Source organism: Rousettus aegyptiacus, unplaced genomic scaffold, assembly GCF_014176215.1.
Source record: "Rousettus aegyptiacus isolate mRouAeg1 unplaced genomic scaffold, mRouAeg1.p scaffold_m13_p_12, whole genome shotgun sequence".
In the NCBI taxonomy this organism is placed as follows: Eukaryota; Metazoa; Chordata; class Mammalia; order Chiroptera; family Pteropodidae; genus Rousettus; species Rousettus aegyptiacus.
In genome coordinates, this window is record NW_023416287.1 from 24,047,184 (window position 1) to 24,175,890 (window position 128,707).

At 43.1% G+C, this 128,707-nt stretch overlaps 3 protein-coding genes across 6 annotated transcripts; 2 read left to right on the forward strand and 1 right to left on the reverse strand.

Annotated features, from left to right (window-relative positions):
* The first annotated feature begins 18,654 nt into the window (after positions 1 to 18,654).
* On the forward strand, positions 18,655 to 30,603 carry LOC107505150 (prion protein). 2 transcript variants are annotated; one of them, XM_016135122.2, is made up of 2 exons: positions 18,655 to 18,762; positions 28,827 to 30,603. In XM_016135122.2, the coding sequence occupies exon 2, from the start codon at positions 28,837 to 28,839 to the stop codon at positions 29,578 to 29,580; it is 744 nt and encodes a 247-aa protein (XP_015990608.2). In that variant the 5' UTR covers positions 18,655 to 18,762; positions 28,827 to 28,836; the 3' UTR covers positions 29,581 to 30,603. The 2 variants fall into 2 exon arrangements, with proteins under 2 accessions (XP_015990608.2, XP_015990525.2); XM_016135039.2 differs by lacking the exon at positions 18,655 to 18,762 and adding an exon at positions 21,519 to 21,615.
* An 11,273-nt stretch (positions 30,604 to 41,876) lies between these two features.
* PRND (prion like protein doppel) lies at positions 41,877 to 47,319 on the forward strand. The gene is made up of 2 exons (XM_016134947.2): positions 41,877 to 41,948; positions 43,925 to 47,319. Exon 2 carries the CDS (start codon positions 43,936 to 43,938, stop codon positions 44,473 to 44,475), a length of 540 nt encoding a protein of 179 aa, XP_015990433.2. The 5' UTR covers positions 41,877 to 41,948; positions 43,925 to 43,935; the 3' UTR covers positions 44,476 to 47,319.
* A 22,307-nt stretch (positions 47,320 to 69,626) lies between these two features.
* On the reverse strand, positions 69,627 to 108,105 carry RASSF2 (Ras association domain family member 2). Of its 3 annotated transcripts, none has more exons than XM_016134655.2 (11): positions 107,997 to 108,105; positions 87,935 to 88,025; positions 85,759 to 85,834; positions 83,382 to 83,533; positions 80,926 to 81,014; positions 79,719 to 79,879; positions 78,834 to 78,935; positions 77,882 to 77,933; positions 77,043 to 77,164; positions 75,721 to 75,818; positions 69,627 to 74,562 (listed from the first exon to the last, which is right to left on the reverse strand). In XM_016134655.2, exons 2-11 carry the CDS (start codon positions 87,991 to 87,993, stop codon positions 74,493 to 74,495), a joined length of 981 nt encoding a protein of 326 aa, XP_015990141.1. In that variant the 5' UTR covers positions 87,994 to 88,025; positions 107,997 to 108,105; the 3' UTR covers positions 69,627 to 74,492. The 3 variants fall into 3 exon arrangements, with proteins under 3 accessions (XP_015990141.1, XP_015990222.1, XP_015990314.1); XM_016134736.2 differs by lacking the exon at positions 107,997 to 108,105 and adding an exon at positions 107,057 to 107,367; XM_016134828.2 differs by lacking the exon at positions 107,997 to 108,105 and having other exon boundaries at positions 87,935 to 89,614.
* Positions 108,106 to 128,707: the final 20,602 nt, after the last annotated feature.

The window sequence follows — 128,707 nt, forward strand, 5'->3', positions numbered from 1 at the left end:
CTGGGTCTTGATTGTCTTCAGCTTAAAATAATCCACATGCCAAAGGGCACATTTAGGGGTGGCATATTCTGCTCCCCTTCACTAAGTTTGACAAACTAAAAGAGATTTAAGATATTATTTGAAAATATGTAAACAACCATTAGTGAAGCTTAAACCAAAAAAATTATATTTTTCAAAATAATGAAGAGAGATTGGACAAAAGGTAAAATAAGATATAGACCACAACATGAAATGAGGAAAACAAAGGGAAGAATTAGGGTGCTATGTTCCTGGGAACTACTTGTCATCACCCCACATTCAGTTTAAAGCTAGACTCACTGCCTCATTGACTCGCCAAAAAGCAAAAGCTCTCTGCAGAGCTTTGGCAAGTAATAGATTGTAACAGAGATTTTGTAGGGAGGCAAAGATAGAGCTTATGCTATACTTCACGCAGCAAATAACCTAATGCATTCTTTTCACATTCCGAATCCCTCTTGGGCTCCCCAGTGCTGGGTTTTACACAATTTCAACCTGACTTAGCAAAAAGTAATGAAACGTGAACAGACAGCAACAACATGTAAATATCAAAGACAGTACAGTAAGTGAAAACAAACAAACAAACAAAAACAAAAAAAAGAATATCTACTGTATGATCGTATTGATATGAAAGTCTCAAGAAGGATAAACTGATGATAAGAAGCATATCAGTGGTCGCCTGGGGTTGGGGAAGGGGCAGGGATCCAGGGCAAAGTGCACAAGGAAACTTCTTAGGAATAAGGCTTGTCCTATATGTTGATATGGTGTTTACACAATTGTGAACAAATACCAAAGTTCATCAAAACAATACGATTAAAATCGGTGAAGTATAAAGTATGTAAGCAATACCTCGATAAAGAAAAAAAAGCTTCATTCTCATATTACCCAGAAAATAAAAATGTTACATATAAAAATCTATAGACTATAGCTAAAGTTTTCATTTCTAATAGAAATAATAAAAATTAATTAACCAAGCAATAAACAAGAGGCTGACAACAGAAAAAAAAAACTACAAAATCTGGAGAAAATTATTAAAATGATAAAAATTAGACACTAATTTGAAAAAAAGGAAAAAGAACCATAAGTAAATCCAAAAGTTACTTATTGTTAAAAAATGAACTCCTGGCTAACTTAATCATTGAATAAAAGGAGGAAGCAGAAATATACAAAATTAGAATAACAAGGAGAAATAAACTATGAAGAATGAAGAAAATTAAAGCATTATAGGAGACTAGTATGCATATAATTACTTTGAATCTTTTTAAAATGAATGGTTTTCTATGAAAACATGGATGATCAAAATTGACTCAAGAACTAAAAGACTGAAAACAGACCAAGAACCACAGAAGTGTAGAAAGTTGTCAAAGACATACTGATCAAGAAATGCCAGCCCTGTCAGCAACAGGAGTGAATTCATTCCTTTTTCACACTAATTAGTCTCTTGCAGCAAAATCCCTACTTGGAAACCTGCCAAAGACAATACAGAAAAAGCAATCTGCAACTCAGACACTCTTAGCAATACTGAAACACATTTCCAAGTTAAATATTAGCAAATGTAATCCAGCTGTCATTAAAATAATAACACATTATTTGTTAATCGGTTCAATTTTTTTTGGAAATTTATTATAAAGGATATGTTAATAAAGAAAGAGATAAACAACAAAATAGCATTTGATGAAATCCAATATCCATTTCTGTTTTTTTTTTTTCTAATTTTTAGTAATGGTAAAAGATGGCTATTTTCTGCAACATACCCCCACAGTACCATGCTTTATGATGCTGGCCTAGTAACAGCCCAGGTTAGATGTAGAAAAAAGTAAGGGTGGTCATTATCACCATTTTATTTGCTAAGTTTCTAAAAGTCTGACTCAATCCAATTAGAGAAAAGATCAAAATAACAAATACCATACAGTTAGAAGGGGCCCTATTATCGTAATTTGTGGATGCTCTTGTTTGCATTCCTGGAACTTGAAAAGATCAACTGAAAAATGTTTTAGAAACAATTAGAAAACTTAGAAAGGTGACAGGTTATGAAATTAACATACAAAAACTGAAGGCTTTTCTATACTCAAACTGAAACCAGTTTAAAATTTCAATGAAAGAAAATATCCCACATACAAGAGCAATAGAAACAAACATCATATATAGACATATTTTTGATAAGAAGTGTACATGATCCAGAAAAAAGTAACTATAAAAATCTGAGAGACATAAAAGATTTGAATAAATAATAGTATTAATAATTGTTAAAAGGTAAGCTGAGGCATATTAAAAATTTAAGAGTTTATTTGAGCAAAAATCTGTTGGAATCAGGCAATGCCAAACAGGAAGTTGTTAGGAGTGCTCAACTGGCAGGATCTGGGGGAAAGACTTTTATAGAGAAAAAAAGAAAGCAAAGTAGGGAAATCATTGATTGGCTACAACTTAAAGCCTAATTAGCTGTTTGTGATTAATTGCCCTTATCTTTTGAGGTATTTACTGGCTTAGATTTTGATTTGCTTATGTCAGTGGCCACTGGCATTAGGCCATATCAGTCTAATGACCTCCTTTTTAATTAATATAACATAATAATAGCCAACTCTTCTTTTTGCAATTATGGTCCAGGCACTTGCTAGGCTCTGTCAGGGGTTGTCTCAGGCAATCCTTGAAGCCGGAATTATCCCGCTCATCATGAGAAGGCAGTATGGTAAAAAGTCCATCTTTCCTAATACGGGCTGTCTTGAATGCAATCCTCACCGAAAGAGCAAGTTGCTTATCATCTTTGTACCTGTGTCCTCATATGTAAAATAGAAATAATAAAAGTTCTTATAATAAAAGATTAAATTAGTTAATACATGTATTTATAACAGTACCTAGCACAGAGCAGGTGTGTAAATGTTAGCTCTTTTATTATTACTGCTTATAAGAATAAAAATATGAGAAGAGCCAAGGAAATTGCGGGGCAGGATAGGGGAGAAAAGGGCAATATAAGTGAACTAGCCCTAGCAGATATTAAAACATACTGTAAAGCTATGATAATAATTGTTTTTTTAAGAAAAACAACATGGAATTGGCAGACAGATAAATGGAATAAAAAGTACAGAACTAAACTCAAATACATAATGAGAATTCGTTACATTATTTAAAAGTGGCATTTCAAAGTAATGGGGAAAATCTGTAGAGATAATCTGTTAACCATTTGGAGAAAATAAAGAATGAATTCTTAACTCTTTTTCTTTTAATCAAAACTTTTTACATAAAACAAAGGTTTAGATTTTTAAAATTCAAACGAAAAGCACTGTTTTCATGGGTGTACTTTTTTTTTTACAAGTTAAAAATAGAGAAAGCTTTCCTAAATATGAACATGAAACTTAGAAGACACGAAGGACAAGATAAATAAAGATGACTACATAACTACTACTGTAAATTTCTGTACAGTAAAGGAGTGTATGTCTTAAATGAAAGCTAAATATCTATGACACGAAAGAGACCAAAATTACTTCCTAATATACAAAAAGTTGATGCAAATCAATAATGGGGAAAACACCTCACTGAAAATTAGAAAAGTATATGAACAGATTAATTACGGAAAAAATACAAATGAACACTAAATATAAAAAGGAACTTCAATCTTCCAATTATGTAAATTTAAATTACTAAATATAATTTCTGTGTGTGTCCAAATGCCAAAATTTTCAATCGATCATAAGTAATGTTGGCAAGAGAGTGAAGAACATGTATTCTCAACATTATTAGCAATGGGCGTACGCTTTCATTGAGAAATTCGGCGATATCTACTAAAAGTTTGTGTGCCCACTTATAAAAATTTGTCCAAGAGAAACACTAGCATAAGTAGGCAAAGATATGTAAACAAAGACAGTTAATGTACAGAAGCATAAAACGTTGGTATTGGAGAGGAACCTGAGGGTCACCTGGTCCAACCTTTGCGATCTACCTTAGCATAGCGGTGCCCAACACCACATCCTGACACTCTCTGTTCGAGAGTCCCTTAGGTCTCCATGATCAGCTCTTATATAATCTAGTAGCATATAGACCTTTTCAAAGTGAAAGTAAAATATCTTCAGGAACTTATAAATATTGGACATCTATTCTCCTGAGTGTCCCACATTTGGAACCCTTCAGACAGCATTGCTCAAACTTCAGTGTGAATATGAATCATCTGAGGATCTTGATAAAATGCAAATGTTGATGTTGTCTGGGATGGGCCTGAAATTCTGCAAATCTAACCAGCTCCCAAATGATGCTGATGCTGCTGGTCCATGGACCAGTTTAAGTAGCAAAGCTATTACACTCTACTTTCTACCACGGTCTAATTATTTGCAGACATAACATCTCCATTGAACCTGTAGGTATCACTCCCTTGGCTCTCATTTCCTATAGATAGGCCCCACAGCCTTGTTATGCCCTTAGCATTGACTGCTTATATCCCTGCACTCAATTTCACTGTTTTCACCATCTTGGTCTCCCAGAGGGCAGGCTACTAGGAGGTGGCTGTGGAAAGTTGGTGCTTTGGTGGCAAAGAGGGTCTCAGATTGCAATTTAGGTTTGGCAAGTGTCTTTTTTTCATCTAGATAGCTAATGTGTCTGACCTTAATTATGCTATGAAAAATGATTCCTTAACCTCCAAGAGATTTCTTCTCCCGTTTTCCCCCTCCCTCTGCCTTTCAACCTTGCCATCACCCCTCGGTTGCTCCCAATAAATCTGTGCCTTAAAGGGTTCCTTTGGCAAAAGTGAAAATAATTCTAAGTTAAAACTAGGTAGCTCTGTTGAGTTTGAATTTTAAACATGTAAACTCAGGCTCTTAATTATTTCCTTTGTGGCAGTTGGTTTTGCTCCAAGAATACTCAGAGACCAAGAGTAAAAGGCAGGGGTGAGAGGTTGTTTGAAAGGGCTGGGGAAGAGGAGGAAGAGGATTCCCCACCGCCCCAGATGAAGAGGCAAACTCCACACGTGCTCAAGACTCATGGGCAGAGTGGGGGATGATCGGGTAGCTCCCCACCAGAGTTCAGAAGTAACAAGAGGTCACAGAGCTGCTTCTTTGAGTGTCTCCTTAACTGGGGCTCATCTGATGTGATAGGAAACCAGGGCCAGAGACTCTCCCCAGATGCTGAAACATCACCCAGGGTGTGGCCTCCCTACCCAACTCTCCAGCACTCTGGCAGGTCTTGCCCAAAGGCTGAGCGATAACCCTGTGGGCGTGGGGAGTGTAAAGGAAGAAGCCCCAGGCAATGATTTTCTTAAATCATCTCTCTCTCACACACACATACAATAATTTTATGGGCACTCAAACATCAGGGGAAATATATCACTTTCATGCCACCTGTGCTTGCTTTTGAAAATGTTCATGGGTGCAGTCTCCCCTCTGCAGCAAGGCTACAAACGTGGCCCCACATCTAAAGCGGAAATCGCATCCCTACATAAAAATAGTAGCTCTTTGACTCACTTCAGATTAAAAGACACATGAAGACTAAAAGGGAGGGGATGGAAAAAGTTATTGCTTTGATGGACCTAGAGGGTATTGTGCTGAATGAAATAAGTCTGACAGAGAAAGACAAATATCATATGATTTCATGTACATATGGAATCTAAAGAACAAAATAAACAACACTACAAAAGGAAATAAACTCATAGATAAAGAGAATATTTTGAGGGCTATTAGATGGGAGAGGTTAGGGGTAGGACTAAAAAGGGCAAAGGGATAGTTACAAAATAGGCATGGAGATATAAAGCATAGCATAAGGAAAATAGTTAATAATGTAATAAATATGTAAGGGAGAAGAGGGGTACTGAAGTTAGTGGGGTGATCATTTTGTGAGTTATACAGATCTCTAATCACTATGCTGTACAGCTGAAACTAATATATTATTGTATGCCAACTATAATTGAAAAAAAACTCATTGACTTGTACAATGTGAATATGAGCAACTAATTGTCTATTATATTTCCATAAAAAAGAAAGGAGACACTGCCACAGCGGCTCTCCCTTCACAGAGCTTCTCCCTGTGTTGTCCCAGCCTCTAGCCTCTGGTCAAAATTAACGCTTCATTACATCTAAAGAAAATGGTCAATCATACCTCAATAAAACTTTAACCAAAGAGGAGGAGGAGGAGGAGGGAAGGAGAAATGGAGGAGGAGGAGGAGGAGGAGGAGGAGGAGGAGGAGGAGGAGGAGGAGGAGGAGGAAGAGGAGGAAGAGAAGGAAAAGAAGAAAATGTTCTGCTCTGTTTTGGGTTTGGCTGGTGCAAAGCAAGACCACGGGGATGAGACTGTATCTGGCTGTTTTAAAATCTTTTCTCATTTGGAAAGAAGCATGATGAAAATTCATCATCACAATGAAGAAGAGCAGGCTGCAGCAGTAATGAGCATAGGTAATATCTCTCTACTAGGAGCTGTTTACTAATTAATTTATTCATTGACTATGTTGGTATCCACCATATCCAAGGTTCACTATTCAGTGATATAAGAAAAACAAAATAAATGCTAAGACATAATCCTGTCCTCAAAGTAGCCTACAATACAGTTGGGAAAATGTCTAAATGGACAAACGTAATTCTTATACAAGGCACAATGGAGCAAATGCTCTCAATGACAAAACAGTTTTCAGATGAGAAAGCAAATATTTCTGCAGGGAATCTTTAGAACAGTTTTCATTGAAGAGATGGAATCTAAATGGTGTCTTGAGTAATGGGTAAGATTCTGGTAGACAGAGATGTCCAACAGATTCTTGCTACTGGAGAGAATAGCATAATCAATGGCCAGAATTTTTTTTTTTTAAAGGCAGAGAGAGAGGGAAGCAAACATTGCAATTTAGTAATGGCAATAGAGTATTGGGGATATAGCTGGAAAGTGAAGCTCTAATGTGGAAAGCCTTGAATGTCAAGGTCTGGAATTTTTCCCATAGACAACAGGAGGCCATTAAGGGTTCGTGCAGAGTGAAGGAGCTATCAGAGTGGGGTAAAAGCCAAGAAGATAGCAACAGAGACCAATATGATTTCCACAAAAGTGTGGCCCTCTAAATTCTAGCAACTATATGATAAGGTTATGTGATGGTTAATTTTATATGTCAACCTGACCTGGCTAAGGGATGCCCGAACAGCTGGTAATTATTATTTCTGGGTGTGTCTTTAAGAGTCTTTCCACGAGACATTCGAATTTGAATTGGTTGGCTGATTACGAAGCTGGCTCTCACAGGTGTAGGTGGGCACCATTCAATCTGTAGAGGGCCTGAATAGAACAAAAAGGCAGAGGAAGGGCGAATTTGTTTTCAGCTTGAGCTGGGACACGTATCTTCTCTTCTCCTGCCATCAGATGTTAGTTCTCCTAGTTCTTAGGCCTTCAGATTCAGACTGGGACTTAAACCAGTGCCCTCTACCTGGACTTCTTGGGCCTTTAGACCCAGACTGGGACTTACACCATTGGCTTTTCTCGTTCTCAGGCTTTTGGGTTTGGGCTGGATCTACACCACTGGGTCTCCAGCTTATAGACAGTGGATCATGGGACTTCTCATCTTCTAGAATTATGTGAGCCAATCCTTTATAATAAATCTCTTGCTATATATCTAAATATATATACTTTCATTTTCTCTCCTCCATCTTCACCACAAAAGTAGTGAAACTCTTGTGGCATGTACTTTAAATCCACACCTAATTCTATGACACAATTGCATCTCTCCAGAAGTGGATTTTATAAATTTCTCTCTTATCACAAAGGATATCTAAGAAATCTGACTTAAAAATATGTATGGCACATGCTCTGCATTTGGGAAATTTAGGAGGTTCAAGGCTAATGTAATCCCATTATGACTATCAATATAGGGTCTGAACCATAAGTTGGCCCCCTAAATCCATCCTCCACTCAGCAGCCATAGCAGTCACCCAGAAATATACACCAGACTACATGTCCTCCCTGTCCAAGGCCACACCAGCTGCTGCTCAATACACAAAGCAAACCCCACCTTCAGCACCAGTGCGTGCTGCTTCTGTGCCCGGATCACCACTTTCCCAGGTGCCCATGGGGCTTTCCTCTTATTTTCTTCTGGTATCTATCTACTCAAATGGCAAGAAGTCATGGCTGGAGATGTAAACAGGTGTCACCATCAAGTAGATGTTGTTTAAAACCACAAGTCTAGATGAGATAACTTAGAGTAAACAGAGGCCTTGGCTGTAGTCCTGGGGCATGCATCCATGTGCAGTAGGTAGGAGGGAGTAGCAGGAGAGAGAGAGGGGCCAGTGAGAGACGAGGGAACCGGAAATGTAGAGCTCCAGGAGCCAAGGGAAGAGCGTGACTGGAGAAGAACAGAGGATTAACATATTCCGGTAAAAACGGCCACTTGATAACATAAATGGGTAAATACAGGGCAACTGGGTGTAGAAACCAGATGATGACAGTTTGGAAACTAGAAAGCAGATGGATGAAAAGTAAATTATGTCTTTGATCCTAAGTTGAAGCCTAAGCTCACAGTGGGGAAAGCGAAAGCCTGTTTATACTGTTGAATCACCAAAGGCTGAGAAATTGGTGACACCTGTTTTCTCTAAAGTGGAGATGAAGAAAAAGCCACGAGAGGACTGGTTGAAATACTATTTAGGAAGTGGTCAGATCCCCAGATCTGGCCACAGATGTAACACTCTACTCTCACGCCAAGTCTTTACTTCCCCAAGATATGATTTAAATCGATCTGGAGACCCAAGTGCAGTTAACACAAACGAGGCTTTCTGACTCCCTCCTAACCCATGAACCTTCAGGTCGCTCCTACCCCAGTGCTCACCTCCCCCTTTTCGGTCTCAAGGTGCTTCTTGCTGGCAGAAAAATATGAACAAATATGAACAAATATAATATGAACAAATATAAATCAGAGTTTTCAGAGTAATTTTTCAGATTGCTATAAATGAAGTATTTCCAATCCTGGTTTGTCTCGATTACTTTATTCAATAGAAAAAAGAATGAACGCTACTGAGTATGAGCTCTGACATGACCTCCAATCATTTTCACATTCAAATTGTTAATTTTGCCACTCAGTCTTGCTTCCGCTGTATGCCACTGTGGGGTTTTTTTGTTTTGTTTTGTTTTTAGATGTCACTCATTTAAAACATTTCTGGCATTTTCCATTGTTACCCAATCAAACAATTACAACTGACATAAAGCCAGTCCTGTTCTCAGTTCAATCTTGGCATAAAATTGCACTCAAAGAAATAACATTTCATTAGAAGACTAAAACAATTAAAATCTTTATGTGCCTCTCAAGAAAATACCACAGGATGAGTACACAAAAATTTCTGAAAACATGGTAGAGAATAGAAGTTGGGCGAGGGTCCACTGGCACAGAGTTAGAATTGTAATGTGTGAGACATCAATGCTAAGTCACACCATGGCTCAGAGCGGCTGGCCTGGAACCTAATGCTGGCTGGCAATGCTCAAAGCATAAAAAGAAAGTTCTAGCTGAGGGGGAAGGGCAGAGGTGGCTACCGGCGTTCTGATAAAGCACAGGGTACAGGTGTCAACCTAGGAGGGGCATGAAGGGTGCTTGAAATAGAAACAAAATAAAAATATAGGAGGGCAGTTCAATATTTTATCATGCTTCTAATTCTATTTGTGCAGTGTTTGGGGAATTTTTGCAATGTGTTATTTTTACAAGTAAATATTTATACAAATTTTAACTATCATTTTCAGAAATACCTACAAAATATATTTAGGAGTGATTTGCCTTACGATGTGATTATTTTAAAAGTTTAATACCATTTTGATATATTTTCACACTTTTACTTCGTAAAATCTTGAATTGCAATTTTCAGGAAGCCATCAAAAGCAAGGTCCACTCATAATGTAGTTGACAATAACGTCAGCGTGATGACAGCATAAGCAAATGGTGTTTTTTTAGAGGAGACGGGAAGAAGATCAAAGAGAAAATGTTCCCTTTATACATGCTTCTTTATTTTTATTGTCCCCACTTAGACAAGCAAAGAGCTGAAGGTCTTAAATGTGAGTTAAACGTTTGAGCACTAAAGATAGATTTGGGAAATATCTGTGCTCCTCATCTACTAAGGCAGGAACTAGTCTCCTGCAAAGCACCGTCTGCCTAGCAAAGGATTTCTGAAATCCAGGCTCAGGGGCTGCGGGAGCCAGGCCCTCCTCCATGGGCTACTATAGTCACCACTGCTGAGGTTCTGGAAGCCTCAAGTTGCCTGAGAGCCTTCTAACCCCACCGCTCCACAGTGCTCCAAACGAAAGTGAGAACACCTCTTCTTCCTCCTTCTTGGTTTCACTAGGATCCCAGAGACATCTATGGTTCATGTAGTAAAAATTCTTTCCATTCACCATCCACAGCAACCTCAATACAGCACCTTCAGAACTTTGTCTACAGGGGCTGGACCAAGATAGATAAACGCCAGGGACAAATCGTCATTTCTACTAGGCTAAGCTTTTCTGGTTGATGTTTCACACCTCTCAGACAAACATCCTCCCTGGGGGCTCCTAACAGGCACGACCCACCAGGGTGTCAGGTCCCTGACCCAACTGGGATCCAGAGCAAAATGCAGAGCAGCTGAAGCTGAGGCCACCCCCCACCCCCACCCTGCCAACACACACACCCAGCCCTTCCCTCACACACATGCCCCACCCCTAGCATGAAAGCCACACAGAAATTAAACCCGCAGCTACGAGGATCCACAGAACCCCCGCCCAAAAGAACAAGCATGGGGTCAGAGGGCCAGCTTCTTGGGCTGCACCTGAGAAGAAGGTGTTGCTCTCAGAGAGAGTGGCATTGGCGTGAAATTTGTTTTAAAAACAAGAGGAGCTGTTTTTGGCAAAGAGAAGCAGTTTAGAAACAGAAAATGCCAGACTCCTTGCTCTGTCCCATTTCCTAGAACAGCTTTAGAAAAGCAGAACAATATTCGAATTCTCTTACTTTTCTAATGGGTTCCCTGGCCACATTCTCATTTTCAGGCACTTTCCAGCAGAGTGACTTTGAGCAGCCAGTGCCAGGAGCACACATGAAACCCTAAGGGTCTCTTCAGGGTCCAGGGTCCAGGGCCTGGCCACCCACCTTACCACACCGGAGACCCTCACCCTCGCTAGGTCTGGCCAGTGCCTATCTCCCTTCTTTAAAAACATTTAGCAAGGGCTGTCTTACAACCGCCAAGCCCATACTGAGGAACACAAAAGCACAGCATCAACAAGCCTTTCATAAGCATTTACAGTCTTAGAAATAAGTCCTTCTCTCCTGCATCCCGGTCACAAATCTGGGGGCCACACCCTGCTCCTATTTACCATGGCCCAATGTGTCTCCCTACCACACACATACTGTATTACAGGTAGCCACAACTGCATTAATTTCTAGAACTATAAGCGACAGTACCTTTCTCCTTTAATTTCTATCTGAGTATTTCCTGGAGAACAGTAAAATGACTTTCTCCTATAATAATGCTTGCTTTCATATTACTTATTCAGAGTTTTAGCCTTTCTTCTTTCCCTCTGCAAGTGTCAAACATTTGTGAGGCAGAAATAGAAACAAAATGAAAATATGGGAGGGCAGTTCAATATTTTATCATGCTTCTAATTCTATTCGTGCAGTATTTGAGGAATTTTTGCGGTGTGTTATTTTTACAAGCAAATATTTATGCAAATTTTAACTGTATCATTTTCAGAAATACAATAATGTCTTGCCTAGTTCATGGCTGTCAGTAGGTAAACTTCCTATTGTACATATACTGTTGAAGCAATAAGGGCATTCAAAACAGCACCCCTTAATAAGAGATATGCATGCCCTTTATAAGAGAAACTACAACGTGTGTCTTAGTTCGTGGTCCACCAAAATTCAACAGTGACTCAGGGAGGTGATTCTAGGAACTGAGAAACATGAGACAGGGAAAGGAGAAAAGCCAGGAAAAGTGGGGCAATTACCACTGTGGGCAAGTGGGGCTACATCCCATGGGGGATCTTCTGGGAGATGACGGGAACACACCTCGGGTCATCGAACAAGATGGGGAAGCTGGCGCATTGGTCCACCAACTCGCATCTACCATTGGTGAGGATTGCCCCAGGAGCCCTGACTTCCCACACCTTGGGGGTGCTCCTGTTGAAGGCAAGGCAAGCTAACATGTTGCCAAGGAAAGACCTTAGGCAGAGAAGAGAGATCCAGACCTTAAGGTGGGAAGGTGTGAGTATTATGAAAACCTGTTACAGGTGAACTCAGGTGGGCCAAGGGGACATAGGATGAATCATCCATGAATCTATCGGAAGGTAAACAAAACCAGCTGAGTAAATAGATTTATATTTTCATGGATTTGGGAGCAATGCATTTTACATAATTTAGTCAGCTTGCGCTACTATAACAAAACATCACATACTAGGTGTCTTAAATGATAGAAATTTATTTCTTACAATCCTGGAAGCTAGGAAGTCCAATCTGGTTCCTGGTGAGAACTGTCTTCCTGGTTTGCCTTCTTGATGTGTCCTGACTTGCCTGGGGGAGCAATTCTCAATCCCACATCTCCTCTTATACGGTTACTAATCCCATTCATGAGGTGTCCATCCCTGTGACTTAATCACCTCTCAAGGACCCCACTTCCAAATACCATCACGTTGGGGACCAGAACATAAACATATAAATTCTGGGGGGATGCAAACATTGTCCATTGCACACAAATATGTTTATCCTTTATACGTTTATTCACAAATGCAATGCCATTCCAATGAAAAATCCCAACCATGAGTGTCTTGGAATTTGACAAAATTGTAAAATTAATTTGGAAGGAGAAATAAAGGATATCAGATTCTGAAGCAAAGAGGATAGTGAAAGATATTACTCCTACCAAGTGTTGAAGCATATGATAAAGCTGTCACCTGCCTCATGTATTAGTAATAATTTGAGTATAATAAAGCATGAGAGGAAAAGCCTCTCCTCTGCAGCACTCTTTCCCTAGGCCGTATCAATTTGCTCTGATAATGCCTCATGCAGAATCGATATAAAAAGTGGAGGCTGAGGGTGGCAGCTGACTGTTACCCATGTAATATTATGATTTATAAAAAACATATATTTGGTCATTCAGATGACCAAAATTTATTTCTCATATACATTTGGTCTTCGGCCATGGTTCCTGGCTCAGAGCTACCGAAACTCTTGGTATTTCCTGAGCAATAAGAGCGATGGGAGCATCTTTCATCATGATATTTGGTCTCTTATCCAAATATTATGATCCAAGTATTATATTGCAGTTCCTGAAGTACTTCAGAGCCATAAATGTGAAATAAGTGTCTTGTTATTCATAAAAATCACCCTTCCACCACAACTAGGTTTATATTAATGAGGCGACTTTTAGAAAGCACCTGAAGAGGGAGCTTGTTGCCAAGGGAACCAACTATGAATAGAGGGTTAGGACTTTCAGTCTTACCCTCTGATTTTGAGGGAGAGGACTGGAAGTTGGTTTAAAGAGCTCCTGGGCTGGTGAACACGTGGAGATTTGGGGACAGTGGCATGCCTGGAGAGGGCATGAAAGCTCCACACCCTTTCCCCATACCTGGCCCTGTGCATCTCTTCCATCTGGCTGTTCCTGAGTTATATCATTTCATAACAAGCCATGGATCCAGTTAAGTAGCATGTCTCTATGAGTTCTGTGAGCCACTCTAGCAAATTAATCAAATGCAGGGAAGGAGTCATGAAACCTCTGATCTGTATCAGTTGGTCAGAAGCACAGGTGACAACTTGAACTTGCAACTGGCATCTGAAGTGGAGGGGTGGGGGTCACAGCCTTATGAGACTGAATCCTTGACCTTCAGGATCTGATGCTATCTCTAGGAAAACAGTGTCAGAATTGAGTTGAATTATAGGATACCCATCTGATGTTGGAGAATAATTTAATGTGGCAGGAACCACACACACTCCATGTTGGAACTGGGTGTTAGAATCATTTTAGCTGGTAACAAGAAAGGTTACCAATGCTGCAGCAGTTGCCAGTAGAAATAGAGGAAAGCTCCAGTTTCCAGAACATGGAACCAGTCAGAAGCTAAGCCTGGGGTGGGAGATAGAAGAATGCTGACAAAACCCAACAATTTCATAAAATCTGTGATGCGGAAGAAAGCAAATGAATGACCCACGTGTGGCAAAGGTTCTAAATGACATAAAGCATCTTGTGGGGGAGGGGAGGGAGAGCTTGGATACCTCACAACAACTAGACAGAGAAAAGGAAAAATTTGTGGGAACCAAGGAGAAATAGGAACAAGAATGAAATGAGTGGTTGGGAGAGGTGACCACATTCAGGACATCACTCAACTGATTTTCCTGGGCACCTACCATCTCCAAAGCCCTGAGGCTCTCCTCCCAGGCAATTAATTACCACCTAGTTAAAGATAAATAATGGAACCACCAAAACAAGACTGGAAACTACAAGCCAGCTGCAGCCAGAACAGGAGGAAGGTGATTGAGTTTGGGTGGGACAATATGGAAACTTTCACAAAGGAGTACCCATTTGGGATGAAGGAATTCAGGACTATGGGAACAGCTTGAGCAGAGCCTAAGCAAGGCAATTAAAGAAGGGACAAGTGGCCCAGCAGGACTGCAGCTCAGAAAGGTGGTCAGAGCCCTTTCACCAAACCTTAACCCCAAACTGTGCAGTCAGGCTACTAAGGAAATGTTAAATGTACTTAAAGAGTGGACAGACATGAGACACCCTGTACTATGAGAGTGGCGAGATGGTTTCTCTTTAAATTCATGAGCATACACATCTTTAGAGAAAATGATCCTCACTCCTAAGAGGAGACCACAAAAACAGACTGGCTGTGTTCTTCCTCTGCCTGTAGTGATTTCTCAAATTGCTGTAGCCATCTGATGCCAGCCGGAGAGTGCAGAGTTAACAGAGAAAGGAAACGAGGTCTTTGAGGACATGAATATCCCATTTAAGGGACTCACCCAGAAGAGGCTCCTCATTGTTAGAGTTCACAATATCCGTCTTTTCACCTACACTCTCCTCCAGCTACTGCCCAATAATACTCTGCTCCCCTCTTGGTAAAACTGCTCAGAAGAGCGATTTCTACTCCCTTACTTTCCATTCCCTCTTTAGTTTACTTCTGTCTCCATCACTCTGAAACTGCTCCCAACAAGTTCCCATAACAACCTCATGCCACCAAATCCAGTGACCTCTTGCATGTCTTTATTCCATCTCTCAAGAACCAACTCTTGCCTTCTTGAAACTCTCCTCTCTCAGCTTCCAGAACCCTCTTGGTTTCCCTCCTACCTCACTGGCTGTCACTTCTCAGTCTCTCCTGCCAACTACTCTTCCTCCAATTCAAAGTGTGGCTTCCTCCAATTCAAGTAGCCTCTCGGAACCTACTAGAAATGGAGATTCTTGAACCCCATCCTAGATCTACTGAATCAGACTTTCTGGAGTGGGGCCCAGCAATCTGTGCTTTATCCAGTCCTCCAGGTGACGCACACTGAAGATTGAGTACTGCTGTTCTAAAACATCGTTCTTAGAGATTAAGTCCTGATTTTTCTTCTGGCTACACTTGCTCCCTTGATGTTATCATCCAAGTTCATGGCTTTAAAAACCATCTATATACTGACAACTTCTAAATGCATATCTTCAGCACCAATCAATCCTCCATCCCTGCCCTCCATGCTGAGTTCCAGAATCCCCAGGTTCACTCATCTGGGAGTTACACAGGCATCTCAAACTCAACAAGTCCAAAATGGAAGGAACTTCTCTAAAACTTGTTCTATCTAAACCTTGGTCTTCCTACATTTTTGACCATTTCAGAATCCCTATCTACCACCACCCCAGACTGAACACCATTTTCTCCCCTCCAGACCAATGTAGTCTTTTAAAAAGGTAAATCAGGTCATGTCACTTCCCTGCTTAAAGCTTCTAGGGCATCCTATCACATTTAATTAAAATATAAATACCTTGTTATAGGTTGTTAAGATTTACACGACCTGGTCACTTTCTACGTGGTTTCCTATATTCCCTCTGATGTCTGAGGTCAGAGATTGAACTATTCACACTAGGTGCTTGATAAATTATTTGTTGAATAAAATAATTCTCCTTTTATGAGTAAGATAAATTTAGAGTTTGACTTCTTTAGCTTCTCCATATTTGCTGAGGAGGAGTTAGGTGATGTTGACAAGTAGCTCTAAACCAAGAGATGCAAAAGGAGATTTTTAAAAAATGACTTGATGGTGCTATGAACCTCAGCAGTACCCACCTGATGGGCCACAGAGGAAAAACCATCAACCCACTCCCCCCACTGGTCCAGAAAATGGCCTTCCTTGTTTCTACTGAGATGTGGTAGTTGTGGTGACAGGAGAGGCAATTGTGAATGAAGCTGCAATGAGGAATGTTGTAGGGCCATTTGCAAAAGCTTCCTCCTGTGGGCTGCCCACCTTGGTGCTGTTTATGAGGTCCATGAAAGCCCCTAAAAACCTACAGGCCAGACTACCAACCCCATTATAGCAGTTTTTTTTTCAATGGTCACAAATTCTGTGCTATTCCTCCCAATGAAAGATGAGGTCTACGTCCCCAGCATAGACTACTACAAGGTCTATATCCCCAGCATGTGACAACTTCTGTCAATAACATACAATGGAAGTGATGTTATATGATTTCTCAGACTAGGTGGAAAGTGGCAATGTAGCTTCCATCTTGTCTGCTGATACTTTTAGAGTCCTAAGAAGTCATGTAAGAAGTCTATCAAACCTGAGACAGCCAGGTAGGGAAGAAGTCAGGCCACATGGAGAAGCCAGTCATGTGGAGGTACCCTGTAGATCAGCACAGCTGATCCTGAAGTCCTCCCAAGCCCAGGTGCCTGTCACGCAAGTGAAAGAGACTTCAAGTGATTCCACTCGCAACTATCAAGTCATCCTCAGATTTTGAGTCTTCAGACATCATGGGGCGAAAAGGAATGAAATGTTAACAGACAGCAACAACATGGATAAATCTCAAAGACAGTACGGTAAGTGAACGAAGTAAAAAAAAAAAAAAAGAAGAATATGTACTGTACGATCACACTGATAGAAAGTCTCAAAAAGGATATACTAATGATAGGAAGCAGATCAGTGGTCACCTGGGGTTGTCCAACTCCCGGGCCTACACAAGCCACAGGCAAAATAAAGTGGTGGTTGTTTTAACCACAAAGTTTTGGAATAGTTGCTACATAACAGTGATAGCCAGAAAAAGACATAAGGCAATCCCTTTTGGTTCCTTCATCCCCACCCAAGAAATCTTCTGCCTTTTGAGCCTTTTCCTGGTGGGTAGAAGGGGGCAGAGCATTCAGCCAGTAGACATAGGATTCTTAGGAGAAAAAGCTGAGTTTAGCATCTTCTAAACAAGCTTTACAGAGCCCCTCGTACCAGGAGAAAGCCAGCCCTCTTATGAAGTCTGATCTGGTCACCCATTCCCTGCCCTACCCCAGTCTGACACTCAAAGAGATGCTTTACTGCCCCATGTCACCTTACAATAAGCCATCTCTGAGAAGAGTACTATCAACATAATCTTTATGTAAAACAGATGGATAGAAAACAGGCCCACATTGCTCCCCAATGCTCATTTCTAACTGGCCGAAATCCAGTTCTCTATTACTGAATCACTTCCATTCAGTGGCCATGTTTTCCAAACCTCTTATTTCCCCTTCCCAGACCTTTTGAGCTCCCACTTACATTCATAAAAACATCACCCTGCGCTGCACATCAGGGTATACAATACTCCTGGCTTCTGGCCACCCTCACCACTGTCCCCTTCCACTTGAGTGAAGGCCCTGGGATACAAGTATTTAATCCAAATCCTATGAGTATATAATATTCTTAAACCTCTTTTCTTACAAGGTGGTGGAGCCTTTTACCAATAACCAGGGGACGAGATGTCCCGTTTTTCCCAGGACAGTCCTGATTTATGCCTGTTGATCTAGCTTAATTAATTTTGGTGCCTCTTTCACTCTCAAAAGCACCCCAATTTGGGTAATAATTTATATGGTCTCCCTAACCATACCACCTTGTCCTATCGCTTTATCCCTGGCCATCTTTACAAGAGACAAACCCCTAATTTCTTAGCAGGGATAATGAGCAAGAATACACCATTCCGTTTTATACAATCTATCCCAGGTAATGTGCAGAGTGGACTTGTCAAATGGAGTGCATTTTTATCATTATCCAAACCATCTCTTTTTCATATACTAAGGAGCAGAAACTGAGTAAATGAAGAAACAAGAGATGACTAGAGTCCTTTCTAGGCCTCAAATTTTAATGATTTATATGCAAATTTATAAATATTGGGCTCAATCCTGAGTAGCAAAAATTTTTGTTTAGAAATTTCTGATGCCCAAAGTTCCAGAAATTGCTTTTTTGTTCCCTAGCCTTTCATTTTCTCGAGTTTTCCATTATGTAACGGGGTAGTTGGGGTTTGGGCAGAATCTCCCTTTAAAGACGAATTTTATAGTCAATGAGCAACGTCAGGGAGTGATGACACTGGGAGGGGTGTCAGCTGACATAAATGTTTAAGCGAATCCCAACTCGTTTTTTTCCGGTGACTCAGATCGCCGGGCCCTGCTTGGCAGAGCATCTCGTTTCACGTAGACCAGGTGGCCCGCCCGCTGCCGCGACAGTGGGTGCGGAGGCCGCGCGGTGATTGGTCCGCGCGCCGACCTCCGCCCGCGAGCGCCACCGCCTCCCTCCCCCACTCTGGCACCTTCGCCTCAGCCCTGCGCGTCGCCGGCCCTTCGCGCCAGTCGTTGACAGCGTTGGCGCTGCGAGCTTCTTCTCCGACTGAGGCAAGTAAACAGCCCTGTCGCCCTTTTAACTCCGGCGGGGGCCGGGGCCGGGAGGCTTGAGAACCGAGGTGCACGGGGGGCGCCGCGGGGGCCCCGAGTGAGGATCCCGAGCCTGGAGGCCGACCTTGATCCTGGGAAGGGGCACGGCGGGCGCGCGGCGGGTCTGGCCTGCGGGTGTGCTCGCTGGTTTTCAGGTGGCGCTGCTAGGCTTAGGAATGGGGACGGTGGGCGCGCTGACCGAGCCCCCAGGAGGGACGTAGGCAGTGCCGAGGCGTCTAATCGCTCTTTCCCTACCTCCACGCGTGTCCGCGGCGGGAGCGGGATGGGCGAGTCTCGGAGCCATCTGGGGACGTGGGCGCGATCACCCCGCGCCAGCACGGCCGGGGAACCCAAGGAGGGCCGCGGTGAGCTTCACTAGGGCGCCGGGCGAGGGGAATCCGAGAGAGGTGCGGGGGACCGCGGGGCTGGCTCCTGGCTCCTCGCCAACTGGCCGCGCCTCGGAGCGGCGGCGAGAGGCTGAGAGCCGAGATAGCGACAGCGCTCCCATTGCCCAGGGGTACGCGGCGTAGGGCTTGGGGAGGGGCGGCCTCCCGGGATTGGGGCCTTGGCTAGGGAGCGGTCCCGGGGCGCCTTGCCGCTGCCGAGCTCTTCGCGCGAGTCGCCCCGCCCGCCCTCCGCGCTGCCAGGGTGATTCCTGGGGAGGCCGCGGCAGGCGGGGCTCTGGCAGCCGTCAGAAGACCAGCACCCAGCTCCGGCCTCAGCCGATTGGGGTCTCGGGGGTGGGGGGTGGCAGGAAGGGGTCTTCCCTCTATTTGTGGGCCCGAGACGTCCAGGCGCCCACAGATAGAGGGTCTCCTGCGCGCCCCAGGTGTGGCGAACCCGCAAGCTTCACTTTTCACTTGCTTTCCTGGCCCTCTGGAAGGCGAGAACTTGACCATCTGAGGGACTCAGAGGGAGGGGATCAGGGCCGGGCGGCGCCCGTGGAGTACCAGTCTCCACTTGTGCGGGAGACGCCTTCACGTTTGTTACATTATACAACGAGGAGAAATCTATTTTTACTGAATATATTTTTAATTTTCTCTTTGTAGTAGCTGTAGCAAACAGATTTTTTAAATCGTTAGCCCACCACCAGCACATCCACCCTTAACATCTCAAAGCCACTGCTTTCTGTTTTTCATTTCTTCATCTCTGTTCATACACAGCACAATGCAAGTTTCACCGCCCTGATCATGATTATTCTCTTGGCCGCGTTTTTCCTTGTACTTGGAGCATCACGGTTTAATATGGAGTTCCCCACATGATGAATATTTGAGATGTTCCCTTTTCTTTGCAAAAAAAAACCAAACAAACAAACAAAAAAAACAACTCCAAGTAGCATAGTACTGGATTTTTGCAAATCAAATTATCAGAAATAAATAGGAACAAGAAATTGAATAAAAACTAAATAAAACTGGAAAAATTAAACTCTCAGATTTGAAGAAGAAAGAAAAATATCACCGGTAGAAAACACACACACACACACACACACACACACACACACACACACACACATTTTTACCTACACAAACACTGAGACAATCTTAGAATTAAAAAGAACTAACCGGAAAGGGAAAGAAAGCAGAGAGCTAGGGTGTGATTTGTATATTATTTGTATCTGGTGCAAGTTTTTCATACTTGTGAAAAGAAAATATCAAGATTATAATAGATGAATGGTGAAATGATGAATCACTTGCAGAATTAAATACAAATTAAAGCAAGTCTGGATTATCATTTTACATCTATTAACAAACATAACAGTAATAGTAACAGCAACCCCTGCTGGAAGTTTGCCTTGAAACTTGCATATTTAGTTATCTGGGGAGGTGGCAGGGCTTTGAGGTTAGAAAGATGGCTCTGTACCTAATTTTTTGACTTTGGATAGGTTACCTAATTTCCTAATTCTCCTTTTGTCCATTCATAAAATAGAGGAGATGATACCTACTTCCAGAGTTTGTTAAAGATTATTTTAACCATCTATGTAAAACGAATCCTTGATATATATATACCTTTATTCTTTTCCTAGTCACGTCCTACTGGGTACATTGTAAATTGGTACAGACCTTTTGTAAAGCAATCAGGTAATACTTTAAGAAGTTAAAAGTGACCCAGATACCACACTCCTGAGAATTTACTTAGCAATGGAAGAAATAAACAAGAAAATCAAAGCCCTATGCAAGCCCATATTTGGGGCAGAATGACCTAAAATTAGAACCAACTGGGAAATAATCTCAATGTGTTAACAGCAGAGGCGTAGCTAAGAAATCATGGCACATTGACTGAAAGGAGCATTATGCAATCATGGAAGCTCATTATTTTGGAGCCCATGTTAAATGGGAAAAAAAAACTGACAGCTCAGGGTGCTGGTTACTGAACTGAAACTGCTTACTCATATGTGAATGCATGTGTGAAAATCTGAAAGGAAAAGCAAAAAAAAAAAAATTTTTTTAATAGACATAGGTGATTTAATATTTTTGTTGTCGATGTATTGCTTTTCTAAATAATGTAATTTTTTAAACAAAATGGACTGTTTTCTGTGCATGAAAGAGGGAGAACTCAGTGTCATATTTGCTTTTTTAGCTGACCTCCTTTCTTCGAATATTTCCCATTTTTTTCCTGAATAGATTTTTTAATGGTTTATAACATATATTAAGCTTTCCTTTTAAGGAATCAGATCTTAGATTTATTGATCAATTCTAGTTTTTTCTTTTTCTTTTCAAAGATGCCTGCATATATTTGAAAACTGAATAATTTCAGCCAAGCTAAAGCATTGTCTTCCCGGAGGCACGAATCCAGCTTAGCTGAACCACGACAGATGTAGGTACCCTATGGAATCTCTTTGGTCTTGTAATGATTGAAAGTCCCTAATTGTCACAGAAAATAAGAGTCTGGAAAGGCCTGGAGCACAAGCCCCTGCTCTGGAGGCCACATGGTTCTATATGTGTAACTCATACCTATTGCATCATCCTTTCTTATAAAATCAGTTTGATTTTGCCGAGGAAGGGCCATTCTAGAAGCATGCTGAATTATGTAAGGAAGCAATCATCATAAAAACAAAACAATAACAAATATTTCTGCACCAAATTAACACTGAAGGTGACTATCAACCGACAAAAAGCTTTATGAGAAAAGGTTTTCTATGTTGTAGGTTTAACTTACCTATTACATTCTCTCTTTTCGGATCTTGTTTCCTCTTCCAAGGCAACTATACCAGCTGTGAACTGCCATGTATTAAATATTCAGAACGTGCCTGTATCTAACTTGGTAATGGCTGCAACATTATAAAGTCATTCTTGAGTAAATATTTTTTGCAGCAATTCTTACAGTTGGGAGAATATTTGGTTATCTTTTTTTTTCCTGGTATAGTCTCCTTATTACTGTCATAGTATTGTGTGATCATGTCAAGGGAGGTGTACTCTTTTATGAAAAGCATTGCAAACATTTTTAAGTGTTGCTTCTGAGGACCTAGCTCTGAAGCACATGGCCAAAAGTGAATTTCCCTGCGAAGCTTTGTTATAGATTCTCAAATCCCTTTGCTAGGCACTCCCAGGTTCTCAGCTTGAGATAGGGTCCAGCTATGTTGCTTTTTAAAAGCTCTTCAGCTACTTCTGAGGATGGACCAAGTGGGAACTCCTTTGCCCTATATAGTCCAGGGCTGGGACTCAAAGTAGTAGTGAAAAACTCCCATCTCAAAATGTTCTGTGAAGTTTTTGTATAGCTTACATCAGATCCTTTAAGAGGCGATGACCTCAAAAAGATTAAAATACAGTAGTCTCTCATTATCTGAGGTTTTGCTTTTCGCATTTCCCTTATCTTAGGTCAACCAGTCTGCAAATACGAAAACGGAAAATTCCAGAAATAATTCATAAATTTTAAATTGGGTGCAGTTCTGAATACCTCACATCATCATATAGGCATTATATAATCTCACATCACTAAGGGTGAATAAAGTACAATAAGATATTTTAAGACAGAAACCAAATTCACATAACTTTAATGACAGTATATTGTTATAATTGTTCTATTTTATTATTAGTTATTGTCATTAGTCTCTTACCATGCCTAATTTATAAATCAAACATTATAAGTATGAAGGTATAGGAAAAAACAAAGTATGTATAGGGTTCAGTACTTTCTGCAATTTCAGGCATCCACTGGGGATCCTGGAATGTAGCCATCCACAGATAGGGGGGGACTACTTTGTGACAAATGAGTTCTACTTAGCTCAGGAAAGACAGAAAATTTCCCTGGGGCTTTGGGGGTGGGGGCTGTTCAGTGTCCCTTCTCAATATACCAGTTAAATTTCAAGTTATAACATGTTCTGACTATCAGAAATTTGGTCCCTGGCACACAGCCACTGGACAAGTTCCCACCAGCTCTGACTCAGTCCCCATGTATAAATAAATGGGAATAGGAGGATCGTACCTTCTCTCTAATTCCATTGCTGTGTCATTCTACTCGTGTGCCAGTGTCATGTGATCTTATTTATCGTAGCTTTACAATGCATTCTAATACCTGGCAGGCTAATGCACCCTAGATTTCCTTCCTGTTCAGTAGTTTCTGAGTATCATTTCATCATGTTCTTTGACATCCACTCTGAATTCTGACTGAAACTGTGTTAACTTTATGGATTATTTAGAAACGCATTGGCATCTTTCAGTACTGGTCTTCCCAACCAAAACCATATGTCTTTCTCTTTTTTCTAGGCTGCCTTTATGTCTCTCATTAAAATTTTATCACTTTTCTCATATAAATACTATTTATTTTTGGATTAAAGCCTAGATATTTTGAATTTTTTATTGCCATTGAGAATGGAATGGTTTTTTCCATGCTAAGTCTCCTAATTCCAATTAATTTGGTGACTTGCCATTGTGTTATATATTGATTTCAAAAACTGCCACCCTAATGAGCTCACTCAATTATTCTAAGATGTCTCTGGTTGCTTTTCCAGGTATAAAATCATACTTGGCTAGAACTCCCATAACTATCCGTAAGAACAGTGATTGCTTGCATTCTCATGTTGTTCATTACATTAATCGGAATGCCTTTCCTTTTTCAATGAAGATGGGTTCGTGGTAGTGATTTCCATCTCAGTGAGGGAAAGGGACTACCTTCTAGTTCTATAGAAACTATTTTAACAGCTTAAACTTAAAAAATCAGGAATGGATGTTGATTTTAATTGGAAACTTTTCAACATCTGCAGAGAATTTTTTTGTTTTCCCTAACCTGGTAATAGATTTCCTGATTTTGAGCCATCCTTGTACTCTGAAAGTAATCCTCAGTATGTTCTTTTACTAAACTGTTTGAATCAGTTTGGTGGTATTTTCTTTCGGATTTCAGCACCTGTTTTGTTGGAGGCTGGGTGGCTAAGAGAGAGAGCCCTGCACTCGAAATCTTGAGTTTTGAATCGACCTTTTATGCCCTTAACTATTAACGCTACTTCTCAGGTGAAGGTGCCTGACTGTTTATTTCTACTAAGTTCTAGATTCTGAAAACAATTGCCTAAACTGATACTCCCACTTGAGTATCTCACAGATGTAGCAAAATTAATGTGTCCAAACTAAAACCCTCCAATTCCTCTGCCAAGCGCGGCCCTCCTCTTTTTACCCCTAATTCGATAGATGACACTGCCACCGTCTACCTGGTCACAAAAGGCATGAACACGGTTAACTCCCACTCCTACATCCACTCTATCAGCAAGTCCTAATTGGTTCTTTCTGCAAAATACGTCTCATTCGTTCCTAGCCCCTCAGCAGCACTGTCGTCCTCCCAGGCCACCATCTTGCTGCAATTATTTTCTAACTGGTCTCAGCCATTTCCTTTCCTGACCACCTAATTTTTTTTTTTTTTCGACATAACAATCAAGGTGAGCTTTTTAAAAAACAAACCTATCATGTTGTTCTCGTAAGTTTCTTTAGTGGCTCCCCACTGCACTGGGAATAAAATGGAAACTCTCTCTTTGGCACATGAGGCCATGGTGTTCTGGCCCTTACCCACTCCGGTCTCATCAGGCTCCAGCTACATCTTCTTTTTGGTGCTTGAACCCACCGACACTCTGTCCTCAGCCCCTGGCACAATGTTAGAACCTTAGTAAACACTAACTATGTATTTATTGAATGAATCAATAACTATTGTACTGTAAACATTTCATTATCATATGTCTTTTTGACAACTTTTTTCTCCATTTCTTCTGTGGTTATTGATCAGGTTTTCTGTTTCTTTAAAAACTGGCACATTGCTGGTTATTTCATAAGTATTTGTTGAATGAATTAATTGTAAAAGTGATATTTGTAATTTATATTTTTATAGAAAGGCGACCCATCTCACACAAATTTTTAATTCATAAAACAAAATTGTGTATAGTAAGTTCTTGCCTTTTTAAAGCCTAGTCTTCCTAAGGAATCAGTATGGAGCTGTTGTGTTTTCTAGTGGTTTGTGTTTACGTGTATATTACATTTTTTTAAATAATTTGAATTTATTTAGAAATTCCACATTTTATTTTTTAAACTCTACTTTCATCTCTATTATTTCTTTATAACTAAGATGCTTTATTTGGAAATTTTTTCTTTCTGGGTCTTTTTTTACTTCAATAATTATTTCACTTATTTTCATTCTATCTATTCAGTTACACCATGCACATTCCTTTAATAGCTATGTGGGTTTCTATATTCTCACATCCTTGCCCTCTCTTTTTTTCCTCTGGCTAGGCTGATAAAGTGTAAGTGAAATACCTTCGTTGTTGTTGTTGTTGTTGTTTGTCTCCTTTTATTGGATTCTTAATGTTTTTTGAGTATTTTTTCATACTCTTTTGGGTTTCCCTCTTTTGTAAATTGTCAGTTTATATATTTTGGCCATTTTTCTATTGTAATTACTGTTTCATATTACTTTATAATAATTCCTTGTAGGCTCTAGAATGAATCCTCTGTTGGTCTTAAATATTACAAATATTTTTTACCATAGTGTACTCTTTCTGTTAATTTTGTCCATAGTGTTTGTAGCGTTTAACAGGAATCCTTCATTTTTATGTAATAAAGTTCTCCAATTTGTCTCACGGTTTGTGCTTTTATTTTTAAAAGTCTTTCCCTTACTCCTACTCCAAGTGACAAAGACATTCACCTACATTTTTTTCTTTTATTGTATTTTTCTTCTGTTGTACTTTGACATTTCATGCTTCAGTCTGGAGTCTACTTCCGCATGTGGCATTAGGGATTCAGTTTAATTTTTCTCCAGTTTCCCAGAAGTATACACTAAACGAACTTTCCTTTCTCCATTGATTTGTGGTGTCCACTTTATTGTTATCAGGTCCCTACCTCAGTATATATACACGCGGGTTTATCTCAGGACTTGCTGGTCCACTTTCTTTGGTCTGTTGATCTGTCTTTAGACTTTTGCCATATGGTCTTTATTACTACGGCTTGTAATAGGGTTTAATGTCTGATATGGCAAATTCCTTCCTTTTTCCTTTTTAAGGTTTAGTTTGCTATTCATGGACATTTTTTTCCCTTTATGATTTTATTAAACTCAAAATATCTAGGTAGAATTTTGATTGTCATTTTATTGAAGTTTTTGGTTCATTTGGTGGGGGGGAATGACAATGGCATACCTTTCCAATTTTACAGATCATCACCTGTGCTTTTTATTAGAGTTTAAAATTCTTTTTCCCAGTCTTATTTTTTCTTGGTTAAGTCAACTTATAGATGCTTTATATTTTGGGTTGCTATCGTGAATATCTTATTTCTTTAAAATTTTTTTCTAGTCAGTTATTGCTGGTGTAGAGAAATGCTGTTGATTTTTGTAGGCCAATCTTGTATCCTACAAACGTCCTGAACTCTGATTCTGGGTCTCATGTTACCTCTGTCGAGTCTAATGGATTTTCTATGTATATATCACCTTAATTGCCAATGATGATAGCTGGAGCTCTTTTCTTGCAGTTCTTACACTGGTTACTTCTCTGTCTTTGCACATGGCATTGAACAGGACCTCTAGTCCTCAGACAGGGGCATCCTTGTCTTGTTTTTTATCTTAAAAGGAATACATTCAAAGGTTGTCCATTAAATATATTTGCTATTTTCGTTATATAACCTTTATCAATCAAGTTAGGGGACTTTCCTCCTATTCCTAGACTGCTAAGAGTATTTTTCTTAGTGTTAGGTGTAGATCTTTATCAAATACTTAATATCTTGAAATATACCACAACCTGGGCCACAACCTGACCCTTCACAGAGAATATCTTATATGAATAAAGTCATAACGCAGCCAGAGATTCAAAAACCCAGTCTCCATTCCCAGCAATTTCACTACCTAACACTATAATCAGATATGTCACTTGACTTTTCTGAATCTTGGTGGCCAAATTTGTGGAGTGAGAAGTTTATATTAAATATTATAAGATCTTTCTTATTTTATCACAAACAGAAAGAAATTCTCCTATAAGCTCTTATGTAAGTTTTGAGGCCCTCTTATCCAAGGCATTTCAATAATGGTAGGAAGAACATAAACAGGATGATAATTAATTTATTTTTTCCATCATTCTTTTTCTGAATATTATCCAACTTAATCTTTAGCTCCAAAGGTTATGAAAAATAATTTTTTAGCACTTGATTTCACTTTTCTTTGAAGATAAACCTAACATTGGAGTTAAGACTAACGTCAGCATTACCAGCGTATGCCATTTTTGGTTTGATGGCACATGATATTTTTGAGCATATGGTTTGACATGGGGTACAGTAGAAACTGTTTAATTATCATTGTACTATGTGTGTTTGAGCCCTCCCCTTGGACCCAAGCACCCAGGGTACATGACATCTTCAGTTTCAAAAGAGATTTTTAGTTGCATAAACATACATTCTGCAAAGGGTCGTAAATTATCATCCAGGATACTTGGTTTGCTTGTTTTTTACTTAAACTGTGCTAGCCCTTTTATATAAGACATGTTTCTTTTTCACCAAAAATTAGAAGAAAATAAGTCACTCATGAACCATTACCATTACATGTTGAATTAAAACTCATTCAGTGAATGATTGACTGCGGATTACCTCGAACACAGCCATTCTTAGCCCTCTTTGAGCAGCTCTATCTCTCTGGCTACCCATCTCTAGAGAGAATGAGAAATCTACAAGCGGGCTTGCGAAATCCTGAATGTTTACTGCTTCTCCCCAGATACAAATTGTATTCCTTTGAGGAAATTCTTGTTGGCATTTATATGTTCAGGGGATATTAATTCCTTCACTTAACAAATATCTATTGTGTGCCTGTTGTGTACCAGGCACTGCCCTAGTCCCTGAGGAGACGGCAGTAAACAAGAGACTCATTTCCTATTACATTCTGCAGAGGCGAGAAGACAGAACCAGTTCTTTACAAAGTTATTTCCTTACTGCAGCACCCACAGTTAGGGATTTTCCAAACTAGACTTCCATAGGGGCCACACCAGAGCCCTCGAGGCAGTCCACCCAGCAACCAGGACTTGTTTTGCAGCCCCTACAGTGACCGCTTGAGTTTAAAGGCATGAGCTCCTTCCTATTGGTGACTAAAGGATTCTCCTTGGCAGAGAAGCGACAGGCCCACAGGGGCTGATGTTCTTTATAACAGTCCAATGGGCACAGCTTCCAGGGTCCCCATAAAGATGTGCTATTTGCAAGAACTACTGCTCTAAAGAAGTTAAAACCTATGGCAAACCCACCGAGTGTTTATAGGTTTTCCTGGCCCAATTGTAAATTATCAATCAGAGGCTATTTTTACCATAAGCAGTATTGCTGGCATTCCACTTTTATCAAGGAAACAGAGCTAGAAATTATCTTAAGGTCAAATTTGGCCTTAGAGAAGGAGAAAGCATTATGTTAACCCTTTACTCGCAGTTACTTTAGTCATAAGTGCTGCAAAGAAGGACAGAGTGAAGAGCGCTCATGACCAAGGAACCGATGCACTGCTATGCATTCATTCATTCATTCATTCATTCATTCATTATGCAGCAAGTGTTAAGTCGTTTCAGCATAAACATAATGCTCTGTGACACCTTCTTTATTTTGCAGATAAGTCATCATGGTGAAAAGCTACATAGGCGGCTGGATCCTGGTTCTCTTTGTGACCACATGGAGCGATGTGGGTCTCTGCAAGAAACGACCGAAGCCTGGAGGAGTAGGGAGTAGTGGGGGGAGCCGATACCCGGGGCAGGGGAGTCCTGGAGGCAACCGCTACCCACCCCAAGGTGGCAGCTGGGGCCAGCCCCAAGGTGGCAGCTGGGGCCAGCCCCATGGTGGAGTCTGGGGTCAGCCCCATGGTGGAGTCTGGGGTCAAGGTGCTGGCACCCACAATCAGTGGAACAAGCCCAGTAAGCCAAAAACCAGCCTGAAGCATGTGGCAGGAGCTGCTGCAGCTGGGGCTGTGGTGGGGGGCCTCGGCGGCTACATGTTGGGAAGTGCCATGAGCAGGCCCATGTTACATTTTGGCAACGACTATGAGGATCGTTACTATCGTGAAAATATGTACCGTTACCCCAACCAAGTGTACTACAGGCCCATGGAGCAGTACAGCAACCAGAACAGCTTTGTGCACGACTGCGTCAATATCACGGTCAAGCAGCACACGGTCACCACCACCACCAAGGGGGAAAACTTCACCGAGACCGACGTGAAGATGATGGAGCGCGTGGTGGAGCAGATGTGCATCACCCAGTACCAGCAGGAGTCCCGGGCTGCGTACCACAGAGGGGCGAGCGTGGCCATCTTCTCCTCCCCTCCTGTGATCCTGCTCATCTCTTTCCTCATTTTCCTGATAGTGGGATGAGGGTGGCCTTCTGTTTTCACCATCTTCTTCATCTTTTACCAGGTTGGGGAAGAGGGTATCTACCTACAGCCCTTTAGTGGAGGTGCGTCATTCTTGCTTGTCCCTTTGTCATCTGTAGGCTAATACCCTTGGCACTGATGGCACAGAGAAGTGTAGCATGGCCTGGTAACGCTATGTATTCCAGCCCCATGTGATTGAGTCCTTCACAGGCCAGTACGAGTGCTGGGTTGGTACGAGTGTAACAGCAAATAATTATTGGTAGATCTAGGTTTATTTTTTGTCTAGTGCAATGGATTGAGGCTAAAACAATTCTCAAACCAGTCTTCAAATATATTCGCCTAAATACCTTCAGTCCCTTCCCCAGCTAGAGCTCAGTACCCTAATGCCCCATCTCACCAGTGATCTTGTAGCATTTTGGACACATTTTCTCATTTGTTTTAGGGATGCCTGACTGCATTTCCCTGTTCAAACAGCATTTCTGCCAAATTTGGAAGGAGGCCTCATGATACTCATTTAAAGAACGAAGCTAGAAATCCTTAGCTCTTGGGCCTGGGTTCTGCCCACTGGAGAGCATGTGGCCTGTGTCTGCAGAGAACTATGAAAATGTTTTGCGTTTTGCAGTACAGGCTACACAGCAGCTATTGCATCAAGAGTAAATATTCATGCAACATTAGACCTCTGGACAGAGGACATTTTCATAGGGAGTGAATATAACTAACATAATATGAAAGGCTTCTGGGACTAAAAATACCCAACATTTGGGCGTGGTGCCCGTGGAGGGTAGATGTTTAAAGCACCTACATGTGGCATTCCATTCTTTAGTAACATAAACTGTAGATAATTAAGTCAGTTTTAAATTACTTTCTGGACACTAAGAACAAATCTTTGTTCGTTTACTAGAACTAGGAATGATTTTGACATTGGGTAAAGCCAGGAGACTTTATTTAGCATACTGGAAGCTGCAGCTGTAAAAACGCCATTATCAAAGGATTGTGTGATGAAGAAAGCAATCAGAAAAGAAAAGAAAAGAAAAGAAGTGCTTGCATTTCTTCATTGCTATTTCATAATTGTCGAAAACCAGAATTGAGTTTTTGTAATTGGCTTTTGAATCAAAGGACAGGGAGTTAATCCAAAACAAAACAAAACAAAAACAAAAAACTTACTACGGAGATGACAGAAATATGGTCCATTCGGAGTGTAAAAAGAAATCGTTATTGTTATTTAAGTAAGGTAAAATTATTCCCTGAATCATTCAATATTGTCACCTAGCAGATCTATATTACTATTCTGCAATGTTATTGGCTTGTGTTGTGCGGGTAGTCTATGTAAAAATATATATATACATATCGCATATGACAACCTTAGAAATTTTGGTTAGAGCAGTTAACAGCTGAAGTATCTAATGCATTTACCTGTTTTTGTAAGGTACTAAATACTTAATACTTTTGCGTGGTCCTTAAGCTTACAACGTGCACCGACTTAGTTTTGTATAAGGTCCAAAGTGGTCTTTGAAATAAGCATGTACTTTATATTTTCTATATTTGTAACTTCGCATGTACTTGTTTTGTTGTATAAAAAAATTTATAAATGTTTAATATCTGACAACAATTAAACAAGAGCTGAGCTGCATCTTCCATGGAGTTTGTAATTGCAGTCACTAGAGCATGGCTCACCACCTCCTGCTGGAGCCTCTAGGCTGGAGGCCACCAGGGTGCTTGGGGCTGGAACCCTTCTCCTTCTAACTGTCCTGCCCTTTCCTCCCTCACTAAAAACAAACAATAAACACAAAGTCATTATCTTAAATTTTGTATTGGGCAAAGATAACAATTTTCAGTAACCCTCAGCACCCTTACTCAACCCAATGACTATAGGAAAACTTAATAGGACTCCACTTCCATTGCTGATTATACCATCTCTATCACTTCGTTAGGGCTGCCATAACAAAGGAGCACAGACCGGGTGGTTTAAACAACAGAAACTTATTTTCTCACAGTTCTGAACCTGGAAGTCCAAGATCAAGGTGTCAGCAGCGTTAGTTTCTTTTTGTTTTTGTTGTGGTTTTTTTTTTGTTTTTTTGAGGCCTCTTTCCTTGGCTTGCAGATGGCTGTCTTTACCCTTATGTCTTCACACGGTCCTCACTCTGCGTGCCTCTGTGTCCTGTCCTAATCTCTTTTTATAAGAATACCAGTCGTCATATTGCCTTTTAACTTTAACTCTTTAAAGGCCCTATCTCCAAATGCAGTCATTTTGAATTATTGGGAAGTAGGACTTCAACGCATGAGTTCTGGGGGAACACAGTTCAGCCAGCCCATAATACCACCTTGGTAGAAATGTGATGGCAGTGTGTCAGTGTCACGCTCAACAGAGTTTAAGGGCATTCCCAGTAGTACGAGGGCCTCACATTCACACACGCCCCCAGGCTTCTCATAATAAAAATAACCACCATCTGGATTACGTTGTGCTCAACATACTGGACCACTGTCCACCACTCCACGTATGATTGCCAAGGGTGCCTACCTCAGAGTGCCTGCAGCAGAGCAAACAAATGCTTCCATTCTGGATCCGGCCCCTGAAATCCAGCTACCATGCCCCCCATGGCTGGCACAGAGTGAAGAGCTTCATGATCAACCACATTTATTTAGTTTGGCTCACACTTAGGCAGACCTAAAACTCTAAGCCAGATGATGTTCCTCCCACATACAAATATACTGCAAACACACCTGGTTCAGAATTCTGTTGACTTTGAGTTAATTAATATAAAACTGAGTGTTAGCTATAACTCAGTAGATGCTATAGAAAGCTGGCAAGATCTTATCCCCTTACCCCTGCCAAGTTCTAAATGCTAGGCATGCCCATCACCCTGCTTATTGTGGCTGCCCACACATGGAATGTATCCATTCAGGTTTCTCTATGGCACCAGCTCACCTTTACAAAGCCCTAACTCCAGCATTCAAGGGGAGCTACACAGACCCCAGGACCTTCCAGCTGGTCCTGCCCTACATCAAGACAGACCAGAGAACCCAACAAGGAAGGAGACTATTTTCTTTTTCTAGCTAATGCCATATTTACCCAGTTTCCCTGCATGTCTCTGAATCTCCTTTTATTCTAGCCCTCCGAGGAGACCTTTTCTCTCCAACCCTCTGCACTGCCTTCCAGGAGATGACTGACCTGGGATGGGTTTGTTATTTCCATGGCATCATGCAGACATCAAGGCTATTGTTTGCGACCACACTGGCCCAGAAGGAGGGTTTCCTGCCTCTAATTAGGACCATCAGGCAGGGCTAACGCTTCCTCAAAAAACATCTCTGGACCTTTGATGAATGAAAAAAAGAATGTATGAATGATTACATGCTCACTTAAGCCCAGATCCTCATCCACCCCATAAAACCTGTCAGAGACCATTCTTAGTTTGGAGAATTTTAGGAGCAAAATTCATCCACCTGTGGAAGGGGCACATTGTGGCCGTGCTGCATATCCGATTTCCACCAGCTTTGGTTGCCACATTTCCCCAAACCTGCTGGGAGATGAACTCAATAAATAAACTAGGACAGGCTATTTGGCTCTGTCCCGCCAAGTTACAGAAAATGCCCCTTGAAAACCACCATCTGGCTTTTAACATCATCACCTGAAGAGTAACTGGGCAACAGAAACATTGTTTTATTTGGCATCTCCTAGTATGTGATAGTAAAACCATGATATCAAATGGAAGTGCATATGTGTCCTCCAGGGTAAGGGGGATGGACCATACAATATTCAACCGTAAAAAGGCTGGATGAAATTCTGGAACATGCTACAACACGGATGAACTTTGAAAATATGATGCTAAGTGGACAAAGCTAGACACAAAAAGATAAATATTATGATTCACTCTGTGAAATATCCAGATTAGGCAAATCCATACAGACAGAAAGTGAGTTTGTGGTTGCCAGGGGCTGGAGAGAGGTGGGGGAGTTGAGAGGGGGGTCCTAATAGGGATGGGGTTTCTTTCTGGTGGGATTAAGAATATCTTGAATTAGAGAGTGGTAATCAATGAACGACTCTATGAATGTACTAAAAATATCCCTGAATTGTACACTTTGAAATGGTGAATTTCATGGTGTGTGAATTATATCTCAATGAAGCATTAAAAAAAAAAAAAACAGAAAAAGAAAAAAAAGCATAGAATTACCTACTTAAGAATAGAAATGATGAGTGGGTAAGGGGAGGTTTAGGATTTGTTTGAGATTTAATCTGTTATAAGAACATTTCCACTCACGTTTTTTTCTCTCACAGGTGTTCCAGGAAGATCTTTACAGAGTACTAATAGCCTTGTGTCCACCACATTTATAAATGCTTGGCCTCAAGCCTTTACTGGCCACAGGATCAAAACCTAAATCAACAAAAACTGAAAAAATGTAATATGACATATTTGGCCTTTAAAAAGGTGAGCAGAGCAATAGACTCACAGACCAGTTGAGTTTAAAACTTGCTTGCTGATCTTGCAATTCGTTGTACTAGAAGATTTGCTGGTATCAAGAGCTGACGAAATAGTTACCAGTGAACAGACCTGTTACCCATATGTTGCAGAAACTCAACCCCCTTTATTGAGCATTTAATACCAAAGGTTCCTCAAAAAAAGCTATAGATATTTGATGAATGAATGGATGAATGAATGAGGGACTTGGGAAAAACTAGTTTCATGCACAAGTCTAGTGATTACCTTTTCCACTAGACTTCAAATTATCTGCCATACAGACAATTTCGACAATTTTCATCCACCTGGTGGAAACTTTACCCCTTTCTCCAAAGAAGGCATTTCTCCTGATTTCTCAATCCACCCAGCGAAGATAACCCCAGCTGTTCCTTCTTCACCTCATAGGGAAGTTACCCAGACAAGTAAGGACGCGCCCTTGCCTGCTATGAACTAAATCTTTGGCAAGACTGCGCAGTGCGCATACCAGGCCTTGAGAAATGCAGGCCTTCATTTGAGCCTTAGCTTCTGAACTGCCCACATTACATCCCTGTCTTACTCATCTTGACCTAATTGCCCTATTCAGAGGCCTCACTGGATCCTTTAAGCACCGGATGACCCACCTGAATCACACATATGATGTTTTGGCTTTCCCTCCATTGGCTCTTCTGCTTGGTTTGCCCTCCTGCTTTTTATACCTGATCCTCCTTCCCTGTGTCATCTCACACCTATGCGTCATTTCCACTTAGAGTCAGGAGATCAGAAAAGATGTAAGAGGGATACTGGTTCACATCCAGTTGGAAAATCCAAAATATTTCCATATGGCACTGTGAAAGGAATCCAGCAGAACATCCAAGAGGTCAACTGTCCCCCTTCCTCCCCGCAGCCCTCTTAGTGACAATCCAGTCCTCTATTGGCACACCCCTTACCCTCCTCACTTCCCAATAAGAACTGGTCTCATCGTCTTCCTTCCAGGCAGTCATCTCTGCAAACTGTCACTGCAGTGATGGCCACGTCCTCTACACTCCGACAATCCTTGCCTGGTACCTGCCATCATACACAATGAACTAAGGAGCTGTTGCTTGGATCACAAATATTAGCAGTTACAGCTTACTACCATCATTTCCCCAAGCCTAATTTTAAAAGGTATTTTTAAACACATCATGAATCTTTACCTTATTGTCCCTAGAGTCATCCCTAAGATGCCCCTATTCCTTTTCTCATGTTCTTCCTTCTACCTGGAATGTCTTCTCTGTCCCCTTCTCCACCTGGAAAAATACTCCTATTTATACATCAAGACCCAGCAGAAATGCCTATCCCTGCCATGGACCTCTTTGTCAGTCTGGTGAGATCTATAGACCCTGCTCAGAATAATGTTTTTAAATGCATAAAATAAAATACAGAGGTTACACGGGAAATAAATTATGCTAAAATATCGTTATCAAAACATTTTTACACTGATTAAATATTTAAAAACTCACTAAGTAAGTTACACTGGTGGGGCTGCTAACTACCATACTTCCGCACTGGTAAGTGTAAGGGAGATTTTGAGTTCTGCCTCACCTGGAGCTGAGATGACCAACATGTCCCATTTTGCTCCATAGTTTCCCGTTTTAACACTGCAAATCCTGTGTCCTGGGAGCCCCCTCGATCCTTGGAAAACTGGGAGAGTCGGTCACCCTATCTGTAATGTGGCATGAAAACATCTGTGATTTAGTGGGTTACGGTCATGGGTACAGCTAATGCTGCCATGTCTGCTGCCTGCGTTCTTCATGGAGGAAGGACTTTCTGTCAGGTAGAGGTTAGTGGAAATAAAGATGTGATTGTTTTTATTCTAACCAAGTTCATGTGTCTCCCAAATTTTATCTGTGTCATCATCCTTCCAGATTAAGAACCCCTGCAACTAGTGGGACAGAGTTAGGCCTAATCTCTCCTAACCTTAAAAATTTGTTCTTAGCTCTATTATAACTTGGCACACTAATATCATTGTTTATTTAAAAAGCAAAGAGAGTCTCCTGTACAGAGGGGTCGGCATGCAGCAGGTTTATGGGGAACATTGGCGCCTTCTCACACAGCTGAACCTAAGCTGGTTGAAGAACTTTGGGAAACTGCTTAGCAGTTTCTACTAAAGCAAAACAGATGCCCTTTTGATGACCCAGCATTTCTACTCCTGAGAATTTGCCCAACAGAAATGAGAGCTTATGCTCACCAAGAGTTGTACATTCGAATTTTCATAGCAGCTACATTCATAATAGCCCCAAGTGGGAAACAACCCAAATCTCCATCAAGAGATAAACAGTTAAATGAAATTGTGGTCTGTTTGTACAGGAAAGAGAACTGAAAAATAGCATCTCTAGGCAACAGCATTGATGAGTCTCAGGAGCATAATGGTGAACAAAAGAAGCCAGCCATAGAAGAGCACACATTTCATGATTCCATTTGTAAAATTCAAAAGCAGGCAAAAGGTACCTGGGTGTGAGAGGTCAGGACACTGTGTACCCTTTGGGGGTGGGGATGGAAGGTGGGCATGAGGCTTTGAAATATTCTACTGCTTTACATTAAGTTATTCAGTTTGTGAAAATACATTGAATTGTGCACTTGCAGTATGCACACTTTTCTATATGTCTGTTATACTTTAATAGATGCATTTCTTAAATTGTTGGGTCCCCCCTTTCTCATCTGCTACCAGATCTCATCCCTGCAGCCATCAATATCAACAAGTGATCTCACCCTGCATTTTCCAGTTTGGTTGGCTCTGGGACTTGACCACTACTTCCCACACTGACTGTGACCTGTCTCGATGGTGCTCCACTCTTTCTCCTGGCTGAAGGCATCAGAGACCCAGCCTCTGGCACGAATCCCTTCAGCTTTGCTATTTTCCATCACAATGGTAAATCCTTCATTAATGATTCTGGCAGGCCAATAATTAACATGTTAACACATGCCTGTGCAATCAAAGCAGCTTTTAGACTTTAGTTCACTTCCCTTTATAATATTTTAGGGGAAGAATTTGTATTAAAGTCCATGGTTCCAAAGCAATGTTTGATAAGCCCTATGAGTGGGAGGGGGAGGGGGCATGATAAGCCCAGATGTGAAAACTGATTCTCCCCATGAACCACCTCCCCCAAAGGTGCCCATTAAATAGACCATTCATTGTCTGAAATGGAGATCAGCTACGTGACATAGAAGGCTAAACTCTCTTCCCACTGAAGTCACTCAAGGCAGAGAAAGGCAGGGTTGGGATTAGAACCTGGGTCTCTGATTGGCGCTCACTCTCTTTGCAGCATCCCAGGACCTCCCCTGGAATGAAAGTCAGCATGGGTAATGAAGGTGTCACTGCCATGACACAGTAGCTGATCCCGCTCGCCTACTCCAGGGAACCTCACCCTAGGGGAGGCCTGCCTTCTTTTGGATGAGAAATCCACAGATCAAATGATCGAGCTAATTATACTTTTTCAAAAACATCCGAGACAATGAGAAAAGTGGTGGGAGGCTGAATGAGAACTTCAGCATGGTGGCCAAGTCTAGCATCTCTGCCCTTCTTAGGGTCTCCAGGGTGGAGTGTCTGCCCTGTCCCCTTTCCCAGTCCATTCCTTTCTGGATCACCTTAAAACACAGCCTTCAGCCTATTACCTGTGCTCTAAATCTTCAATGATTTTCTATTTTCTCACTTACAAACATCCTATTCCACATTCAGTGACATCCAAGATGAGTCCCTGGCTTCAGTGGTCCCTGATAAGCCACGAGGAGATGCCTCACTTCCCAATCTTAACTCACCTCCCTCCCACGCCTCCACACATATTCCATCCCACCTCCCTGCCTGAATCAACTCCCCACAGCCCAGTTCCCAACACCAGCTGGGGCTGAGCTGGGAAAGGCAGAGAACCGCAGAAGAAATGACCCTATGATGAGCGCATCTGCTTCTCCAGGTCTCACCCTGTGGGCTCATGGTACACTTCTAGACAACTGTGTGCCACGCAGTAGCAACCGCCTCTGTGACAGGTCTTCATCCACCATGCTGTCCTTGATTTATTTTTTTAAAACTAATTGTAAAACTGTTGTCTTTATCCCTGTTAAATTTTCTCTGCTGCCTTTATATATCCAGACCTGCTGTGATTTGCAGTATTGAGCCTGCCCTCTGGCACACAGCCTACCTTGGCAGCTTTGATTCATCAGCAGCTCTGACAACACTCTCCTCAACCAGGTCACCGACAAAGAAGGGATAAAGGGAAGCTAGATGCATCTAGAATTTATGCACTGGGCTAGATGATGGGAGCAAACAGGTGCAAATGAAACATGATCCCTCAACTTCTGCGAGCTCAAGGAGGTGCATGACTATTTGCCTATACACCAAGTGCTGTGGGACCCCCACGGAGAGACCCCTGATCATGCCTGGGAAGAGAAGAGTAGGCACATTACAGAGGACAGTGGCATTTAAGATTTGCACAAAGCAATAGTCAAAGTTTTCAGACTATAAAAGCTCAAGGTAGGCGTAGTCTATATGACCCAGCAAGGCTACCTCGCAGAGAGCACATCCAACAGAAAAGTGATCATACATCCACCAAAAGACACTTGCAAGAATGTTCACAGCAGCACTATTTATACCAGAAATCATCCAACTGTTCACAAACAGGGGAACAAAGACCTCAGTTGTAGAATAGTTTTATAATGGGATGAACAATCTACAACTACATACAGTGTGGAGGAATCTCACAGATGTATTCTGAAAAAGACAGAAGCAAAAGATTATATTCTGTATAACTCTATTTATATGAAGAACAAAAACAGGCAAAACTAATCTGTGGTGGAAGAAGTTTAGACAGTAGAAGGGAGGGGACGATGACGTGACAGGGACACCAGGAAGTTTGGGGGATGCTGTCATGTTTAGTTTCTTAATCTGGGTACAGGTTATGTAAGTGTGTTCAGTTTGTAAAGATACAGAGTGCTGTACACTGAAGATGTGTGTACCTTTCTGTGAGTACAGTAGACTTCAATAAAAAGAAAAAAAATTGAGTACGGTTGTTATACAGCTACACAGCTTTCTGAGTAGTTATTATTTCCCAAAACACATTTCAATTATTTCTCCACCATTAGGCAATGAGCTCTTTTATCTGCCTTATCCATCTCTATGCTCTACCTTCCTTGGCACAACATGATCCCAAGCACATAACAGACACACAATAAATCTTCAAGAAGCCAGGATATGATGGTTGATCTTCCCACATATGATCCCTTCTGGGTAGAGTTTGGCATTGTACCTTAACAGTCGTTGTATTTATTTATAAATGCTTTCCAAAGGTCCAAGCTCTAATCAAACTAGGAATTGGCATAATAATGACCCACTCATGCATTCTAGAAACTCAGCCTTTCCCTGTTGCTTTTTTGGTTAATCCACATTATTTCTTATTGTTCACATATATGAGAGAAATATATCATAATCCTTTTTATCATGGAGCACCTAGCCCTGTGGACTCAATCTCATTCTCCCTATTTTCACAGACGGTCAACATTAAATTATATTCCTAATAAAATCGTCAATGCCTGAAGACACAATTCACTGGGCCTTAGCCTCAGCTCATTTAAAGAGACTACTGTTCTTGTACTAATTCCTTGGTTGTTTGTTCATCTTTAGAGGCAGAGATTGGAGCAGTTCTGCACTCTCTGATCTGCTTAACAGTTTTCTTGCCCTGTTTGCAGCTTCTAGAGCTCCTCCCATCTTCTAAACATTTTCAGTCTTTCACACTCCTCTGTGCTTCTGAGAACAGCCTTTTGTTCCATGGCAAGAGGACTCTGCAGCCTCATCAGCACTATACCAACCTCCCACCACCCTCTGGACAAAGTCCTGCTCAGAAAGGGATAGAAAGAAAGGAACGGAGGGAGGGGGCCTGGAGGTGAGGGTCCTAGACAGAGACAAGCAGGATGATTAGCACACAAAGTTCAGAACAGGGCAATGGGCCCTCAGGGGCAGCACTGCCCTCCTGGATGGGTGACCTTGAGCCTATCTGGGTCCCATGATCTCACAATATGAAGGAGCTGGACTAGAAGATTCTGAGTTCTTTCCAGCTCTAACTATCCCAGATCCCAATTATGACTCTAAGCATCTATATAATGAACAAAATTGTACTAACATTTGTCTCTGGATAATGAAATATTAAGAGATCTTTTTTCTTTTTCTCCTCTTCTGCATTTTGCAAATAGTTTATATTACGTTTGCACTTCTAATGTGTTTGCATGTGTTCGCAAGACCAAAGTCTCTGATTCTAGATAAAAATAGTAAGGTTTTTTTTTTTTTAGAGGAAAATGAAATAAAATGTAAAAGTACAGACAGAAGAGAGAGAAAGGCACAACTGGAGGCTCCAAAACCAACCAGAGCATAGAAGCTCTGCAAGGGCAGCCTGAGCAGCGGGGTTTCCCACTTCCGGGACGAAGTCTTTGCAAGCTCTTCTGGCGCCATCTTCTGGTCGGCCCGGAAGTAACCGCTTAATTTGGTTTGCAAAAGGGCTTTGAAGCAACCTGAGGAACATTGCTGGAGTCACATTCAGGATGAAGATCACATTTTATTCACAGCAATTCTAGCTCCATACACACCTCTACAATTCACTTTTGATGTTGTGTTGCAGTAGTGATCGTAACAGGGACACCTGAACAAGTCTCTTCTGTATAAGGAGTGGTCACCCAGTAACTATGCACAGCCCCTTAAGCCAGGAGCGACTGATTTCTTTGGTTCCCCTCCTGGCTACACTGGGCACCATGTAGAGAGAGAGGCACTCTGAAGAAACTCACTCTCAGCCCCCACCATCTCTGAACGGTGTTGGTTCGTCTCCACCTGTCTTTCTCCCCTGGGTTTCCACTGATATTCAACTTGTTGAGCTTTGGACTAATTCAGTGGTTCGAGCTTTCCCAGATGACCCCAGTAGCCAAGTCCTCTGATTTGGCCTTCCGCGCACCATTAGCCCTGCTTTTCCCTCTACCCAATAGAAGCATAGCCCCTGTGAGTCCAAGCGGAGGGCACAGTGGTCTAGCTAGTTGAACACTTGTCGTCTTCCTGACCTGACATTTCCCACAAAGGATGCCTAGCTAAGGCCCCTTTGCTCTCTGAGGCTGGTCTTAAGGTACAGAACAGTGTGCATATCCAGCAAGACCTCTTTAAACCACCCTGTTGTAGATATTGATGAGAAAGCATTGTTCTTCTAAAACTTCTCATTTCAATTCTGAAGGGCACCTCTGGAAATACCAGTCTTAAAAATAGCTCTAACTAAATTCTTCAGACAGATGCATTCATCTATCTGTCCAGCTGTGATGCTGTGACATAACAAGAAATATATATTTGATCTTTGTCCCCAGTTTCTGACACAGAGCTTCTAAAATCTTGTAACATCCTGATGGGGTGAGAGAAGCATCTTTTGTTATAATATTTGGGTTTGTCCCCAGTTTCTGGCACAGAGGAGTTCAAAGAGCTTCCACTCATCCACATGTGGGGATGGTGGTGCACCCCAAACTCCATGGGGACTTCTGAACTTGGAACACTTCCAGATCTTGCCCTATGTACCTCTTCATCTGGCTATTCATTCGCATCTTTTATGATATCTTTTATAATAGTAATAGTAAGTAAATAAGTAAATAAATACATAAAATAAAATAAAAGGCAACTCTCAATTCTTGCTGAACTTTATTGAGATCACATGGTGTTTATTAGTAAAGAGTGATGAGAAGGTTGATTCTTCTCAAGACAAAGGAGCACCCAGCAATCCCTGATTGGTCCTGCCAGGAAGGGAAGGGCTGCCATATTTGGAGAGAAGCAGGTCTGCCACTCCCTATACAGCTTCTACATAGCTGGGCAGGCCTGACTGCCAAGAGGGTGTGCTGGAGGACAGTGCGGTCCGTGGCTGCAGAGGTTCGCTCCCAGAGAGAGCCCAAGGTAAGTGAGGAGGCAGGGTTTGTGCATGAATTCTATTTCTGTGATTGGGGTTGCTCATTTCCAATCAGACTGCAAACCATGCAGTGACTGCTTGACCCCATCTCCTGGGATGGGACCCAAATCAAGGGTGAGAACGTTTGAGCATCCTGGTGTTGCATGGCTATGTTTTGATGCTACGATAAAATGCTATTTTAGGATTGGCTGGTTGGGGTTTTCTCTTGCTTTTAAACCCTTGCCTAGAAAGGCAAATATATTTCTCAAGATCTCTATGCTTTTATTTAATTTGACACTCCTGTAAATGATGTTATTATTCTTAAGATTTCCCCTACTAAGGACTATGGGCTGATGACATGGGGTGTGGCCCCTGTTTAGGAGGTTAATGAATGTTTGCTTCATGCTTGGATCTCTGATCTCAGAAAGTAGCTCTGATCTCACTGTGATTAGGGGGCAGTGAGGTATGAGGTGATGAAAGCATGGGTACTCGGGCTGCTGCCAGGCGTGCTCATGCTCAACCTGGGGCAGAGACCAGGTGATGCCCGCACGTAAAGAAAGGTTAGCAGAGGCCTCTTTGCAGACATCCAGAGACTAGAAATACACTTAGGTTGCATGTTGCCTGTTTTTCTGCATAAGAACCAGTGTCTCACTAGGGTTGAACATTTTAACAGAGATACTGATAACTTTTAGGAATACTGCAGAGGATAATGGAGGTGTATTAGGGGCTAAGCACGCTAACTTCAGAAACTCCACCAGCTCTGGCACTTACGGACTTACAGTAAATCTTACCTAAGAGAGAGCCTAAGCATGCTCCACTGTATTAACTCTTCCTGTGTCCCTGAGCCACATGAACAAAGGTCCAGGTGCTGGAATGCCCTGAACAATTGACCTTGGGAGGTGGATTTTCACAATAACTATTGTAGTTTCAGGAGCCAGATATGACAAACTACCGGATTGGGGCTGGAGAGGAAGGATATTCTCTAATGTCATCAGCAGCCTTTCAGATGCCCTAGAGTAACTTTGACCCGGCACCGTCGGTGCTCCCCCGGGCCCTTCTGTCCTCCCCATCATCTCAGTTCATCTGAAATGCCTCCCCGGCCCTGCTCTTTGCTCAGCTTTGGGCCCATAGGGGCTGTCCTTTATGCCCAGTGCTTCAAAAGCACAAACTTGGAGCACCTTCCCCTCCTGCATCCCAGAAGGGCAGTGGGGCATGGTGAGTGAGCATGTGGGCATAGTGTCAGACGGAGCTGCATTCGAATCTGCCGCCCACTATTGTGCAGGCTTGCCAAATTACTTAGCTACTCTGAATCCCAGTATGGCTTTTATACAATGGGGCTAATGATGTACCTTCCCCATGTGAGAAGTAAGTTAGACAATGTCAGTGGCTGACACACAGTAAGTGTGTAATAAGAAGCTAGCCAGGGAAGGAGGATGGAGTCACATCTGTCCCCAGAGGTGAGATATGGAAGGATTACTCTTGGACATAGGGAAAAGCGTGATTCCCTTAACTATACTCCCATCTCCGTCTCTCATTACTTTAAAGGCTTTCAGGATCAGCAGCCAGTGACTTTCTTAGTGTGGATGGCAGAATATGCCCAAGACACTGCCAACTTAGAGCAATAGAGAATAAAAGGGGGAAATTAAAACTACAATCTATGCCCAGGAGCCTCTGATTCTAACTCTTCTATTGTTTATTCCTCTCAGGGATGCCTTGATTTAAAATACTGATAAGTGCCAATTGCAGCTTCTTATCTGAGAAAACCAGGATCACTGCCCTGAATGGATGTAATTCCAAGCAAAAGCAAGGAGCTCGGTATTGACTTAACCCCGTACGGCCCAAGCATGGGAAAACAATTAAACTTCTGAAAAAGTGTAAATAGGTCAAGGATGGACTCCTTGTTTAAAATCTATACACGGAGATGGGGGCCAGGAAAGACAGGGAACCCCACAGAAATTAACTGTCCGATTCTTTGCTATTGCAGATTCTGACACAATGAGGAAGCAACTGGGTGGATGCTGGTTGGCCATTGTCTGTGTCCTGCTCTTCAGCCAGCTCTCCACAGTCAAGGCGAGAGGCATAAAGCACAGAACCAAGTGGAACCGGAAGACCTTGCCGAGTACTTCCTCCCATGTGACGGAGTCCCAAAGGGCGGAGATGCGCCCCGGGGCCTTCATCAAGCAGGGGAGGAAGCTGGATATCGACTTCGGAGATGAAGGAAACAGATACTACGAGGCCCACTATTGGCAGTTCCCCGACGGGATCTACTACGACGCCTGCTCCAAGGCCAACGTGACCAAGGAGAAGTTTGTCACCAGCTGCATCAATGCTACCCAGGCTGTGAACCAGGAGGAGCTGTCCCAAGAGAAACAGGACAAGCTGCTTTACCAGCGGATCCTGTGGCAGCTGATCAGGGAGCTCTGCTCCATCAAGCACTGCGATTTTTGGTTGGAAAAGGGAGCAGGACTCCAGGTCACCATGGACGAGTCCCTGGTGCTCTGCCTGCTGGTTTTCATATGGCTCATCATGAAATAAGCTGCAAGCAGGCAGACAGCCACGAGGATGAACTGGCGAGCAAACCAGAGCAAGTTATCCCGGCTCTCTCCCCCAGCCCCACACCAATGCATGTTCTGAAGGTACCAAAGGGCAGTGATTCTTCAGCGCTTCGAAATAGTACTCCCAAGTCTCCACTCTGGTATTTGCTTGTGTTTGATAAATGTTCGCGTATCAGTCCCCTGCAGGCTCTACCGGAGGGCGTGTTCACCACTGACTGCATCCTCCACTCCCAGCGGAGTGTCTGGCACACCATATTATGCAATAAATGATAAAAGCACATGCCAGGGACGGTGCCAAGCACTTCACAATACTTCCAAACAACTCTTAGAGGTAGGTGTTGTTCCCATTGTATAGATGAGGAAACTAAGGCTCCGAGAGGTAAAAGCAGCTAGAAAGGGGCAGGGCCAGAATTCGACCCTGGCTTATCTAACTGCAGATTGTCTGCTCTGCATTTCCAGAGCTGTCTTGTGATCTCTGATGGTTCTCAAGGCCAAATCCAAACACATACCTCTAATTAAACTGTGAAAACTCCACTTTTGGAGAAATGAAAAGACCATGTATTTTGATGCCCTGTTACAGTGAGGTTTCATTTAATTCCTCTAATTAAACTAAAATATAAGAAAGAGATTAAACTAAAATAGAAATAAAACTAGACAATAGCCTAGAAATGATCTCGTGAGGGTATGTTGCCAAGCTGACTATCAAAGCAGAGTCGATCCACAGCAGAATGTTTATCACACAAAGAATTTTTCCAAAAGAAGAATACGTGTATGCTGTTCCCATCTCTGAAACAGTCCACGTATTTAAGAAAATGTTTTCAAAGACGTGCCTGTTTTCTAACGTTCCCCTAAAGCACTGTGCATGTTTTTAGGTACACGCATGAGAACATCTTTAAATATACTCCCTTTACACAGGGACTGCGCACAATCTCCAGTGGTATTTTTTCCACCAGTTTGGCAATGGGCCATTGTTTCTGTGAATCACTAAAAAAAAATAATAATTCCTCCTAGTCAAAGACATTGAAAAGAAACTGTGTCTTTAGAGAGACCTAATAAAGAATTCATTGAGGCCATAAGCAAGAGTAAGTACACCACTTTTTATCTGTTTATTATTAGTTAAAATATATATTACAAAATATGAATACAGCTTAAATAAAAATAATGACTCTAATGCTCTAAGACGCCCCCACAGGCCCTCGGGGGTATTCTCAGAAACCCCAGGAGTTGTTGAACCGTACTGGGAGATAACAGCTGCTGAATCTTATCAATTCTCTTTTCAAAAGGAGTCTGTAAGAGGAGAAAAAAAAAGTGCATGGTGAGACAATTTATCTTAAGTATTTTAAAACATGAATGTTGATAATGGTACCTCCCGTTCTGAGCCTCCTCTGTTATCAGCGTTCTTCTCAAGGATACATTTGAAAGGTTTTAACATAGAAGTAGGGTGGCGGACTTGGGGGTGGTGCAGCTCAGGGGAGCAGCCTGCCCTTGGGCTGTGGGGAGAAGCCCGCCCCACACTGAAACAACACACCAGGACCCACCCCCATTCCTTCTGGCAAGGAACATTGCTTCTCATGCTGCTCCACTGAGCTCACTTTTTACTTCCAGGGTCCTGTTGGATTCTAAGTCAGAGAGCAAAATTAAAGTACAGAACACATGGAGGTTATTTCTTATATGTCGATTTTTAATTTTTACTTTTTAAGTGATAACGATAGCAATAAAGACATAAAGAACACATACTTAGAGATTGATGTTGAAATTTCAGGTCCTGGCTCACCTGAGTTTAATTACAAGCACAACCGTGTAAGCAAAATGACCTCATTTCTGCTGTGAAAACACTCAGCCCATGATGTAGTGTATTTGCGGTAATTGCTGCCTTTTCTCATTTCGTTAATAGTTCCAGAAACCAGATTTAAGCGTGGTATGAAGTGAATTTGTACATGATGATTCAAATGCAAAATTTATTTATAGAGCTTTTTAAATTGAAAACATATGTGCTTAAATATTCTTGCTCATGTTTATGAAGTGTAAGGTCAAGTCAAGGTTTTCGGAGTCTGGTTTTTCACTTTAGCAAAAGGGTTGCCGATGCCTACTATGTCTAAGACATTGTAAGGAGCTTCTGAATTATTCTTGCTAGAGTCATTTTAAATGTGAATAATTTCACCAGCCATCACGTTCTTGTTCCTTTTGATTGTTGATTTTTAAAATAAGTTTATTGTAAAAACGACATTAAAATTACAACAGACATCCAAACAAAACATTGCCCACAGTCCCAGCATCTGATTAAGTCAGTGTTTTTATTTTCCCCTACAACCTCCCAGTCCTTGCCCATTTGCATATACAAATGTACATATTTACAGTAGTGATATAGGTGAGCATTTATATTCTAAATTTTCCCTTAACTTTGTTGTATACTTTTTTCATTTTTCCTATGACTTTTTGTTCTTGCTGCCCCCTCTACTTTCCCCAACCCAAACCTCTCCTTCCTGCCTGAGATGTAGCTTCTGCACTTTTATCATGCTCAGGTATATAAGGGAGAGTTTTTTGCTTGATTACTCCTTTTAAAAATACTATAATCATGCATATCACATTTATGTCTCTGCAATTTACCTCTCTAACACTGCATCATGAACCTCTCTCCAGTTCAATAGCTAGCTAGTTTGCTAAATCATCCCTTTACATTGCTGCATAATATTCCACAGTACAGATGGACCCTGATTGATTTAATATTTCCTTGTTGACGGACCTTCAGGTTGTTTCCAGTTTTTCATCACTGAAAACAATAAACATCCTTGTTCATACAGCCTTGCAATCTGTTACTTTTATTTCTGTCAAATAGATTTACATGGGTGGAATTTTGGGGACAGAACAGTGTGTAATTTAAGTTTTTCGCAACATAACTAGATTGCATTCACATAGGTGGAGCGATTCCCATTGCCACCTGCAGTGTATGGCATTAACTTGTAAGAATTTATATATCATTTACGTATGAGCAGCTGTCTTTTCTATAGGCACTGCTTGAGCATCTTCTCCCCTTGCAGATGACGCTCCTAAAGCTTCCTAACTAATCTCTGGCCATAAGGACCATTTAAAAATCCTAAAACTGTGAGCAATTCCCATTCTAAATCTGGTCCTTGGCCCAAAACATCTGGATTAGAAGCCTGCAAAAGGGTAGTAGTGTGTATGCAGGCTTCCTGCTCAGAGGGTGGTGTGTTTGCACACTCCCCAAAGCCAGGGGGGAATACATAGAGTAATGTTTGGTAAAATCACACATGCAAGTATTTGCCAGCGAGGATACATCTAGGTCATAAGGATAAAAGGAGCAGGAATCAAGCACACGGTTAAAGTAGCCCACAGTGCTCCTCCCCTCTTAGCTCAGGCAGACAACCAGCATCTCCCTGGAGTTTTTGCACCTCATCTTGCTTAGGATGTCCTTGGCGACATTCAGACACCCTACCCTCTGGTCCTAATGTGATGTGACCCACCCAGGTAGTGGCCACAAGTTTATCTTGAGCTGCCCACACTGTCTACCTCAAGCATTCCGATCATAAGTGCCTAACCTAAGGTGGTAGCCCATCGGGTTAGGGACTCCTAGCTCTACTTCATACCCATAGTTTGGTCACATCTTGCATCTCCACCTAATACCTTTTCTTCGCGTGCTGTATATGGCCGGACAAGGACATCCTCAGATGTCTGTGTGTTGCTGCATGGCACATTCTGGACTATGCCAGGATCTTAACTGAAATGCTGACAGCAGGGCCCATGTGCCCACGTGCACACAATGATAATGCCCTGGTAGACCACACATGCCAGGAGAGAGATAAAGAAGACACGCAGATGTGGCATCGTGACAAGATTTAGTTTCCCTAACTCAAAACTCAGACGTTGATCTGCTGAGGAGCAGACCTCTGGTGAACCTGGCTCATGCCAGCTGTTGTGTCCTTGCTCTCTCTGCCCCAAGGCCATGCCATCAGAGAAGCATGGGACCCGTTCTTCCCCTATCCTCACTGCTGGCAGAGGACCTGCTCACTTGGGCACCCATATTCCTCGGTGGAAGAAAAGGGAGCCAAACTCCCATGCCACTGGGAATGACATTCACCTGCAAAATGATAATGTCAAACATTCCTTATAAAGTGGGAATAAGACACTATGTCTCTGAGATATCTCTAAGCCCATCCCAGACCACTGAAAGCCTGTTTCCCTTGGCATATGGGAGCTATAGGGAAGGAATAAAATTCCCTCTACCCTTGTAAGTTCTTCCGGCTAATAATTAAATCTACATGAGACAGATTAATAAGAGAAAATAACCTCATTTAATTGCACGTGTACCTATGGGAACCCCATACACATGAGTCAGAGACTCCGCATACATGAGATGTTCAGAGACAGAAAGAAAAAATGAGGTATATCTGGCATTCTGAGCTAAGGATGAGTTAAGGTGCCTTAGGGCTTTGGAGAGGAGGAAAGTCATTGCAGGCCGATGAGAAGAGATATTCAGTAATTAGAAGTTTGCTCCATTCTATATGTAAGTCATAAAAAGATATTTCAGGTGGCAATTTTTATTGTAGGCAGGGTCTCAAATTTATATTCTTTAAGGGAGAGGTAAAAATTTCTTGTGAGCCTGCAGGGGCTCTATGGCCTTCACCTCAAAATAATCCACATGCTGAAGTAGCACATCTTGGGGAAGCCTGGTCAGAGCCTTTATCTGGGTTCATGGGAAGCCTCAGAATGAAGTAGATTCCACGCATTGACACCACCCTTTCTAAAGGGGCCTTCCTGGTGGCTGCACCCAGCCCAGAGCTGACCCCCCCAAAAAGAACTTAACCTCCAATACTTAAGTGTTGCTGCATCCCCAAGATGCTTCTCTCTATACAGTTCTGAACTTCTTATCTTCAATAGCCCACCTATCCAGTCTCTCTGGGGGATTTCCAGATCTTATTTTAATGCAAATCTTTTTGTGGGAAAGCATTGCCTTCTTAAACAATACGAATTGTTTTTAACTCCAGCATGCTTGGCAACAAACTATGAAAGGAAATTGGCAGAGGACCAGAGAGGAACTAAAGAAAGATGGAAATAGATAGCTGGTCTCCCCAAGTGGAGGGAGGTAGGCGAGGGTGGGAAGGTATGGGAGAGGAGTGTGCAGGAGACCATCTGTGGAGAGAATTACATACTCAGGCTCATCAGAGGTGACCTCGGCATCCAACAGGGTGGAGTGATATGCCCCCAGGACTCTGAGGTCAAGAAATGACATAAAATAGAGAGATCTTCAAGGACTAAGCAGAGGAAAGGGCTCAGGGTAGCGTCTTGGCTAGGTGAGATCCACATCAGTTGTGTTGTACTTGAATTTCCAAATCCACAGTTAAGATTTCTAATTTCTTTAACTAGCTGTTTTGACTAAGGGCTACTTAGCAATCAAGAACAAAATAAAGGAGCTTGTGGCATCTGTGATATTGTGACTTATAAAAAATGCATATTTGGTCATTCCTCATGCATGGTTCCTGCATCGCAGCTCTAGAAACCTTTGGAATTTCCTGAGCAATAAGAGCAATGTGAGTATCTTTTATTATAATATTTGGTGTCATGTCCTCAGTTCCTGAAATCATTTCAGAGGCATTAAGGTGACGTGAGTGTCTTCTCGTTCATAACAATCTCTTTTTCACCACTACTGGGTTTATTTTAATGAAATGACTTTTGGAAAGCACCTAAGGGTGGGAGCCGGTGGCCAGGGAACCACCATGAATAGAGGGGTGAGACTTTCTGTCTCACCCTCTCATTACCAGAGAGTGAAGAGGGTCTGGGGTTTGCATAAACCATCAGTGGCCAATGATGCCTACACAATGAAGCTTCCGTAAAAACCCAAAAGGATGGAGTTTAGAGAGCTTCTGGTTGGTTAACAGGTGAATACTTGGGGAGAGTGGTACCCTCAGAGAGAGCACAGAAGCCCCACACATTGCAGTATGCATCTCCTCTGGCTATTCCTGAGTTATATCCTTTTTATAATAAACCAATCGTCTAGTAAGTAAAATGTTTCTCTGAGTTTTGTGAGCTACTCTAGGAGAGTAATGGAGCCCAAGAAGCAGGTCATTGAAACCTCAGATCTATAGCCGCCTTGGACTTGGGATTGGTGTCTGAGGCAGGATGGGGCGGGGAGTCTTGTAAGGCTGAACTTTTAACCTGTAGAATGTGATGTTATCTCCAGGTAGTGTCAGAATTAAACTGAATTATAGAGCACCCTGCTGGTGTCAGAGAATTACGTGGATGTGTGGGGAGAACCCCCCGTGCACATCAGAATTGGGTCCAGAAACATTCTAAATCCCTTAAATGTCATTTTTTTCCCCCTGTGCCTAAGCCAAACTCTGTCACCACCTCTGCTCCCCTGGGGGGAAAAATACAGGGGAGCAGGAGGCAAAGCATTGGTGCATTTTCCTTAGCTTTTACCCTACTTGGCAAAACCAAAGAGGGGCGCCCTTCTACCCAAAGTTAAAGGCCTTTTTTGGTGTTCATTGACACAAGAACAGATTCTAAAAAGTTCCTCCTAGAATTTCAAATTTTGCATGGTCTGGAAACTTGATCCCTTCCAACTGGGGCTGCTCACCTGCACAGATGGACACTTCCAGAAATCCAGCTGCCAGACTCTTAATCCGGACAGGACCTGAAGCCTTTCTGCTTCTGCAACTATAGCTCAAGGCCGTTGGTCCCCTTTCCTGGCAGATGGCTTTCCTTAAAATTACAGGTCATTTTTTCTCTGGCAAATATCTCAGCTCCTAACTTGTGTTCAACATTGTAGCTAATGTCCTCCTTTGCCTCGTCTTGGGCATTTTGTGGATTCATCCATGTCTTCATTCAACAAACATTTATTGAGTTTCTACCTGTGTCGGTGTACTCTGTGCTGGAGCTATAATGGTGGGCAAGAAGGGCAATGTGCTTCCTGTTTTAAAGCATTTCCACTCTGGTGGCGCAGGTATGTGCACGAATATCAGAGGTGAGCTCACGTACCAGCTCTCCGGGTAGACTGAGTGAGCTTGGAGTAGCCTTGTGTTGCTTCATTTGACAATTTTAGAGATGCAAATAGTGACTTGGTATTCGGTGCCCAGCTCTTAGTTTATAAAAGTGATTGCATCATGACACAAAGAGGTCAATGCCGTTGAAAGAAAAGGTCAATGTTACTCCCAGTTCCCCTAAAAACAAGAGGCGCAGCAGGTGGTGCAGGGACACAGGAAAAACCCCACACAGGACAGGACAGGACAGGACAGGAAGCAGCGAGGAGAGAGCCCAGGCCAGAAGTCTTTACTAGGATTTCCACAGGGAAGGCAAAGCAGGGTAGAATAGACAGTTCAGGATTGGCCACTTAGAGTAAATTCAGTAGGCTTTGGGCTACAGTGGCGGTCTCTAATTTTCTGGTGCCTGGCCCTTTAAAGTAGAGGAATAGTGACTCCTGGGGTGCACAGGCCAGATAAAGAATTGGGGCTCTGGAACTGGTTATTTTGTATATCAGAAACATGCTCCCCACTGAGCCTTTTGCTCTCTCTAAATATTGGCTGGCCCTGGGATGGTCTTTCTCCAGCCAGAAAGGTTTTTTTTTTTTTTTTTTTTAAGAGGTCAAAACATTATAATATACAGAAAATAAGAAACATGATTAATACACCTGGCCAATTTCCAGTTACCAGCATAAATAACACGGCTGACTATAGAGCTGGAAGCTATGTACACTATCCTCTCTTGGGAGCCTGTGAAGGCTCCAGCACAACTAAGTTAACTGTTTACTTTGTAAGCTTTATACATATTCTTTATTCTACGGTCAATTTTTATAGCCCTCTCAAATCAGAGCTGAAGTCATGTCAAGTCGGGGACCGTGGATGGATTGAAGATTGCTCTCCAGAGCTCTCACTCCACGTGCAGAGACCCAGCAGTACGTGGTCCCGGGGAAGACTCAAGGACAAAGCAGAAGAGAGATGTCATCTGGGGATGCTTGCTGGCATTCAAGATAGCTTAGAGTAAATCTTCACTGGCTTTCTATTACATGCTGGATGGTCCACCGTGCTCTGTAGCTACCACCATGGATGAGTCACCACCTCTGCCTGCAAGCTTGCAGCGTGATGGGGAAGACGTGGGTAACAGCCATGCAGTGTGGGAAGGCGCTGTGCTAGCCATGGGTGCTGCCAAGAAATGTTTTCCGGAGAAGGAAAGTACGAAAGGATGAATGGGGGTACCCAGGTGGAGAAGATAGGAAAAGGGCAGTATCACTTAAAAAAAAAAAAAAGACCCAGGTACAGTCCAGGAGCTGCAAGTGGTTCAGCCCAGCGGGCACATGGGGGTGTGTGGAGGAGATGAGGCTAGAGACCTAAAGGGGCAAGACCAGCAACGATCTCTTGTTCTCCTGGTCCTGTGTCCTGTCAGGCAGAATTTCTCAAGGGTTAATGGCACGCGAATTCCCTGGGGATCTTGGTAAAATGCAGATTCTGCTTAAGCAGGTTCAGGGCAGCCTGAGATTCTGCAGTTCTAACAGGGTAAGGCTGATGCTGCTGGCCCACGGACCATACTTTGAGGATTCAGGGTGTGGGTAAAAGGGGAGCACTGAAGGGAGGGATTACTGGGTGTCTTAAAATAACTTTTTATATTTCCGTCAGTGCCATAGCAACATTTTATAAGTGGTTCAAAGTAATCTGGGATGAAGGTCTTTGCCTTCCCACTCACACGAAAGCCCAAGTACTCCAGAGTTTACCTGCACCGTAAAAAAGGCAAAGTACAAAATTGTTCAAAAGAAATATGGCAGGTTTGTGAGAACATCTTTCAGTTGTATTGGAAATAATCCAGGTTGTAAACACTTCTGATTCTTCAAGAAAGCAGAATAAATTGATCCTTATGGTCTGTCTTGGATCTATTGTTCTTTGTTTCTGAAGGTCCTCCAGATCAATTCGAAATCCCTTAAGGGCATTTCACCATGCACAGAAAGTCAGGGCACTTCAACAAAACACATGTAATCCTATATAAACAGAATTGCTTCATTCTCCAAGCTCGCCTTCCATAATTCCCAACACGTCTTACAGTCCCACCGTCTTGCCAAATCCTCTTAAGCCTTTCTCCACTCCCTGCAGAATTCCTACCCACATTTCAGGACTAGCTCAGACATGACCTCCAGGAGAACTGTCTTAAGATTCTTGGTAAGATCTAGCGTCCTCATCACTTTGGAACATAATTATTTGTTTACACGTATATATCCCATAGTGGCCTGTGCATACCTCCAAACCTAATGATGTGTTTTGCTCACGTTCTGTTCCTCTACTCAGCAGCTGCTCCAATCTTTCCAGACTATCGCAGGGACTAGACCCTCGGAATGGGATCCTCAATGCTTTTCTGCCTGTCTAACTCCCAAATTCCACTCTCTTTTCTTCCGCTAAGATGCTATCCCTTTGTCTTGGAAGCACCAGAACTTGCTCTAGCATTGCTGTTTCTCCCCTGCTGTTTGAATCCACTTCTCAGGGCTGGCCTTCGATGATGGGAGAGTCCTGGACAGATAGGATTGCCTCTGGTGGACCACTTGCTTTGAGGAGCCGCCTGACTCCCAAAAGCCGCAATAAGGCATCCTATTAGATCTTCTTAGGAGACACGGGAAGAGTCGATGTTCCAGCACCAGCCAGCAGGAGGCAGTGCAGAAACACAAACTGGGTCCTTTCCCCCAAGTTTCATCTCCCCTGACCCCGTCTCTCTCTGACTCTTAAGAAGATGGCTTGAGCCATTCCTTAGGGCCTCTGTCCAGCTGGATTCTTCTCTTACCCTTAATTTCTATTAAATTAGAAAATCCTAATTTACTTTCTGGATTGTTTGGAAAGGCAGAAAGCTCTGCCAGTCCCTTCTGGATATTTGAATCAAATAATCAAATGTGGGCCAGATATTGAGTTTTCTTTCCCTGATACAGGATCTGAGTCAGCAAGTTTTTTTGTTGTTGTTTTTTTGTTTTTTTGTTTTGTTTTTTTTTGCCTATCACACAAAAGTAGGAACACTGAATATTTTAAGCTGATAAGACATATATAATACTTTTTTCATTTTGATCGAGGTACAATTCTCATATAAAAGTATAAGATATTTAGTATGCATATTTATTGTGAAAGAATGCCGCTTATCTAGTTAATTAGCACATCCATCATCTCATGTTTATCTTTTTTTAGTGAGAACATTTAAGTTCTACTCTCTTAGAAAATTTCAATTATATAATACAGTGTTATCAACTACAGTCCCCGTGATTTACATTAGCTCCTCATAACTTATTCATCTGTTATCTGAAAGTTTGTCCCCTTTACTGACCTCTCCCTATTTCACCCACCTCCGGCCACAGAAACTGGTGGGTTTCTAATCCTTTCTGATGCCTTGAATTCTAGAAAGTACTTCTTAGTATCCTACTGAAATGTTTGGATGTGTCTTTTAAATATGATTTTGACTGTACCATAGATTTCTTTCTCTGATGAAGGAAAAGAATTATCTAAGGTTGAGAAATAGTCAAATCCTCCATGTTTAATCATCTGCACCACAGTGCAAGTTTCTTAAGAAATCCTATTATTGAACCCGCAGGATTTAAAATCATGTTCTTCTGGCTCTAAAGTCGTAACTTCGAGCTGTTCTGTGTGTTGCTGAGATCATGGAAGCAAGCCACTCCAAAGCATGCGCATGTTCATTATTGCTTCGTCAGTTCCCTGAAGAAATAATTCTAGCTCATCCTTGATTTCAAAAACATATGTGAGCCCTCTATTGAGTGCTTGTTACGTGCCAGGTGCTGGGGCAGGAAGTCACCTGTCGCTTCTTTAACCCTCACAACCCTATCAGGCCAGCACTATAATTATCCCTGTATTACAGAAGGGGAGGCTGAGGCTAAGGGACTAGTCACGATTGCTAGTTCACAGGGGACCCAGGCAGTTAGTCTGGCTTCAAAAGCCACACTTTAACCTCCACATCTTGTTGCCGCTTTTCAATAAATTTTAGTGTTTTTGTAATTTTAATCAACAATGTTGGAAGGTCATATCTTGCTGCTGGGGCCTTCAGCTGAAGGTCATGGTCCTTAGGTAGGGGCAGGGAGGACAGGGGTGGGCTCACCTGGCTCTGCATTGTCATACTTCTCACCCGAAGCAAGACTACATGTAGATGGCTTTCCTGGTCCCAGGTGCCCCGCCAAGGGTTTGGAAAGCCTCGGGTCTGCAATCATGTTTTCTGCTTATGGGTCGTGTAACCAGTCCCACTCCCTGGCTTGGTCCCCTAGTTTCCCTCTCAGTTTCTATTTTCTATATCTTCTTGGAGAAGAGAACCTCCCAGGCACCTCCTTCTCTCATTTAACCATTTCGGGTTCACACGAGACAGCCCAGCCTGGCTGAGGGGTGGAATGGGCAGTCTTGCCGAGAAGGGCTTGCTGCAGGTCAAAAGGAGGCTCCTGCCTTCTTGGGGCATCTTCCTCAGACACTGAATGAGCAGGTGGAGCTGGAGCTGCCAGAAGTGGCTCATCCAGATGTGCACGCAACATGGATTCTCCCTCTGCCTGCTACAGAAAGCCCAACTGAGCCTGAAGATCCTGAAGACTTCAGTTCCAGTCCTAAGTAGAGAAAGGAGCGTCAGGTCCACCAAAAGACACAGAAATGTGCACAACACTTCCGTTCTTAACAACCACGAACTGGAAACAACTCGAGCAGACTAAGGAGGAAGCCTCTGTGGTGGCCTCCAGGCTGGGCTGAGGACATATGGCCAGAAACCTTAGAAAAGTCCACAGATACATGTAAGAGAAAAGCAACACTTGGCTTGCCTTAAGCTCTGTCCTCTTGTTTTGATGGATGAGGAGCCAGAAACTGAGAAAGTCAAATTCATTGACTTCTCTCCCTTTTTTAAGCACACAGTCTGTCTCCTTACAGTTCTGGGGTGCAGGGGAACCTCGCCCCCCACCACCCCCACCCGCCCATAGCACTTTCGACAGGCAACATTCCATGAGGAATAAGCAGAACAGCTTCAGCAAAAAAATTAGCAGGTGAGGATGAAGATGATCTAGAGGAAGCCAACCCCCAGGCTCTCCTGAGTGCCATGATGCTCCATTGTTCTCTGAGAGTCTCAGAGATGTCCAGGGAATAGTGTGGGCCAGCCGAAGGAAGCTTTGGCTCCGGGTTTTGTCATTTCTTCCTGCTGGTGGGAAGAATGGAAGCTGGCAGGAAGGAAAACCGATTGAACAAAGAACCAGAGGAAAGCCAGAGGTTCCCTGGGGAGAAGTTACAGCTGGCTCTATGTCTTGGGGTGGGGGCGACCTGGGTGAGAACAAGCCACTGCCTGGGACATGCCTAAAAGCCCCAAAGCCCCATGCAGTCACCTCCAAACCAGACTGTGACCCCAGAATTTGACTTTCCAGATCTCAAAAGAGACTTAAAACAGAGTTTTAAAACTTAAGCTTTTCCACATATTATACACACACACACACACACACACACACACACACACACACACACACACGTTAACATTATCAGTCGAGAAAGAGTTTTCTCAGATGAATCAGCCACCATCCAGAGATGGGAACATAGGTGAGATTGTAAGCTGGGGTTGGGGATGAGTAGACAAGGATCCTAGAAGATTTATGCCACAGATGATATGTGAGGTGCTCATGGACCTTGAGCATCTAGGTATCCAGGCCATGGTGCCCCCACAGGGGGCAGCCCTCAGATCAGAATGAGGGACCTCTGAAAGCCTTGCAAAGACAAACTCCAACATCATTTTCCTGTGGGTCCTAGCCAACACAGAGACTGTGCCAAATCCTAGGTCACTCTGCTTTTCTTATCAATTGTGTGTGCCCTTGAGCAAGTAACCAATCCTCACGGATTCTCCATTTCCTCACCTGTAAAGTGGGGATAATGACTTACCTCACGGGATTGCATAAAAATGTCCAGTGCTTATGGCAGTGCTTAGAACATAGGATGTGCTCAACAAATATTAGTTACTATATGGCTGGTATTACTTCTGCCCTCTCATTCAAATGCCACATACGTATCCATCATCTACCTTCCTTTCTCCCCTCTGGATTCCCAGGAATGGTTTTCTTTTACAGGGAAAGGGGAATTTTTAGCAGATGGTAATTTCCCCCCATCATTCTCCAAACCATGAGTCTTGGTCCTATAATGTCTACTCTAAAATGCATTATTAATCCACTCACTTCTCGGCACCGCTGCTGTCATCCCCTGGTCCAGGCTGCCATCGTCTCATCTAGATGCCTACGACAGGCTCCTAAGTGGTATTCCTGCTGCTGTTCACACAGAACAAGGATGGTCTATTAAAAATCTATACTCTCTCTCAATCTCTCCCTCTCTCTCTCTCTCTCTCTCTCTCTCTCTCTCTCTCTCTCTCTCTCTGTCTCCTTAAAATCTTTTAAAAGCTTCCCATTGTACCAAGAATAAAATCCAAACTCCTTATACTAGCCTTGAAAGCTCTGGGTGTTTCAGCCACCCAAGTCTTCTGTCAGCTCCTGAAACACAAGTTCTTTCCAGGCTCAAGACTTTCATCTATTTTGACTCCTCTCCGTTCATCATGTGGAAAACTCCTTCCCAACTTTCAGGTTTCAGCCTACATGTCAGCTCCTCATCAGACCCTTCCAGACCATTCTGCCTAAAGTAGCTTCCTTCTGCTCCATCTTTATCTATCTCAGCTTCTTGTTCTCTTCAAAGCACTTGGATCAGTCAGTTATTGCTATGTAACAAAATACCTCAAAACTCCATGGTTTAAAACCACAGTCTTGTATTATCATTCGCAGTTGCAGATTGGCTGGGGTTCGCCTGATCCAAGTCGGGCTCAGCCAGGCCGTCATGCTGCTCACTGGAAGGCTGTGGACCAGTTAGGAGCAGCTCTGCCTCACATGTCTCACAGCCCCCCACTAGGACCAGACTGGGTATGTTTTCTCATGACAATAGCAGAGGAGCAACAGAACCAGCAGAAACGTGTGAGATCTCTTAAGACCTAGGCTCAAAACTTGCACACTGTCACTTCAATCCACATTCCACTGACCAAAGCAAGTCTTATGATCAAGCCCAACATCAAGGATGGGGAACCGTCCTCCAGCCATAATGAGGCAAGGCAGGCATGTGGATCCAAGGAGGGATGAAGAATCAGGGCAGTAATTCGACTGCCACAATTTGTGATTTGTGAGTAATATATTTATTCTTCCCTCTCCACTAGAAAGTAAGCTCTGAGCAAGCAGAGGACTTGTCTGTCTTATGTAGCTTTATCTGGTATCCCTGGAACCTAGAACAGTGTCAGATATGTGACAGATGTTCAACTAGTTCCTTATAATACATTTGAATGAACTTTTGAACCAGAAGTCCTTGGAGAATTCAAGCACTTGTTCTATAAAACCATCATGACAATTGGATTTTCAAAAATGGCTTTTGTTAGAGATTGACTAGGACACAGACAAACTTTTACTTAACCATAAAGTTTTTTAAAAAGAAAACAGAAAAAGAAAAGAAAACAATGGAGTCTTTTATTAATCATGTGCGACTTCACACTTGTTGGTTAACAATTGCTTTGGATGTAGCCAGAGAATTACGACAGCCACCCTGTGGGCAGAAAAACCCATGAAAGTGGCCTCTGATGAGGACAAAGACCATGCAGGGTATTCCCTCCCTGGACATGGCAGAACTGATAACCTTTAGAGCAGGACCCTACCCTGACCTCTGCTGTTTCAAACCTGTTTATCCTTTAGAAAAGGGAATGAGAGTGGGGCAAAGGTAGCCAGAGGGTAAATTACAAAAGCTGGTGGTCCTCCCCTTGCACCTCCAAGGAGAATGGGGCCAAGAAGAGGTTAGCTATCATGGAAAGCATTTAGGAACATGTGAAAATCAGCAAGGAGCCTTTGCAGTGAAGAGGCCCAGCCTAGCCAGTGCCCACACCCTGTAACTTTGGACAAGGGTGCTGACCTCTCTGTGCTTCAGTGTCCCCACATGAAATGTGACACTGAGGCCCTGGCCACCTCAAAGAGCAGCTGAGAAAATCAAGGGAGATGTACAAGGTAAAGCCCACGTCTCTATCGGGGATTACTTGTCCCCAAACAGGCTTAGGACCAGTGGTCCCCAAAGTTTTCAGATTGGAAACCCACTCAGTGAGCATTTTTCATATATATTGATACTTATTTATAAATTATACACATGTACTTTTAAATATCACGAGTTTTAGTGATCTATCTTCTCTACCTCTTGCACTTGCATCATTCATATTATGTTTGACCTATATTTTTTCAGTAATTTTTAAGCTTCTTAGGATTTTCGTGAGGGTTTTAGTCTAAGTAAAACTAAAAAGGTAATAGTTGCTGACAGTTACGTAGTCTTCACCAAGGCACTTTCCTAAATGATTTAAAGTCCTTTAATTCCTGCAGCAGCCCGATGAGACTGCTCCTAATATTTGCCCCATTAACAGATGAAGAAATGGAGTGGGTGCAGAGAAATCCAGGGCTCACAGTAGTGGAACACACATTCGAACCTGAGCCATCTGGCTCAGAAATTATCAAAACACACCAGGCATGTGTCAAAAGAGTTATGTCCCAGCCCACTGAGCCCAGGGAAGGCGTCGCCAGCAGCCTGCTTTTACCGTATGCAACGTGATATGGGGCTGACACAGAAACCACCAAAGGCAAATGTCACTATTTTTAAGATTTAAAAAGTCAAATTATTTCAATAAAAAAGACGTAGTTTTTTCCCACCCCATTTTAACGGCCACTGCTCAGAGAGGTGGGCGAGTGGAAGTAGTACAGTGTCTGTACCACCAGGGGGCGCCCTGAAACCACCGACCTTGATCGGCGAAGGCCTAACCTGCCAGGATTCAGGACGAACCTGAACGCCTGGAACGAGGTCTTTTGCAGAGTTCGTTTTTTGCACTCTTAATTAACAATAGTTTTGAAAGATGCTCATGTCTTTCGCGACCTTGACTACTTCTCAGGGTCGGTCCTGGGACGGAGAGGAGGGCTGTAACGCACAGCTAATAACCCGGCTGGGGCAGTGATTACGCAACCCTCACGGAGTCTCAGAGTCAGAAGGTACCACCAGGGGGCGGTCCCCTCCATCGTCACACCTAACCATCTCTTGGTGATAGGTTTTTAAAGACCTTCATGGTTTCAGGGGGAAGCGTCTGTCAGTACATTCTATCTAAAAGAAATAGATTTTGAAAGGTGCCTTTCGCACACACAAACTCTAGCTCACACATTCTTGCGTCACCCAAACGTTCCAAGGTTAACATGAATGATGTCTGGCTTTTGGACTGCGTTTGATCGCCTTGACCATGACTTTCCAAGATGGCCCTCTCAGACCGGCGGGGTGCAGGATGGGGAAATGGTGAGGCAGAGTTCCAGGTAGAGGAACGACCGCTGACAAATTCATTCCTGTAAAGGCCGAGGGACTGAGTGTTACTCGCCCTAGGGGTACCCTCATCTTAAATTCCATTCCACTAGAGGGAGGGGAGTGCTTAACTCTCCGAATACCTTGGATTAGTTTGAGCATTAGAAGTCAGGGCTACGTGCTCATAAAAATGGAAAGACTATTCATGCATTCATTCATTCATTCATTCAGTGCAACCAAGAAAGATGTCTTGAACATGAAGGATACAACAGTGAACAAGATAGATGAGATCTCTCTTTTCTGGGAGCTTCCATTGTACAAGGAGAGACAGATAACAAACAAACAAATAAGACAGTGCCGGACAGAGCTGAGTGAAGTCCATGAAACAAGGCAATGTGATAACAAGGCACTGTTGATTCTTGATTGGGGTATTGCTACACAGATGTATGCATTTGTCAAAACTCTCCAAGTTGTACACTTAAGATAGGTGCATTTTATTGTATGTCTATTTTACCACAATCTTTTAAACTGAAAAGAGTGATTGGAGAAGGAAGACATTACTAGGGTGGTCAGGATGGCCTCTTTGCAGAAGGGACATTTGAGCTGAAGGTTGAAAAATGAGAATGAGGTACCTGTGGCAAAACCCGGTGTCTCTTCATGCTAAGATGCTGCAGGAAAAGAAACCCACATGTTTAAAGGCCCCAAGTTGAGAATGTGTTGAGGGCGTGGGAAGGCAGGTGTGAGCAAAAGGAGCAGGAGGCTGTGTGCACCAGATGAGGCTGAGGAAGCAGCCAGGGGCTGGTGATGAGGGCCTTGAAGACTGTGTAGCAGTTCGTTCTAGGCACAGCTTGAAGCCATTGGGGCCCTAGATGGAGGAAGGATAGAACTCACCAACCTGATCTGCCCCAGGGCCGCTACAGGCAAAAATCTAGGGAAGAGGGAGAAGGAAGCAGCCAAGCCTAGCAGCCACCTGAGGTCTGGTGGTAGGAGTGGCTTGGACAGCAGGTGGGCAACCAGAGTCCAGGTTGCCTAGGGAGGGTATTGTCACCAGAGGTGGAAAACAGCAGGGAATGGGCAGAACCTAGAAGAGTTAGGAAGAGCCAGGTTCACCTGAAGGGTCCCAAGGCCTGGGGTGATCAACAAGTGAGCACCAATGTTTGCCCCCAAAATAAGCCCCAGGAACAAAGCCAAAAGGCGAGTCAGAAGAAAAGTATCAAGGCTCAATACCTTCGGCTGGAAGGGCCCTGCCCAGCCACCGGCCTGAGTTCCATAAATACTCCCTCCTAGGAGTCCACAGGCTGCCCTCTGGACACAGTCTAAGGAAGCCCGGTGTTCCAGGGAAGAGATGCCTGGTTGGCCCACATGGTGCTTAAATTAAGCCCTGAGTTTACAGGGCAAAAGTTTTCTGTAATATAGGCAAGTGGCTGAAAACTCAGCAGAGTATCCCCAAAATGCCTTCACTCATTATTTCTGCCTAACAGTTACCTTTTGGTCCGCAGCTATGTGCACTGAGAATATTGATGGAAATCAACTCGAAGGTGCTCCCAAACACCCAATGGCCTGGACTCCTTAGAGAAGGAAAAGCCAAGTGGAATGTCTGAGGCGGGGCCATCTTCCATCATCTGAGGACAGAGCCTCACCCAAAGTGAGGCAAGTTGGAGTGAATCACTTGGGCAGGGAGCAAAGATATAGAGGAGCAATTTCAGCATGCCTTTAAGCCTTACACAGAGGAGGGCTCGGCCTTCCGAATTACCAACTGGCCCCTCCCCTGGGACACATGGTTTTACCAGAAATGAAAATGCCCTCTTTCTTGTCTCTCTGTGTCTGAGATCTTAATTGTTTCTACTGTTAAATGAATGACAATGGGGAGAAACGAAGCTTCCACAGCTTACTAACTACTTTGGGAATTACCCATAAATATATGGTGTCTTTGAGATGGCTTAGAAGAAGGGAATGATCACTGGGAAGTGTGGGTACTAGGAGCTGGGGTCATCCCCGCCTTAACTAAAAAAGGAAAGATAATCATAGTACAGGCCACAACTCAGCTTTACAAAGCATTTTTATATAATCCTATAATGTAAAGGCTGTACACTGCTCTAACCCAAAATTATGATTGGCACAAGAAAGTAGGAAAGGAGATGGAGAAAGAGAAGAACCCAGATTAGCAAGTCAGAAAGAGTGATATCAATATGTTACTTAGAGATTAAATGGTAAACAGTAAAGAATGGACGGGGAGGAATGGGGGCGAGACCCAAGAGGCGCAGGAGAAAGTGAGTTTCGTTTGACTCTTTAACTGTGTGCACGTACGCCACTGAAGAGAAAAGAAACCGTGTTTCGAACAGAGTTAATCCATGATAGGTAAAGGCACCACCGCCGCTCCCCATCCTAGTCAAAAGGTAACCCTTAACAGTTATATGGCCTTCCAACCTTTTTCCGTATGTTCATAAATGGAGTATTTTTATGCCTGTATGTGACACATAAATAGTACCATCCTGTCTGTATCTTTAACCAACTGTTTTCACTCAACATTATGTCTTGGAACCTACTTTCAGTTAGTGAAATTGATTTGGTGTTAGGTATATAGACTTTAATATACTTTCTCTACAACATCTGAATAAAAAAAATTATTGCACATCATGAGTCAAATCTTTATTACTAGGACTGTCAGCTCCATTATGAAACAAATTATCTTTTAATATGTATTAGAATGTATTATGGATCTTGAATTTTCCCAGGGATGCATTTTTGGAGCATCTTCCTTGGGGGAACAAAGCACTTTAAGTCAGGATCACTCAGCAGGATTCATTTACGGCATCTTGTATGGATTCACGTGACTGGTTTGTGCTTGAAGTGGCAGTCTCTGGGATTTTTTCTTTTTTCCTTAACATGCTGAATGTCACACTGGCCTAAAAAACGTCATGACTTTAAGGGCTGCTTTACTTTAGTCTTATAAAGCCTAAAATCTGCATTCAACTTAATTCAGGATGAATTTCAGTGATTACACTGAGAAAAACATGGTGCACAGTCCTCAGGTGGATCTTTGAGGCCAGGTCAAAAGCAGAATGAACTTCTACAGAGTATGACTTTACCTTATTTTAGAACTAGATCCTCGGGTGATGGGAGTGCACGTGGGGCTTAGAGTAAAGAACGTTGTGGGCAGAGTCAGTGCCACACTTGGACTATCTTAATACTGCTTTATCATTGTTTGAGGGTTTACGGTTTAAGGTCAGGATTATTAGCATCTAGCTTTGTTCTAAATGTGGTCTGTGGACCAGCAGCATCAGCATCTCCTGGGAGTTTGATAGTGAGGCAGCGTCTCAAGCCCCATTTTAGATCTGCTGAATCTGAATCAGCATTTTTTTTAGAGTCAAAAGGAAAGTTTATTAGAAAAGGAGTAGCACTCCACAGACAGAGGGGAGTCTCCTCTCAGAGGCAGAGAGTGAGACGGACCAAGAGAGGCTTCGAAAGATTGGGGCGGGAGGGGGGTGGGGCTGGGGGCCGGGGAGGGGGCGGTGGAGAGTGTGCATAATCAACATTTGAACAAGAACCCTCAAGAATCCCTCTGTTGCAGGAGGATTTGGGGTTATTTGGGATCATTTCCAGTCATTAGGGCTTGAGGGTTGTCAGACACATTAGCTACTGGGTCATTGAAATGACCGGATTCCTTAGAGACTTAAGAATAAGGGTCTTTTTTTTTTTTTTCATTCAAGATATTTTATGCATTTAGACTTAACATTGTTTACTGTTAAAATAAAGTCTATTAGAAACTCCTAAAGTTTAGGTTCTTTGGGGTTGCTTAGAGCTTTTAAAGGATGGTTAATATTATTTGGCATCATTTAGTGTCCCTGAAGATCATTCAGGGCTTAAAGTCATTTTGAGTAATTTATGCCTTTTCAGGATTGTGAAGGATCAGATCCTGAACTCTTAAGGCCATTTGGGGTAGTTTAGGAGCACAAGGGCTTAGATGCATTTGGAGTGACTTATGGCCCATTCCATAGTTTGGGATGATCTCAAGTCATTTTGGAGGGGCTTACAGGAATTAATATTATTAAGAACTTGGGTTAAGACCTTGGGGTTGTCGGCATTGCCATTCTTGATGTCTTGAGGTCTTCATGTTTAGGATACATTTGGATAGTCATTTATTCATTCCACAAATATTATAAAGGTGCCTGCCAAGGGGTAGGTCCTATTCTAGGTGTCAGAGTTATCGAAGTTTGAGTTCTAGTAGAAAAGATAAATAAATCAACAAATATATTCAGACAATGAAAAATCCTTTGAAGAAAATGGAAGTAGAGGGTAGCTACCAGAAGGTGGGCACTCAGGGAAAGCCTCACGAGGAAGCAAGAGTTGTGTTGAGACCTGAAAGAAATAGGAGCCAAGTATGTGATGAGTTGGGTGAAAGAATGTACCAGAAAGCGAGACTGGTGAATGCAAAGTCTGGCACATTTGAAGGACAGTAGGCCAGCATGTGAGTCACAGCCACTATTAAGGAGAGTGGAGGCCTAGCAGGTGGAGTGAAATCATTTAGGTCTAGGTAGCCCAGATAAGGATTTAGTATTCTTTTAAAGATTTAAGGTCATTTGGGATCACTGAATATCATGAGGATTCTTTAGATTTAAAGTAGGTTCATTAGAGAGAGGTTTACGGCCCTCTAGGAGCCATTAAGAATCATTTAGGATCTTTTATTACTAAGAACTTTTTACTGTTGTATAGGATTTTAAAAATTCATTTAGAATCATTTAGGGTAATTATTGTTAAGGATTTCGATTTTAAACATTTTAGGTTTTACAACTGGTTAGGACTGTGTAAGGTTACTTAGCATTTGGTGTCATTTAGAACTTTTTAATTTTATCGACTTCATTGAGGTTATTTAGGATCTTTTTGAATTGCTGCAGTCATTTAGGGTTTTTTAAAGGGTTTTTTTTATCATAAGAGTCACTTAGGTAGGATCTTTTAGCTTCATTTAGGATCATTTAGGGTTGATTAAAAGCATTTAGGAATCTTAGAGTTACTTAGGATCACTTAATTGTTAATTATGTTTAAATGTTTTACACGGGGTCATGTTTAATCACTTAGGATTTTTGGATTCATTTAGAATCGTTTAGGTTTGTTTGGTAAAATGGTTCTCAAAGTCAGTGGTGCACACAGGAATGAGAGGGAATTGTCGGGAGGGGTGGGGGCAACGTTAAATATCCTGCTGCCAGAGCCACACCTTAGAATCTCTTGGTGAGGAATGTAGGCATTGGTGTTTTTAACACTCCCCAGGTGACTGCCATGTGTAGCCACGTTGTGATTTGTCATCTTATACTTGTGTAGAGAAGGGCTGTCTATTCGGCAGCATCAGTATCATCAGAGAACTTGTCAGAGATGCAAATTCTCGGCCCCACCGCTATCTGCTGAATCTAGAACTTAGTGGGTGGAACTCAGCAATCTGTGTTTTAACAAGTCCCCCCAGATGATTCTGATGACCCTTAAAGTTCAACACACTGGCATGGGGTTTACAAGAGTCTTCAGGATGCTTGAGGTTTTCCAGGATGGGAGGATTCTTAAGGGCATTTTAGGATCACTTAGGGTGGACAAGTGGACAACGCTGCCTGGACAGCCTGAAGGACAAGTGGTCGGCCCTGCTGACACCAGGACCATCCTGCTCCCCACCCAGAGCCTACTAGGAGAACGCAAAATCTATAGCGCTTTGAACACACATGTTGCCAAGCCCTGGAAAAACCCCATAGACTTACGAAGTACCTGCAAGAAACCTACTCAAAACGGGTCTCCGGCCGAGAGCCCCAAACGGGGCTGTCCAGGCTCTCTCCTTGTGTTGTCTTATTTTTTTCCTTAGATGGTCTGTTTTTCCCTTGATTTCTGTGTAGGACTCTGTAACTTAAGCTGTGGTGTGATTTTTGTTTTGTTTCTGTTTTTTAAAGTAAGTCTCTGGTTGAGCCCTTGTGATGATGAATAAATGAAATAAATATATTTTGGGGTTTTTTTTACACACACACACCCCAAAAAAGATTATGTGTGCCAGAATCTTCCTTACAAGGCCTTGGTTACGAGGCAAACACTACATCTGGTACCAAACTCTTAATCTTAAGACAACTTCAGAAGGTAGGAAATTGGAAGTAGGACAGCCTGACAGCACGTTCTGTCTAACCTCAGGTTTCCAGAATTTACGACAGGTATTTTTTTTCTCCTTTTGAAAGTTTTTGTTTGTTCAGTGCCTGAAAGGAGCATTGAGATTACAAAAAAGAAAGTGGGTTTGGTGTCCAGGGTGACTGAGCCTGAACGCAAGGAATTCCCCAATTTCTCATATAAAGACTCCATCGTTCAGGCTTCTGTATGCTCAAGATGTCAGGCCAACCGGTTTTCTCCAAGACTCTGGCACTATGGCTGTGATCCTCCCATTCTGGGGTGTGTGTGTGTGTGTGTGTGTGTGTGTGTGTGTGTGTGAGACATGTGTATGTATATTACACGCACACACACACATGGTTTTGGCATATAGGGTCTGCATTCTATTTGCATGATGGGCCTCCTATTACAACAGTGACATCAAAAGTCTAGTGCTTGGAGAAAATTGACTCCAGCCCGGCTGGCATTAATCTTCTGGCCATTTTTAAAAATGTTTTCTGTGTGCATATGTGCTTTCAGACCCTTAATGTTTTTGGACGTTCTGAGCAGGAAATTTTAATCCAAAAATCAATGTAGAAACATAAAGAAAATAAAAAGAAAAGAAAGCCAGGTAGAAACATAAAGAAAATATAATCCCGTCTCCCCAAGGTAACTTTTTTCACAGGCTTTATATATAGTACTACAATCAAAATGAACATTCTGTTTTACTCACTTTATGTAATATTTTCCATGTTTCTATATAAACTTTATATTATACTTTTAATGATTGAATAATATTGATGTTTATGATTTTTATTATACCTGTAGCATTATCACAAAAAGAAGGAAGGAAGAAAAGCTCCTACTTTTTTTTTTAATTGAGGCACATCTACTCGGCTTTTTTATTGAGGTTACTTACATCAATTTGGGGAGAGCTGCTCTATTCCTAATCCATAAATGAGGTATACCTTTCCATTTTAAAATTTTATCTTCTAATTTTATCAGCGATATACAGAAATATATTTGCACATATTTGCATTGTTTTAGCGACCTTGTAAAATTCATTATTTCTAAATATTTCTCTCTAGAATATTATAACCATTTTAAATTCAGCTTTTACTTGTTAGTTTCTTTGAATGGATCATGGATATTATAATTTGCTCTTTTTGCTTAGCTAACTCAAGAGATCTTGGCCAAACTACTTAAACTGTTTTTTTGTGACAACTGGTGTTAGTACCAAAATTTGGTTAAGAAACTTTAATAATTTAAGTGAACAATATACATTACATTTCTGTGAATATGTCACTTACCTTTAGAATCTTTCCTTGGGATAATTTTGGATTCTGGGCTTTTTATAGCCTCAGACATTCAATATTCACTATGCGTGGGAGTTCTCATTAGCAGTTTGTTTCCAAAATTATACCCCAGACATCTCAGAGACTTAATTACTTTCCATTAGCAAGACATAGTCACGCTGTCCCCTTCCTTGTGCCCCAAATTTGGCACCAGCTCTCCTCCTGGGAGCCCAGACTTCTCTCAGTGGAGGATATTGTAGGTATTGACCCTTAGATGGTCTGCGGGCATGCTCAGGGTGACATTAAAAGTCATGAGTTAAAGCTAATGTGTCCAATTTTTAAACTCCACTAAAAAAATGGATTTCTAATATAAGAACATTTAAGTCAGCATTATCAAAATATTGAGAAATGAAATACTCATATTTATTTTGTCTTCCACTAAAACATGTGTTTAGATCTCAATTCTATCCTAAAATTTAAACTTAACTTTAAAAATTTATAAAGTTTAAACTTTATAAACTTTTATAATTATAAAACTTTAACTTTTCCAATTATGGCTTCATCTAAAAAGCCTTAAAATTATAAGCTTCTTTTTGGCCAAGGTGTAATGTGACCATATTTATCATTCAGTCTGGAACATTTTGAGAGAAACAGAGGGCACCATTGATAACTACCCTAGAACAACAGACATAACCAGAACTGCCCTCAGCAAAGGTTTACCGTCTCTACCGACGGCGCATAGTTTTAAAACGTTTAAAGTTAACTTCCATACTTCTAAAAGTATATACTCATATATTTATGTAACATTAACTTACATACTTATGTCTTATACACTTAAATGATAAGTAATAATTTTATTTTGCATGGTTTTAGAATGAAAAGAGCAAGGTCGATTTTACCCAAGTTCAATTTTTAGTAGGTCTGCTTGCATCGAAGCATCTCAGCCAAACCTATTCAAATGTGTTAAAACTTCACAGTAAAGTCTCATGCTCGCAGCAAATTCAGTTCGGTAATGACTTCATTACCTAAAATAGACGACACCAAATTATTTCATGAAATCTGTTTCCATAAAGCAAGCCAAGAACTGCCAGCTCCTTTGGCAGAAGCTATTAGCATTTGTTGAATGATTTTAGGTACTTCACTTCTCTATGGCTTACTGCCTGATTTGGGGTCTTGGTGAGGCCCCAGATGGACCATTTATCTTTTACCTATATAGCCAATATCCATGTGCTGTACAGTTCAGAAACCTCACCACCTTGGAAGTGTTAACTGCCCATCTATTTCATCCAACTTCATCAATTCAGCAACTAAAAGCTACTTCTCGGAGTGAAAACTCTAAATATAAGAAATCAAAACAACACATAAAGGGAATGTTAATTGATTCGAACTTTTCTCTTTAAAAAAAAAATATATGTAAGTATTGTTTGAGGGCATTGTTTTAAAAAATCTCATCTTGACTGTTATCTTTTTCTAGTTATCAAATTATGTTGGTCATTATTTATGCTCCGTAGCCTTTTTCCTAAGAAGACAACTGTCAATTCACCTATTTGATTTTATGAACCAACCACATAACCCCTCTGTTAAGTCAGTTTTCCAGAAAAACAGAGCCAAAAGGATGTATATACATAAAGATTTAAGAAATTAGCTCACACGATTATGGGGGTGGGCAAGCTCTAAATCTGCAGGGGAGGCATGCAGACTAGTGACCCAGGAAAGATATGATGTTGCAGCTCAAGTCCAAAGGCAGGTTAGAGGTAAAATTTCCTCTCCCTCGGGGCAATCAGTCTTTTCCTCTTAAGGCTTTCAACTGATTAGATGAGGCCCACCCACGCCGTGGGGAAAATCTGCTCTGCTCCAAGAATACTGACTTAAATATTAATCTCTTTTTTAAAAAAAAAAAAAAAAAAAACCTTTACAGCAACATCTAGACTAGTGTTTGACCAAATATCTGGGTACCGTGGCCTAGCCAATTTTAGTTAAAATAAAATTAATCAGAGAGTGGAATGTGGGCCCCAGGCTGAGATCTTACACTTGGTGACTCCTGGGGTGCTGCCTCCCACAGAAGCAGGCCCCAGTCCCCACACCCCACAGGGTAGCTTGGCCATTTAATAGACAAGAAAACCAAGTACTAGAAAAAGGTTGAGTCAGTTGGTCCCAAAAAGTCAGGAGTCGAGTCAGGACAAAAACCCACCTCCCTGAACGGTCGTCTGCAGTTCTTTCCACCGTAACTCCCGTCTCCACAGGTCCTTAACTCAAGACTCACGCAGGGACATTCCCGTTTCACTTCCTATTTGGGATATTACAGCCAAGTCTGAGCCCATTCAAACCATAAACTCTGGGGAAAGGAAACTGACTTTTCTCCTGGGTGCACCTTCATGTTCTTATCCCCAACCTCCGGAACGCAGAGGGCTCTCACCCAGTCGACACACACAGACCCATCTGCAGGGCACTTCTCTTTGAAAAGTGCTTTATTCAACAAGATCTAAGTCGGGTGCATTAAAACATATCAAAATGTTACAGAAATTCACGGCTCCCTACTGAGGCCTTGTCAGATTAGGTTAAAATACCTAAACATATCAGTTTATAAGTTCAGAACCAAACATTGAACCAGATTATGTACCACTGTTAAAAGGCAAGTTACGATGAAGAAAAGAATATTTCACAAAACTAAAACAAGAGGGGAAACCCTTAAGAAACACGAACAAAAACACACCAGAAACCATCAACCTGGGAAACAGGTGTGTGACCTACAGGTGGGGGTCAGGGGAGGATTTCCCTTCCCAGCTGGTCCTTGTCTTGTAATTACTTTCAATCACATCTCAATGAAAGGAGCCACATTCATTTTTATTTCTACCTCGCTAGGAGATCATCTCCCATCTCATCTGATTCAAGCAAGACTATGTAAAACAATTTAAGTAGAAGCTCAAAAATGCAGCATCAGGGTACTTGAGGGGATCTCCCATGTATCCTATCTCAGCCCCCACTTCATGGTTTGGTCACTAGGAGACTCTGAAATTCCCTTATTTATATAGAAATTTCTCTCTTGGAGATGCATTTATGACACCATGTTCTCAGTGCTACAGAGTTTTGAAATAACCCTGGCTTTTAAAACTTTCTCTTTTCTTGAGAGCTTCTTGCCCTTCTGTGGCCCATTCCACTCTCCTGATACTGAAATAACCACCCGACTCCACAGAAAAGAATTCTTGCTAAGACGTTTTTGCATTGGAGCGCACATTTCTTTCTTCTTCTTCTACTTTGGTCATTATTGCCAAAATCTTCTCAACACTGATGATAAAATGTCCTTATCTGGAGATTTCTAACAGGAAGTATAGTTTTCTTTCCAGCAGGAGGGAGAGAAGGGCGAAGATATTTCTTCTTGAAGACTCAGACCAAAATCTCAATCTCAGGTCTCAGTATTTTTTACATGCGTGGGTGGCTAATCTGAGATCCTCTCACCTCAACTTCAACGTCTGGTTTTGAAGTCCCTCTAGTCTGGAAACTCAGGTGCACACTCCTCACCAGTGTGCACAGCCACGCCTGTCCTTTGTGCTTTTCAGTCCCTCCCAAGGGAATCCCACCCTCCCTACCGCCACCCCCCACTTTTAACTCATCACCTTCCCACTAATGTGATCACAGAGAACGTGGCCTTGTGCTTAATTCCACCATCCCCTGGGGGAATGGATCCCCTCCCCAGCCAGATGGACTCAGGTTTTTCTTCATTCGATCACCTTGTAACATAAGCCCCTGGCAAAAGAAAGCAGATGAGGCAATATTGCTTTTCACAAGTTAGGGGGGAAAACTCTATAAATTGGCCTTTTGTTCTTCACATGATTTCAGGTTCATTGCACACAATTACATAAACCCACACAAATCAGTCCAGGAGTTCAAAGCTGCAGGGCCATGTGATACCAGTGAGAAAATCTGGCTCCACATTGTGGAGTGTCTGTTTCAGCTGCTGGTGTTTCAAAGAACCTTTCCAAAATTCCTGATTAGAATGCGAGACATCTCTCTAAACAGGGTGGGCCAAAAATGGAAAAGTGTGGCCTGCATTAAATGGAATACATTGTGTAAGATATAATTTCCCCTCACTTCCACCCCAACTCCCATCTTTAAAGAGCCAAATCTATGTTATCACTTTCTCGGAAAGTGATCTGGTAAACCTGACATTTTATAAGATTTCCACATTTAACACAATCATAGTGCTAGTGCAAATTAAAGGGAACTTTCATAAACCACAAGTAGCTGTCCCGTAAGAGTTGGTGGTTAGTATTTGCTTGGTGGAAATTCTTCCCCCTGGCCCTCCAAGGAGAACTATCAGGGCCAGGAAAAGTTTTAAACATTCAAAATAAAAATAACTGGAAGAGAAGTTTTCCAACTCATTTTCTCAAATGAGAAACTCAGGAAGTATGTTTGCATTCTCAAAACTGCTCTTTCTCATCAGTAACAAAGGAAGCCTTCCCTCCACCCTTCTTTTTTTGCCAATTCTGTGTATTTTGCAAAGCCCACCGAGGTGTGTGATTGAGACTAAGGCCCTCCAGGCTTCCAGTCAAAACCCCACTGGGCAGCTGGTGCTGTCCCCACAGAGGGAGGCTTGCTTGCTAAGAGACCCCTGGCAAAATGCCAAGTGGCAACATGCCATCTTTTTGAAAGTCAACAGTAAGACCACAGCTGTGAGCCACCTACAGAGGCCATGGAGGCTACCAGGGCAGGAAGGGAGCAAGAGGATGCCTGGGGCAGGAACGGCTCTGCTGCAAAGCTCCACCTCTTCCTTGCAGGCACCAATCAGCGGTTCTCCTTTCCTCAACTGGCCATCTCTCCAAACCACTCTTAGAGAGGAGGTGAAGAGACGGGGCCCTACCCCAACAAGGCTCGAAGACGCGTGCTCCACCGCCAGGCGCCCTGCTCAAGTATCTGTCTGTCCCTCTTCAAACCTGTCACCCAGTTGTTTGGCAACCTCGATGGGGGCCACAGGGGACAGAACATCCCAGCCCTTTTCCTCCCATTCTGGTCTGCTTTGTAGATCACCCAGGTAGTTGCTCAGAGAAGCTGAAAGAAAAGCTCCATCCTCCATCTGCACCTTCCCAGGGCAGCTCGAAGAGCTTCCTTGAAGCCCACACTCGGTCAAGAGTAAGATGAGTCTTCATTCTTGGAGTTCATCTCCATGCATGAGGCGAGGGCAAGGTGCAAGAATCCAGCCTTGAAAAGAATAAAGTCTTGACTTAAATCACACAGAAGTGCAGCTTCAAGTGCAGAAGACCCCTCGATAGTGCGAAAATGAGCTAGGCTCACAGGCACTTGTCATGTCTGCAAGGACCTCTACATTCCCCTAAGGAGGGACACTTCCTGGCCACCACCCCAGAATAAGCCCAGGCCTAAGCCAGTTGGCGCCACATGCAAACCAGGGAGGCCTGTTTCATAAGATCCTTCCTTCAGCTCCAGGAGGCACCAAAGAGTTGGGGTCAGCAGCTTGCATTCTGAGAGAAGTATCAGGCTCCCCTCCTATCCCCTACAGGTGGCTACGGAGGAGATAAGAGAGGCAGAATCTGTCCTCCACAGGCATCCACATAGGTCATCATAGAAATCTTTGTTATTCAAAATTGAAGTTTCCAGTGTAAAAACTTGTGGGCTTATTGCATCTACCCCACTGATGGTTTCTCTCTCTCCATCAGACCTGCTTCAAGTGCACAGGGCTGTTATTTTGTTAGTCTCCAGGGTTCTCACATTCACAGATCCTTCTAGCATAGAGGGAGGGTTTCTACTAACATATAAATACCCCAAATGGCAAGCTCGTGGAGCTCCCTTCCCCTTCTAAGCTGGGCAGATGTGTGTGGCTGCTCCCCAGCACTTGAGGAGAGAAATTTTTCAGCCTAAAACCCCTGATTGGTGTCTCCTCTGATTCTCCTGCCCACGAGAAGCACATCTGCCAGCCTCAAGACACTTGTGCTGGTCGACTGGAATTAAATGCATGTGAATATATCAGGTATAGGCACGTAGACACGTATCATGTGTGCGTGCACATGTGCACACTTGCATGCGTGTGCACACACACACATTTTGGGTCCTCCTTACAACAAAAATCCAAAGTCCTTGTGAATGAAAGGAGAAGCTCGGGGGTCCAAGGATGGGGAGGTGTCTGCTGGCTTCTCTCAGGAGCCGGAGGGGTCTGCATTTAAATGTTTCTGTGGAAGGAGGGCACCCAGTTCCCTGTGGGCTTTCTTATGTCAACGGCAGCTATTGCAGTATCTGGATCCCCTCTTTCTTGCGGCTCAGATTGTTTCTGGGGTCTCGGCTATCTCCTCCAGCCTCTGCCGAATCATCAGCCGGAGCACAGTGTACCTGGAGACAGAAACAGCTGCAGTGGGGAGCAGAAAGCGACGCACACCTCTTCTTGATCCTACTTCCCAACTCGGGTCACAATGTGGGCTGACCGTCCTGTCCCTTTGCTTCTGTCACTGGACTACTCTTTAGCTATTCTGCTGCAGGATGAGAGGGACTGAAGAGGCTAACTCCAAACTACGTTATTTTACTATAGTTAGAACGTCTGGTAAAGAAGGATGAGACAGTGAAATAACAACAAAAACAATAATAAGGGTTCCATTAAATGAGTGCTTACTGTGCTCGAGGCACTGTGTACAGTCCTTTTATGCACAGCAGCATATAATCCTCGCCTCGGTTGGACCACATGAAGTTACCACATTTCACCATATCGGGAGGCCTACAAAATGGCAACTTCATGAAGTTGAACGTCATATCAGTACCTGCATTTTGCAGAAGAGGCCACAGCAACTACTAGGCATGGGGGTCCATGGCTTGTTGGTGAATGCAGCATCCCCACCTCTTCCCTGAACTGTGGCAATGCAGATGCTGGAGTGGGCACCCTTGTGCAAGGCTAAAGGGGACATTACTTATGTTTGAGGCTTTGCACTGCATTGCAAGCGTTTAACACATTAACGTCTATCACACTAGTTATTATCATCAATACAGCAAATATAGTGTTGGCTCTAGTCTCTAGTGGCAAAATTCAATCAATTGTTCTACCATGTCCATAAACACAGTCTGCTTTATGACTTAACATGGCAAAAAAAATCATAAAATCCTCCCCCAAATATAATTTTTACTGGGCTTTTCAACCCAAATGCAATCTCCACAAGAGAAATGTTAAAAGGGAGGAATGGTACGAGGAGAGGACTCCAGAGGTAGGTTGCTCAGGCTACATACCACTAAGACAACCTTCCTGAAATCTCCAGAACATTCTTGTGTCTCACATCAAAATTAGAGGCTGATATGAGAAGCCAAGAGACCAAGACACTGAAGTTCCATTCCCCATCTGAGATCTGGATTCACCAGATCTCAAGCACCCTGAAGAAGGTCCATAAGGCCTAGGCCCATGCAGCAGCTAGGTCCCTGAACAGGGCCCTTGCAGGGCGCCTGAACAGACAGCCCTCTCTCTGCAGCCCCAGGAAAAACCCAACCAGCCACCAGGGCCATGCTTACTTGCGCATCAGCTTCTTTACCTCCCGATCTTCTTCTTCTTGGAGCTTCTGAATGAAGCTTTTAAGGACAGGCATCTCGAACTTTATATACTGGGCCACCTGGGGAGGAAGAAGTAAGTCTGGGGTGCATGCCCCCCTCCCAGAATTATTCCAATGCCTTTCGGCGTCTCTCTCATGTAAGGCACAAAGCCCTGGGAAATCTATTTCTGCATTAACCCAGGATTTCCTTAAAGGCAGGAGGCAAGCCTCATTCTTCTCAAGGCTGCTAAAGACTCTGTGATGAAGTTTGCATCATTCACCTGACATGTATCTCATAACTTCTCATTTTTCATCTTATGTATCCACTCCATGATGAGGTGATGGCAAACATGGAACCACACTTTCTCCTGATTCCATGATGCAGAGAAAGACTTGAACTCATGATATTTAACACATCTCTCTGGTCTCCCCCAAAAGAATTTCAGGAACCATTGCTCGGAATGATGACTATGTCTCAAGGCTCAAACAGGCATCCAAATGTGAACTTGATCCTGAGAGGCCGTGAGGGTGGGGTGGCTCCCAGCTGAGCTGAAGTTAAACAACTGCTCCTCCTCCCCCACCAGAATCCCCATCCTACTCTATCCACTCTTTTCCATGAGAGAAGTATATTTCTTCACCCTTTCCATGTTGTGCTTGGCTATGTGACTTGCTTTGGCCAATGGAATGCATATGGACATGCATACGGCAAATCTGAATAGAGGCTTCGAATGAGCTTACATGGTTTGGCCTCATTTCTTGCACTCCAGCCATCTACCATGAGAAGCATACCCCAGGTAGCCACTGCCCCTTGAGCGTGGACCTCTGAATGAGACTTGCAAAGCAGACCCTCAATCCACAGCCCAGAGCAGAACTGCTGCTACCAGTCTGCAGAATCCTGAGTGAGAAAGTAGATGCTTGCTGTTGTGAGCAGCTAAGATTTGAGGATGTTTCTTACTACAAAATCATTGCTAACTTCTTCAAATTGCTAAGAGAGAGTTTTTAGAAACTTCTTGGCCCTCTTGCAACACCTGAAAAAGGCTTAAGACATTTATTCCCTCTATGGAAATCACTCTGTGCTTGAACATTCCTCCAATAACTCCCCCAGGGCACATCCTCAACCTAGCCGCTGCATTCATTCTCCTGGCCCCATGGCCATTACTGCTTCAACAAAACCTTGTATTGAGGAAGGGCAGCAAAATGGGGCATGGCCCTTGCCCGAAAAGTCAAGCTATACCTCAGCTGCAGGTAATCCAACCAAATCCCCACCCTCCTGAGGACAGACCTTTGGACCGAAAGGGGACTCACATCATAGGTGACTTCCTCCACCTGGTCCTTCTCCATAAGGAACACTTTGGAGACCTGCTCACATGGGCCCTGGAGGATTCGCGCAATCAGCGGGTAATCGGTGTTCTTCAGCTTCTGTTTCTCTGGAAGCACACACAGCCAAGAGCACCCCTGAGTTCGGCCTAAGGCTTTTGTCACTGTGAGTAGTGGTCAGCTCAGGGGTCCCTCTGGATAAGGCACCTTAGGACAGGGGTCCCCAACTCCTGTACTGGTCCATGGTCTGTTAGGAACTGGGCTGCACAGGGGCAGGAAAGCAGCGGACAAGCAAGCGAAGCTTCATTTGTATTTGCAGCCATTCCCCAGCGGTAGCATCGCCACCTCAGCCCATCTTAGATCTTCAGGCATTAGATTATTATAAGAGCACCAGTCCCTGGAGCCCAAAAGGTTGGGAACCGCTGCTTTAGGAGATGCAGCCATACAAGTCAGGAGACTGATTTGCAATGAACAAGTCAACAGGCGTTGTTCAAAGCAACCATTCCCTCCCTTCTCCCCTCAACAATACTACTATGCTTCAAACCCTTTGGAAGATGCTGTAATGGAGGAATTGGTTTTACCGGTATCTTGAAAAAATCAAAAATTCAGTTCCCTTTTTAATAGGCAGTTAGGTTTCAGAGTTTGTCATGGACCACATATGGCATTCCCCAGGGGACTCATCCAGCGAGTGCACCAGCCTTGGAGGCAAACAGCAATCGAAGGTTTCCAACCCCAAACAACAAGTGGATGAGGCAGAGGGTGTTTTTTTTACTTGCTATTTCGAGTTAATTATAACTTTTAATGCACACTGTGTTCTTCAGACTTACCACCGCTGGTATGGACCACGTACAAAGCAAACTCCTCCGCCGAATTCTCAATCTGAATCAGGAGCAAAAGATGCTTGCTGAAAGTATATGTTACACACCCTAACTTTGAGCCATTCTTTCTTTATCAATGTAAAGCTAAATAGATTTTAGGCTCTTTTGAGGGGAGGGCTATTTATTTGCTGCTCTTAGAAGTGATGAGGAAATTGAGCAGCAGGTAACATAATCAATAATAACCAATAGTAAAAGCTAACACTTATTGGACTGGGCCAGGTTTCTACCACACTTAAACTCATCTAATACTCTCAACAACCCTGTAACAGGATCCTGTTATCTTCATTTTACAGATGAGAAAGCAGAAGAAAAGCGAGGTTAAGTAACTCCCCCAGTTCATCCAATCAGTTAGGTGATGGACAGGGATTAGAACCCAGAGCCTGTGCCCTTGGGCCACTAGGTGACGCTGGCTTCCATTAAAGTCAGAAGACCTGGTCTTTTTATTTATAACAAGGTGACTGTGAGAAACATACAGAGTAACAGGACTTTTAAAATACTCATGCACTATACTTTGCTCATCTATTGATGGTTCCTTTTCAAGGTAGGTTCCCCAACAGTGCTCCAGTAGTCAATCTGTGCACAGATTGTCAAGCCGGGTCTTTCCATGGCCCACAAAGCACCTGAGGGATGGTGTTTCTCAGACTTCTGCAATACCAGAATCCCCTGCAAGTGTTGTCTAACAGGTTCCCTAGCCTCACCTCCGAGCTTCAGGTTCAGCCAGTCTGAGAACCTGCCTTTTGAACAAGCTCCCAGGTGACGCTGATGCCTGGGGTCTAAATAACCCAAACTCTGCCCAGAGCCCCCATCACCACACACTCTCCACAGCCCACAACTCAGCACCTCTGGGCCCCCCAAGGCACACATGCCACCTGTCTGAGGCCAGCCAGAAGAGGGAACTTGCCTTAAATTTGTTGAGGAGCAGCTTCAGGACCTGCGGGGTGGTCATGGTGCTGTTGATGCGGACGTTGGTGATGGAGCCATAGGCTGGTGTGAACACTGATGTCTGTCAACAGAGGGGTCCAGTTCAGGGTGGGAGTAGGAACAAGGGCAAGGTCTAAAACCCAGGAATCCCACCCTGGTACCTGGGGTAAAGGGCACAGGGACAATGACACTCAACCTGTGCTCCCTGGCAGCCCCCTGACTACGTGGCAGGCATCAGGCTTTGATGTCAACAAAGAACACTCAGGAGCTCAAGGGATCTGAGCTTGCCAAGTGGCAAGGTTGGGGAGGGGGGATAGGACCAGATAAGGGAGGCCCTCTCTTCAAACAAAACATAGGCAAAGTCTCCTCCACTACGACTTTCACACAAGGAGCTCTCTGACCACTCACTCTCCCAAGAGCACATGTTTCTGGAGCTGGATTTGAACTAGGTAGCAGGAGGGGAGGAGGGTCAGCTAACTGGGGTGGGAGGGTGGGGCACAGGTGCCCCCTGATCTGGGTACCACAGCTCTGCTTCAGGGACAGCCCTTAGCTCATGGAAAAGTCAGACCTCAGAGCAGCCAGGAGGCACATGGTGCAGGAATTGGGTAACACAGCGATTTCCTGAGAGGATCTGTTGAGGGGTGTCTGTGGGGTCATCTCACCCACCACCTAGGGGAGTCTCCTGATCTGGGATCCTTTGTTCCTCACAGAACCAGCAGAGCCTGCAGCCCACCCACAACTTGAAGAGGAACAGTAAATCTTGGCTTCCCAGGTGTCTGTAGCCCTAAGGCGGTGGCCGCCCAGGAAGGGGCCTTGCCTCCACCTTGGAGTTTCCCCTCACTTCTTGCCACCCTGTCTCCTTTACCTTATGGTTGTAGAAATGGCCATTGATGGAGAAGCGGTGGCGTCTGATTCGCCGCTGGTCACTGGGCGTCCTCACGTTGCCACGACGACGCACTCCGACATCACTGCGTGTGCGCATCAGCTGTGGGGTGTCTTCCTGCAGGGGTTTCAGGCCCCTGGAGTCTGAGAGGGAAGGGGTAAATGAGCTCTGCCTGCCTGAACCCGGCATGTGGCAGGCCCCTCTTGGTTGCCAATGCTAGATATAGCACCCACTGCCTCCCCAAAAATATATTTTATAAAATCAGTAATTCCTGTTAGGGGAAAAACATGCATAATTTACTCGGAAGCGATACAACAACAAGGTTCAGAGCACAAACTTTAGAAGCAGACTCCCAGGTTCAAATTCCATCTCCACCATTGCCATTTATTGCTAACTCTTTTGTCTCAGTTTCCTTATCTATAAAATAGGGATAATAACTGTACCTTCTTCAAGGGATTGTTGTGTGGGTTTAAATGAGTTAATGCACATAAAGCACTTAGAACAGTGCTTGGTACAGGATAAACACAATATAAGGACTCGCAAGATATTGTAAACTAACAATATCTTTAAAAATTACAAATGTATGTAGCCTCAGCGATTCCACTTGAAAGAATCCTAAAAACTCTGACAAATGTGTGCAATGACATGTCTAGAAGGCCACTGACTGCAACCTTGTTTGTCATAGCAAAAGACTGGAAATGATCTAAGTGTCTGTCATCAGAAAGCGATTAAATAAACGGTCATTTTCCCATGCAGCAGAATACTGCAGAGCCGAGAAAAACACGGAAGTTCTTTTCGGACTTAGATGGAATGATCTGCAAGACAAAATGATAAATAGAAACAATGGTGTGTAAAATGCTACCACTATATAAAAAGGGTAAGAAAAAAAATGAGATCCAACCATAAAGGTTTGTGGGTATGTATTTGCTTGTATTTCCACAGAACATCTCAGGAGGAATGTTTTCAGGTTGGTTCTAGGGCAGAAACTGCAATAATGGGTAGATGACATGGGAAACTTTTAATTCTTTTAAAATATTTTTTGACTCTTAAACCATGTGGGTTTTACTTATTCAAAAAATAAATAACAGCTTACAAAATCAATCACATCAGTCTCCACACAGTTGGCCCCAGACCCGAGGCTCCTCCCACCTCACAAGGACCTGTGAGACTCCTCCCATCGCACATGTACCTGTGGGGCTAGACGTCTGGTCACTCTCGGCCGGGGCATCTACCTCTGTGATCTGAATATTGGGCATGGTGAGGGGCTTCAGGATGGTGCTGGGGACAGAAAACGAACAGAAGGGAAGGTGGTTCAATGCCCACGGAGAGATGCCCCCACTCTCACCCCAACCCCTCCCACAAGGGGAGCCCTTCGCTTGTGCCAAGCTGGGGACCAGTGCACATTAAGCAATGAAAGAGGCGGATGGGTTCTTCTCATTCCCATGAGGCTGGCCCCGCTCCAGGCTGAGCACTGGGTGGAGAGGGGGAGTTCCGAAGGGAGAAGATGCTAGTCCCCAGCAGCTGCAGCAACACAAGCGCCCAATTCATCAAGCCCAGGATGGAGAACAGCAAAGAACAAAATCCATGTGTTGTCTGTGCTGAGTTTCTAAGCATGTATGGTTTCTACAGCTTATTTGGAAATCCTCGACAATGGACATTTATTTCTCAGGGCAAGATTCCGGTTCAGATCCATTTCTGTTGAAAGAATAACTAAGAAATTGTTTCTGGTATCTAAAAGGAATGGAAATAGGTTGGCTGCCACAAGGGTCAGGGTGGCTTTGGAAGGGGTGCTGATGACAGCTTTCTTGGAGTTGCAGGGACTGAGTGCTCGGCCATGCTGGAGAAAGGGCTACACACAGGCAGTCGGAGCTGCAATCGGCCAGGGATAACTGGCAAATAACTCCTCAAAGCAAAAAGGACAATGGGAGCAGCTCAAAGAAACACAACCCCAAATCAACAGAGGATTCGGCTAGAAAGGAGAATCATATTCAACAATTAGGACCATCCCATGGTGAGAGGGGTGTGGGCTTTTTGGTACCGGTGGAGAGATAGGACTCATGTTCAGGGCATGATAGTTTTAAGGGAAGACAGTTAAAATTGAAAATCTGAAGGAACTTCTTATTGTAGTATAACTTGTGGACTTCTGACCCCGGAACAGAACTGGTCGGAACCTCTCAGGAACAGCGAACATTTGGCGCCCACTCCTTCGTCCAAAGCTCTTTCTTGCTGAAGCTGAAACTGGGCTCAGCATCCGTCTTAACACAGTGGTCTAGGCACTCTCTTTATTATAGAAGGCATCTGGGATAAATTTATTTACATCCCCGAAAACTCTCTCACAGTATTTGCTGGTTTCAAGAACAAACCAAGACCAGATTGCAGCCACAAGGAAGGAAAAAGAAACAAGGGTGCACAGTAGAAGACCCCTCCCGCATGGCTAACGGCATTCCAACATCATCTCACTGAGGGAACGGAATGTAACACAGTCTGGGGGTCAGGGTGGGGCTGTGGAAAGGGTTTGGTCCATTGGAAATCAAATACACCGAAAATGCTGAAAGCAAAGCAGAGTATGAAACCGGCAAAATTAGATGAAACCAAAGAACCATGACCAGACATCCCAGCAACTGATGGGATGGGCAAAGAATTTCCTCCTTAAATTCCCTTGGAAAACAACCAGATCAGCTCCAGGGCTTGGCCACATTGTAGATTCCTCTCAACTTTAGAGAAGACAGATTTGATTGTAGAGTCTAGCAAAATGTTCAATGTGGCCAACAGAAAGGGCTTGGTTCTCATTCAAAATAGAAAAAAAACATCACTGTGGTTTTGGCCGAGAGGTTGGCATACTCCACCCATGCCCTGGCCAGAAGGCAATGGGCATCAGCAAGTTTCAGGTCGGAACAAGACTAGTCACAGTCACTTGACCCTAAAAACTGAAGTCCCAGAAAGACGTAAGGAGGGTGTATGTTACTGGATGCACTCAACTTATTCATTTGGTGGTGGAGGCAGAGGAGGAAAAGGCTTGGTTTCCACAGACTTTTCAGTGGGCACTCAGAGGAGGGCGTCTCCCAGACTATTGACCATCACACCACCACCCGGCTCCACGTGCGTCCTGAAGGGACCCATGGCTGACCTCTCTTGGTTGGCTCAGATAGGGTCCAACATTCCTTTTCCTCTTCCATGTTCCCCCAAGACACAGAGTACTCTGGTCAAAAGGTTCAGGCCCTAACTGTCTTCAGAGCAGGGTCCCTCTATAACCAGTGGCCCCGGCGAGAGGACACTGCGGTATCCAACGTCCTGTCAGAAATCTGCAGGCCAGGCCTGGCCGGCCACTACCAATACCCCTCCAGAGATTCAGAAATTCTCCATGAGGAGGACACGCTGCTCACCCAGGCCCTGGCCCTTCTGAATTGACATCTCCTCTCCTCACTCTGACTGTCACTCAGTGATCGTGGTGGCAGGCATGGAGACCTGATCACACCAATGTCTGCCCCTTTCTCCTCATCCCGGAGCAGAGCAGATGGGCAGTGAAGGAAGTAGGAACAGGAGCTGGGGTCAAGGTTGGCCGAACGGAGGTGGCATTTACCTGCTTGAGAACACAGACTCTCCAGAAACCCCCAATCACCCCCAGTCCCATCTCTGCTCACTCACCCCTGAGCCCCCAGGTTACAGCCGGAGTGCCAGGAGGAGGAGGAGGGAGGGGGGCGAATGCGCTCATTGTCATCCTGCATCTGCAGACGAATGGGCCGGCGCAGCCCCCAGGAGATGTTCAGCAGCCCCTCCACGATGAACTCGTCTTCTTCCTGCCCACAAAGCGATTGGTGCAATGAGTTCCGAGGAAAAGTCCTGCAGAAGTCAGCACCACACTTGGGGACAGCATCCTGGATGTGTCCAAGCTAGACGCACCTGAGTTATGGCCACACCGTGGCTGTGAGACATGCTCCACTGTAAAGTATCCTGAGGCCATGAAGGTGACCTCACAGGTCAGCACAAAAGTTGCCTCAAATTCAAATATACATTAGCAAATTATTTAAATGGTTTTTTGTTGTTTTTATACTAACGACTTTAAAGAAAGAATGCATCCGTTAAAGTAAGACTAGCCTTGTTAACAGAGCAAGAACTAAATTCTTGAATATTAGTTACTTTCCCCTCCTCTACTATGGAAAATGATGTGTCTTTTGCTAGAACATATGTTTAGCAATCTGACCGGCTGGTTAAAGGAGACTTAAAGTAACATTTCCACAAGTTGATTCCACAGATATTCTACAGAATACCAGCTCCTCTAGCAGCTGAATTGTTAACTTAAAAAGGGTGTCAGGTGATCGTGAGATGGGAGAGGCTGTGTTAATCAGGTTTCTTAACAGCAGAACTTCCCAGAACATATAATAAGCTAATGTGATACATCATGACTCCCCAAAAGGAGAATAAATTCTGCGAGAATTCCAAATTTATACTCGAGGGTTGTTGATTGATAAGGAGTTAAATGTGAAACCCTCTGAGGCCATCTGCACGTTTTACCCCAAGGAAATGGACCTCCTTCATGGCCATGAAACTCTTTAATCACCAAGCACTGTGAGAATTTATTCTACAGGACAACGGTCCCCAATCTTTTTGGCACCAGGAACCGGTGCTCCTATGAGTATCTAATGCCTGATGAGGTGGAGCTGAGGCAGTGATGCTAGCCCTGGGGAGCGGCTGCAAATACACATGACACTTCGTTCACTCACCCGCCGCTCACCTCCTGCTGTGTAGCCCGGTTCCTAACAGGCCATGGACCGGTACTGGTCCATAGCCCCGGGGTTGCTATAGGACACACCCTGAAAAAGCTGTTTAAGAACTAAAATCTTGTTAATAGTCCAGCCACTAATTAGCAAAAGCTTTGAGGTAAATGCCTAAAAGAGTCAGGCCTTCTTTCCCAAGTCTCAGAGAAGTCTTTCAGAACCCATGTTTTATGGGCAGGGCCCAAGGTGTCAGACCTGGGCCAAGGCCACATCTTCAGGATGAGGGTGACACCTGTCCAATGAACAACTAACCTGAGCCCCAGGATCATCCTTAGAGAGGGAAGGAGAATAAAAGAAGGCAGGAGGAGTGGAATAACTTTAGGGCATTTGGAGGTCTTGGAGGGAAAGGTTTTATTTAAGCACAGGCTCTACATATGGCCTTCTAGATGGTCAAGGTTGGCGTCATTACTTTAATTTACATGATCGTAGGACAGAATTTAACCCAGTAGGACTTTACCTAAGTCGACTAGTTTGAGGAACACAGAAAAGACCACTACATTCCAAATATTATCCCCAACCAGCCTGCCTTGGTAGCTGAAATTCTACCATCTGATATCTTTTTCTATGGATTAAATCACCATGGTTTGATAACCTGAAAATGAGTTTAGAAGGGTATAATATATACACCTTCTTATCAGTCAAGAACTTGAGTATAAATTATTCTTCCAGGCTCCTAGACAACTCACCATCTATCTGATAACAGGCTTTACAGAAATGGATACAGGATGAGCAAGCTTAGATTCACGATGGGGGCTGGGGAAAGGCAGATGGATAACAATGAGCATTCTAAGAAGGCACGCTAGAAGGCTGATGCAGTTGTGGGGAAGGCTAAGAGTTAACACCCAGAGCTTGGGTGACTTGGCCAGGTTGTTGCAGCAACAGGACATGGGCCCAAATGTGTAAACACAGGACACTGGGAAAGTTTCTTAAGTTTCCCAAGGATAGGAAGTCTGCTTGAAAGCCATCTGAAAGGGTCAATTCATGAAGACTCCCTTTGGAGGGTCCCCTCTCTGAGGCTGGTGCTAGCCCAGCCATACCACCACAGGAATGACTCCGGAACAGAAAAGCTCACCCTTTTTGGAACAACTTCCAAAGAACTCTGGGAACTCTGCTAACATCCTAAATGAAAGGCTACTCACTGTGCGAGAGACACGGACCCAGGATCAGGGACCCCAGACCCAAGACATGGAGAGACAAAGACTGGGTTGACCCACCAGGGAAGGAGGCCTTCCCTGGAGAATCCTCACCTCACGGTGTCGGAGCTGCAAATTCTGGCCTTCATAGTACAAGTTGTAGGTCTTCAGATGGAGGAGAAGTTCATTCCTTAGGGGGAAATACAAGAGGTGTGATATTCTCAGCTGAAGCCACCTATAACGCAGTTGTTTCCTCTTTTTCTCACCTCTAACCTCGCCTTTAGTTACCTACGTTTGGGAGTTTGTCTGCACGTGTACACACACGTACACACACACACACACACACACACACACACACACACACACAGAGTTCTACTACCATTCCCATCACCATCTTCCCCCAGGATCAAGGCCAAGAGTAAACACCACCCAGAAGAGACTGAATGTAAACAGCAACTCCAGAAAACCGAGGCAGGCCTGGTCTGCTGACGGAGACTGGCAGCTCTGACAACACTCCGCAAACCCAAGCTAAACAACCCATCCTTAATAAGTCACAGAGTCACAGGGGCAAACACATCTCAAAGCCCAGAGGCAAGGTTTCCCCCACCTCCCTCACATGAGCTGTGTCAGGAGAGGACCATCGCGTCAGGCCTTCACAAGACTTGGAAACTTCTAGGCTTTTCCAAAAGTTAAAGGGGACAAGGCTTGGCCCCACTGACTTATATTTTATACACAATACCTTATCGTGTGTTTAAAAACTTACAAACTCCCATCAACAGTGGAGTCGATGAATAAAGGCAGCTACAGTCACATGACAGAATATCATATCGTGCTGAGCACATGAAGTAGCTACACATGACATAGATAAATCATACAGATATTATGTTGACTAAAAGAAGCCAGACACAGAATAGCACATATGGCATGATTGCATTCATATAAAGTTTGAAATGGGTGTTAGAATTCAGGATAGTGGTTCACCTTGCGTAGTAGTGAGTAGAAGTGGGCATGAGGGGGCTTTGGGGCCCTGGCGATAGTCTATTCCAGATACTTTTGTCTTTTTATTCTATTCTAGGTGCTTTTAGTTTATTAACAAAATTGATTTATTTAACTTATAAGCCCCCTCTGAAGCCTGGTATCATGCCTTCTTAGCTGAGAAATACTGGTTTCCAGGAAGCCCTCACACCCCACCCCACTCCGGGACACAGCTCTGCTGAAAGTGGGAGAGTTTCAGGCCCCTAGTGATCAGGGTGCGTTCTCGTCCAACCTGAGAACAGTCAGATCAAGTTTTGTCTAAAAGTGCGTGGTAGTGCGTGAGGGCTGGGAGCAGAGAGAGGCTCAAGGGGGCATATCGTGTGCCTCCCCTATTCTCAGGCAACGGGCAGTGAAGTGTGATCCCTCTAAACCCAGCCACTCGATAGAGAGATCTGAGGCTATGCCAGAGGTCAAAACTGGCTGGAAATTCCAAGAAGCTCCTGACGAGCTAAGCCCAGATAAACCAGAGTAATTCTATGCAAGCCAAAATGAATTAGCAGAAATTGTGACTCCAAATACCCTGAAACAAAAGCTGTTTGGTACTTTTGAACACACAGATCTGAAACTAGGATGTAAAATTACTGGTCAGTAGAAGTCCCTGGAAAATCCCTCAGTGAAGTGATCATAATGATCCATATTTCACACAACTGTGTGTCTATTGGTAGCCAAGGGTGTCTAAAGGAATTAAAACAGTTTGGTCTCAGATAAATTAAACATTTAGGTCAGACTGAGAACATTCACAATGTGCAAATCCCTGTTCTGGGTAGGCAAATATATCCTGAAACTTACAATTTGAAAAAGTCCATTTTGGCTAAGCCCCTGTCACATTAGCAAAGGGCTGAGGTCAAGAGGTTTTAGTGCCTGTAAGGAAATGACACTGCCTCCTCCTGTTCGGGGGGTACCTGTGCCCATTTCAGCCAGAACCCCAGCAGCACAGGGACACAACTCAACGGAGACTCCTGCGGGAGACGCCACAGACAGGACGGTGAGCAGCCACCATTCACTTCACCTCCTGGAAGACCTCCAGGACACCATCTCTTTTGAGCCTCAAAGGTGCTGTATCTTGAAGTCCCACTTTACTTCACTCTTGATGGCCGGGCTCTAGGGGCAGGTTTTCATCTAGAGCCGCAGCCTTGCTGATGCTCTCACTAGTCCACACTCAGCTCCTTACTTAGCTCCTCCTCACACACAAAGACAGGGCCTTCCATCCACATGGGACTGGCCACTAGGGACACACGACAGCAAAAAGTCTTACTTGGAAATGTATTTATCTTTTCCACATGGGACTAGGGAAGTTTGGTGACTGTAGTCCATTCTTCCTTTCTCTTATCACCAGAAGGAGAGGCCTATATTGAAAGAAGACAGAGGTTAAAGTCAGGTTGTATCCTTAGGAACGCAACGGAACTTGGGCCAAGGGACCGGGCGCACATGGCTCTCTGTCCCCATCTACAGCCTGTGGGCGGCCCAGTGTTGCCCTAGGTCTAGTGAGATGCCACACTGCTGACTGTCGCCTCTGCTTGCCACCGCCTGTGAGGAAGAACACACAAAGGAAAGATGACAACCCTTGGACAGCCCCAGAACAAGTGCCCCAGCCACAGAAGATGTTGACACCCAAGTTAGTTCCAAGGACAACCAACAAGTTTTCCCTCTTCACAACCCATAATTGAGATTGATCTGACAGGAAAGGTTCAGATTCTACTGAGGTATACTGAAGATTGGTAAACCACCTAAAAATGCTCTAACAGAGCTGGGCACTATAAATCACAACATACACATCTACAATCACCATTGAAATATGATACTGTGAAGGCAATTTAATTACCTGGGAAAATGACAATACATTATGGAAACACAGGTTATAAAATTATGAGTCTAATTTTGTTTAAAATATATGTAAGCACAAAATATGCACAGATAAGCATTTATTGGAAAGGCTATATATCATCAAATATTCAGTGATGTATATACACACTCATATATACATATTGATGTATCTATAGTCAGTCTTCGACATCATTGAAAGGTTCTGTGACTTTAAGAAAAACAATGATAATGAAACAACTTTACCATAGGCTAATTGATATAAACAAGAGTTAATATCAGTTAACTCAAAGGCGTTTCATCAACATAATAATGAAATGTCGTTGAATTAAATGACATTATTTGAGGACCTGCTGTGTGTGTATGTGTGTGTGTGTGTGTGAGAGAGAGAGAGAGAGAGAGAGAGAGAGAGAGAGAGAGAGAGATGTGTGCACACACGCGCATTTGTGTGTGAAGGTTTCTCAGCCTCGGCGTATTGATATTTGGAACTAGATCATTCTTGGTTATCCTATGAACTGGATGATGTTTAGCAGCATCCTTGGCCTCCACCTGCTAGATGTCAACAGCTGCACCTCCCCAGACGTGACAATCAAAAATGTCTCTGGACATTACTAAGTGTCCCTGGGGAGTGAAACTGCCCCTAGTTGGGAACCCCTGGCACATATATACATGTATATAAATGAATAAAAGCAGGCTCTGTCTGAGTAAAGGCATTACCAGAAATGTAGCAAACATTTTATTATGAGAATTTTCAAACCTAAAGTTGAAGAAATAAGACAACAAATAGCCATGTACCCATGGCTATTCTACCCTTAACATTTACTATCCTACCCTTAACGTTTACTATTCTTATTTTATGACACATCTGTTGATATATACATGCTTTTATCCATTCAATAATCCATCTTATTTTTTATGCATTTTAAAGTAAAATGTATATGCCAAACAAGTCTTAGCAATTTAAGATTGAAATCATACCAAGCATCATTTCCAACCACAGCGGTATGGAACTAGAAATAAAAAGCAGGAGAAAAACCAGAAAATTCACAAATATGTGGAAATTATATAACTTACTCTTGACCAACCAATGAGTCAAAGAAATCAAAAGGGAAATAAAAAAAAAAATACCTCGAAACAAGGAAAATTGGAAACACAACATACGAAAAGTTATAAGATACAGAAAAAGAAGTTCTAAGAGGGAAGTTTATAGCAATAAATACCTACATTAATGAAAAACAAAGATCCCAAATAAACAACCTAATGTTAAACATCAGGTAACTAGAAAAAGAATAAACTAAGCCCATAATTAGCAAAAGGAAGGAAATAACAAAGATCAGAGCAGAAATAAATGAAACAGACCAGGAAAAAAATAGAAAGATCAATGAAACTAAGAGCTGGTTTTCTGAAAAGAAAAAATAAATTAACATTTAGCTAGACAAAGTAAGGAGGAGATTCAAATAAATAAAATCAAAAATGAAAAAGGCAGCGTTACAACTGATACCATGAACAATTATATGCCAACAAATTGGATAACCTAGAAAAAAAGGACAAATTCATAGAAACATACAACCTAGCAAGACTGGATTATGAAAAAACAAACAAACAAACAAAAACAGAAAATCTGAACAGACAACTAACGAGTAAAATTGAATCAGGCATCAAAATCCTCCAACAAAGAAAATCCCAGGACCAGATGGTTTCACTGGTGAATTTAAAGAATTGAAGCCAATCCTCCTCAAACTCTTCCAAAAGACTAAGGAGGAGGGAATACTCCCAAACTCATTTTATAAGACCAGTAATACCTTGATACTAAAGCCAGATGAGGGTACTACAAGAAAAGAAAATTTTAGGCAATATATCTGATGAATGTAAATGCAAAAATTCTCAATAAAATACTATCGAACTGAATTCAACAGTGCATTAAAAGGATCATACACCATGATTGAGTGGGATTTATCCCTGGGATGCAAAGATGGTTCAATACACACAAAACAATAGATGTGATACATCACATTAATTGAATGAAAGATAAATATCACGATCATCTCAATAGATGCAGAAAAGGCATTTGACAAAATTTAACATTCTTTCATGATAAAAACTCCAAAGAATTTGGTATAGAAAAAAATACACCTCAACATAAAGGCCAGATATGACAAGCCCACAGCAACATCAAACTCAATGGTAAAAACTGAAAGCTTTTCCTCTAAGATCAAAAACAAGATAAGGTACTAGCTCTCACCAATCCTATTCAACATAGTACTGGAGGTCTTAGCCAGAGCAATCAGGCAAGAAAAATAAATAAAAGTCATCCAAATCAGTAAGGAAGAAGTAAAGCTATCCATTTACAGATGATCTTATATCTAGAAAATCCTAAAGACTACACCAAAAAACTGTTAGAATTAATGAATTCGGTGAAGTTGAAGCATACAAAATCAGCATGCAAAAATCAGTTGTATTTCTGTACACTAACAACAAACTATCTGAAAAAAATAAAGAAAACAACTCTATTTACAATAGCATCAGAAATTATATAATACTTAGCAATAAATTTAACAAAGGAAATAAAAGATCTGTACACTTAAACTTATATGACACTGATGAAAGAAATTGAAGAAGACAAAAATAAAAAAGTATCCCACATTCCTGGATCAGAAGAATATTGTTAAAATGTCAATCTAGTCCAAGGCTAAATCTAGATCTGATACATCCCTAATGAAAATTTCAATGGCATTTTTCACAGAAATAAGGAAAAAAATCCTGAAATTTGTGTGGAACCACAAAAGACCTCAAAATGCCAAAGCAATCCTGAGAGAGAAAAACAGAGCTGGCAGCATCACGCTTCCTGATTTCAAACTGTACTACAAAGCGCTAGTAACCTAAACAGTATGATGCTGATACACAGACCAAGGAAACACAATCAAGAGCCCAGAAATAAATCCACGCATACATATTCAATGAATATTTGACAAAGGAGCAAAGAATACTCAATAGGGAAGGGATAGTCTCTTCAACGAATATTGGGAAAACTGGACACTCACATGCAAAAGAATAAAATTGGACCCCTATCTTACAGCACTTACAAAAATTAACTTAAATGTAAGACCTGAAATCACAAAATTTCTGGAAGATAACACAGAGGAAAAGTTCCCTGACACTAGTCTTGATAACAATATTTGGATGTGACATTAAAGCACAAGCAACAAAAGCAAAAATAAGTAAATGAGATTAAACAAACTAAGAAACTTCTGCACAGCAAAAAAAAAAAAAAATCAGCAAAATGAAAAAGCGACCTACGGAATATGAGAAAATATTTCCAAATCATGTATCTGGTAAGGTGTTAATATCTAGAATATATAAGGAACTCATATGACTCTTTAGCAAAAAAAAATAATAATAATCTAATTTTAAAATGGTCCAAGAACCTGAACAGACATTTCCCCAAAGAGGACATACAGAGACCAAAAGGCATATGAAAAGATGCTCAACATCACTAATTATCAGGGAAATACAAATTAAAACCACAATGAGATTAACACGTCACCCCATCAGAATGGCTATCATCAAAAAATGAACAAACAACAAGTACTGGCGAGGATGTAGAGAAAAGGGAACCCTCATACACTGTTGGTGAGACTGCAAATTGGAGCAGTCACTATGGGAAACAGTATGGGGATTCCTCAAAAAATTAAAAATGGAGTTTCCATAAGACCCAGAAATTCCACTTCTGGGTATTTATTCAAAGAAAATAAAAATACTAACTTGAAAAGATATGTGCAGGCCTATGTTCACTCCAGCATTACTTATAATAGCCAAGATATGGAAACAACCCATATATCTATCAATAAATGAATGGATAAAGAAGATATGATACAACATAAAATGGACTATTACTCTTTAATAAAGTAATGAAATCTTGCCATTTGCAACAACATGTATGGACCTAAAGGGAATTAAGCTAAGTGAAATAAATCAGGCAGAGAAAGACAAATACCATATAATTTCACTGATACATGAAAAAATAAAAATAAATGAAACAACAGAAACAGACTCATTAGATATAAAGAACAAGCTGATGGTTGCCAAAGGGGAGGGGATGAGAAATAGGGGGGAAAAGACCCAAAACCCAGAAGGCATAAAAAAATTGATACCAACTTGCAAAAATTTTTAATTTCTATTTAGGAAAAAAAAAAATGTACCCTATCCAAAGTCAAAAGGCAAATGAGAAATTGGGGAGAAATATTTACAATACATATGACAAAAGGCTAATGTCCTGAATATGTACAGGGCTTTAAGAAATCAGTAAGAAAACGATTCTACACTCAATAAAAATTGGTCAAAGGACATGGACAGATAATTCATAGAAAAATAAATGTAAACAGTTAATAACCTAAGAAAGATGTTCAACCTCTCTCATCACTATTCTTTTATGTACCAAGTGATATGATGCTAACAGCATATTATAACATACCATATGTATTAGAATTTAGCTTTTCACTAAAATTATTAAATTAGCTTTTCTTAAGGGTCATAGGTGCACTGGAAAGCAGTCACGTCCTGGGACCTTAGGCCTGCCTGTAAAGCAAGTTTCAGAAGGCATACTCTGCTTAAGATAATGGAAGAATGCAGCCTGTTAAACATGAAATGTATAGCAGCCCTGTCCTTATCTTTCCACTCTTAAGATAATGTCACTGACTCACAACCCTGAGATGTCTTACAGGCCCTCCTTCTGTTCAAGACCACCTGGCCATAGTAACACAGACCGGGACGGGACACCTCCACGAGCCAAATAAACGAGATTGCTGAAGCTTGTACAAGAACCGACCAATAGACACAGCCCACAACACTGAACCCCTTATTCCTCATTAATCACGATTTCTGCTCTATAAAACGCCATATCTGTAAACCATGGAGGAGCTCGGGTTTCTTTCAGCACCAGCGACTCATTCTCCATTGTGTAGCGCTATACAATAAACGCCACTTCTCTTTCTCCGCACCCTGGGGTCAGGGTAATTGGCCATCTGCAGTGCAGGGTGGACAAACGCTTTTCTTGGTTACAGATATAAATCAAGTCATCTGATAGCTCAAATGTGGGAATTCTCCCAGACTTTTGGTCACTCTCAACCTGTTGGGCGATCTTACCAAGGCCACTGCCATAAGTCTGACCTGTAGGCTCATGTTGCCCAGTCTTTGACTACAGCTTGACTTCTCCCCACCTTCTTTCTTACCTTTACATATCTGGGGGTAGGAGTGTTAGAAAAATACTCACCTAGCCAATCACATCTGAATTGAAATTACAGGTAACTCTTTTCTAGGACTCAACCCTTCCTCTGTCTGCCTCAGGGACATCTGCAGCTCTCTTCATGAACTTTCCAACCATCACTACAAATCCTTGGCTACTTCCAGCTGGCTAGGAAAAAAAATTAAAAAGAAAAGACAGCTAAATTTACATACACTTAAGGCAAACACAGCAGCAGCGCTAACAAAGGGCCGGAAATTTAGAGTTCAGTCTGATACTCCTTAAACAGAGTATTGTTCCTCCACACAAGGAAGGGTCAGAGGAAGGCGGTGGAAGGGGCTGGAACGTGGGTTCAGGCGGACACTTCCTCCAAGGGTGCCTGCCAATATCTGCAGCCTTGGAGAGAGGGATTCGCTCAGCAGGCTGGTTGCAACTCTTCGTCTTCTCTGTTATTATTTACAGCCCCGGCCTGGACTCCAAAATGCCTTGTAAGAATCATTTATAAGCATCGTTTCCATAATGCCTTGAGAGTAAAGAAGTGATCATCGCCACCTCTTCGAAGAAGGGAAAGCACGACAGGGGGTAAGGAAGGGGTTCCCACATCAGCCAACACCTCAGGCCCGGAATGGACACGGCGCATAGCTCCTGACTCTGAGAAAGGAGGGGAGAGGGGGGAAAAGGGGCTATGAATCAAAGAGCAGATTCGACACACATCATTTTTCATGTGGAGCCCCTCTTTAGAAATCTAAAACAGATTTAAAGCTACCGAACTCCCTCTGTGAACATGATCATTTACCCCTCAAAAATTCTAAATCAGAATGTCTAACCACTATGCTGTACACCTGAAACCAATATAAAACAATATCGAATGTCAACTCTAATGAAAAAATAAAAATTAGGAAAAAAATTCTGTTAGTACAACTTCTCTTTTTTAAAAAAAAAAAAAAACTTTAAAAGACAAAACGTCTACTGACGGCCTACCAACAACGAAGCACGTCAGACAACGTGCTGGATGTGTGAACAGCCCTGGGAGTTTCATGTCAGAACTCGGCCTCCAAGGTCCTGGTCATGGTGGAGAAATGTGGGGGGCCACCAACCAGTCAGTCTCTGGCACTGACTTCACACCCTGGCAGACTGTTTCAGGTTCTCCTCAGCTCCACTCAACACCTCGACGATGGCATCCAGTGTGTGAGTGGGACCTTATATATCGCATGTGAAGACCCATTCATACTTCCTGTCCATTTCAGAGACAACTTGGGGGCACCGAGTTTCCTAAACCACTGAGTATGATGACATCCCTGCCGCACAGCATCTTCTGTGTCTGCTTTTCTTGCTCTGTGAGTGTGTCCATACTCCACCTCAGACCCAAGCGAACTCACGTTCCCTGGACCCTGATTCAAAACCGAGTTCCCCCTACACACTGTCCCCACTGTCCTGGGGCAGTGCTGGAGGGACCGGAGTTCACACCTCAGCTTGTCCTTCATCACAGCACTTAACACCACAGAGAAACCATCTGTCTGGTGTTTCCTTCCCTCCCCCTCCCCGCCCCCGCCAGACCTGGAGCTTCCTCTCTGGACCCCCAGCTCCAGCCTGTGCCTCTCTCCTGCAAATATTCCCGGTATCATTATTTCTTCAAGGGAGGGACCAGCTAACCTGGGGTCTTAGGTCAGGGGATTCCTAGAAGCAGACCCCATTTCATGCACATGATTTACCGAGGAAGCGTTTTCAGGAGAAACCCATTAAGGGAATAACGGAAACAGGACCGGGAGTGACGTGGGTTCAGCTGGAGTCCAGCCACAGCCTGATCCCATGGGAGATGCAGGGTGTGAATAACTCCAAGGAGTTGTCCCACCTTAAGACAAGCAGGCCAGACCTTTATACCCTGTGCCAGTCAGTCATGGACTACCAGCCACCCTGTAGTATGGGAGGACGGGCTGAGCTCTCATGCATTTCCCTGCAAGAGCAATTCTCAGGACTGGGGAATGGCTAAGACCCATCGCCAGTAAAAACCGTAACATGAGATAAAAGACATCCTAATGGGTACCAACAGCGTCCACTACGCCTGCCCTGTGTTTGGACTTGAAGAAGCTCCTGACTCTGTCACCTTCTCCCGCCCACCCTCAGGCTGGAGGAAGCAGCTGCCCACATAGTATCGCCAGGTGCAGTGCAAGGCTGAGCTGCAGGAGCAGAGACCGACTTGCCTAACTTCTGGACCAGTCAAAACCCTGGAGTTGCTGCACAAAGGATCCATTCCTCTTCCTTTTCACAGATACCCCCCGACACACACACAGGTGTTTCCAGCCTCCCACAGGAGGCCTGCCCAAGAATAAATGTAATTAACCAGGTTAGCTTCCTGCGGAGAGGCTGAACATCAAATCTTCAAGAAACTCAAGCAAGCAGGAAAAGGCATTCGAAGCCCACTCTGAACAGAGAATCTCCTGTTCCTAGCTCTTGGTTCCTCCCAGCTCCAGTACTCTCATTCCTTCCCTGCCTGTCAGGGAGCTTGGAGAACACATGTCGCTCAATCAGGTCTCGGAGCATCTCTGGGACACTGGCTAATCTCTTACAGTTCCAGCCTAAAGGTTAAGTGTCTCTTAGCTTATTTATCAACCGGAAAGTCCCCAGAGGGAGGTGGGCAAATGCAGAACAAAAAAGTGGGCAACCCCTGGCATGGAAGTCCATGGTAAGATGAAGAACCACCCCCCTCTTTAGTGGTTTATTTGGGGTTTTCTAAACTGTCTTCCTGTTGTGAATCAGGAGCCAGACCCTATCCCTCTCCCACCTCAGCTCCCAGAGAAAGATGGGAGGTGGGTGACAACAGCTAATTTATAGGACTCAGGCAGTCCCAGTGTCTAAGAAAGTACAGCTAGGAAAAGAGACAGAAAATATCCAGCAGAGTCACCCCACAAAGCCACTCCCTGACCAGTAAGAGGGACTCAGCAGAAACCAAATGGGGAAGGAGGAATAGCTAGCCTTGAGACAGGACACGATATCTCAGAGGTTCTAATTCTGGATGCTCATCAGACTCCCCCGGAGTGGGGATGAGGTAGGTGTTGGGGGCTGGCAGTGAGGGAGGTTGATTTAAAATTCCAGACATCCATGCTGTAACTCAGACCAATTTCATCAGACCCCATGGGCAGAGCCCAGGCATGAGCATTGCTAAAGCCTTCCCAGGTCATGCCAGTGTACAACCAGGCCTGAGTCCAGCATGAAATCTGATAGGGATGGAGCTGTGTAGACTGAGGACACCGCCAAATGCCTCTAAAGCAGCATTTCAAAAATGGAGAAAATAGGATTGTTCTAAAAGCAAACAATTTTAGCGCCCTCCGTCCTCATAACGAATATTTCACAGGGGTATGCAGGCACAGAGCCAATCCAAAGGGTCCTGTCATGCAAAGCAGGGCACTACACCACAGAAGCCAGGAAGCCAGCCCCAGGCCCCAGATGCAAAGGAAATGCTTGCTGGAGGCCCGCAGCTTCCCCTTTTGGGGCCTGTCCCCACCTCTTCTCTGAACCCTGCCCTGCCCTCTGGGGACAATCTGGAGTTCCTGGGTTGAAGAAGAAAATTATATGACACACACAGAGCTTCATACTATAGTGTTAAAGACTGCCCTATCGGGTTTCCTGAAGGACTCTGCTTTGTATAACCAAGCAGCTTTGAAAGAGGAGATATTACTGACCCCTCCATAATTCAGGCCCCTGGTATGGGGGCAGGAAGGAGTGTCAATGGCAAACAGGAAACCCCAGCCCTATTGCGCCACACGAGGAAGGAGACTTGAGCTGCGGCCTGGGGCTCTGCCAAGATCTAGAGATTATAAGAAATTGCACCTCATGGTTCCTGAACCTGAGCTTGCGCTGGACATGGGCAAAACTTGGACTGCCTTGGAAGGAAACAGGGCACACTTTGCCTTCTGCCTGCATGTTTTATTCAATAAAAGGCTCGTCCGTGTCCTCTCTGGGACCTGTTCACCCCACTGATCCCCCGTCCCCTAAATATGCCTCCATTCCCTTCCCTACCACAGCTGTCCAGGCCCCCAGTGACCTATCCACACATCTCTCCCAATCACTCTGCTCAGAAACGGATGTAAGCAATGAATACCACCAGAGGGAAAGTTAAGGTCAAGTGTGTTAGGTGTATGATTGTGAATAAAAGGCTTTGCCCTTCTCCACCCCAAAAGAATGTTAAGTATCATGGAAGAGGGAGTGGAAGGCATTTGAGAAAAGATTGGCTTGTCCTGCCTAAAAAGACATAGTATTTACCTGGAGACAGGTAGAAAGGGTTTATTTAGCTCAAGAGAACTGGCAGAAGACTAGTCGCAGGAGGCCCTGGACACCTGCTTCCCCCATAAATCAGGAGTAGAACAATCACAGTATTATTATTGTGCTAATAAAAAGACAACAAATGTGAATAATAGAGAGGGGCCATAAATGAGAGCTTACTACGGGCTATTACCTGCTTAGACTCATTTAATCCCACAACAATCCATGAAGAAAGAAACCTCAATATTCCTATTTTGCAGATGAAACAATTAAGGCAAAAAAAAAAAAATCGAAGTAACGTATCTAAAAACACATAACCAGGAAGGGGCAAAACCAGGACTACCTGGCTGCAAAGCAGAACCCCTGTCTGCTACAGCTTCTCTTGAGGTGAAAGGGAAGAGATTTAAACTAAAAATCGCCTGATTCAACCAATTTTGGCAGAGTGGTTCTCACACTTGAGTATCAGAATCCCCTACACAGCTCCTTAAAATACTGATTCCTGCTCCTCCTTCTTCCAGTTTGCGTACTTCTGGAGTAAAGTCTGAGAACGTATATTTTTAACAAGCCCCCAAGAGATACTGGTGTTGCTGGTAACAAGACTCTAGAAGCTTTATCTTATTCCTTACAGGAACCTGCAGGGAAGGCTTTATTTTCACCACTTTACAGATGAGGAAACAGAAGTTCCCAGAGGTCAGGCGACTTGTCCCAGGTCACAGAGCTGACATAAACCCAGTACTCCTTCTATGGTGCCCCAGCTAAGCATTGGATGTGAGGGCTCCGTGCAGGACAGGCAGGTGCAGGCCGGCTTCGGCCTCCAGCCGCAGCAGGTCTGGGAGTCCTGGGAAAGGGAGGTGGGTGGGTGACTGGCCAAGGGACAAGCTCTAGGAAAAACAGACCCAGCAGGGGCCAGGGATCAAGACCCTGTTCAGGGACTGGGGCACTTGCAATGGCACAGAGTGACAAACCCAGTCATGCCTCTCCTGTCTAAAGAACAAGCTACTCCTCACATTCACAGGCCCCACAAACTGCCTATCTCCCCATCTGTGAAAAAGCCCAGGGGCCTGACTGATGACAGGTATAATGCCCCTGCTGACAGACAACCTCACTTCCCCCCGAAAAGGCAGCCCCTCCCTGGCCCACCCGCCAGATGAGGAACTGAGATCCACCAGGTGGCAAAGCTGGGATTCCCCCCAGTAGCGTGGTCTACAAAGCCTTGTTCTTTTCTGGGGCCTCGGCCTTTCCTGCTCAGGCCTTTCCATACACAGGTCTGAATTCCTGGTAGGACTGGGGAAGATCTGAGCAAATAATCCTCGGATTCCTGCCTAAAAGTCCTGCCTCCCACTCCCACAACATTGGGGTATGGGACCTGGAAAGTCACCAATGAGACCTACCCAATCACCTCATAGACCCCGATGAGCAACTCCTTGTTTGTAGGGAAGTCCCAACAGCTTCCATGAGCTTTTGACATTCTGAATGCATGTTTAGGAAGAAACCAAAAAGCCCTTAGCCTTATATTAAAGAATCAGGGTGTTGGAGAGGGACCAAAAAAAAAAAAAAGGCATAAAGGAAGTAAGAACTCCAGATGGAAAAATCTGCATGTGAGCACACGCAAGTTAGATTCTGGCCCAGAAAAGCCAGAGACCTAGAAAGCTAACCCCCTCATATCTACGGACCCCTAGGGAAAGGCACAGACATGTCTGCCTCCCTAAAGCAGCACCTACACCACCTTCAACAAGAGGGGCCCTGCCAAGATGCACCCCTCCCGTGTTCAAGGTCGACAAAGTGTGAAACCCCCTGGGACTGAATTGGCCCGAGGAAAGAGTGGGAAGTTGGTGGAAGCAGCACTGTATCTAATAAGGCAAATAAGACTAAGCATTTCTTGATCTGCATTTCTCAAAACCTAGGACTACGTTATAGGGGAGTTTCATGTCCTAACTGGGGAAGGGCAAATTAAGTTTTCCTCCGGCCCAGTAATTACGGAATTTGAGCGGAGCTCCATCCCACCAGGAGTGGCGGAGAGGAGGCCCACTCGCCATCTGTGGATTAGTTTCTCAGCTCTGCAGGGACATACAGACTTATTCAGGCAGGTGAGGAGGGGCCACCTCCACTTCCCCATTTCCTACTAGCGCAGGTTTCTTTCTGGCCACACTTCCTGTTTACTGAGTGGTTTCTCTGAGACTCGTGTCTGACCTCACATCCCCTTCCTCAGGGAACCCCAGCAGTTCTTCCTTTTTTGGTGCTATAGGCCAAGACTCTGACTTTGTGGGTAGAGATCTTGGGGTTTCCTCTCCTTGCTACCCGGGGCCAGGGTTGGAAACCGAGAGCCAACTGCTGGCCTCCTCCACTCCCAGAAAGGAGCTTCCTTGCACTAGAGAAGCAGGAAGGAGGGAAGAGTGAAGGGAGGATCCCCATGTGCAGAGCCCTTCTCCGGGGCAGCCATTGTGGTGCATCTTACATCCACCTTCTTAAACCTTGTTAACACCCTACAATGACTTGACACCGGGAAATCCACCCTCAGAGCTCAGATCCCTCGTCGTGCCAGGGGAGGCAGCACATATGGGGGTTTCCAGAATATTTCCAGGAGGCTGAGGGGAAGTTTTCCACAAAACTACATTCACACCCTCCCCTGTCTGCCCTGTGTTCAGCTGACTAATCCTAACAGAAAACCAGCACCACAAAAAAATAGAACTTCTCCTCGAAATGCCCTTCAGAAGTTATCTCTGTAAAATCTTTGCATTTCCCTAATTTTCTGGGAGTATAAGAGCAGCCTCCACTGGGCTGACAGAAAACTGGCGCAATCAGGTAAAGAAAGGTCTGGAGAGCCCAGTGGGCATGTGTGTGTCCCTCCTAGACCCATATCCTCTCACCAGCTTGCTGGAGGGCCGGGCCGGCCCTTATGCAAGCTCACTTAATGAGGAACTCAAAGCATTTTCCGTAGACCTAGGCGTCCCAGAGCAAAGCCACTTGACCCACTCCCATGACCCCTGAATAGAGAGCTGTTGCACCTGATTTCTGAGTACCAGGTCCCCAAGATTCCTGACCTCCTTTTACCTCAGACTTGACCTGAAGCATACACACCACCTTCCCTGCCCCCCCATTGCACCATATCACCAATCACTCCATCACATACACAATCCATCAAATACATGAGACACATCCTTGTCCCCAATGTCCCTATAATCAACTGTAATATCCTATATGGAGCTTTAGGAAGAAAGCACCGATTGTCTGAGGCTACTGCCCATCTCTCCAGAGTAATTGGGGTCTCATGGGCCCCACTGGCTAGTCTTCCCTGCACCCCAGCCAGGCTGACTCTGCCTGTGGACAAAGCATTCATCAGCCATACAAGCAGTCGCCACGTGGGTATTTAGCAGAATTTGGAACACACAAAGGATGCTTGAAGTAGAAAGATGAGGCTCTCTTTCTCAGTCTTCAAGGAAGATGTTCTCAACCACCCACTTCACCTCATTTGGACCTCACTCACTACAGGACAGCTCTCAGGGTCGAGGCAGAGTGAACTCCAAGCACACTCTCTCAATCCCACCACACACAGAAAACCCTGAGAGGAGATGATTCGGCAGCAGCAGGCCTGGGGCTTGAAGCCCAGATGCCAATGACCAGCAAGCCACAACTTAGGTCAGCTGCAGGCCAGAAGGACTGCACCCAGATGCCTGCTTCTGACCCCACACTCCAGGTGATGGCGGCAGCGGGAGGAAAGATGGCCAAAACTTTGTGGCCCTGCCTGAAGTGAAACCAGCAGACGAGACACCACAGCTCTCTCCCAGGCTTTCTTTCTCTTCCTCTTTGTTCTACAAGTAAAACACTTTTTTTAATTTTAAAAATATAGGTAAGCAAAAAGATTATGGCCCACGAAAGAACAATTATTGAATCATTCCACTTCTACAAGGTACCTACAATACACAAATTCACAAGGAGAGTAAGAACAGAGATTACCAGGGGCTGGAGGGGAATGGAGAGTTAGTGTTTAATAAGCACAGAGTTTCTGTTTGGAATGATGGAAAGTTCTGGAAATGAATAGCAGTACTGGTCATACAGCATTGTGAATGCACTTAATGCCACAGCTATGGTCTGAATTTTTGATGTCCTCCCAAAACTCATATGTTGAAGTCCTAACCCACAATGTAATGGTACAGTCCTCCCTTGGCATCCACAGGGAATCAGTTCCAGATCCCCGCAGATACCGAAATCCTCAGAAGCTCAAGTCCCTTATTAAAATGGCATAGTATTTGCATATAACCTATACACATGCTCCTATACACTTTAAATCATCTCTAGATAACTTATAACGCCTAATACAATGTAAATGCTATATAAATAGTTGTTATATTATTTAGGGAATAATGACAAGAAAAAAAATCTCTGTACATGTTTAGGACAAATGCAACCACCCTAAACCTAGCTACATGCTACATGTCAGCAATAATATAACTTTTTTCCAAATACTTTCTATCCACAGTTGGTTGAATCCCTGAATGTGATACCTACAGATATAGGCCAACTGTGTTAGGAGGTGGGACCTCTGAGAGATGATTAAGGCAAGAAGGTGGAGCCCTCATGAATGAGATTAGTGCCCTTCTAAAAGAGACCCCCACAGAGCCCCTTAGCCACTTCCACCAGATGAGGATATAATAAGTCTGTGACCTGGAGGAGGACCTTCACTTGACCCTGCTGACACTCTGATTTTGGACCTCCAGCCTCCAGAATTGTGAGAAATAAATTTCCATTGTTTATAAGTCACTCAGTCTGTGGTACTTTGTTATAACAGCCACAACAGACTTAGACAGCCACTGAATTATACACTTTAAAATGTTTAAAAGTGTAAATTTTATGTTATGTATATTTTACCATAATCAAAAATAAAAAACATTTAATATTAAAAGAAAGCTTAAGATCAAAATCTCCCCAAATTCCACCACTCAGAGACAATTACTATGAACAATTTGCCATACCTCCTTCCTAAATAGATGTTTTATAAATATAGCACATTGTTTGGTAACCTGCTCTTTAGAAATATATATTTTCCATGTTAATAAATATACATCTATATCCTATATTCTTTGTAGCCATGTGCTATTTCAAAGTATATAGATATACCATAATCAACAGGTTTACAATTATTGGGCATATAGTCTCCATTTTTTTTTGTTATTGTGGCAGTTATGATTATTGTTATAAATAATGCTGCAAAGGACATCACCATGCACATATTTTTCTGCACTTGTCCAATTGTATCCTTAGGATAAGAATTTCTGCAGGTGGAGTGGCTGAATCAGGGACTCCCTTGGGAGGACTGTCAACAAAGCATTATGAGTAAAACCACACTAGGGATGTTGAATTCTGTCATATGAAAATCTCTTTATCCACATGGGCTTTTCTTGGATTCCACTTGGGTGCCTATGACCCTACGTAGTAGTTCAGGAACATAGGGACTGTCCTTTCCGTAAGACACCAGGCCCATACTCCCTACCCCCCACCCCCACGGCTTCCTCTGGGGACACACCATGCCTGTGTCATGAAGTGAAAGTGGTACACAAGGAAAGCAGAATTTTAGTGGGTTAACATTTACCGAATTTCCTTGTGCCAAAAGGAATTACAATACACTACCAAAACTCTACAATGGCCCGGTGCTGGGCCCCCATGTAAGCAACGTAAGTGTGAACATAGGAAATGTTTTCTTTTGTTAAAGGTTTTGTTCTTGTGTAGACGGAAGGAGAATGCAATGGACTCATCCTAACAAGACCAAAGGCTGGATGGGACTTGTACAACCATCTCACCCTTAGCACTGGAGATAGGGAAAGTGAGGCCCTAAAAGGCTCATAGCATATACATTTCAATAATCATTAAATGAACTCCAGAAGAGTCTCATACACAGTGGATCTGCCAGTTCAGGGCAGAGGGTATGTTCATTTAAACATAGCCCAAATTTTGACACCAAATACAGTTCTTATCCTCCTTACCCTATGTACAAAATTAGAAATCCAGATCACTGAGGTCACACACATCCCAGCTCAGACATGGCGAGGTATGCGCTGAAGATGGCTCTCAGGGGCTGTGGGTATATTTATACTATAAAAACCACCAAACATCATAAAACAGGATCCCCCCCTCTTCCTGCAGAGCCAGTTGTCAAACATTTATCAGCATATCACTGGTCAAAATCTGGATGTGAAAACCAGGAGCAGGTGACCTCAGTGTCCTCACCTAATCTAAGGACGACATTGTAATTCTCCATGGTCCATCATAATACTCACTCCCAAATCTATCACAGTCCCTTTTATACTAATCAATGAGCCTGCAAATGTTTGACTGAATGCTTGCTGTCTGCCCAGCTGAGCACATAGCACAATATCCGGGTGGGATAGCTATCATTTCCATCTTACAGTTGGGGAAACTGAGACTCAGAGATTTCAAATACTTTTTTATCTATAGACTAAAGCTTGTCTTAGGTTGGTGCCACCTAGAAGTTGATAGCTCTAAGATAAGCATTCAAGTGCCAGTGGAAGAGAGTGAGAAAGTGAACATGGAAGCAGTGACTGGAACTCAGTCTTGTGAGGCAACTCTGAGAGCCAGCAGATCTATCCCAAGAGACATAGGGGAGCTGGAGTATTTATGCACCTTCTCCTATCAGCCATTCTTTGAGGCCAAAGGAACGTGGGAAGGATGCTGACACTGTCTGATACCACACAGCTAGAAATCAGCTAGTAAATGCAATTCCATACTGTTTTCAATTACTTTTAAAGAAATGAACAGTTAATCAAACACTTAACTGAGTGCCAGCTATGGGTAAAACGCCATGCTGATGACATAAATCTACTTTGCCAAATCACTATTGATTGACATGTCCAATAAAAATACAAGGTATCCTTTTGCCAATTTTTATCAATACAATAGAAAAAGCCCTTCTAAGTCACTTTGCTCATCCCACAGGAATCAGCTAAATGCCCTTCCTCACCCTCTTCTCCTGTGAGAGGCGGCCCTCTCTGGTTCAGCCACAGCTGCCCTTGGGCAGGAGTTTTGCAGCCTCGAGTTGTCATCCCAACCTGTGATTACAGACTCCTGTGATTACAGCCATCCCAGGGATGACTCTAAATGATCCCTTGGTCACCCATCAGCCAAATCTGAAGGCTACCCATGTTTACTGTTCCCTGTTTGTCCTGTGCCTTCCGCCCCATCCCCTCCCTTCGACGTCCTCCATGGAACCCACAAGCAGGCCAAATAAATGAAACCACAATCACGGGCCTGTGGGCGCTTACCCCAACTTAAGGATTTATTTAAAATTCTTCTTGAGAGGCGGGGAGGTGTTTAAATAGGACAGTGTGTCATTTGGATAAATCACTGGACCACACTGCGAAGAGTGGTGGGAGGGGCCTGCTGCCCTGGTTTTATAAATCCAGCTATAGCAGTTCTCGGCAACTATGACTTGAAGACAGAGACTGGATGTCTTGTTCTATTCCAAGAGCACGGAGGAGACCTACTCAGTTTCTTACTCTGGGGGAGAGGAAAAGGTGCTTTTGGATGACCCAGGAAGCATTCCACCCTCTGCATGGGGTTCTCTGGCAACTTGGGCCCACCTCTACACCCCCAGTGAGCACACTTCCTGCCAAAGTATCTGAGAGAGGACTAAAAGCAATAATCAGGCCACGGTCCTCTTGTGCTTTGGTGATGGGACCCCTTTCTGGCAAGCTCCGCAGTCCAGACCTTAGCAGTCCAGCAGAGATGCCAAGATGTGCAGTCCTGGGCACCTCTCCAGCCAACTCTCTCGGCCATTCCTAAGCAGTTCAAGCACAGAAGGCAGACACAAGGCTTGGCTCTGGCGTACCAGCAAATAGACGAAGAAATCAAAGCAAAAGCAGCAGATGACTGAAAGGGCCCAGGTAGGCAAGAACATCCAAGAATGAGAAGGACTGAGGGGGTGAAAATAAGGTGTAAGGTCGTCTACCACTCCCAACTGACTCCTAAGATAATACAAACTGAAGAGAGAGCCTGAACCTCCAAACAGAAGACATGCAAAAATGCAGAGAGGTGGGCTGTGGAGCCCCAGGGACACAGTCGGACCACCCTCAAGAAGGTGGGAATGCTGCCAGCCGGAAGTACAGCAGGTGCAGGTACTGCCCACTCAGCAGGGTGCAGAAGATACACCTCCACCTTCCCCTGGAGGAGGGCATGGCTAAGGACCCCAGATTCCCTGGCTTCTTTCAGCCAGGCTCCCCAAATGTGCTCCTCATCATTCTAACGGATTTCACCTGCAAAAAATGAGGGAAGAGGAGCATGGGATATGTCTAGGCTGCACCCCAAATGCTGTTCAGTCTCCCTAATACTCCACTTCTGCTCTCCCATCTTCTGAAGCAAGACTCACCTCCAGCTCCCGAACACAAACAATCCCGAACTGTACCAGCCCAGATGCCCAGGTGCCTGGGCGGGCTGCCTGTTATGCCTCCATCTCCTTCTCCCAGGGCAAGAGCTACCATCTTTCCAAAACCACCCCTCTCTGAGCTCAGCCATCATTTGAGGCCCTCTTCTATCCCCCAGAGTCACACTGGATTGCCACGGCTCCCAGGCATCAGCTGACCTGTCCAGAGGAGAAAGCACAGCTGGTGCCCAGACTCATGGCCCCAGCCCAAAGTCTCTGATCCCAAATGGGCACCTCCTAAGCCAACTCCACACTTAGTCTCTGGGACCCTGTATTGGGACACAAGCTAAAAAATAAAATGAACTCTCCTCAAACAATCCAACATATCTTATTCATGAGAAGTTTTCTTTAATTCTTCAGACAGCCTGATGAAAAAGTTCTCAGTAAGTAAATGTAGATTGATAAGTAAAATAATTCCAACTCCAGATTCCTCGTCCAGATGCTCCGGAAAGAAGGCCCCTGGCTCTAACTCACAGGCAGCTGTTTAAAAGAATCATTGTTTCTAATTCTTTCCTCCCATTGTACCAAGATCAATGGTGGCAGGAACCCAGTCCTGCTCCAAGATAAATTATTATTTGTCAGCTAATTGCTTCAAAAAATTCATTCATCACATGTAAGGTACTTACTATAAACCTGGCCGGCTCTAGACACGGCCTCTGTCCTCTGGGAGAACACGTTCTAGGGACCTGGATTCCGGACACCTGGGAATGAAGTGTGTGGAAACATTGAGAAGCCTCGAGTTCAGCTCCTCCTGTCACGGCTGGATTTGAGCTGGGCCCACAAATGGCCCCTGGGTAAGATGGCACCCTCGGTCTCCTTGTCAGGCCGCTGCACCTCTCTGCTGTGCCCAGGACTCTCCCAGCTTAAGGGCTGAACGCAAAGCAGGCGCTCAAAATGCAGAAGTGGCCGGGTCCGACCAAGGCACCTGCCTCTGTTGGGCGCAGAGGACGCAGAGCCGAGCTCCACAACGACCTCAGACACCAGCTCCAAAGGCGGGCGAGAAGACTGCAAAGGGGAAGTGCCCGAAGGAACAGGGGCCCTCCAGTGCATCCTGCGCCCTTCAGAAGTCAGAGGGAGCCCGCCGGGTAGGCTGCAACTCGCCTCTGGGAAACCTTCCGTTGGGCGGGGAAGAAGGGAACGGGATTGGGGTCGGGCACTCCCCACGACTATCGGGGCCTGCCATCCCTGCACCTGCTGCCGGGCCGCACCTCGCCAGGGAGTCCCGTGGATAGAGAAGGAAGGACCCCAGGGGTCGGAGGGGGAAATCGAGCTTGGAGCTACAACTTTCTCTGGCCAGAAAGCTGGCGGGCTGCGGCCCCGAGCCTACGCGGCCCCCGTGGAGTGGGTACCCTCGGGAATCGCCCGTGTCTGGGGAACCAGGGAGGAGACCAGGAGCAGTCGAGGACTGAGGGGCAGACCTAGACCAGGCAGGCGACACTGTGGGACAACTTTCGGCAGGAGGCGGGCAGGGAACAGGGGAGAGAGGACCTCCCGGTACCCCTCGCCTTGCGTCCCGCATCCCGCGCCTGGAGCCTCGCGCCCCACGCCCCGTGCCCCGCGTCTTGCCTGCGTGCCGAGCCAGTTGCATCTCGCGCGCGCCTCGAAGACCTTGGAGTTGGAAAGTGGGGTGCCACAACCTGGTGGCTTCTCCAGCCCGCGCGTGGGTCAGAGGTCCGCGGGCCCAGCTCAAATCCAGCCGGGCCCGGCAGGCGGCGGCCTCGCGATTGGGGGTCTGGCGCCCCGCCCTCCTCCCTCCCGCTCCACCCCTCCTCGCCCTTTTGCTCTCCCCAAAGCCTTTATCTGCCCCTATCCGGTCCGATCGTGCTCCGTCCTCCTCTTTCTTTCGCACTCCATCTCTCCCCACACCCCTCTTCCCTCGCCTTTCTTCCTCCCCTCCTCTCCCGCCTGCCCTCCCCCCCCCGGGGGGGGCGGAGCTTCTCCCCTCCCTCCTAGACAATGCTGTGGCTGCGCGTCCCCTCCTTCCCCGCCCGCAAGTCGGGGCTTGGGCTGCCAGCGCCTCTTCCGGGCTGAGAATGGGGGGTGGGGTTGAGAGGAGGGGGTAAGACTGTGAGGGTGAGAAGGATGAGCTGGTTCTCTTCACCCTATTCTCCCCAAACCCCTCGTCTCACCCTACTCTGTGACAGCCACTCCCTGGGAAAGAGTCACACTGCCCCGCGGAGCCCACCTCTAGCGCTCCGGATTTCTCAGTCAGAAGATGTAGAATTTTTCTTTTTTTCCAACACCCAGGCTTATTCCAAGAAGGGTTTGAACAGGGAGTTTTAGCAGGGACTAAGCCAGGCCCCTTCTACTTCACGGGCTGGCAGACGTGACAGTAATGTGAAAGAGGCCAAGTGTCTTTGTCCACCTCTAACCTCCCCTTCTTATCCATCCCTGGACCTCTCAAGGGGCTCTCAGTGCACAGGAAGCTTTAAAGAACCCCAGCTGTGGGGGCTACTTATCTGTTCCCTTCTTATCAGAATTCTCCCCCCACATACAAACCCCAACTCTGCAGACTCAGTCCCCAAGCCAAAAGGAAAGGGGTCCTAACCTTTAATGGGGTAGCCAACCACCAGAATACAGCTAATGGGTAGCCAACCATTAGGATGCAGCAAGACCAGCTCATCCCTCCTGGAAGCCAAACATTCTTTACTAAATTCATTGTTTGGATCTTGGAATGTGTCTCCCTTAGAAACAATGTTATAAATGTGATCTGCTTCCAGGCCAGCCACAAGTCTTTTGAACCCAAACGCAGCTGTGGGGTGGTGCTAAAAACTGTGTCAGCTACTCAGAAACAAGGAGGACACTAACTAGCTTTTTCTATAGGAAAAAAAAATTATCTCCTCATTCTTTCCCCCGGAGCTATAAACACAAAGCTCCCCCATTAATTTCCTCCTTGAGCCACTACACTGTATTAGTTAAGCTTCTTTCCTTTGCAGGCAACATGAATACCCTCAGACGATTGTATTCTGAGGACATGGGGGTTTCCCGATAGCCTCAGGGTCAGAGCTGCAGGGAAAGCTCTATAAAAGGCAAATCCAGAGCCCGGAGGGCTTCCAATAACCCAGGAAGTCCTCTGTGAAGAGCCAAATCTTCCCTTTCATCATATACTGGCCTTCCCTGCACTTCAAACACAGGACAAAGGGTGGCCATCACTTGTATCACTGGAGCTTGGAGCTCCCTGTTGAAGCAGCCAGGCCTAGCTAGAATCCCCAAGTCTCTACTCCAATCTCCCGGGAGAGCAGCTCATTGGCCCAGCTTAGATCAGGTGGCTATACTATGATTTGTTCAACTGGGGCCAAGTGTAGGCTTACATTGTCCAAAGTAGGCTGCCAGGAACCCTGACCCTATGCTCTGCTTAAAACGAAATCCATTCCTTTCTACTTATAGTCTCTATCTTGATGAACAAATTGATTGATTGATTGGTTCAAGATACCAGAAAACCTCTTTCTTTTCATCAAATTCCCCACACAGAAGCCACCGGAGAGAAAGAAATAGACCCCTTATTCATCAAGGCAGTATAGGGACAGTACATTTGTAGCAGGGATAATATTTTACAAATATTAAACTGATACATTAGAGCCCCCCTAAACTCTATTTCTGCAGCCCCCCAAACCCAGCCCCCAAACTGGACCAGGAGGCACACAGATAAGCATTACCTAGAACTAGTCCTCCAATAGAAATGCAATGTGAACCACAGGTGAGGTTTAAAACTTTCCAGCCATATTAAAAATAGTAAGAAGAAGCAAGTGAAATTAATTTAATAATATATTGAACTTAAACCAAAATACCCAAAATATTACCATTTCAACATGTAAGCAATATAAAGAAATTATTTTTTATAATTTATTTTTCTACTAAAGCTAAAACCAGGTATGTATTTAAACTTCAGCTCCTCAATCTAAATATTAAATTTTCATCAAAAATACTTTAAATTTTATAAAATTTCTACTTGAAAAAGTAGATTCACATACCTAAATTGGCCCAAACAACTTGCTTAAAAGTTTCCCAGTAACCGAATTGAGTATTTGTGTTTTAAATTAAGGTTTAATTAGTTAAGATTAAATAAACTTAAAATTCAGTTCCACGAGTCACATTCTCAGTGCTCAATAGTCACATGTGGTTAGTGGCTATCATATAGGGACAGCACAAGTTTAGGGAGCAAGGAGGTCACAGATGAGCTCAGAGTCTCAAAGCTGACCTCCCTTACTTATCTCTTTAGCAGAGCAGTGGCAGAAATGTCAAGCATGGCAGAAAGAAGATGATTTTCCAAATTCCTTTGTGTCCCCGTAAAACATCTCAAGAGGCAAGTTTTACCAGTAGATCAGAGTTCTCCTTTATGCCTGAGTAGAAGCCGGATATTCAGAGAAGTGAGAGTCCGAAGCTGACTCTTCTGTGCCCAGTGGATTCTGGAAAAGGGAGGAAGCAGGAGACACAAACAGTCAGAAATGCCATACCTTCCCTGTGCAACCTTCAACCATTGAGGGGGGAACAGGGGTTCTGGGGATAGCGGAGAGGGGACTGCCACACTGGCTGCTCTCCCCTGTTCTCAGGCATTGACCTAGCGGAGGGTGCAGCCTTTATTAAAGTCAACTCAGTGGTTACACAGAGGGAAAGTCTGGGTTTAGCTTTCTGGGGTCACCCCACAATTTCTGTGTGGCATAGACGTGATGCAGAAGTTCCCACCGGCTCCCGAGGACCAGGGGCCTCAGAAGGAAGCTAAAGTGTGAGTCACAGCCTTCCACAGGGCCCGACTTACTGTGGGTTTTCTCGCCTTTCTTCCTCTCCTTGCATTCCACCATTCTCACATGACACCATCCTCACATGCCACAAGAGAACAGAAGACAGAAGCTCCCCCAAAGATCTATCTAGGAGACAGATGGGGAAGGAAAGAACTCTGAGAGAATTTTTACCTAAGGAGATCAGTGGAACTGTCTATATTACTGCGTCAGACTTTTTTTTTTTCCCCCTGCTATACAGGATGTAAGAATCTACAAGAAAGATCTAATGAGTTATAAAGAAAAAAGGAAGCTTAAGCAAGTTCTGCCACTGGAACCCGAAAACATGTGGACATGTCTGACACACTAGTCTGGTGGGCTAGCCAGAGATGTGTTTGAGAGGTGAGGAAAGGCCCTCTTGAGAGATCATTTTCATTCTGCGAAAAGAAGAAACCAACTTTGGTCCAGTAACAAAGCTTTAACTGACAGAGGGAAGTGAGATTGTCACTCAACTTTGCCCCTAACCCGGCGCCTAGACACTTTGTAAGGGGAAGGAGGTTCCTGGGAAGATGGAAGAAACTCTCAGTTACAACTCAAACGACTGTTTCGTAATTTCGGGGATACTCTGTGGCCCAAGCAGCCATGCTTTAGGGACCTCCGGCTAACTAACACTTAAGGGACCCACACTCGATATTCAGCTTCTCTGTTTCAAAGGCTGGGTATATTGAAAACATTACCCAGAACCCAATGGATAGTTTGCCAAAATGGTCACAATTATTCCTTTCCCTGCACTTTGCAGTTCCTCCTACAAAAAGTTGGCATCTGCTTTCTCACCTTGATTCTGGACATTGTGACTTGCTTTGGCCAATAGAATGTGGCAGAAGTCATAGCATGCCTTTTCAGATCCTGGGTCTCAAGAATCCTTGCATTCTTCTGTGTGCCATGTGAATAAGCCTAAACTATCTTTCTGGAGGTTGAGAGAACATATGGCCCAGAGCCAATGCCCCAAACAAGTGAGAGACCTCACTAAAACCAGTAAAGCCTCCCACCCAACCCAGAGCTGATCGATGCATGAGGGAGCCAGCTGAGTCTAGCCCAAATAGCCAATCAGTAAAAGTACAGGCTTAATTGATGGTTTTCATTTAAGCCACTAAGGTTTGGGGTAGTTTATTATATAGCAGTGGCAAACTGTTAACTTAACAGGATTTTTTTTTAAAGCTAGCTGTGCGAGGTGATGTATATGTTAACTAACCTTATTGTGGTAATCATTTCACAATATATATGTATATTAAATCGTCACATTGTATTCCTTAAACTTACATAATGTCATATGTTAATTACATCTCAAGGAAGTTAGGGGAAAAAAGAAACACAAGAAATAAAAGCCTTTAATACAAAGGGGGAAAAAAACCTAACAGGATAAAGTGGCCGTGGCTGACATGACTAGGGTATTGGTGGACACAAGTCTAGAATCTCTTAGATTTGTTTATGAGCTTCTGAGAGATGTCTCTGGGAACTCTCCCACTAACACAACACACACACACACACACACACACACACACACACACACACACACACACACACCTTCTTCCAAAGCAATGCAGAGGTATTTTCAGATGCTGAAGTCTCAATGAGCGGGTGACATTTATATTTGTGACTGTTAATGTGACCCCATTTGTTCTCATAAATTGGAGAGACCTAGGGAAATTTGAGAACAAAGATTTTGTCACTGAACTCCACCAGCTTAGTTTTCATGGGGAAGGACTATCTTAATTAATAGTATCCACTTTATTCACCACTAAGAAATTTCCATAGCATTTAAAATATTGATGTGGGATGGTGTCTGGATTCATCCTTAGAGATGGGAGGGTCGATTAAAACTCTCGTACACTTGGTACCTAGGTAGGCTCAGGTGCATGAGGCTCGGGTTCCAAACAAGAAACCTATTTTACTGGATTTTTCCTCCTTCAATTAAAGCACAGATAGAGGCTGGTAAAAGGAAAAAAAGAGAGGAAAGGATCCAAAGTACATGGCCTTGACTCAATCATTTCCAGCAAATATGTCTCTTTTCACAAAAAGTACTTGATATAGAGCCTTAAGGCTCACTACTAAATACTTTCTGGGCAGCTATCTCTCTAAACGAAGTGCTTATAAACAGAATTTGGTAACTGTATTTCAAATTAGATGGGAGATTGCATTTAATTTTTCTAGGAATCCATTCAAGTTTCCTTAACCCCAAGGTTACATTCCATCCAAGTTCCCCTTCCATTTTTGGATGTATTGAAATTCTAATTACTTGGTGTGAAAATGTTACCCTGTCATAATACAGATTGAGTATGCATTCAAAATTATATTCGTAGATATTTACTAGACAGTTATGGTATGTGATGTGCCATGCTAGGCATGGTGAAAATAAGAAAAATAAGAATCACGGAGCCAAAAAATGTCTCAGGCAGCATTTCCTCTAACAACTGTTATTTGGTGGGATCAGAAATTGAGACATAGAGGAATCAACTCACTATACAATTTGATTGCATGAAGCTGTTTAAGCCAACCTAAGGAAAGAGAGCTTGATTTAAAGAACCAAGGGTTTCTTGCAGAACTCATGGGAAGGACCAAGGTAGGTCCAAGGTGGGCTAGAATATGACCTACAGGAGTCTCTCTCTCCCTTTCTCTCTCTCTCATATTCTCTCTCTCTCTTCCTCCCTGGTTTTTGTATTGCCTATTATCTTTATATCTGCTCTAATTTCTGCCCAGAAGGCGGCCTTGATCCCAAAGTCTAAATGCATGTAGAGATCCCACATTCACCATTAACTCACTCAATCTCTGAGTGCTGTCATCTGTGGCCAGCAGCAGGGTGAGGCCAGGATGTGAGATGGGTCATTGCTCAGAAATGGGAGGGGTGGGCAGAGGAGAAAAGTATTTGGAGCATCTACTGTGCGATCACATTGTCTGTTCATCTACCCATTTGCCCTTAAACCTCTGACAACTCAGGTTCATGGCCAAGTGTGAGAGCCCCTCTCCAAGGGCCCCTGGCCCCTGGGAATTCTTGAGATATCCCAGATTATTTTATTGAGGTTCTCTAAATATGTATGCTTTCTTATATCTCCATGTATGCTCAGGCATTTTCCCTTTTCCTGGGATGCCCTTACCTCCCATCTTTGCTAGATTATTTTTCCCATGACAGTACAAGGATGGCATGACAGGGCTTTATGCACTGATGTAACCTTGATTGGTGACTTCTACCCTTCAGCCTCCCAATTTAAACATATAATCTAAGTAAAAGAGTCATTCAAACATAGCATCCGGTGCATCACCTAAGATCCCTTACCCAGGGACCTGTACCCAAAGCCCTCCCCATATTCTGGAGCTGCTCTTGATGCCTGTTCATTCTCCAAATCTTGGCTCAAGTGCCTCCTCTCCTGGGAAGCCCTCTCTAAAAAGCCTTTCCCTAGCCACCCCATCATTTCCTCAGTGCTCTCACAATGCCATTTCAAATACATTTACAATGAACACTTCAACCAGCCCAAGGGCCAGGATGATGTCTTATTTGTCAGTTCATCTCCTTCGCTGTCTGCCACACACTGTGAGTACTCAACACACATCTGGTGAATGAAGGAAATGAAAAAATTAATCCTATCACATGGTTTGCTGGCTTATAAACATTAACTCATTTACTTCTCATACAATCGTAGGAGGAGCTACTATTTTTATCTTCATTTTGAAGATGAAGAAATAGAGTAGCACAGGGCGGCTAGGTAACTTGCACAAGATCACAGCCAGCATGTACCAGAGCTAAAATATGAGCCCAGGAACTCCATCTCAAGTCTCTCTCTCGATCCTTGTGTTTTCTGCCTCTTTAGCCACCAGGTCCAAATGCAGGATGATGCGTGCTGATCCATACCCAGATTGCTAGCCTCAATTAAAACCTGAAACCCCCTGGGGACCCTGAGGCTGGAATATGTCCTGGGGTGAAGGTAGAGAAAGGGTTATTGCTTCCTTGCAGTCTCTATAGGGCTGGGCATTTCAAGCAGTGAAAGTATCACCTTGAAATACCCGGGGTGAGAGTACAGTGCCCACTCTCTCTGGGCAAAGCTGGAGGTCAGCAGAAATTGGCCTTGTGCCCTCCTCCTGCTCCCCTGTCTTCCCTCCCTACCTCATACCCCTATTTTCTCTTTCATTATGACATGGAAGGCTCTGTCGCTCACCAATTCATTCAACAAACATTAGTGAATGTACACCACGCCAGAAGTGTGCTTAGCACTCATAGGACAAAGCCCTGTCAGGTCATTTTGTGTTGTGAAAGAAGTAAATATATATTACTTTGGTGAGATAATATGCTTAAGTTTTAACAGATCACACACGCACACACATATACACACACATACACACACACATACCACACACACACACACACACACCCCTGTGCATGGTTCACAGCTTCCAATGAGTCAGAGAAAGACTTCTTTCTAACACTTGAGAAAGATTTTGTCCTGGATAAAACTGGATAAATAAAAATTGGAACCAAGAATTTTTTCAAGAACTTAATTTTTTAAATTACCTCTAAGTAGTGATTCAAAGAAAAGTTACAAGTATACGAGAAGAAATTTTAGGACAAGGGAAAGAGGAGAAATATAAGCCACCAGGGCTGAGGAAAAAAGTAAAAGAGAAAACTAAAACCATTGCAGAAAGGAAAAACCCAATAAAGCATCAAAACACTAGTGAAAACATAGCTTAGAACATGGAAGATACACTTTAGAAAAATGAACACAATAACACGCAGAATAACAATGAATTTGAAAATAGAAGAAATAATAGATATGGAACAAAGACCAAAAAATCCAACACATGTGTAATTGGCATTCAACTATGTAAGTTAATAAAACTTTCCTAATTAAAAAAACTTTAATTTATAGATTGAAAGAGCATACTATATTTCAAGAAAATGGATATCATTTTTCCCCCTTAAGTTTTTCTTCAAAATTTAAGTTCCATGAGGCATGGGAACAGCGATTTTTGTTCTTTTTGTTTACTGCAATGTCCTTAATATTTAAAATAACTCCTGGCACCTAGGAGCTCCCAATAAACATTTATTGACTGAATTATTGAAGGAAAAGGCCAACTAACACCAACATGTGCTATTAATGTTGCCATACTTCAAGGATAGATTCCTCTGATTTCCCAGCAGAAAGGTCAAATCACCCATAAAAAAAACAAACCAGGCTGATTAAAAACTTTAGCATAACATTCAAAGCTAAGAAACAATGTCATATGGCACTATAGTGTCCTCAGAGAAAGAAAACATGACCTAGAAACTTTATGCCATCACAAACTATAATTCAAATATGAAACAGGCAAATATTTTCAAAACTACAGAAACTCGGCTATCTTGAAGAAAATACTAAAAGACCAAGTTCGGTAAACAAATGAATAGAGAAACAGGCAAAAACACCAAGAGTGAACGCAGCACACATTTACGTTTGGGATTAAAGCTAAAACAACTATTGGAAATGTAGTTAAAAAATGACATCAATATTAAAAACCACTATGATGTAGAAATTATAAAACCAATGAAGCTAAGAATTTGGTAGGTATCCTGATTTCTTCATCTTATTATAGGAAGGGAATGAAAATACAGGTTGCAAGTAGATAGCCTAGATAACAGAGATATAAATAAAGTGGTGCAGTACTCACTAGATAGCAGTTTTCAGCCAGCGGTGGTGCCTGCATCGTTGGTGGTCTTGGAGCTTGAGCAGCACTGATGTCATTTTGTGAGTTGGGATCAAAGACAATGAGCAAACTGAAAAGTGCTTAACGGTCTTGCACAAAGAAGATTTGTCTCCTATAAATATATTCATTCACCCCCAGGGATAAATAAAGCACTGGAACTAATAATAGTAATAACCAACCAACACTAAGGAGAGGAGAGGAGAGAAAAGAGGTGGGATAAAGTGTAAACACACTGATTTCATCGTCACTTACCGTGGAGAGTCAATTGGCATTATCTTAAGAAGATTAAAGAAATTATATAGCAACTTGAAGGCTCTTTTGTACTATTTGAATTATTTGTTTCATATGCATATATTAACTAGTCAAAAATTTTAAAAAGACAGTCCTAAGGGATGTTGGGGAGTGGGGTGAGCTGGTAGAGAAGTAAGTCAGTTAGATGCTGGTGAAGATTTCTGAGGTGTCCGGCATGCTGCCTCCTCTATAGGGTTGTATCAGGAAGGACGGCAGTGGACAATGAGATCCTTTAATTTCAGACCAGTTTTGGATCCAAAAGTGGAGAGGAACTGTGCCACTCTCCATCAGGCACCTGGGGTAACCTGGTTCCCATGGCATGGGGGCTGCCTAGGGCATTTTCAGGAGAGGAGGGACCAAGACAGACCCTGAAAGCCTCTGGGGGCTATAGAGGGTGTGGGAGACAGCCAACATTTCCATTCCTCAGAGAAGGGCATGGAAGCCAGATAGGAGAAAGCTGAAGGACTTGAGAATATCTCACAGCTGGGACAAGAGACCATGAAAAGGTAGCTGTCTGGGCCATTCCAGGGACCCCACCAGAACTCAGACATCTTGAGGGAGCCATGGCGGAAAGATGCTGTACCCAGAACCAGCATGACACCCACCCAAGACCAGATGCCTGATTCCACCCTACAATTGCCAAGATGTTCCATCAACCCACACCACCCCCACCACCACTGCCCGCAAAACTGAGATGAAACCCTAGGGAGATGGTGGGGGTGGGGCAGGCAGAAAGGAACATTTCAGAATTAACTCGAGTTAACCTGAAGTGACCAAGTTTACCACAAATTAAGCAACACGTTTTCTGCTTCTAGCCAAATGAAGATTCTGAGTAGAGGTTAATTTGTTTTTTTTTTGTTGTTGTTGTTGTTGTTTTTTTAAGTTTCATGTGTAGCACATCAGAGCCTTTGGCTGAAAAATTCAAGTAGGAGAATTAGAGAAATGCTTTAAATCTTTGCCGCTCAGAGTGAATCCATGGACCGACAGCATCACTTAGGAGTTGGCTATAAATACAGAACTGGGCCACAGACCATGGTCAATTTTAACAAGATTGCCAGGTACCCTGTGTACATGCTAATAGTAGGGATCCCCTGCTTTAATAGTTTCAGTTGCTACATGGAAGTGCCTAGAAAGACAGGACTAGGTGTATAAGGAGAGCCCTCGGGAAGAAAGGACATCTGGGTTGAGTCTTAAAAAATGAGCAGGAGCTCCTGAGAGGGAGAAGGACATTCCAGGTAGAGCTACGGCAAGTTTAAAACCATCAAAAGCCTGGCCCAGTCAGAGAACAGCGTGTGGGCTAGTGTGGCTGGAACAGAAAAGGTGGGAGGCGAGAAGTGTTTTATGTTCCGCTGTTGTAGCCAAAAAACAGAACTCAAGATGAGTCGAGAACCTTGGTTCCTGTGGTGTTGCTGGAACACAGCTATCTTGCCCCTCCCTCCTTACGTGTGGATATTGTTCAAACTGCAGGGCTGGAGGGGAAACCAACGCCACCTCTCTCATGGAAGTGCAGCCTGGCTGAGAGGAGCCAGCTGGGGGAAGTTTCTTGGAGCACAGACATGTCTCCTGGGCCAAGAAACCTCTGGAAGGAGCCAAGGAGGGGAGGGCAGGGCAGCCCAGCCAGCAGGACCAGTCCATCAGCCTCTTCCAGGCTACGTGAGTCCCTGACCCTCTGCCCAGAGCTGGCCAAATCTCTGCAGTTGCAAAGCCAACACTCAAGGCTGTCACCACGTTGAGACCTTGACTGCCCCGCCTTCCTGGCCCTGGCCCACCCCACCCTCTCCATGCAACGAGATGAAAGTTCAGCATGTTCTCTCCCACACTCTCCCTAATCACTTTGCTATGGAGACTTCTCCAACCCAGCAAGCAGCTCCAATCCTCCTGCTGTGCCCCTGATTGAGAACAGGCCTGGGCTGTCCAGGCCTTCCAACAACCTTAACCGCTTCCTCCCCAGATCCAGGCCATTAGGAAAAGAGTAGATAAGAGGGTCTTGAAGCAGCTCAGTGACTGGACAGGGAATGCAACTCCCAACATCCAGACAATTGGCTCTTGTTCTGGTGGAAATAGTGCCCAGGCAATCAGGGAGGAGGGTGCAGGGAGATGGGCACGGGATGAAGCAGGAGACGCCAGGTCCTGTCTTATAGTAAAGCCATGATGAGGAGTTTGGGGTTTCAATCATATTGCAATGGGAGGCTCCAAAATGGATTTTTAAAATAGTGATTAGACCTTATGCCCTTGTGAGAGAAGCTTGTGAGGTAACATGTGGATGAAGACTGTTGGAGATAAAAAAAAAAAAAAAAGTCACAAATTGAAACTATAAAGCAGGGGAAAATGAAGAAATCTACAAAAGGCTGTTGCCTCTGTGTTCAGTGGTAAACCTGGGTCAGCCAGTGTAGGCTAAAAAGAAAAGCTAGACACAAATTAGGGGACAGCAAAGATGAATGGGAATCTTCGAAGACACACCAGAACCCCTCAGAATAAACAGTCCATAGGTGACCCACAGACACTGGCACACTAACTTCAGAGCTGCACACATCAAGAATCTAGCGTGGGGAGGAAGAGCTGGAGGCCTGGGTGGCCCCATGCTGATGAGGCCATCCAACAGATCAAGGACCGGACTGGACACAGCTGCAGCGGCACCTGGACCCTGAACCCATCTTCCAAAAGTAACATCTGCTGCTGCTGCTTTGTCTCTTTATAAATCTTGCAAAAGTTGTTCTTGTGGCCAGCCCAGATCGGAACCTGTACAGTGAAGGGAATTCTAGGAATTGTAACTCCAGCTTAGATAGGTTGACACAATACAAACTACCGCAGAGTCCCAAATAGAGACCTGGGTGTAGCATAAATCGAGTTTTGTTTAATATTCCAAATACACTCATATAAACTTAGTTTCTGAACATGCTATTTCAAAAAATTGTATTTGTGGGAGTGATGACATAAGATTTCTTGAGTCTCAATTTTTATTGCATTTCTTCTTTACTTGGTAAGTGCATTTGCCTTTTTTTTTTTTTTATCATTTTGAGATCTATACACTTAAACCCTTTAATGACTATGCCATTATAAGTGCTTACTTTCTCTTTAAAAAGTTGCATTGGGATGCCATTGAAGGCTTTTAAGCTGAAAAAAGATGTTATCTGATATACAATTTAAAATATCACAGTGGCTACTGTTTAGAGAATATATTAGCAAGGGATAAGATTGACACATGTAAACCAGGTTAGAGGTAATTATGAAAGTTAAGGAACGAAATTATGATCACTTGGACTACAGAGGAGAGGTGTATCAGTCAGCTATTGCCACATATTGCTGTGCAACAAACAGCCCTCAAAGTTGGGGCTGAAAACATTTATCACTTGTGGGGAGAACTGAGACAGCTCTGCTTCATGCTGCAGGACTGAAGTCCTGCTCTACATTCTCTCATCTTCCAGAAATCAGTGGGCTAGCCAGGGCATGTTCTTCTGGTAATGGCTGAGGCACAAGAGAGCAAGCCTCACCAACACCAGCACATTTCAAGTCTTTGAAACATCCAAAGTAAGTCACATGACTGGGCCCAAAGTCAAGGCATGGGGAAGCACACCCCGCCTCTTGTGGGAAGAACTAGAGTCATATATCAAAGGATATGAACTCCAGGTGGGTAAAGAATTGAGAAAAGTGATACAATCACTTTTTAGTGTTACCAGAGAAAAACATAAATGTATAGCCTTAAAATTTCCTTATTAAATAAGAAAAAATAAAAAAAATAGTGATTGATTTTTGAAATTAGGAACAACACAAAAAACTGAACCTAAATCAGCAGCTACACAGTGATGCCCAGGATCATCATCATTATTTGGCATTGCCTTGGAGCTCTAATATGATTAGAAAAAAAGAAAAGAACTGGAATAAGAAAAGCAAAATCTATCTTATATTTGCCAGCGACATGATTGTTTGAATTGAAAATCAAACCAAGAAAACTAAAATGATTAGTAAAGGAATTTTGTGAGCTAGTTAGATATATAAGATAAATATAGAAGAATTAATATCTGATCAGTACAATACATGTAAAAAAAATAGATATCAGATAAATATTTCATGTACAATAGCAACAAAACTATTGAATTCTTATGACTACATATAATGAAGCATGAAACCTATTTGGAGAAACCTATTAAATATTTTTGGAGGTATTAAAAACAAGATTCTGAACAAATGAAAGAATATGTCACATACATTATTGGGAATTACTGTATAAATATAAGGTAAGTCTAGTTAGAATCCTAACAGGGCTTCTTAGGGATTGAATAAACTGTATTAAGGCCATGTTAACAAAAAATAAACGCCTGAGGCCCACCCCAGTCACAGCCTCTGGTTCAGCTCCAGCAAGGCAAAAGTCCCCAGCTTTACAGAAACTGCATAGTACATCAAGTCCCTGATTTCTGTGTTTCAGAGTATGCTGGAAAAGATAGTACTAACTGCAGAGTCTCCAAGAGCAAATTTCTAAGCTTCCTGGAAACAAAACTGGCTGTCTTCACAAAGAGCCAGAAGGACCCCGGTGTCCTTGACCACATAATGCAGAAACAGGACCTCCACTGTAATGGGCAGCTAGATTTCTAAGAATTTCTTAATCTTCTTGGCATCATGGCTGTAGATTGCTGTGACTGCTTTTTTCTGGCTACCCATTTACAGAAGCAAATCTGAGGAGCCCTTGGGCCTGGCCCCCAAGCAGCTTTCTTCACAGCTTCACAATCATCATCTTTTCATAGCCCACACATATCCCGAGCCCAGTGCAACTACACCCTATGCAGACCAGCCCTACTGACAATAATAATAAAACACTATTTTTTTTTAACAAATAAAATCCTTAAAAAAAAAACCACAATAAATTTAAGGAAAAGAACAGTAGGTATGGATTTGCCTTATCATTTTAATAAAGACAGATAGATAGACAATTGCAACAACCAAAATAAAAATAAATTCCAGAAGCATTAAACATTCAGATGTGAAAAACCAAATAAAAATTGAGTGAAATCTTGGACGACAAGTACAACCCAGGGTGGGGAGGTTATCTTAACCAAAACAGAAAACTCTTGCTCTGCAGAGGCAGATAGACTTAATTAACTATATAAACACTACTAAGAGCTCTTTGTGTATTATGAATATGGAACTCTCTATCTATACAGTAAATTCTTTTCCCCAAATTTATTTGTCTATTGACTTTGTTTCTGGCATTCTTGCTAAAAAATAGTAAGACAAATAAATCTGGGGAAAAAATTGCAATACAGATGAAGAGGTAAATACCTATAAGACACAAAGAACTTTCACAAAATAAAAGATAAACAACCTAAAAAAAAATGAGTAAAGAGTATGAACAGACAATTCATAGAATGGCAAATTGAAACGGCTGAAAAATATAGAAAAACTGCTCAAACACATTAATGGTCAAGAAAAGTCAAGTTCAAGTACAAGCGTTACCATGTTATATTTATTAGACAAAAATCAAAAGAAAGATAATATCAGCTCTTTGGAAACATGGTAGAGTGAGAGACATCTCCAGATCTCTCTCCTTGAAACAACAATAAGCCGAATATCTAAAACTCAATGAAAAACGCCCAAACTTCACACCGGCACATCTGAGTGTGGGATCTGCGCATAAGAGCTATCATGAGTCAGAACCCTGGGTGTCAGGCGGTGGACTGGGAGAAATAAAAAAGCTGCCTCTCCTTCCCCCGCTGGAGTTCTTTGTAGGTGGGGGGGGGGAACGGGATGGGGGGGAGAAGAAGGAGCGGCAAGTTCCCTGAACAGCCCTGCCTGGGAGAGTTTGTGAGTTTAATGCAGCCGCAGCAGTGCCCAGTCATCAGGGCAGGAGGAAGAGAAGTGGGACAGCAGAAAAACAACAGTTGAGTTTCATTGACAGCTGTTGCAAAACTGAGGCTGAGCCGCAGCCCCCAACTCTCAACCCAGAGGGCCCCTCCTCTCATTCCCTCCGATATCAAACACCCTGGAGCCCTAGGGGAATCTGAGCAAATGCTACGGAAACTGTTGCTAACACTGACAGAAACAGAAACTAAGGGTAGTGAGTGTGATCAAATATCTATTTGAAAATAAAAAGGCATTTTGAAGACTTTATATAAAGCAGGGATGGATCCAAGAGGCTTAGACGCCACCTACTGAAAATCAAAAGCAAAGCGCCTTCTTTGCAGCAGGCTAAAGAGAGATCTTTATAGAATAAATTTTTTTTCTGGAAAAACAACAGAATACACTTCCATTAATGCCCAGAAAAGTCCATTAAACGCCATGAACAACCAAGGTGACAAAGTATCTCAGAAAGAAAGAGAAAAATCTCCAGAAAATAAGCTTACAGACATAGAAATATGCAATTTAAATAACAGAGAATTCAGGATGGCGCTTCTGGAATTCTGAAACGAGTCACCTCAATAATTTCAGGAATTGAGAAAACATCTAGATGAGCAGAGAAAGGAGATTGAAACCCTCAAAAAGAACCAAATAGAAGCTCTGGAGATAAAGAACACACTGCAAGAGTTGAAAAATGAAATAGCAAACTTGGGAAATGGAGAGGACCAAATGGAGGAAGGGATCAGTGATATCGAAGACAGAAATCTAGAAATAAATCAGAAGGAAGAAGAGAGAATCAGAAGGATGAAAAATAATGAAAGAGAAATAAAAGAACTAGCTGATACCATCAGGAGAGGAAACATAAGAATAACGGGCATTATCAAAGGTGAGGAAAAGAAACAGGGACTAGAAAGCATTTTCAGACAAATGGTTGATGAGAATTTCCCAAATCTAAGGAATGAGCTGGAGCTTGGAATTCAAGAAGTCAACAAAACACCCAATTATCTCAACACAAAAAGGCCTTTACCAAGACACATTGTATTAAGATTATCAAAAATCAATGACAAAGAGAATTCTCAGGGTAGCCAGGGAGACGAAAACGGTAGCTTATAAAGGAGAACCTATTAGATTATCCTTCAACTTCTCAGTGCAGACCTTACAAACCAGAAGGGAATGGAATAAAATGTTTAAACTATTAAGTGAAAGGAACTACCAGCCTAGAATAATGTATCCAGCTAAACTCTCCTTTAGATATGAAGGAGAAATTAAGACCTTTCCAGACATGCAAAAAATTGAGGGAATTCTCTACTATGAGGCCTGCACTACAGGAAATACTGAAAGGGGTCAGTTCACCTAAAACAAAATGACAAGAACAAAAATACATAATTAGAAGTAAAGTGATTATCAGGCAAATAGAAGCAGAAGAGTGCAACCCTTACTAAGAAAAGGGCATTATAAGCTTAAATAATAACAAGAGAATTGTTATAAAGAGATAGTAATGAATGTTCAGCATACATAGGGAAAAATTGAGATAACAATGACTGAAAAGAGGAAGAATCAAAGATCCAAATTTGCAAAGGGGAATGGAGATAAGGCACACACAGAAGAAAATGGACATATCCATATATATATGTATATATACACACACACATCTATATATATATGTGTATGTATATGTATATAAATACACACACTATATATATACACTATATTTATGTATATATATACACACACATCTATATATATATGTGTATATATGTATATGTGTGTGTATGTATGTGTATGTGTGTGTGTGTGTGTGTGTGTATACACACATATATAACTATTCTTTACAAATTCATATTGGTAACCACACACCAAAGATTCAGAACTGAAGTATATAATATAAACAAGAACTAGAGGCAAAACCCACTAAAGCCAACCAAAATAAAGAAAACAGAAACACAAGGACGAAGAAGCAATGGAAACACCGAGCTACCAGCAAGCAAAGATAAAATGGCTATAAGAAGACCTCGTATTTCAATAATCACCCTAAATGTAAATGGACTGAACTCACCAATAAAAAGGCATAGAGTTGCAGAATGGATCAAAAACCAAAACCCAACCATATGCTGCTTCCAGGAGACACATCTCAGCTCCAAAGACAAATATAGACTCAAGGGTGGAAAATGATATTTCAAGCAAATGGCATTCAGAGAAAAGTGGGAGTAGTGGTACTAATATCAGACGAAATAGACTTCAAAATAAAAAAGGTAAAGAAAGATATGAAGGGGCATTTCATAACGATAAAGGGAATCATGCACCAAGAAGACATAACACTTCTTAAAATCTATGCTCCCAATCGGGGAGCCCCGAAATACGTGAAGCAATTACTAACAGAACTGAAGGGAGAAACAGACCAAAACACTATCGTAGTAGGGGACATAAATACCCCACTGTCAGATATGAACAGATCATCCAAACAGAAAATCAATAAGGAAATAACATCCTTAAATGGCACATTAGACCAACTGGACATAACTGACATATACAGAGCCTTCCATCCCAAAACAACTGTTTATACATTCTTCTCTAGTGCACGTGAACATTCTCAAGAATCAAACACATACTGGGACACAGAGATAGCCTCAACAAATATAAGAGGGTCGAAATCTTACCAACTATATTCTCTGATCATAATGCTTTGAAACTAGAGATCAACTGTAAAAAGAAATTAGGAAGAACCACAAATACATGGAGATTAAATAACATGCTACTGAAGAATAACTGGGTCAGGGAAGAAGTAAAAAGAGAGATAAAGAGATACATAGAAACGAATGATAATGATAGTACAACATATCAAAACTTTTGAGACAAGGCAAAAGCAGTCGTAAGAGGAAAGTTCATATCATTACAGGCCCATCTCCAAAAACAAGAATGAGCCCAAGTAAACAACTTAACACTTCATCTTAAAAAACTAGAAAAGGAAGAACACATGAGTCCTAGAGTCAGCAGACAGAAAGAAATCATCAAAATTAGAGCAGAAATAAATAAAATTGAAAAACAAATAGAAAAAATAAATGCTACAAAAGGCTGGTTCTTCGAGATTAATAAAATTGACAAACCCTTAGCTAGACTCATTAAAGAAAAAAGAGAAAGGACACAAATAAACAAAATTAGAGATGAAAGAGAATAAATTACAACTGATGTCACAGAAATACAAAGGATCATACAAGAATATTATTAAAAAAGTATATAATGCCAAATTTAATAACCTAGAAAAAATAGACCAGTACTTAGAAAAATACAACCTTCCTAGACTGAATCAAGAACTGGAAAATTTATATAGACTGATCAGCTGCATGGAAATTGAAACAATCATCAAAAACCTACCGAAAAGTAAAAGTCCAGGACCAGATGACTTTAACACGGAATTCTACCTAACATTCAAAGATTTAATAACTATTCTCCTCAAACTCTTCCAAAATATCGAAGAGGAGGCAATACTTCTCAACTCATTTTATGAGGCCAGTATTACTCTGATACCAAAACCTGGTAAAGATAACATAAAAAAAGAAAACTGCAGACCAATATCTCTCATGAACACAGATGCAAAAATCCTAAATAAGATACTAGTGAACTGAATAAAGCAACATATTAAAAAGATTATACACCACGATTAAGTGGGCATCATCCCAGAAGCACAAGGATGGTTTAACATACACGAATCAATTAATGTGATACACTACATAAACAAATTAAAAAATAAGAATCATATGATTATATCAATAGATGGCAGAAAAAGCCTTCGACAAGATACAGCATCCATTTATGATCAAAACACATAACAAAATTGGTATAGAAGGAAAGTACCTTAACATAATAAAGTCCACATATGACAAACCATCAGTCAACATTCTACTTAATGGTGAAAATTTTAAAAACCTTCCCTCTAAGATCAGGAACAAGGCAAGGCTGTCCAGTATCACCACTATCATCACTATCACTATATATATGTTCAATATAACATTGGAGGTCCTACCCAGTGCAATCAGACAAGAGACAGATGTAAAAGGCATCCAAATAGGAAATGAAGAAGTCAAACTGTCACTATTTGCGGATGACATGATTCTCTATATAGAAAACCCTAACACTCCACAAGAACACTACTAGAAACAATAAGCAAATACAGTTAAGTCTCTGGACACAAAATCAATGTTCAAAAATTCATAGCATTCCTATACTCTAATGATGAAGAAAAAAGAAGTGGAAAAAATAATTCCTTTTGCAATTGCACCGAAAAGAATAAACTACCTAGGAATAAATTTAACAAAACATATAAAGGACCTATATCATGAAAACTACAATACCCTAGTAAAAGAAATCAAAGAAGATACAAAGAAATGGAAAGATATTCTGTGTTCTTGGATTGGAAGAATCAACGTAGTTAAAATGACCATATTACCTAAAGCATCAAAATTTAATTTAATCCCCATCAAAATCTCAACGGCATTTTTTAAAGAAATTGAACAAAAAATCATCAGATTTGTATGGAAGTACAGAAGATACCAAATTGCCAAAGCTATCCTGAGAAAAAGAACAAGGCTGGAGGCATCACTCTGCTCAATTTCAAATTATACTACAAAGCAACAGTAATCAAAATGGCATGATATTGGCAGCAAAACAGATACATGGACCAGTGGAACAGAATCAAGAGTCCAGAAGTAAAATCATATTTATATGGGCAAATATTCTTTGACAGAAAAGCCAAAAACATACAGTGGAGAAAGGAAAGCCTCTTCAATAAATGGTGTTGGGAAAATTGAAAGGCCACCTGCAAAAGAATGAAACTAGACTGTTGTCTATCACCACACACCAAAATTAACTCGAAATGGATTAAGGACCTGAATATAAGACTGGAATCAATAAAATGCACAGAAGAAAACATAGGGACTAAACTCAAGGACCTTGGACTTAAAGAGATTTTTATAAACTTGACCTCAAAAGCAAGGGAAGTAAAAACAAAAATAAATGATGAGACTACATCAAACTAAAAAGCTTCTGCTCAGCAAAAGAAATAGTCAACAAGGTAAAGAGACAACCATCCAAATGGGAAAATATGTTTGCAAGCAACACCTCCGATAAGGGCCTAATATCCAAAATATACAAAGAACTCATATGACTCAATAACGACAAAAAAAAACAAATGATCCAATCAAAAAATGGGCAGAGGATCTGAACAGACACTTCTCCCTAGAGGACATACAAATGGCCAACATATATATGAAAAGATGCTCAACATTGCTAGCTATTAGGGAAATGCAAATCAAAACCACAATGAGATATCATCTCACATCTGTTAGAATAGCTATAATTGACAGGACAAGTAATAACAAATATTAGAGAGGATGTGGAGAAAAAGGAAACCTCATACACTGCTGGTGGGACTGCAGATTGGTACTATGGAAAACAGTATGAAGTTTCCTCAAAAAACTAAGAATTGATCTACCATATGATCCAGCAATCTCTCTACTGGGTATTTACCTCAAAGACTTGAAAACTCATATCAAAAAAGATATTGGCACACCAATGTTCATAGCAGCACTATTCACAGTGGCCAGGACATGGAAGCAACCAAAATCCCCTACAATAGAAGATTAGCTAAAGAAGCTGTGGTACATATATACAATGAAATATTACTCAACCGTAAGAAGAGATGAAATACTGCCATTT

Coding starts and splice junctions, on each gene's coding strand:
- LOC107505150 (XM_016135122.2), top strand. CDS start 28,837: ATGGTGAAAAGCTACATAGGCGGCTGGATCCTGGTTCTCTTTGTGACC.
- PRND (XM_016134947.2), top strand. CDS start 43,936: ATGAGGAAGCAACTGGGTGGATGCTGGTTGGCCATTGTCTGTGTCCTG.
- RASSF2 (XM_016134655.2), bottom strand. CDS start 87,993: ATGGACTACAGTCACCAAACTTCCCTAGTCCCATGTGGAAAAGATAAA. Junction 83,534..85,758: donor TGCAGCTCCGACACCGTGAG/GTGAGGATTCTC, acceptor CTTTGTGGGCAG/GAAGAAGACGAGTTCATCGT. Junction 77,165..77,881: donor CGTGGTCCATACCAGCGGTG/GTAAGTCTGAAG, acceptor GTGTGCTTCCAG/AGAAACAGAAGCTGAAGAAC.